The 144,179-nt window shown below is 39.4% G+C and overlaps 1 protein-coding gene across 4 annotated transcripts; it reads left to right on the top strand.

Moving 5' to 3' along the window:
- Positions 1 to 26,474: 26,474 nt before the first annotated feature.
- On the top strand, positions 26,475 to 128,204 carry LOC148019033 (uncharacterized). 4 transcript variants are annotated; one of them, XM_087701576.1, is made up of 17 exons: positions 26,475 to 26,640; positions 26,785 to 26,860; positions 37,267 to 37,309; positions 77,781 to 77,862; positions 95,008 to 95,158; positions 95,235 to 95,400; positions 95,469 to 95,670; positions 95,865 to 96,048; positions 96,207 to 96,308; positions 96,602 to 96,928; positions 97,281 to 97,364; positions 97,632 to 97,790; positions 123,649 to 123,732; positions 123,826 to 123,960; positions 125,490 to 125,611; positions 126,908 to 127,089; positions 127,431 to 128,204. In XM_087701576.1, the coding sequence occupies exons 3-17, from the start codon at positions 37,285 to 37,287 to the stop codon at positions 127,565 to 127,567; spliced, it is 2,142 nt and encodes a 713-aa protein (XP_087557702.1). In that variant the 5' UTR covers positions 26,475 to 26,640; positions 26,785 to 26,860; positions 37,267 to 37,284; the 3' UTR covers positions 127,568 to 128,204. The 4 variants fall into 4 exon arrangements, with proteins under 4 accessions (XP_087557702.1, XP_087557704.1, XP_087557705.1 ...); XM_087701578.1 differs by having other exon boundaries at positions 26,782 to 26,860; XM_087701579.1 differs by lacking the exon at positions 26,785 to 26,860.
- The last annotated feature ends 15,975 nt before the right edge of the window (positions 128,205 to 144,179 follow it).

Below are 144,179 nucleotides of genomic sequence, written 5' to 3'. Positions count from 1 at the left end.
CCATCTTTAAGATCTCTCATTGTTGCTTCTTAACATAAGCCATAAGGTCTTGCATATTTTTTGCCCGACTCAACTAAGAATCTTGTCAGTTACCTATGGATTTGTTATCCCTATTTCTTTCCCTATGCAGATCATTAACGTAGATAGTTGCATCTAGTACATCATTGATATTGGAGAGATTTAAACCCAATTTCCATGCTATGATCTCATAAATCTTTTCATTATAGATACTTTTCGTGAATGCTTTCACCATGGCCTTGACAATGGGTCTTTCTACCAACTACTGGAATTCATTTAAAAAACCTTCTCACTTTTGAGACATAGTCTCGCATATTCTCCTCTTCTTATTGATTAATCTTCATTAGCTAGATAGTAAGAATATCATTGTAACTAGCTTTTGTGAAGTGTTGGTTGCTAAAAAGATCCTTGAGCACTGTGAATGAGGCTTTTTCAATGGCATCAAGCTTGATAAACCTAGTTGCCCCTTTTCTCTTAAGTACTATCTAAAGGCTTGCACCTACTTTGCATCACCTATAAGGTTGTTCGCTTCGCAAACTTTCTCAAATTGATAAATGAAACTATAAATCTAATGTCCCATTACACAATCCACTTCAACAAAACAATGTGCATTTCAAAGACAACTTAATAAATGTGCATAAATATTAGATAAGTGATTTCATTAATGAAACGTAAATACTTATCACATTTGCAAATTTTCATATTTTTTAAACAAGTATAATTAGTGAAAATTAATACATTATGTTAAGATATGAAAAAACTTGCATACTATAAATTAGGCAATTTAACATTGAAGACAAAAAATAATAACATAGGTGTATTCGTCTTGAACAATTACTCAATTTACGATTTTACAACACATTAATCCTATATGAAGAGTGCATTAGACCTTACCTAGGAAATAAGACAAAAGCACTTTTAGGTTAATAAAAAATGGGAGAAGGGAAAAACCATGTCAGATGAAAAATTGAAAGTTGAATTAGCTTTTGTGCAAAGAGAGAGGAGCCAAAAAGAAAGGCATGTTTTAGAAAAGGCACGCTCAACTAGGCTTATTTTAACAATAGAGTTCTAGAAGAAGCAAAGGGGAGAGAAGAGCTTATTGGTCTCTCTGGGCAAGAAACCATGGATTCTCTTCTTTGCAAGTTAGAAAAAACCCCTAGAGTACTTCAACCTACTCTTTGTGAGGATTATAGCCATGTCCTCTATTCAAAGCTTCATTATCAATATTGTGCACAATCTCCACTAACATCTCAGCATATTGAAACTTATTTATTGCTCTCATTTCCTCTTTTCTTTAGAAACAAGAATTATAACATCACTTTAAATCCATTCAGCCTATCTCATACCCTCAACTCACTTATTGGAAGTTGTGTTTTTGTACAACAAGCCTTGGAGGTTAGCAAAAGGCCCAAATGACACTTTGGGAGCTCAAATAGATAGCTTGAAATGCCATGGAGGGAGCCTAATAAGTGCCCAATAATTGCCAAGTATATAGGAGGTCAAATAGTGACCAATGGGATATTGCAATTGTCAGGGAGGTGGCCTGAAAAAAAGGCACAATTGCTACAAATCACGCTAAGTGTACAGCAACATTGTTGGGGCTTAATGACCACAAGCAAACCTTGACAATGCACCAAGGGATCCCTAGAAGGTGCCAATACAAGCTAGAACAAGCTACAAATTATTATTTACCTTGGATAGATGAATTCGTGACTACTTTAATCTTGATCTATAGGTGTTAGCAGGCTAAAGTAAAGCTTAACGAAAAGCTCCTCAAACCAATGCTCTAATACCAATTAAAGGGAAAAGCCCAAGTGGAGGCACAAGCAAGCGAAAGAAAGAGAGATGCAAACTGTAGCAAATGGATATATATATATATATATATAGAGAGAGAGAGAGAGAGAGAGAGAGAGATTGTATGTGTTCTTTCCTACTTCCACCATAAAGCTTTAAGCTTGGCTACATGTTGTTATGGATCTATCTATTCCTCTTTTACTAACTTGTCAATAAGTGAATAAGTGCTCAATGTATCATCTTCCTTTATATTGGGTATGTAAAGCAAAAACCAATATAGCTCGATTGTTCCTAGTGGCATTATCCATTATATTATCATACCAAGCCATAGCTTTAGCTTTCAATGACAATTGTATGCCCAATCATGATAGTCCACTGAGAGAGAGGGGGGGGAGGAAGAGAGAATAATAGGAGGGGAAGATAGTAGAGAAAAGCAAGAGAATAGGGGAAGAAGAGGAGGAGAAGAAGGGAGAAGAGGGAGGAGAAGAAGGGGAGGAAGATGAGGGGTTAAAGAAAGAGAGAATAAGAGGTAGGGATGAAGAAGAAGAGAAGGAGAGAGATAGAGAGAAAGAGAGAGAAGAAATAGGAGAAGAGAGAGGTATAGAGAGAGAAGAAGATAGAAAAGAAGAGAGAGAGAAAGAAGGGAGAAGAAGAGGAGGGGAAGAGGGGAAGAAGAGTGGGAGAAGAGGAAAGGGAGATGGAAAGACAGAGGAGGAGAGGTAGAAGAGGAAGAGAAGAAAAGAAGAGAGAGGTAGAAGTAGAGAATAGAGAGAAGAAGAGAAGGAGGAAAAAAGAAGAAGGAGAATTAGAGAGAGAAGAGGGGAAGAAGGAGATACAGGGGAGGTGAAGAGAGAGAGAGAGAGAGAGAGAAATGGAGGGAGAGAGAGATATATATATATAGGTAGAGGGAGAGAGAGATAGAGAGAGGAAAACATAGAGAATAGAGAGAGAGGGACATAGGAGAAGAGAAAGAGAGGGAGGGGGAGAGAAACAATGAGAAGAAAGGAAGAAGGAATAGGGCGAGGGAGAGATTAAGAGAGGCAAACCAATAAGGATTGAAGACCCTTCTCCACGCAAGATCTCGCCCTCCCACTCCTTTCATTACTCAAGATTCTATTAGTGCGTATAACCCAAGGATTCTAGCACAAGTGGCATAGCTTGCAAAAAGCCAAGGCTTCAAGCTAGGAGACATTTTCTTTTAAGGATGCCTAGTTTTTTTCTAGGCCTTCCTCTTGCACCATGACTTATTATGTTAACTAATCAAAGATTAGTTGTCCTATGGTTCTTATGGCTTTAATTCCTTACTACCAATGCTAGTTTGCTGCTGCATAGAAATAATGGAATGATCATTCATTTAAAGTCAGGGTATTCATAGAATTAGAATGAAGAATAGTTGTCCTATGGTTCTTATGGCTTTAATTCCTTACTAGTGATGCTAGTTTGCTATTGCATAGAAATGATGGAATGATCATTCATTTAGAGTAAGGGTATTCATGGAATTAGAATGAAGAAAATCATGCATGGACTACGCATGATAAACCATGGAATCATTTAGCAAAATTAGGGAAAGGGCTTGTGTGGTAAAGAAAAGGCTAGGGATGTGTTATTTTAACATGTGACCAGCAAGCACTACTTGTGACTGCATATTAAGAAAGAATAAGTTATTGTGGATTGCATCTTCTTTGGAAGTATTTAAAGGACATTGTTTGGTTTGTTGAATTTGTCCTTTAAAAAAAGCCTAGTTATTTTGGAAAGGCAATGGTCTCTCTAGCCCAAATAAGTTGATTAACTCTTATGGATATTCAAGTGATTGCTTGGTTGAAAAGGAATGTTTTCCTAACTAATAGGATAATTGCCTTGGTTGTATATTGTACAAAATCTCTTGTGCCCTCATGGGTGGATTTATAGTTACGTACTAAACCTCCCCTAAGGTTAGTGGCAATAGCCCTTCACTAAGGGGCTGTTTTTGACAACACTGGAGGCTAGGACCAGCCTGCAGATGCGAGAGGTCTCTGCATAGGGAGGACATGAGGCTAGGAGGAGACAAGGGCGCCAAGGGGCTTTGTCCATAAATCCCTTGGGTTAACTTAACCCCTACAAGCCCAAGATGGACTTCCTAGAAGGCGCTAATGCTAGATAAGGGTAGATCGGTGGATTGTGTGCCATGAGATTTGGACACGTCTCCGATAAAGGGATGAATTACCAAGGTAGCATTGCATTTTGGAGAACATGTAGGATAAATACTCAAATAAATACCTTTTTTTGCAACTCCTCTCAAAGGATTGTCTAACATTGTCTTTGTGTATATGATGATAAATTATGTGAAGAAACCAATGTTTAATGGTTAAATAATGAATTTGTCTTTGCATGTCAAATAGAAATATGTTAGGATGATCGGATAACTAAATCCATTCTATGAAGGGTGGGGGTCTCAAACGATGAGCTAAGAGTTTTCCTTCAAGATGCTAAAATTAGGAAGTGATCGAATGCTTGACTACCTAGTGTATTGTCTTAGACCCTGGTCAATTGTATTTTAAAGGACCTAAGTCGAGACTATACCCTACAGGTGTAGAAGGGTCAATACATATCATTCTCCCTCCTTTCTCAATCACTTACTATAAACCAAGTGTGGCATTGATCTGCTTCGGGTTACATTAACTTGTGAATGTAGTGGCTCATGAGATAGAAATAGAGGGAGAGAGATAGGTAGAGAGAGGAAAACATAGAGAAGAGAAAGAGAGGGATATATAGAGAGAGAAAAAGGGTTAGAGAGAGAGAAAAAGAGAGAAAAGTAAGGAATAAGTAATTAGGGAGGGAGAGATCAAGAGAGGCAGACTAATAAGGACAGAAGACCCTTCTTCACGCAACATCTCGTCCTCTTACTCCTTCCATTACTCGAGATCCTATTAGTGCATATAATCCAAGGATTCTTGGAGGAAGTTGGGACTTCAAGCTAGGAGATGGTTTCTTCTAAGGATTTAGGGTTTTTTTAAGGCCTTCCTTCTACACCATGATTTACTACTTTAACTAATCAAAGAATATTTGTTCTATGGTTCTTATGGCTCTAATTCCTTCATGTTGATGCTAATTTGCTACTACATAGAAATGATGACAATCATTCATTAAAAGTAAGGGTATTCATGGAATTATAATGAAGAAAATTTTGCATGGACTGTGCATGATAAAGTGTGAAATCATTTAGGGAAATTAGGGTGCTAAGGAAGAATAAGTTATTGTGGATTGCATCTTCTTTGGACATATTCAAACGGAATTGTTTGGTTTGTTGAATTTTTCCTTTAAAGAAAAACCTGATTGTTTTGGGAAGGTGATGGTCTTCCTAGCCCAAATAAGCTAGTTGACTCTTATGGATATTCAAGTGATTGCTTGGTTGAAAAGGAATGTTTTCCTAGCTAATAGGCTAATTGCCTTGGTTGTGTATTGTACAAAATTTATTATGCCCTCATGGGTAGATTTATAGTTATGCACTAAACCTCCCTAAGGTTAGTGAAAATAGCCCTTCACCAAGGGGCTATTTGACCTCACTAGAGGCTTGGACGAGCCCGCAGATGGGGAGATCTCTTTATAGGGAGGATATTAGGCTAGGAGGCAACAAGGGTACTAGGGGAGGCTCTAGTTGTAAACCCCTTGGGTCTATTGAGAACCGGCTAGCTAAACCCTCTGAGCCTAGGATTGACTTCCTAAATGGCTTGGATACTAGATAAGGGCAGATTGGTGGATAGTGTGCCATGATATTTGGACACGTCCTAGATTAAGGGACGGATTACCAAGGTGGCATTGCATCTTGGAGAAGGTGCAAGATTAATGCATTATTTTGCACTTGATTTCAAAAGATTATTTGATATTGTCTTTGTGTATGTGACAATAAATTACTTGAAAGAACCAGTGTTTGTGTATGTGACAATAAATTACTTGAAAGAACCAGTGTTTGTGTATGTGTATTTGATATTGTCTTTGTGTATGTGACAATAAATTACTTGAAAGAACCAGTGTTTAATGGTTGATTAACGAATCTATCTTTTGCATGTTAAAGAGAAATGTGTTAGAATGATTAAATAACTAAACACATCCTTGAGGAAAGTGGAAGGGTGAGATCCTTGATGGGTCCCCCTACATTAACGGTGGTCTCAGTGAGCTGAGAGTTTTCCTTCAAGGTGCTAGAATTAGGAAGTGGCCAAATGCTTGACTACCTAGTGTATTCTCTTAGACCCTAATTAATGTCATTTTAGGGGATCAGAGTTGAGACTGTACCCTATAGATAGAGGGGTTGATGTGTGTATTGCTCCTCCTCATTTCTCACTAACTATGAACCAAATGTAGCAATGATCTACTTCTGTTTGAGTTGACTTGCAAATACAGTGGCTCAAGGTTCAATGCCAATTAAGTTGATAAGTTACCTTGATGTTGAATTAGGAACTTGGGTTCAGATCTATCCTTATGGATTATGGCCAAAAAATTACCCTAAAATACATTATTATTTGTTGTTTTATATGTATACTCATGTACATGTAACTAAGTTTGAAGGTCAATTGTTAAACACTATTAGCTGTTGGGGGTTAACAATTGTGTGTGCATGGCCATCTACATTTACTTGTACTTGCCACCCGCACACCTACGCACTGCAGGTGGCAACACCTTTCATTGTCACTTTATTCTTTATTCTTTACATTATAATAGAATAATGGAAGGCAAATCACACATTGTGACTATTGGAGTTCCCACACACCAATCTCTCTCTTCTTTGCTTGAACCTCCATAGCTCTTACTTCCACTCCTACTTTATCTTTCATTGGTATCAGAGTGGGCATTCAAGGAGCTTCTTTAGCATTGCATTCAGTGTATGAAGAAGAGCTTACTTGAAGCTTTCATGGTAATTACATACTGAGGTATATATCAATCCCTTGCTTCTCTGATTAGTTCCACACCTTCCAGGCTTCCTGAGAATCTCTAGGGCATTGATTTGAACATTTTCCACTGAGCTTTGAGCTCAATGCCAAAAGTAGAAAAACCACATGAGCAACAAGCATGAACTACACTTGCTGGCTATCCCTATTCTTGGTATCATTCCACAATGATGAGGAGGCTGAGATGGCCAAGATTCTGGATGCATCCATTGGGGCAGCTTGATGTATGCCATGATAGCCACTACACTGACAGAGCATTCACAGTGGAAGTTGTGGCTTGTTATATGGTGACACCTAGCAAACAACATAGGGATGTCTTGAAGGGTATCATGAGATACCTTAAGGTCATTGTAAATATGTGCATTTGTTATGGTGGCTAGGATTACTAGAGTCATTGGCTACAAAGACTTTAATTATGCAAGAATGTCTTCATTGTATATATGTGCATTTATTATGGTGGCTAGGATTACTAGAGTCATTGCAAAGACTTTAATTATGTAGGTATGTCTTCATTTTTGCTAGAGATACTATTTCTTGGATGTCCAAGGTACAAAAATGCATGGCTTTGTCTACTACCAAGGATGAGTACATTGCAACCATTGAGACTTGCAAGGAGGCCCTATGGTTAGGCAGTCTTAGACCTTCCTACATTACATTCAGACTCTATGAGTGCCATCCAATCATCACATAATCTGGTTTTTTATGCAAACACCAAGCATATTGAGGTCCATTATCACTTTATCAAAGTGGTGACTAAGGACAAGTAGATAGATCTTGTCAAGATCTTGATTGACAAGAGTCCTGCATGTTTGCTCATTAAAAGTCTCCCAATGGAATGTTATGCCTCCCTCAGGAAGATGATGGACATAGGATGAGATTACATTTATTTCTCATCCTACTGTACTTATATATACTCATTGTACTTTGTCACATTTTTCTTGTTTTCTCCATACTCGGCCACATTCACTTTTAAGTGGAGGTTGTTGGGGATTAAAGGCCATATGTGCTTAGATGCCTACATTTACTTGTATTTACCATGTGCACACCTCTACACTATAGGTGGTGATTGCCTATCATTGTCACTCTATTTTGTATTCTTTACATGACAATAAAATAAGGGAAGACATGTCACACATTATGACTGCTGAAATTTTCATATATTAATCTCTCTCTTCTTTTCTTGAATCTCCATAGCTCTTGCTTCCACTCGCACTCCACACTTTGTGCTCCAAATCCCATGTAAACAAGGCCAAAAGTTTGATGTAATCAGGTTGTATGATACTTTAAACCCCCAAAAAAAAGCATAATATACATTAGATCACACTTAGGGACCCTAGACTTCAATATGCTTAGTGGCCTCACTCAATTTCCTCCATCTCTAGCTCCCTAGTCCCATTTGGTTAAGCCCATGCATATTTAGGACACATCAAAGGCAAGACATACTTAGAAAGCTCTTGCTTGCCTATCCAACTCCTTGAATCACTTATATCTTGCTTTCCCTACAATCACATTCACCTACCCTAGTGCCAAAAGCAACAAACTTGTAACACCAAGGTGGATACGATTTCTCATTCATCAACTACTATCTCAATTATTGATTGAGTCACTGTGGAGACATACATATCAATGACAATGCACATAACTCAAAGGCTCATCTATCCAAATTCTCCTATCCTTGTGAAATTCTCTTTGAGATTCCCTTTACCACATCATCAATAATGTTCAATATCCCTCGGATTTAGAGATTATCCTTTTGTAATGACAACCCATAATAAGGAGTAGACCAACAAAATAGTTTTCTATACTTGTATATAAACACATGTATTCACATATGAATTGATTTTCAACCTATACATTGATTTCCAATCTATATATTTAGAGATTATCCTTGCAATGACAACCCATTATAAGGAGTAGACGAACAAGATAGTCTTCTCTAGGCTTGTATGTAAACACATGTATTCACATATGAATTGATTTCCAACCTATATATGGATTGGGTCTTGAAGTGCGGGACATACCTATAGAGTTTCAACTTGCCTAGTGTTTAAAAAATCTCCCACTCCAACACTATACATCATGTGCACTATAAGCCTAGAACTTCCCTTGAGAAACAACTACATGTGAGGCCTTATTGCAAGCACAAAGCTTATAGATAATCTTGGTTCTTTGTCACTACCTTTGAAAACTTTGTTCTTCATCTATCTCCATTTGTGATTACTTATTCTAGCATTTCAAGTCACGATCAACATAAAGGGACTCACTAAAACAAGATATTGTCACCATTTGTAAAAATTTATCGTCATTAATTGTACTCATTCTAAATGGTAAAGGTAGGTAGATGAAAGTCAAGCAGGAGTTGGAAAATGCTCAAACATTTTTTGAAGTTAGTTTAGGCTATCCTACTACTTTTGCAATTAATTTTCATGTTTGGTGGACTCTAATGGTAATTCTAGGAAACTCCACAACACTCAAATAATGTCAAATGTAAAATTAAAGCATTGGGCTAACTTCCTATATAATTTGTGTTAATCTACAAGTAAAATCTAATGCCATGCACATAAATTTAAAGGACCACATGATCTATCTAAACTCATGAACAAGAAGCAAAACCTTGCAAGGCTAAGCTACAACAAGTTGTGATTGAGATAGTGCTAAGTTCTCTCATTTGTGAGTGAGATTTCTTGGCTTTCTTGGATTCTTGTGAAAAAGAGTGCAAATAGTGGAGATGTGTGAAGCTTGAGTGGAGAATGCATGAAAACATGCATCCATGGCATCCCATATTTTGAACTAGAGCTAGTCACAACTTCATGTTTTTAGCCAAGTCATCAAGATAAATTCAACCAAATTCATCAAACCAAATTCAATAACACTAAAAAGATTAGTTATAATAGCTAGAGATTATTATAGGCATGTAAGACTTATCCTAAGAGGATGGCTATAACCTATAAGCATCCCTCTTTATATTATGTAGATTCTTATCCACTCAATGTATATTGGACTTTTTTGTCATCTTATTTACCTTAGTCGAGCATTATGTTTTACATGTACACATTATCCCCTCAATGTTGTGATACCTTGATGCATCCTTAGCTTATTTACTTGGTTTGGCATTCAAAGCTTTTAACTAACTCCTTTTTGTTATATCTTTTGTTCCCGATTTGCAAGTATCATATTTCTTGATTGCATGTAGCACACCTCTTATTTGCATAGCATACACTCCCTTAACTCCTATATGAATTTGTGTGTGTGTGTGTGTGTGTGTGTGTGTGTGTGTGTGTGTGTGTGTGTGTGTGTGTGTGTGTGCGTGCGTGCGTGCGTGCGTGCGTGCGTGCGTGCGTGCGTGCGTGCGTGCGCGTGCGCGTGTGTGCATGCGTGCATGCGTGCGTGAGTGCATGCATGCCTGCGCACGCACAAGGGTGAACAAGTAATAATTCATTTCTTGTAGTTAGATCTCGTAAGCCAAATTCATTAAGGTTAAGTTTGATTAGAGCTTGGGTAGACTAAAAGAAAATATTACGATTTTCAAAATCTATGAAAATCATGTTTTGTTGTACGTATTTCAAACCTAAACAAGCCAACTTATGAGTCATAATCAAAAGGCTAACTTAGTAAGCATGTCATATCTACCTTTTTCTTTTTTTTCTTACTAATTAATCAATAAACAATGTTCATTACTAGTACAAAAGACAATCTAAAGATATTATTTTATCATCTTAATCATGTCCTTTTCAATCAATATTCTTCACTAATTTTCCTCCTTTTACTCTTTTAGAATTTAAAAATGTTATAACACTTTTTTGCATGTTTTCTAGCCTTCATATGATGAGTTAGTAGCCAATTTTTGGGTATTATTTGTTGAATGCAACCATTCTTAAAGCTCATTTGGCCCCCAAGCCCATAGTGGTAGGGTGGGATGAAATAATTATATCTTTCTATAGAATAATAATAGTACATAAATTCTTATCGGTTTTCTTCTCAATAACTTATAAATGGTGCGATGGGGTAGGACCATTACACCCACACACAGACACATCCCCCCCTAAAAGCAAAACACATGCACACACACATGGCATGCAATGAATTGATGTGGTTAAAAAACAAAAAATGTCACCCATCTATAAAGTGGAGATCATGATTGCCACTCTTGAGAAAATGGCAAATCCTAGAGTGTGTGATTTACTGGTGCATGTAGTGGGGTGAGTTGAGAAGGGGACCCCCAAGAAGATGAAAAATCATTTGGGAAAAAATATGAAAATGATGTGCCACTTATGGATGCTTGGTGGACTAGACAAACAAGCCTCTAAATACTTGTATTGGCTTAGGAGGGACTAAAACCATGGTTGTGGCAAGAAGGGAGAATCGAGCACCAAAATGGATGATGCCCATCACAATGATAGCAAAGCAACATGAGGCTTTCCAAAATGAGATGGATTCCCTAAAAGAATTAGTGGAAAAACTTATAGAAGAGAATGAAGTGCTACAAAGAGAAAGAGACAAGGCACGACAACATATTGCTAATCTCATGAAGAGCTTGAGGCTACTAGAGATGATGTGGTAAAGAAACAATGTAATGGTGAGTGGGACCTTGATCAAATCCTTAGTAATCTTGCATGGATCATGAGTCAAGAAAATGTAAATGATGGGGCCATGCCATAAAACACAAATGTGTAACATTTTTGTAAATAAAATGTATAGCTACATTATAAAAATTGTTCATAATATATATGCTTTGAATCGCCCCAATTTTTTTTATATTTGTATGCTTTGAAATTGCCTCAAATTCATTGATTTATATGCTTTAACATGCATTTTAAACACCATTTGTAACTTACATGCTTTGACATTACTTTAATCGTATGCTTCATTTTCAATTGTATATGAGCCAATTGTGTCACAATTGTGTACCTTGTGATTGAATCATTTCAATTTAATTGTGTGTTTTGCAATTGATTATATATGAGTTAGTTGCATAGAAATTGTATACATTGCAATCCAATCATTTATGAGTCTCGTTTTTTAATCAATCATTTACAAACCTCATTTATGAGTCAATTGTTTTAAATCCTAAACAATTTGTAGCTACTTGAAGAGTAGATTCATCAAGTAAAGTTGATACTATTCGATAGGTTTTCCTCTAACCCTTGATAGGTTTACTTGAAGAATAAGTTTATCAAATAAAGCTCTTACTACTCTCTAGTTTTTCCCTTAACCCTAAACAAGTCAAAGTATAAATTAAGTAAAGTTGTTTCTATTCTCTAAGTTCCCTTAGAATATATTTCAAAAATTCTTAATTCAAATGAATAACAAACTTCACCGTAAAGTTTATTTTTCTTAAAGATTCATTAATTTAGTCAAATATTAAATTAACTACTAAACTTTGCTTAAAATTTAACTTACAAATTCAATAAACTAGCTATTAAGCAAAAATATATACTTCAAATATCATTGCAAATTAATTTTTAAAGTATATACTTTTAGCTATGTATTTCTATCCTAAACAACAGTATACTATTGTAATACATTCTTCTAATACCTACAAGTTATAGGACCTGAATCTTGAAATATGTGGGTCCCATTTGAGAGTGGATGAGTCGCTTACTAGTTTGTTGATCATTTATGCCTTGAATGGCTAGTGAGATAGGAGATAGTTATGGACAATCCCTACCATAGGTGGATCATTAGAGAGTAGGGGTGACTTTAACATGGTGGATGCTCTTGAGGAGAAGAGGTTAAGATACATGGAAACTATTAGAGGAGGAGAGTGGACTACCTAGGAGGAAATACTATTCTAGATTGGAGGCTAGGACCTATGGTTCTAAGCAGATTTTGGTAGGTCCACAGGCTTGCTCCAATTCTCCAGGAGAGATATGGTAGTGGCAACCCTAAAGTTCATTGGATACTTTAGTTTCCGGTTTTTAATCTTCCTTAGAAGGATATCAAAGAATACATCCTTTTGCAAGATAACTTGCGTAAGGATCCGCTATCCTTGTTGAGGGCATTTAACCTTTCTTCTTGTGAATCAATCACAAGACCATATGACTTTGTACTTGCTACGCAAGTCCTGCATCGTAATATGCGATGGAACAATCCGTTTCAGTTTCTTTAAGCAGACCTAGGGTCTCCTTTTATTATTTTCTTTAAGAACCTCAGGGACAAACCCTAGTTCTTTTACATTAACGATTTATTGACCCTACAATCAGGGAAGATGGGCAAGTATTTAAGGTATAAACGTTTCTTGGATTTTAAATCATTCCCAATGCATATTTCGTAGCATGGGTATTTCTAAGTTTATATTAACTCAGTTAACTTTTAGAAGGTAATATCGAGATCACCTCAGCACGATTTGTTATCTATGTGACAATTGATTTTTCAGTCCTAAACTTTATTGCTTTATGGTTAGGTAAATTCAATTAATCTTCCTTTTTCCTTGCGAACAAAACTCATGCTAAATAAACAATCTTTTCCTTGCTAGGATATGTAGTTAGCAATGATAACTTCCTATTTCAAGGACTAGTGCTTTGGGCATATACTTGAAGCACTTGAAGAAGAGCTTTTGGGTGACTTTGAAGCATCAAAAGCTTGAGGTTGAATAGTGTAAACCTATGAATAACAGGGCATCTTGCTATCCATAGAGTTTTTGTGCTCTAATAGTGCTTCTAAGGTTGTCTCTTGGATACATATCGCTTCTTATAATTGGGGAAAGCTTTGTACTTGTCTGAGACCAAGTTTTAGGAGGATTTGGAGCAACATACAAGTCATAATTTGCTATTGTAATAAATTGTAAATTCAAGGTTGAAGTGGCATTTTGGTGCTCATATAGGGATTTGATAGGATTCAATGCTTCCTATTGCTTGGTACAGTGCTTGGATGGTAGAAGCTACCTCGTGCCACATAGATACATGAATAAAACATGAATTTTGAAGCCTATGTGAATAATACTCTATATTTACACTTGCTTCCTAGTTATTGTCTTCTTTCCAAAGTGATAATGGACTTCTTCAACCCCTATTGTCCTTCATTATAGACCATCCCCACCTGAAATAAACTTGTCCTCAAAGTTTGAATGATGAAAATGATGGAATCAAATAAACTCCCTAAAGAACTAAAGCAAAAAAAAAGTCTACTGGATGGAAATAGAAAATGATGAAGTATCTCCCATGAGAAAGAAGAGTCTTAAATAAGGCAAAACTATAAAAGTCCAAGTGCTATCCAAAATAGGGCTACAAGAGAAATATGGCCATAACTCAAGATATACTCTACCAAATAAGACAAATGAGGTGTCTAACTTTAGAAGACACTTCATAGTACCCATCCAAAACCATAAAGACCCAATTTCTATGGAGTTAGATAAGAGAGATTAGAGAATGAGCACCAAAGAAGGATAGGAAATAGAAGTTATTGCTATACTTCAAGTGATCAAGAAGAAAGCAAACACTAGAAGGAGCTCATTTTATTGATTGTTTGTTGATGATGCATATATCTGCTAAAGGGTTGCTATACTTGAGTTTAAAATAGTAAACTAGAAGAAACTCATTTTGATTACTACATAAGAGTAGAGCTAAAGTTTGATATATATATTTAATAAAGGGTCACTCCCACTATGAAATTTGTATAATTTTCAATGTATAATTTGACACTTCTTAAAGAAACTTTGTACCTAATTTTATTATATGGATCAAAGAAAATACACCTGATATAATGCAATATACCACTGTCCTACAATTCACATAGATACAAAAGTTTAAGGTAAATTGGTGTGAAGTATCAATCGGACCCACCGAAAGACTCTAGGGGTCAAATGCCTAGCTATTCTTTACTAGGTGCTCTATGCCTAGATTCTCTTAGTAATTCGCATAAATGCTAGGCCAATGTGAAGGTTTACCTTAGACTTTTGTCTCTATGTGACTTATATGATATTGGTATACTACGTCACATTTGGTCTATTTGCTTTAATCCATATTACAAAATGATGTACAAAGTTCTTGCAAGCATGTAGAGGGTATGCATTTGAAATTATTATGCAGCACTCTCATGTGTTGAATTAGCATCACAAAGCTTGTTAAGATGCTCAATGACAAAACTTTTCTTTATAGGAACATTTTTGGTACTTTGTACAAACAACACTCATGTTGAGCTATTCTCACTTATCTAGAAATAACTATTGGGGGTAAAAGCACCTGAACTTTGTTGCCCGTGTATTAGTTACACTGAAAGTACCCACATACCCAGACACTTGTACATTATAGGTGGTGGGTGCCCATCATTGTCACTTCATTCTTTATTCTTTCAGTGACATTTGAATAAAGGGAAGGCTATCACATATTGTGACTATTGGAGTCCCCACATCTTGTGTCTCTCTCTCTCTTGCTCTTGCTCCTTCCACCACAGCTCTTGCTTCTACTCCTTGTTTCCACTTCAGGGCTCACTCCCTTCAACTAGTATCACAACCATCTTCCTTGAGAGCTCAAGCCCAACTCACCATTGCTTCAACTTGTGGAGAAAAGCTTCAGCTCCTCACAGCCTAAAGGCAACCATGGATTCTTTACCCTAAGGTATGCATTGAGCTCTACCTTCTCCCCGACTTCTTCCTGCTGTCACCTGCGGCTTGTTCCAAGGCTTCCCTGGGACCTACTAGAGCTTCCGTAGTGCCACATTCCACTCAGCAAAGGCAGTAGGAGTGGCTATCAATTCAATGTAATTTGTGCCTATTTGCTACCCCCTTCCCTACTCAGTCTGCTTCATCCTACCTCATCTCCAGCTCCTAGCATTGCTTCTGCCCTTTGGCAATCACTTGGCATTGTACACCCAACACCTTTGGTATGAGTTTGGGCATCAGTTGGGGCTCTTGAGTTTAGCCCCACTGGCTCACAATTTATGATAGTTTGATGTGTTACAATTCTGCACAACCCTTTACTCATTGTCTGAAGGTCACTTATGCTTCCTGAGATATCATCTAGGGATATTATCCAATGTATTAGAATACTATGGGACTAATTTCAGCATTGTTTTTCTTAGTTTTACAAAGGTTTTTTACTACTATAATAAGCAAGGCTGAATGTTATTTAATCAGAGAAACTTCATGCATATTGCTTGTTGATGCTTTCCGAGCACTTCAGATGTTACACTAGGGTATACCATTGAATTTACATCCTTAATTATGCTTTCAAATTGCTTTTGAGCTAAGATTGGAGCTTTAAATCTTGACATTCACTATTGTTCACTATTATGTATGGCTTTTTGATGCTCGAGTTTTGCAAGTTACTTAGGTCAGATGCTCCTAGATATATGCTACTTGGATCTTGAATGTATGGATGCCTTCCACATGATGTTTTGAGTTTTGTTTGCTCATCTGGAATTTGCCTTTTGTTCCAGTAGGAGCCATTAATTGACACTTGGATATTATATTGAGCATTTGGTTACCCAGTTGAGCTTGAGGGGTCTTCCAAGTGAGACCGTGGGACTTGGTGACATGTACATTCTCTTGTTATGCTTTATGTATGCAGTTGATGCTTAGTGAGTTAATCTAACATTCCTCTTGGGCCGCTCACCTATCCGTGTTACGATGTTGTCAGTGATGTATGCATCTTGGTTGGTTATGTATTGAGCTTCTGTTACATTGCTCAATTCATTGTGCCTTTAGTTGGTCTCTTCTATTACGAGTGAGACCCTCTCTATGCATGATGGTTATGCCTATGGGGTGTATCTTAGTGTAACACACTGATTCTTTGACAGTTCTCAATGCATGTTGCATACTCACTCATCACTACTACTTGAGCTATTCCCTAGCACTTGCAGTTTGTCTCTTATATCAGTGATTGCCCACCTTTGGCATTGATTTTTTATTGTTATCTTCATTTTCAACATCCTATAATTGCATTTTACTACACTATTTATGCGAGCAATCACCTCCATTTTGACAGTTCTTTGCATTGACTTTGTGGATAGCTCATTACTTGGTCAGTACCCCTTGTTTTTAGCTTGATTTAGTAGTGGTTTTAGGGTTGTTTGCAGTGATTAGAGCATCTTGCTTTGATAGTTTGGGCACTTGTTTGCCTTTATTATGGCTGGTGGCTCAAGTGATAGTGTTGTTTTTAATTATTGACAAGATGGATGGCACCAACTATAGCTACTAGAAGGCCCAAATCTAGCAAGTTTTAGTGCAAAAAATGAAGATTAGACCTTTGAAACATAAGGTTGTCAAGTTAGAACCTATTGATACAGAGGATTGGGCTGAATTAGATGAGCTATGTAAGTCCACCATCATATTGTCCCTCTCTAAGCAGGTGTTCTGTAATGTTGTCTTTGATGGGTAGTCTACATGGGACTTATGGGAAAATGTTCACAATGTATATAACCACCAGTGGAGTCTCGCTTCTTAAATGTATTGGCTAAAGCAACTCATGGACCTTTGCATAAAGAAGGGCACTTCTATGTCAGCTCACTTAAATGAGTTTCATTTCATTATCAATCATTTGTCTTCACAAGGGGTTAAGACTTCCCTTGTTCCTCTTAGTTACACTGCCCAAATCATGGGATAGATTTCGTACTGCTATATGTGCCAACACGCCTATTGATGGGATACAGCTATGTAGAATGTAGAGGGTGTACTCTTGACTGAAGAGGTTAATAAATAGAATGCCGAGGCTTCCTACACCTCTCATGTTTTGACAGTTAGAGACAATAATGGTAAAGGTAGTAATGCCTAACATGGAAGAGACTCTCAATAGTCTCGCTCTCAGTCATGAGGATAGTAAGTCCCTTGGCCGTCTCAGTCCTCATTGACTTATCATTATTGTGGAAAAACATGACATATTTAGTCATAATGCCACGAAATGCACAAAAGACAAGCACAAAGAAAAGCGAAAGGGTAAAGTACAGGAGAAAAATGATAATCTCAGCATTGTCCCTAGCAAGTTTGGCGTTAAGATTGAAAACATTAATGTTGTGTAGACTGATTCTGATGATGATTTCATACTTGCAGCTTCTTCTCTTGATATTTCATATCTAACTAATGCTTTGTCAAAGTATACTCAATATTGGCTGATAGATTTAGGGGCTTCCTTTCATGTGACCTCTCATAGAGAGTGGTTTCACTCCTATCGCAATATGACTAGATCTGTTCGTTTGGATAATGACCTGGCATTGCAAAGAGTTGGTATTAGTGATGTCCATCTGTAGTTTGGTCTAGGTTGCATGTTTACTCTTCATAATGTATGCCATGTATCGGCTCTCACGAAGAGCCTTATCTTTGCTAGCACTTTGGATAATGCAGGCTATGTAGTTTCTTTTGGTGATTCCTCATGGAATATTACCCATGGGAATCTTGTCATTGCACGTGATGCTAAGTCCAATACTCTCTATCCCTTGCTTGTCTCTAGGTCAATCAACTGTACTTTGGCAGTGGATGCAATTCCACGTGTATCTCTGTGGCATCGTCGCCTTGGGCACATGTTCTTAAAAGGAATGAAAATGCTTTCCTGTTTGTAGTATCTTCCATCCATTGACGTAAGTGCTTTGAGTCTTGTGATCATTGTTTATATGACAGGTGAATATGTAATACGCATAAAAATTCTAGTATGACACGCATGAGTGAGCCTTTGGCTTTCATTCATTCAGATGTATCTGGTCCCATGCCCTACAAGTCATTAGGTGCCATGAAATATTTTGTTACCTTCATTGATAATTATACATGTAAGGTTTGGATATATCCTATTAAGCAGAAATCAAAAGTCTTGGCTATATTTCACCATTGGCTTGCTTTGGTTGAGAACCAGCCTGGGTAGTATCGGCTGAAATACCTAAGGTTAGATAATGGGATTGAGTGTGTCCCTAAAGCCTTTGAGCAATTTTGTGACAAGAGGGGTATTAAGCATTGGTTGACCACTCCATACATTCCACCCCCATATGGGATGCCTAAGTGCATAAATAGGACAATTCCGGTGTGAGTTCACAGTATGCTTAGCCACACAAACTTACCACAACATTTTTGGGCCAAGGCAATTACTACTGTCATCCACTTGATAAATCGGTCCCCATGTACTACTCTTGACTATCAATTTACAAGGGATGTATGGTCTAGAAAACCTCCCTCATATGCCCATTTGTGTGTCTCTAGTTGTGAGGCTTTCTACCATGTATCCAAGGACAAGCACAATAAGCTCGATCCTAAATCTAGGTGGGTGCCCATTACTATCACTTCATTCTTTATTCTTTCAATAACATTTGAATAAAGGAAAGGCCAATCACACATTGTGACTGTTTTTCCACATCTTGTGTGCCTCTCTCTCTCTTGCTCTTGCTCCTTCCACCATAGCTCTTGCTTCCACTCTCTATGCTTCCAATTCAGGGCTCACTCCCTTCAATAACTACTACAAACCACTTATATTCAAGAGACATGCATCCCAACACATAGAACATTATCATTGCTATCAACAAAAACATAAATTACCTCAGAAGTACCAAGACCTATAGTACCTTTAACCATATTACTGATAGCATATGGTCTGTATTTGGTACTCATGTTTCATCTCTCTTGCTCATATCTCAATTTTACCAAATAGACTTGCATACCTCATCCACATAACATATGCATGCTAAGGCCATACTTCTTACTTAATTCTAGCAATTAATTGTTCCTTGTGCTTGTAAGAATCTTGTAGAGCTCTTCCAATGTGCATCCTTTGTTAACATACAAAAAATGAGACACTTGTTATCCTATGGGTGTCACATTACAAAGAATAGATTGTAGATATCCTTAACAGGTCTACTTGAAGAATAAATTCATTAAGTAAAGCTCTTTTTATTCTCTAATTTTTGTTAAAATATATTTTAATATTTTTAAAATCAAATGAAAAATAAACTTCAGTTTAAATTTTACTTTTAATCAATTAATTTAAATGTAATTAAAATCAAACATAAAATTATTTTAATTACTAATATATATTAATTTAAACTTGTTTAATTTTTTTACTTTTTATTTATATATTAACTTAAGCAACTACCAAAGTTATATTTAACAAACTAATTTAATTTAATTTCTTTAGCTATTAACCTCATAAGAGGCTATTGAGCTAGATTATATACTTCAAGTCTCACTTCAAATTAATTTTTATAGTTTTTACTTTTGTCTTCACAATCCCTTTGTTAAAGAGACAGGTCATGAGTCATACATTCTGCATTTTTGTAGGGGAATATTTTTCATCCAAAAGAATAATTCATACAAAAAAGCATACAAAATAGTGTTTCATATAAAAATAATATTTCATATGGAATATTCTTTCATATGAAAAAATATTTTCATCAACCATCTTCTTAATGCAATATTATGTAAATCAACCATTTTTGTTGACATGTTGCCGTACCATATTTTTTATTTTTAGGGTTCATCGTACAATGGTCCCATATTTTTCAAAGTATACAGATCCCATATTTGTATTAATGCAACATAGGCTTGGAAAAATGAGAGACTAGTGAAGATTGGTATGTGCAACGAAATGTGCCCAAGGTGAAAGACATGTAGAACCCATCCCCCACCTCTTTATCACTTGTATCCACAATATTAATGTCTTGTGTTTGTTGTAACACATAATCCTACCATATCACCCATCTAGGTTGACCTATAAACAAATTTTAATGAGGGAAATATTTGGAAAACCCCTAGTATGAAAATGGCTAAGGAATTTATTCCTATGGAACATTTAGACCATAAGAAACAAATGTGTCTAATATCTACTAGTTGATTCAATTCACTGTTTTAAATTTGATATGTTTTGCCAAGTAGATGTTGATGTTGGCAAGTTGCAAAAACTATAGGATAAGGGAAATTAAAGAATGAGCACCAAAGAAGAACAAGAAATAGAAGCTGTTGCCATAGTTCTTGCTACCAAATCTTACGTTCAAGAAGAAGGCAAACTAGAAGGAGCTCATTTTGTCGATTCTTGATGATGTACATATTTGATAAAGGGTTGACATACTTGTTGAGTTTAAGATACTACACTAAAAGGAACTCATTTTGTGTATTGCATAAGAGCAAAGTTGAAGTATGATGTATATACCTCTTAAATTTTTACAGTTTTTAAATATACAATTTGACACCTCTTATAGAAAAAAAAGAAACTTGTTACATAATTTTATTATATGGATCAATGCAAATACACCTAATGCGCAACAATACACCAATATTTATACAAGTCACATAGATACAAAAGTTTAAGGTAAATTGGGGCAAAGTATTGGTTTAACCCACCAAAAGAATTTAGGGGTGGAACTCCTAACAAATCTCTACTAGGTGCTTCACACCTAAATTCTCTCAGTGTTATGCATCAATGCTAAGCTAGGCTTTGCATTGGTTTACCTTACAATTTTGTATCTATATTCTTTATATGATATTAGTGTATTGCTTCACATTCCGTGTATTTGCTTTAATCTATATAACAAAATTATGTCCAAAGCTATTGCAAATGTGCATTTCAAATTATCATGGAGCACTTTCATGTGTTGAGTTAGCATCACAAAGCATATTAAGAAGCTCACTAACATTTCTTTGTAGGAACAAATGTGGTACTTTATACAAACAGCACTCATGCATGTTGAGCTATTTTCATTTGTCTAGCAGTAACTACTATAAACCACTTATATTCAAGAGACACATATCCCGACACATAGAACATTATTATTGCTATTAGCAAGAGCATCAATTACCACAGAAGTACTAATACAATACATGTGTGATCCTCTCCATTATCAAATGACTTAACACACACATCCACATGGCTATAATTTATAAGACATTTTCAATTAAAAAATTTGACAATATTTGCTTCTAAAAACTTAGAATATTATACAAACATATGGCAACTCTGTATGTAAAAGGGTGACTTGGCACAGACACATAGATTGTACAATTTGCATGCAACAATTGTTTACATTGAATAAGATACCATCTTGGGTACTTCTTTTTCCCATACATTGTCTTTTAGTTAGTCATCCTCTTCCAAATCATAGCACAATGCCCCTCCTAGATCATTAGAAGAGAATAGTACATACAAGTGTTCTGCTCGTAGAACACTAGGCTACTTTGTGGCAGCGAAGTTGACTCGATAATCTATTTCTCCTCTCCTCTCTCTCTCTCTCTCTCTCTCTCTCTCTCTCTCATCTCTTTACTCTTTCCCCCTCTCTATTTGCTCTCTCTTTTTTCTGCCTTTCTCTTGCATCTTTTCTCTCTCTTTCCCCCTTCCTCTCTCTCTCATCTTCTGGCTTTCCCCCCTCTCTTTGCTTTATGTTTTCTGCCTTTCTCTACTTTTCTATCATGTCTTTTCTCTCTCTTTCCCTCTCCTTTCCTCTCTCTCCTGTTCCTATTTTCTCTCTTTTTTCTCTCCCCTCCCTCCCTCCCTCCCTCCCTCTCTCCTCTCTTTCTTCTTCTTCTTCTTCTTCTTCTTCTTCTTCTTCTTCTTCTTCTTCTTCTTCTTCTTCTTCTTCTTCTTCTTCTCTCTCTCTCTCTTTTCTTCTCCCTCTTATCTCTCTCCTTATTTCCCCTATTTTTTGCCTCTCGCTCGCTCTCTCTCCCTCTCCCTCTCTCTCTCTCTCTCTCTCTCCCTCTCCCTCTCTCTTCTTATATATATATCTCTCTTTCCCCTATTTTTTGCCCCTCTCTCTCTCTCTCTCTCTCTCTCTCATCTTCTTGCTTTCCCCCCTCTACTCTATTTTTTCTGCCTTTCTCTACTTTTCTATCGCGTCTTCTCTCGCTCTCTCTCTCTCTCTCTCTCTCTCTACTTTTCTCTTGCATTTTTTCTCTCTCTTTCCCCCTTTTTTCTCTCTTGCTCATCCTATTGCTTTCCCCCTTTCTCTACTTTTCTATCATGTCTTTTCTCTCTCTTTACCCCTCCTCTCTCTCTCTCTCTCTCTTCTCTCTCTTATTATTTTCTCTCCCTCCCTCCTTGCCTCTCTTCTTCTTCTTCTTCTTCTCCTCTCTCTCTCTCTCTCTCTCTCTCTCTCTCGCTCTCATTTATTATTCTCTTCAAAGCTCTCTCTATCTCCTACTTGTGTCATTGGTCTCTCTTCAAGATTTTATACTCTCTTTCTCCATTTATTATTCACTTCAAAGTGCTCTCTATTTCTTGCATGTGTCTTTGGTCTCTCTTCAAGATTTTGTATTTTCTCTCTCTCTCTCTTTTCCACCTTTCTGTACTTTTCTCTTGCATCTTTTCTCTCTCTTTTCCCCTTCTCTCTCTCTCTCATCCTCTTGCTTTCCCCCCTCTCTCTACTCTAATTTTTCCACCTTTCTCTACTTTTCTATCATGTCTTTTCTCTCTTTCCCCCCCTCTCTATTTTCTTATTATTTTCTCTCTTTTTTATTTCCCCTCCCTCTCTTTTCTCTTTCTTCTTCTCTTTTATGCTTCTCTCTCTATGTCTTCTTCTTTCCCCTTGTTTTACTTCTCTCTCCCCCCTCTTTTTTGCTTCTCTCTCTCTCTCTCTCTCTCTCCCCTTTCTTTGTCTCCCTCTTTTCCACACACAAACACACACACACACACACACACACACACACACCACACACACACACACACTCTCTCTCTCTCTCTCCTGCACATTCTGCTCTCTCTATGTCTCCCTCTCTTTTAACTATGTTCACCTTCCCCCCTCCCCTTTTCCCTCTTATTTTCTTTCCCTTCTCTCTCCTCTTTTCTTCTTTTTCTTTTTCTTCTTCTCTCTCTCTCTGTGGCTTTTCTCTCCTTTTCTTCTTCTTTGTCTCTCTCTCTCTATCTCCTCTTTTAATAATTTCTCCTCTCTCTCTCTCTCTCTCTCTCTCTCTCTTAGAAACCCTAATTTTTTTCTCGCTCCTCTCCTCCTCCACCTCTCTCTCTCTCTCTCTTTCTCTTAGAAACCCTGTTTTTTTCTCTCTCCTCTCCTCCACCTCTCTCTCTCTCTCTCTTTCAACTATGTCCTTTTTCCCTCTTATTTTCTTTTCCTTCTCTCTCCTCTTTTCTTCTTCCTCTTCTCTCTCTCTCTCTCTCTCTCTCTCTCTCTCTCCCCTTTCTTTTTTCTCCCTCTTTTCTCTCTCTCTCTCTCTCTCTCTCTCTCTCTCTCACACAAACCCTACAAATTCTCTTTCTTTCTCATTTGGTGCTTCCTGCTAAACTGCCACTGCCGCATATTTTGAAATGCCGCTATCACAGCGCGTAGGGTTGAAGGTCACCACAAGGGTTTGGCAAGAAAACTGGACAATATAGATAGAGATGTGTTTTTAAGAGATAAGTAGATTACAATGAATGTTTAAAGGTTTAAGAAGTACTTCATGGTCAATCATAAGGGTTTGAGAGAAAAGAATGTATGGGGTTTCAAGAGCTTAGACTCCGGAGATGGTAGAGATAAGAGAAGGGTTGAAGGTTTCAAGCCAAGTTCTTGAAGATGTTGATAAAGCTTCCAATTGCATGTTCTTAGCAAAGATCACAAGAGTATTATCTCATAAGTTCTAACTCAAATGAAGCTTGTTTTCTTGACTGTAAGAGCAGTCACAAATTATAAAATTAAGTACAATATACTATTATGTATCATAAACAACTCTGCATCCCATCATTCATACATGATGCCATTGCATGAATCAACTTTGCATGATTACATTCAATGTAGACTGTTAGGGACAAAAACTTATGAGTCAATTACAAGGCTTGTAGGGCAAAGAGACTTGCTTCAAAAGAGCTTCAAATTGAGTTCATGATGAGGATAAGTTACCACCACCAAAAAATAAGAGAAAAAGCTCCTCTTAATTCAACTCAAAGCATCTATGAATGATCTACAAACATTGCCCTGCCATAGGGGCACATAATACTTGCATATTTTGACAATATGTTTTCTGTAGAGTAAAAATGAATTAAAAGAACAATGTTGTAGTTAATTCTTTGAATATGGCTAAAGATATCAGCCTCAAATCAACCCAAATATCTTCTGGAATTCACCTTTGATGATAGCATAAACTTTCCCTAGCACGGTGTCGGTGTGTTTGGTGTTGAGAGTCCACCACGGGGGTAAGAGACAGTAGTGTGAAGGTAGATTCAGGGAGCGTGTACGTGTAGCGGCACGACACCACTTCGTCCACCACCATGGGTGTTGCTATGTCCAGCCACTACGCCCTCGCCGCTTTATATTGGCTATTGTGCCCGCCACTGTGCATGTTGATGCCTGCACGAGAGAGAGAGAGAGAGAGAGAGAGAGAGAGAGAGAGAGAGAGAGAGAGAGAGAGAATGCTTCCTAGCTACCATGGCCACTCAAGCAATGGGAGGGAAGGAGGGAGGGATGCAAGAGAGAGACAAAGATAGATAGAGGGAGAATCTAAAAAGGTAGATATCCCTTCTAGGTTTGGTAAATTTAAAATCAAGTTTGGAAATCCTTCATAAGTTCGGGAAGTTTTTGGTGTTTTGGTGAACACTAAAGCCACAAGCAAAATAGTAATGTAGTACAGATGATTTGCAATTGTGTGCTTAGAAGACGTTTGTGATTCATTATCCCCATTATCCTGTTGATGGAGGGAGCCCTTGCATCCTCTCTGAGATATTGTGACATACAATTTGATTTGGGACTCGTGTTGCACAACACTGTGTACCCCTTCACAATGTTAAGCCTATGGATGTTGAAACTAGCAAACCCACATATCACAATACCACTAGAAGTTGAGCCTCATGCAACAAATTGAGCATATCTCTTGCTCTATACATGGGTGATGGATTACATGCTCATAGCACAGAGAGAGAGAGAGAGAGAGAGAGAGAGAGAGAGAGAGAGAGAGAGAGAGAGAGAGAGAGAGAGAGAGAGAGAGAGAGAGGGAACTACATAGAATAAGCATTAACATTAGAAAAAAAGCATCACATGTCCAAGATGTACCGCATTTAAAAAAAGCATTAAAGGAAGAAACAATGACATGTCTCCCTTCTGATGTATTTTGCCCATTGTTGGCATGCACATCACTTGTTGCTTGCCCTGCCTATATGCAATATCCTACCTCACTTGTCCCCCTTGCCCACCACCCACCCCCATTGCTTGTTAGATTTCTCTCTTGTATGCTTGTTGCCCCATACAATTGCTGGTTGTGCCGTTGGGGCAAAGAGAGAGAGAGAGAGAGAGAGAGAGTGTATCAATCGCACCCCTACGCTTACTGCCTTTGGCCCAATACATCTATTGTCTAGGGTAGCTACCATTGTGAGAGACATGTATGTCTCTCCATAGTTGATGGTGGAGTGGTTGTGAATTGAGAGAGAATCTTTTATGTTTTCTCCGTTTCAGTTTTTCATTTTAAAAAAATTCAATAATCTAAAAAGCATTATAAAAAGAAGGTTTTAAGGGAAGTTTTGAGCCTATGCCACATCGCACCCCCCTAAAACCTCTTGCTAATAGATAGGATAGAAGTATAAATTGTTAATAGGTATGGATAGATATAGATATAGAAGTAGTAGATGTGAAAGGCGTCAAATATTAGCAACCATTCACACCGGGGAAAAATAAAAATCTAAACCACCACCTAAACCAACCCCTCTCTCTCACATCATAATATCATAGCTAAGCTTTGTCACGTACTAAACAGAGCAAACCAGAAGACGTGAATGGCCAAGTAAAGGCGAGTCAGGCGGCGTCTCATTTAGTAACAACCCAAGAAAAGGAAAAACAGAAAGAAAAAAGCGCTCTTTTTCATAGTTATTCATGTAAAACAGTTTAATGGGAGGGCGGGCAAAAGGGTGGGAAATCTTATTATTTATATGTGTGGTGGAAATTTTCCTGGCGATGGAGATTGCGTCAGACGTCAGGAAGGGAGGAAGCGCCATACTCGCCGTCTCCATAGCTCACCATCTGCAGCAGAAGCAGCATCATTATTTGTCATCAGGAGCAGTCTCCTCCTGCATATCTTCCATATGCATAGGTCTGCTCTCTCTCTCTCTCTCTCTCTCTCTCTCTCTCTCTGTATTCTCCATGTCCAATGGAAAACCTAGGTGTGGCTGTGTATAGCTTTCATTTTCCAGGTCATTATTCTCCATGCATAAGTCTCTCCTCCTGTGTCCAGCAGAAAGGAAAAAGCGGCAGCCATTACCATCGCCATCATCATCTTCGTCATCGTTAATCTTCTTTCTCGAATTTCCTAGGTGCGCAAACTCTCTCTCTCTCTCTCTCTCTCTCTCTCTCTCTCTCTCCCTCCTCCCTCCCGCCCTCGACTTTTCTCTGTCCGTTCTTCCGTCCGTCCGTCTGCGTATTTTTCCTTGATATGGCAAACCTAGGTCTCACAGTGCATGGCTCTCTGGTTTCTGTTTTATATCTTGATAAGGAAAGCCTAGGTCTTACTGCGCATGGCTTTCTGTTTTTTAGGCCGTCTTATAGATTCCTTGCAGAAGCCTTTCTCTCCGCAGGTTTTTGTTTTTATTGTACCACTTGTATGTTTGTATATATGTCGCTCAGTTCGTGTGCGTTTGGCTGGTTTTGCATGATTTTCTGTTCTTTCTTTTTCCTGTTTTCCTTGACCCTCGCATCTGCTGCTGCTGCCGTTTAGGGTCCCGTAACTCTGTTCATGCCTCTGCCTTTTGCATACTAAAATTTTCTTGACTTTCCGAGATATATGCCAATACACATTAAGGCTAGGTTGTTTCTGATGTCTTCAAGTCACGCTCCTCTGATAGTGAATCTATAGGATTCTTTAAGCTCTATTTCCATCTCTCTGGTCAAGATGTATCCTTTATTCTGCTGCTCTTGTTTAAGCTTTCACCACTATGGAGATTAACTAAATACTGATTGGTATACATGTACTGATGTGGAAAGTACTTTTTAAATTAGTATCATGATGTGGAAAGTACTTATTGAAATAGTATCTTGAGACAGAAAGTACTATCTATTTGATATGGAAAGTACCTATCAGGTAGTCATTAGAATACATGATGTGCCAATACGCATTGGTAATTAGGTTAGGTGGCATGTCATTGTGCATCTATCTGACTAGGGACATGTGATGTTCCAATATGAAAAGAAAGTGGAACCTCAGGATTGTTGTAACGATAAGTGGAATGTCAGAATTGTTGTAAGGAAAAAAAGATGAAAAGGTGGATGATAGAGAGCAACAATTTGTTTAACAAGTGCAAAGCGCCGACGAAAGACACCAACAATTTGTTTAACAAGTGCAAAGTGAAAGTTTGACGATGAGTTTTTTTATTGATTTTTAAAATGGAAGGAAAAAAAGAGGTTGGGATGGATGTAGAGCAATGAATTCAAAGAGAATAAGCAACGGGTGAAGAAAAGAATATGGTGAAAAAAAACATCTTGCCAACGTACTAATAGAAGAGAATTAGTAAAGAAGAGATATGTATGATCATGCAATATATACATTTGAGAGGATTTGGTAAATGAAAAAATGTTTGTAATGGGTATAGAAATTTTTTAGATAATGGATATAGAAACTTTCTTTATGAAATTGAAGAGTTGGTAGAAAGTTGATGAAGAAAAGTGGACTAATGAGTTTTTTATTGATTTTGAAAATGGAAGGATACCATCTTGCCAATGTCTTGTAGAAGAGAATTAATAAAGAAGAGAAATGTGTGATCATGCAATATATACATTTGAGAGGATTTGGTAAACGAAAAAATGTTTGTAATGAGTATAGAAAATTTTTAAATAATGGATATAGAATTTTTTTTTTTGAAATTGGAGAGTTGGTAGAAAGTTGATGAAGAGGAGTGGACTTTTGAGCGACGAGAGAAAAAATAGACAATTCATTGATGGATAAAAGTGTAGGTTGAATGTAAGTAATGTCAATTCGTTGAATGTAGGCAATATCAATTTGTTGAATGAAGACAATATCAATTCTTTATAATTGAGAAATGATAAAGAGAAGAGATATGTGTAGAAGAGAGTTGATCAAAATGTGAGAAATATATTGTGATCGTTGATAAGATTTGGTAAGTGAGAGATTATTGTAGTAAGTTAATGAAGAAGGTTGGGCAAATGATACACGAAGAGAAAAAGGAGATAAAACATGTATTTAGGAAAAATGATATTATGTCTTTATGTAGTATTAATCTTAAATTAAAAAACGAGTAAAAGATTGTAAAATGTGTATCTATGAGATATGTTATATGGAAGTCAATGTGATGCCTCTATTATGAAATGTGTGTGTGATGTTTGAAAAAAGAGGAGATAAATTGATAAATTGAAGGAAGAAAAGGAAAATTGAAAAAAAAGGAGATAAAAGTTGATAGATTGAAGGAAGAAAAGAGAAAATTAAAGATAGTGAGAAATAGAATTTTAGGAAGTAAAAGAAATAGAGTGGAGAAAAAACATGATTTCCAAATATGTATCTTTATTGAAATCTTATGTAAACAATTGTGTAGAAGGATAATGAGTAAGAAAGGGTAGATTGATTTAATAAGTAGTCTAATGTGTAGAATGAGTATGAAAGGATAGATTAAGTGGTCTAAATGATGCATAGAGATTGTGAAATGAAAATGTGGCAGAAAAGTGCAAAAGGTTTGACTTCAAAAAAGTACTTTGAAAGATGTTTGCAAAGAGAAGGATTATAATGAGAGTAAAAAATGACATTGAAATTAAATCAGAGTAAAATTGTTATACAGAATAGATGTTAGGTTTATGTATCATGTAGAGTTTTGAATTGAATTGTAAAGTAATGAGAAAAACAAACATAAGTTTATGGAGGAAAAAAGTTCGATAAGAATGTTAGATTTAAATATGATGTGGAGTTTTGAATTGAGTTGAAAAAAGAACATAAGATATCATTTATGGAGACAAAAATGTGAAGAGTATATCTTCATAGAAAGAAATGTGAATGTGAAAAGAATAATTGTAGGAATATAAGCTTATAGATAACTTTTCTATTTTGAGATGTTTTGTGAATAAGTTTTATTATGGATGTATTAATACTTTACAAGAAGAGTTTCAGATAAATAGCAAATTGTTTTGTTTATTGATTTAATTATGTTTGTAATAACTAAATTGGAATTTTTTTCAACTTGATTTTATTGGTACTTTTATAATTATGTTGATTAATAATACAAAACAAGTCTTTATGCTTGGCTTAATTTGATTTTGTAGCATATAGTAGCAAATCATGTTTTTATTTTTATTTGAGAGGGGAAAAAGATCTTAGAATTAAATTGTTCGTAGTTGCCTTATCCTTTAGTAAGATGATATAAATTGATCTTTAGACTTGTGTTTAGTGCTTGTAGCATCTTTCATTTTCATAATAGCTTTTCGTCAGGTGTATTACATATGAGTGGCAAGGTAGGTCTAGATGGTTGAAATTTGTTCATGACTCTTTGCATAAGTTAAGCTTCCATTCAAGTTGAAAGTGTTTTACATAGTTGTAACACTTTTGAGAAACATTCTTCTTATGTCTCATATGTCCTTTCATCTCAAGGTTTCTTTGGTTGTTATGCTTCTAGCTAAGTTAGGTCTATTCTTAGAGTAGTCCAACAATGATATTTCTCTACTCTTTTCATTAATGCTTAGGACTTATCTATCAACTAAGTGACTTCTAGCTCATCTTTCACAATAGATCTCCATCTTTTCTCCAAGGGCTTGTTTCAAATGAAGGTTGTAATTTTTTTTTCAAAGCATTTTATGAGATGTGGCTTAGATTTAAAAATAGGTGTGAGTTATTTTTTAAAAAATTATCTTAGGTTAGAACTTTACATGAGTTTTTGATGATGATGATGATACTAAACATATATTTAATAGTTTTATTAGAAACTTTTGATGATAAAATATTTTTTTATTAATATTTAAAAAGGTATTTAATTATATTAGGTTGTGGATCAAAGAAAAAATACAATGGCCTTATATAGTTTAGTTCTTGTTTTATTTTATATGATGGCTTTAACTAATTTACTTATATTTAAAGATGAAAGTATTATTTTCATTGAAGTAGAAAAAGAGAAAAACGAAATTAGCATTGACTAGTTTTTTTAATATTTAAAAAGAAAGTTCTATTATTATGATTACTTATATATATTTATATAATATGTTATTATTTATATGCATCGACAAAGTCTTATAGATTTAAATCTTGGACTTGGTATGTCTCTTGGGGAATATTTTGATTGAGTAGTTTGGACTATTTAATAGAGTAATCAAAGCACTCAAAGGAAGAATGTCTCTTAAGAGATACCAAACGCTCTGCCTTTAGGTTCGTCCTGTACTTCGTATCGGGGCGGGCGCGATTTTTGAGGGGTGTTGGATGCGCCCCCAATATATGGTGCAACTATTGACAGTTGTCTATGGAATTCGGAAGACTTCCCTGTAAGTAGATATTCTGTGAGAAGGTGAGCCATTGAATTTGTGTGAGCTTTTTGAATCTCCTTGGCAAAGGACCCGTGAGGTTATTGCGCGATCTCTCGAGGTCTTGCAATTTGGTGCAGTTGGTGATGGAGAAAGGAATGGGGCAAGTGAGGTCATTGGAGAAGAAAATAAAGAGGGTAAGGTTGAGGAGATTCCCGTAGGAGGTAGAGATGATGTCAGAGAAGAAATTGGTCACGATGTTGAGATGGGTGAGGGAGGTGCAGTTGTCGAGGGAGCGGGGCAAGGGGTTAGAGAATGTTTGAGTAGAATTTGCAGAGGGAGGACTAATCGAGGGGGAGGAAGTTGGAAAGGCTGTTGTTCTGGAGGTCGACCTAGGCAAGGGAGGAGAGGTTGGTGAAGGAGGGGAGGGGACCAGAGAGGGAGGTGCTTCACATTTGGAAGAAATAGAGGCGAGAGGCGGTTGAAGGTTGGGGAAGGGGCCCTGGGAGGTGGTTGGTCGAGAGGTCGAGGAGGGTGAGGGAGGGGCAGGAGGTGGGGAGATAGGAAGAGGAGCCCGTCGGGTTTGACAGGACGTTCTTGTTGAGGTCGAGATATTGAAGGCGTGAGCAGTTGGCAAGGGATGAAGGGATTCGCGCGGAGAGGTTGTTGAGGTTGAGATCGAGGTGGGTGAGGGCTTGAAGGTCCTCTACGGCCGTTGGGATGTCCCCCGAGAGGTGGTTGGAGAGATTGAGGAAGGTTAAGGGCACCATCCCTCGCAACTGCTTCATGTTCAGGTCCAGTCTTATTAATTTTTGCATCCCCTTTGCGCATGTCACCCCCGGCTATCCGCAGTAGCTACTGCTCTCCTCCTTCGGCAATGACGCATTCCACCCTCGCAGGAATCCTGTGGGATCCGTCGTTATCACTCCTTGTATGCCAGCAGCGCAACCAGTGTGCTTTTGTCAAGTGTGGTCACTCCCCAAAATGTCGAAGCGCCTGTGGAAGCTTTCACTCAACCGCCAAGACCCACGGACTGCTTATTATTCAAGCGTTCCAAGCCGAGCACTAATGGCTGTCTCTCACCTAGTTGATGCGTTGTCGATCCTACAAGTGTAGTGAGTTTACCTTGATGCTCAATCGAGTACCCTTTTCTCTCTTGCACTCTAGTAGCTCCATGATTCTTCAAGCCTCCTCAAGCCTCCTTCATCTCCAAGCTCAATCCTCCATAGGCGCGTGCGCAAGAGAAGAGAAGAGAGGAGAAGAGAAGAAGAAAAGAGGAGATGGTGAAGAGCTTTACCCTCTTGATCCCTTACTCTTACACACACACTCCCTCACACTCACACTCCCTCTCTCAAGAGCACACACAAGCAAGAAGGAGAAGAAGAGAGGAAGAAGACTCTTTTTGCCACACACCAAAGAATGAGCTTCTCATTCACTTTTCAACTTTATATACAAAGCCCTAAATCTTTTTTGGGCGGTCATTCCCTTTTCCCTCTTTTACATGGTCGGCTGTAGCCTGGGCCCTTTTTCCCATTTTCCACCATTCTAATTTATCCTATTCACGGCTAATGCATACACTAGGCACAAGAGTGAGCCTGGCACTCTTTTACAAAGATTCGGGGGCGCTTCTGCATTTTAATTCTTTTGTTGCCTCGGGCTGGCATCGAAGCTCTTTGAGGGTCGTGTTTGAATATTTGAATTTTTCAGGGATTGGCTACCTGTCAAGGTGCCTTTTTCTGCTTTTATCATGCGCCTTTTTGCTATTTCCCTTTTTTCCATTTTTCACTGCTTTGTGCTGCGGAAACATGGTAACAGCGTCGAAGGAGAAGAAAAAGAAGAAGAAGAAGAAGAAGAAGAATGTCAGGACGCAACTTGAGGTGGGGGCTTCAAGTTGACTGGAGAGACTGTCAAATTGGCGCCCTTTTCGTGGTGAGGGGGTATTGGACGTTTGGCAACCCCGCGATAAAGTTAAGGGGAGGTCGGGGGCTGCCACGTGGCAGCAGCCCCCGACCTCCTCTTAACTAATAGTAGAGATTTGATAGAATAGTTTAGACTCTTTAATAGGGTAGGCAAAGCACTCCAAGAATGATTGTCAAATTGAGATTGAAATGTTTCTTATAGTTGTAAGGTAGACTTGTGATCAAGCTTTATGAATATTTGATATTGAAAATCAGTGGATGAGTTTGACCTAAATCTTGTAAAGTATATGCAAGATCTTTCAACTTTAGACAAGATTTAAAAGATATACATGATTATCATTTTGCTTTAAGTAATGACATATACGAAATTTATCTTGTAAATTTAAAATCAAGAGAATTTGCTTAATCTATACAATCTTAATAAACAATTTAGTCGTCGTTGGTCTTGGCTTAATCTATACAATCTTAATAACCATTGGAAAACTCTAAAAGTTTAACAAAAGCTAATATAATTTATTAAAAGATAATGTAAAAACATGTGTTGGGACAAAGTATTTATGAGAGTAATGACGAAAAGATTTAGTTTTTCAGTATATGCTTTATTGGTTAAATTAGTGATTTATAAAGATATGTAAGCTTAACTCCAATACTATGATTATTAAGTTTCTTTTGAAAAAAAAGAAAATACATATCCTTTTTGAGCATGGACCTTAAATGATTGTTTTATTGAGTTGTAAAAGAAGCTCAACAAAGGGTTGAATTTATAAGCTTTCTCAAGATGAATTGATGACATTATGAAATTATATTGATGAAAATCTAGCTAAGGGCTTTACACAATACTTAGTTAAGGATTTTACACAATACTCAATCATTGAAAAAACCTCTTATATTATTTGTCAAGAAAAAGTATGATCCTCTTTGTATATGTGTTAATTACGAAGGACTCAACAAGATAAGCATTAAGAATCATTATCCACTTTTTTAAATAAAAAACTCTTAGAATGACTTAAAAGATAAAAGATATTTACAAAAAGTAAACTTCGTTGAGCTTAAAATTTAGTTAAAATATATTTTACAGAGAGGGCTTTTAAAATATATCATCATATTATTTAATCTTATAAATGGCATAGTAATTTTTTTACTTTTAATAAATATTATTATTTGAGTATTTATAGATTGTGGGATTATATTTATATTTTATTTAAATATATATTTTAATAATTCAAAAAGGAGTATTATGTGCGGTTGGTTTTTAATAAGTTACGTGAAAAAGGTTGGTATGCTAAATTAAAAAGGGCTAATATTTTATTTTTAAATAATAAAAAAATAGAGTATTATGTGCGGTTGGTTTTTAATAAGTTACATGATTAGAGCTAATATGCTTAATTGAAAAAATGCACATTTCATCAATTGAAAGTGAAATTTCTTCAATATATTTGCTCTTAATTTAGAATCTTAATGAAGAAAAAGGTAAAGATTATTATTGAATTGTGGATACCAAGATTAGTTCGAGATATATATTGCTTCTTTGGACATGCAAACTTTTATCGAATCTTTATTAAAGATTATTTTAAGATAAATGCGATACTCATATAATTAATAGAAAAGTATAAAATTATGTAAAACTTGGATGTAGAGAAGGCTTTTTAAACTTGAGCAAAATTTAATTGTGGCTCTTATATTGATATACGTAGATCCATTCATACACTTGCATAATAATAAGTAAAGTTTTAGAATATTTTACATTTCTTTTACAAGTATATAAATTTCTTTCGAAGAATTGTATTACCCATGATATCAAGTAAAATATTTCAAGAAGAGTATCCATGATATTAAGCAAAATATTTCAAGAAGAGTATACAATTGTTGAAGATTTTTAAGAAATAGAAGGCTTGCTTGATTATTGAGATCTATTTTATACCATCTCGATTGCCTTATTTATATAAACTCTAAACAACGCAAAGCATTTCAACTATGTGACATTTTGAGGTGGATTCACCTTTTGAATAAAACAATAGAGCTAATCTCTTGAGACTATTGGTAGCCTCAAATATTAAATCTAGTCAAGCATATATAAAATAGACATAAAAATAATAAAAAACTTAAATTATCTTATGTAATAATAAAAAGTTAAAGTAGTTTATGTTTATGAATTTGTTTTTGAGTTCAAATACAATTGATAATATAAAGTAATTTTTTTTTTGATTTAGAATATTATGAACAAATATTTTCTATACTTATAATTAAATGTAATATAATAGTTAATGAATATTTTTAAAATTTTACATATTGAATTATTTAAATATGATATTTTAGTATAAACTTATATTATTAATGATAATAATAAAAAACTTTGATATTGTAAATAAAATTCATATTATTAATTATTTTGTTAGTATGTTATTATCATAAGTGAAATCTTATTGTTACTGTTAATAAAAAAGTATTAAGAGTTATGATTTGATAGGTGATTCTTCTTAATGGTAATTGTTGTATCATTTGATATATTTGTTTTTATAAAGTATATCTAGTACTATCTAGTGAAATACTGGTAAATCATTATAACAATAAAAATTAAGCTTAAATCTTTTAAAAATATTTTAATATTAATCATTACATATTTTATAATCTTTTTGAGTTTAGTAATCATATATTCATTCGATCAATATTAATATCACATAACTTAAAAGTAAATTAATATTTGAAAGTTTATAAATAATTTTAGTTTTTGCATTATAAATTTTATTTTTTAAAAAAAATATCAAGAAAATTGATGTATCTATATTGATTTTACAAATACTTTTAATCATATAAATTTTAAGCAAGTTAAAATCATGAAAAATCCAATTCATATATTTTCTTGGAGAATATATTAAATACTTTTTATTTACTACAATACATGGTGAAAGAATAATATTAGCATTATGAAGTACAACATGCATTAAATATGTAAATAATATACATATCAATTTTAAAAGTAATATTAATATCCATTTTAAAAGTCTCATGGATAACAAGAGTTTTAAGTAAAATGAATAACAATAAAAATCCTTATCTATATAGCATATATTTTTTAGGAGGTTTTAATATGTAGTATTATACGTTTTTAAAATCATTTCTATATTAATAAGTCATTTGTTTAATAAAAAATATAATCAATATTAAATATAAAATTATAAAAAATCAATGTTGAAGATTCACGAACTAAATAATGAAAGGTATTTTACGTTACACTTTTAAAATGTTGTACTACACATTAATATGTGTAAACTTTCTTAGTTAATTCTTTAGAGAATGTTAGAATAGACATTTCAACTTACATACATGGTGCAAAAGCACTTGAAATTAAAAACATTCTTATATACTCATTTGCAAAAGGTGCGAATAACTAGTATAATAATTATGTGATTATTTGGTACAATAAGTTAAATGTGAGAAGTAGAGGCAAAAATCTACTCAATTGTATTTGAATATTAAAAATCATTCTTTTAGTTATATTTGAGACTTAGTCATAATGTGCAACTCTCATTTGTTAAAAGTAAAAGGAAAAAAATACTTGATTTATGTTACAAGACTTGTGGTTTAATAGATTATGTTTTAATGATATTATACGAAATATAGTATTATAGTTGAATGTAAATATTTATACGTAATATATAGATAGTTAGAAAACATTCAAATTTACATGTACACATTGTGATTTTGAACATATATGTGTTTACAAATTAAATAATCCTTGTGATTGAAGCTATTCTTGTACAACAAAATTAACATGATGTTATGCAATAGAATAATTTTAAATATGCAAACTTAGTAGCACATCATAGAAAATATTTAAATATTCAAACATGTGCACGCACAACGTAGATTTGTATGTGTATTTTGTGTGTTTATTTATAAAAATTCTCTTGATATTTATACTCCATTATGTCCATTGAAATTAGAACTTTTTAACTTAATTTTAGGTTGGAGAGTGGTTTCATGAAGCAAATAAATATTAAATAATGAGTATGGCTACATATGTATGTATATATGTGCATACAATGTTGTTTGTTTATATGTGCGTGCGTGCACACACATACTTAAAATATTAAGTAACTTTTTAATTCAGTTTTGGGCTTGAGAATCATTGTGCTTTTCATGTTCATTATTTTGTTGTTATTCTTTCTCTTCATAGTTGGCCAATTAAAATTGCATTTTGTGGCTCTTATGGAGTTAAGAGTATGAAAAAATTATTGATTGGGGCTAGTAGCAAAGAGTCTTTATAGACCATAGTCTTACACCATGATAACTCTTATAGTATATACTATAATATTGTTGATTGCAAGAGAATGACATGGAATAGTTTATTGTAGGTGCTTTTAGTGTTGCTTATGGGGACAATTGAACAAAATGCAGGTATGGAGGGTTCTCTCCTTTGAAGTGATTTTTAATTAATTTGAACATAATGAGGGAATTGAAAACCAGTTTTTTGTAGCAAAAAGTATTTTTTTAGTGGGCGTACGCTCCCTCCTTTGAAATAATCTTTTGTTGTTTTCAACATAATGAGGGGATATCCAAACCGACGTTTGGTAGTCAAAAGTATCTTTTGTAGTGAGCATGCAATGGATATTTGCACATAGCTTTGGGTATGGCTTTAATTTCAAAACTAGGTGTTTACAAACTAGATTATGCATTATTACATGTCTGAGTTTTGGTATCTAGAGATGTTGAGACTTTCTAGTTTAGGGACATGTTAAATAACTTTTATAGTGTCCATGTGTGATAGTTGTAGCATATCCCTCAGTGAAAGATTGAACATCATGTTGCTTGAGAAGTATCTCTTGTTACCAAGAAAATCTTTAGTGAAGTTGTACTTTGGTGAACCAAGTATGATGGCCATGAATAAGATAAAAGCTTCCTCTAGCCTTAATGTTGTTCGTAGCGCACATTTTATAGGTTTTAGGGCACTTCATTTGTCTCTAGGGTGGATGTCTTTATGGGCAGTTAGACGACTCAATTTGGATTGGCATGTTGGCTCAAGTGTCAAACTAAGGTCTATATACGATGTCTCATTCACTTATAGAGAGGAAAATTGGAGGTATTTATGGTCATTCCATGTGTTGGTAGTTGTGTAGGATTATACTTTACATGTCATGCTTCTCTTTAGGAATCTCATTGCTTATTCATTGTTCATTCTTTGAGTTCTTTTGTTGTTCTCTCATTGTTCATTGGTTAAGTGTATATGCTTTCCATTTTCTTGCTTTAGTTCATTTGTGCATTCTCATATGGTATCAAAAGTCTTGAATCTTGGACTTTGCTGCTATTGCTATTTTTTGTTGCTTTCATGTCTTGGAGACGTTGATAGTTGCATTTCTACTCATTTACTCTTTAATAATCTCTATGGCTAGGTAGCCTAGTGGTATTGTCTATTCCTTGTCCATTCCTTATTGACCTTCATCAGGTGGATGGCTTGCCATGGTATTATCAAAACTGGTTGGCTCTCTATAACAACCCTAGAACATGTAAATTACCAAAAGTTTTATTAACCGGTGTGCAATCCTAGAGAGTTTTTGTGTCCCATAAGAAAAATGCTAATTTGGGAGGATCATTTTGTATATATACATATAGACAGACTGCCTACCATTCAGCCCATCCTTTTTTGTAGGTTACATCATTCCACATATCCTCTGTGGCTATTGTTGTCTTGTTTTTAGCCTTCAGCTGTCATCCATTTGCTGTCCATCATCGAGTGCAACCACATCATCTACAACACTTGGCATCCATTCTACTGCTGCTGCTCTACTGCTAGGACCTAGACATCTATGTTTTGCTACAAGCCTGTCCATATTGCCATGCCAACGTTCAAGCATTAGTAGACATCCTATGTCTTGCTGTTGTGCAAGCCGCCCTACAGCAGTGCACATCACTCTTCCTATTGCCCTGTTGTCTACAACTATGGTGACTAGTTTTCAATCTTTGATGGGTGATATACTATAGTGTTTACCAAATTTTAGCCTCCTGACCGGCCTGTTGCCCTTTCATCTTTAGCATTCTTAGCTCCGTTGGTGGTTATAGCACTTGGGATTTGACATTCGGTGGATGTTACACTTCGATTACATTCATTGCTTTGCCTTTGAGCATTCTGTACACCTTTTTCTTCATTTACAACATTGATTTGTTCACTTCAGAGTTTTCTTTTTTCTTTTGTTCGTATTTGTATTTTTGCATTTTTGTGTTTTGCGCTTAGATTTTTGAGTTATTGTGTTTTAATCAAGTTCATACATTTTGTGTTTTCGTAGTGCAAATCCTAGCTTATCTTCACATGGTATCAAAGTTGGTGCTCTTGTTAAGAGTATCTTGTGGCTATCGTGGAGAGCTTGTTTTTATGCAAGATACATGAACAGCATGTAATCAATACACAATGTTTGAGATGACTCCTTCTTGGGTCTACTTTGTCTTGTCAAGCTTCTCCCATCATTGGAGGCCCTAAGGAGACAATATGGCCAATGTTTGGTGTTTTCCTTGTCTTCCGCACTTGAATTAGTGGTCACAGCACTTGGGATCCATCTTTGGTGGATGTCACTCTCCTACACTCCATTGCTCTATCCTTGGGTATTCTGTACACCCTTACATTCATTTACAACATTCATTCACTTTATAGTTTCTTCTCTCTTTGTTTGTCTTTGTGTTTGAGTTTTTAGTTTTGCGTTTGCGTTTTGCGTTTTGCATTTAGGGTTTGAGTTTTCGACTTTGTCTGAGTCTTTGTGTTTCAGTCTTGGTTGTACATGCTTTGTTTCCTCAGTGTAAACCCTAGCATATCCTTACATGGCATCAAAGCCGGTGCTCTTCTAAAGAGTATCTTGCGGTAATTGTGAAGGCTATCTTTGTGCGAGATACACATGCGATTCGATTCTGACTCATTATGTCTCAAACACCTTCTTCTAGGTATTCTATGATGCCCTATTAGGCTTCTCCGTCATTGGAGGCTTGGAGAAGGCATTATGGTCTTGAGGAGGAGATACACACCTTCACCTTTACCATCTTCTTCTTCACATTTTGGTCATCTTATAGAGGAAGAGTTTGAGGAGTACTTGTGCATTACGTATAGTTCAGTTTACACCCCTCCAATGAGTGCTACTACTTTGTTTGCACCAATTGGTGAGACTGGCTATCTCTTTGATCTTGGAAGGGCCATGACATTCGGCGTGTTTGGCAATCCATCTCTTTTATCTCTTATGTCGGGTTCGTATAACCCTTTTGAGTTGCATGAACTGAAACCCTCTTCTGTTTCTTATTTTGTTTTGTAGGATTTGGATGATTTTTAGTATGTTAACTTTAATAGAGGAGACTCTTGAAGTATATACTCTTCATTAGGTATATCTTTACTATTTGTTTCATTTGGGCAAGTAAACCACATTTCTTAACTCGCTACCACCCCACCCACTATCCTCTCTATATTTTGATCTCCTCACATCTTCATTCCAAAATCTTGGATTACACTCCACTTCCGCTCAAAGCACACTAGGGTTTGAATCTTCCATCTCGTCTCCTAGCACTGCCACTCTTTTTGTAATAGCTAAGAATGCCTTCACAAATAAGACTTGTTTTAACGGGTTGAATTTCACCACTTGGTCAAACTTCATACAACAAGTGTTTGTATCTCAGGGTCTTTGAGACCTCGTCGTTGGTATTGAGCCTTTGTTGGACCTTCGATTAGCTCACCCTGATGATCACATTCGTCAATGATGAGATCGCAATGCTGCAACCAATGTTGAGTTAATGAAGGGGTTGCTTCTTAAATTCTACTCTTGGTTGTAGTATTTTCCCCTCGCATCTAAGCGTTGGAGTCATCTCATTGACCGCTATGCAGTAAAGATTGCACTCAACGTATTAATCTTGATTTTGAGCTTTAGGAGTTCTTCATTAAGGAAGAAGATCATCTAAAAGTCAAGCTAGCTGAGTATTAGCGGTTATTCACCGAGTTTGCCACTACTAGCTTTGTGAAGTCAGGTGACGATTAGGTCACACTCTTCTTTGTCTGCCATATACTTTCATTTTATCCATCACGTTATTTCACTACCTAGATTGTTGACTTTCTATGAGTTTGAGTGCTAGTTCTTGCGTTATGTAAGGCTAAATGATCAAGTCCACAAGAAATCCTCCACACAGCCTTACTTAGAGGGGTGAGAATTGGTTGCATCTTCTTCAGGAGGGAAAACCAATAGTGGCAAGAACTCACACGATGCAAAGGCAAGCCAAAACAAGGATGATCCCCTGCCTCTGATGGAACCAAAGAAACACAACTCCTTTGGTAGCAAAGTCCTAAGAAACATAGGTTTTGTACATTGCCTTAGGTCAGGCCATGTGGACAAGGAGTGTTGTACCAAGGCTAGGGTCTTCCACCTAGAAAACCATAGTAGATTGCTGCGATTGCCTCCCCTCTAGTTTGCTAGTCCAGTGGAGTTATGGCTCCTGCCACCACACCCTTTGCTCCATCTACCCAAGTGGCTATTGGACATGTGGCATGCGAACAGACTTAGCAACCTATTTTCTTCACTACTAAAGGATTAGCTGATTAGTCTGCTAGTGGCTCCCCTATTGCACTTTACATATCCATTCCTAGGGCATCCATTGTACCTTCTTGGACCACTTTCCCATCTCGCCATAAGCAATGGTGGCCACACACTTAGCCTTTTTCTTTTTAGACTTCCACTGCATACTTACATACTCATTGGATTGCACTTAGCTTTGCTTTCCTTTATTTTCAATTTTGTTTTTTGGAGCATCTTACTATTTACCTTTGTGCTTGCAGATTTTGATCTCTTTTATAGGGCTTTGTCTTTCAGTGTAGAGCTTACATGCAAGTTTGCACTAGTCTTGCTTAAGTTGGAGACATGAGCTGTGTACCATTTCTTTCATGGTTCCATCTACTTGGAGTTTTGCACTTCTACCAGTGTGAAGGCTTTCCCTCTCGTGGTGGATCATGCAGAATCTCTCTTGATGCTCTCATAGTGATGACTTTTATTCTTCCTCTCCCAACAAGGATGCTTCATCATTTTCATTCACAAGGTTCTTGGCACCACACGAAGCTCGACATCATCGGGCTCCTCTTTCTTCTTTGGTATCGACATCTAGGTTGAGAGGGGGTTTCTCCCCTTCTTGGTATTCTATAGGTTTTGGCACTTGTCTTCGACATCGGCCTTGCCCTCCCCCCTAGCGTCCCCCTAGTGTCCCCCCATTGTACCTTCTCCTTTGCATTGTATGATTTCATTATCGTTGTAAAGGGCGCTTGGGTAAGTGAACAATTTTCCCACGAGAAACATTGTCCAAGTAGCACCTCTATTGCTTGAGCATTCTTTAGCATATAGCATACTATGCATCCCATTGTGTAAAGTACCATTGGACGGATCCTAGGCACTGATGGATTAAACCACCATCCTTCTTTGCATCATACTTCATCACCTTTCTCTCACCATTGACATCCTTGGGTGGATGGGTAAACTTGTGCTATTTTATGGTGTGTTGGATGTACCATCCCTACTCACGTCTTCTGGGTTACTGTTACTTAATTGGCCACCACCCATAAAATTAACTTTCCAAAAAAAAAAAAGTTCAATGTGGTTCCATCTGCCCTTGTAGGGCTTGGCAGGTCATTGAGTAGCCAACGAGCACCCTTTGTCCAATGCCTTGTGCTCTCTGGGGTGACTACTTGGACTCCCTTTATAAGATAACTATCGCCTCTGTAGTCTTGGTAGGCCATTGGGCAGTTGTATATCTTTTGTTCAATGCCCTGGCTGCTTTGGGGTGGGATATCTTGGGGTAAACATTCCAAGCCTTTCCTTTTCGGTTTAGTTTTGGGCCTAAAAGGGGGTGTTAAGCTAAAGCACACTTCATAGCTGATTAGCATTTTTAAACAGCCCCAAAACACAGTTAATTAGTGAAAAACACAAAATTGGTACGTGGCTTGCGGTTGTTTCCCAAATCCCTAAATTTTAGGGCATCCTTCAACATCTATAAATAGATAGGCTGTCCACCATTCAGGATCATCTCCGTTTGTGCAGGTTCTCACTCCTCTATTGTGTTTGATCCATTTTCTATCGCAAGCTCATGGACGGTCTCCTCCTACCTACGTTTGACACTCCATCAGCGAGGCGATAGTTGGTGGCAGCCCTTCCCAGCTCCAGGCGTCCTTTTGCTGTTGATATTGACTCCTCTCTTCACTTGGCGGCAGCTAGTGACCATCTCCATCTTCCTCGCGGCTGCATCATTGCTGCATTTGCAGCTTTCTGTTGCTGCTCACATTGATAGGCATTATCCACAGCCATTGTCTAAGTCTCCTAACTCTGGTGATCAACATTTGGTGTTTTCCTCGTCTTCCGCACTCTAATTGGCGGTCACAACACTTGGGATCTGTCTATGATGGACGCACTCTTAGACATTCCATTGCTTTGTCCTTCGGCATTTTGTATACTCTTACATTCATTTACAACATTCTTTGACTTCAGAGTTTCTTCTCTCTGCGCTTGTCTTTGTGTTTGAGTTTTGTGTTTGTGTTTTGCGTTGTGTGTTTAGGGTTCGAGTTTTGCTTGTCTCTATCTAAGTCTTTGTGTTTCATTCTTGGTCATACATGTTGTGTTTTCTCAGTGCAAACCCTAGCATATCTTCACACTCCACTCCCTCACCTTACCCACTCTATTTCTTATTCAATATTACCACTCTTGTCGCCACAGCCAAGAATGCCTTCATGGATTAGCCTAGTTTTAATGAGTCAAATTTCACCACTTGGTCTAACTTTATGCAACAAGTGCTTGAATCCCAGGGTCGTTCGAACCTAGTCATTGGTCAAGAGCCTAAACCAGATTGTCGATACTCACCTTGATTATATCCATCAATGGAGAGCTTGAAATGTTGTGTCAATGTTGAGTTAATTTAGAGATTGCTACGGGAGTTCCATTCTCAGTTACAACACTTTCCCCTCGCATTTGAGCGTTGGAGTCATTGCCTTGGCTGCTATGTGTCAAGAGATTGACTTGATGTATTAAACTTGACTTTGAGATTCAAGATTTTTTTAAAGGGAATGACTTAAAAGTCAAGCTAGCTGAATATAAGAAATTACTTGCCAATTTTGTTGCCACTGGCTCACTGAAGTCAGATGATAATCAAGTTATATTCTTTTTAAACAAGCTGCCTAAAAAGTACTTCGATTTTATCAAGCATATCAATTCATTGTCCTGATTGCTGACCTTCAATGAACTTAAATGTCAGTTCTTGTGTTATGCAAGGCTATATGATGAAGTCTAAAAGTCGTCCTCTTCACATTCTTATTTAGCAAGGGGTTTGATTGCCTCTTCTTCACAAGGAAAAATCGAAGGTGGCTAGAACTCTCAAGATGTAAAAGCAACTCAAAAACAAGGGTGAAACCTCTTTTTTAGATAGAAACAAAACCCATTTGGTAACAACTCCCTAAAAAGAATAGGTTTTGCAGAGATCAAGCCATGTAGTTGAAGAGTGTACTAAGGTTTAGGGTCTCTTAGCTAAGAAACCACAGTGGGCCATGGCTATATCCATTGCCTCTGGATAGTTGAGTGGAGCTATGCCACCTGCTACTACCTCATGTGCTCACTGGACATGTGGCACACGAACCATAGTGGGCCCTGACTACATCCATTTCCTCTGGATAGTTGAGTGGAGCTATGCCACCTGCTACTACCTCATGTGCTCACTGGACATGTGGCATCTTTTGTCTTTTAGTACTCTTGAAGGATTAAGCGACTGGTTTGCTAATTCCTTACCCATTGTGCTTTATGCATCCATTGTGGGGTCTACTCTTACATCCCCATCTAGGAGTATTTTTCCACCTCGACATGAGTTTCATTGGCAGAGACCTATTGATGGCCGTGAACGATGGTGGCTAGACACTTAGGCTAGCGCCCTTAGGGTACTCTACATTGGTCTTATAATGCTTAGCACTCTTAGTTCTTTAGGCAATGAGCTACGCCCATAGGTTACTTTGTCCTTAGGCTTTATTTCCTTTGCCTTTTGCTGCACTCACTCATTCATATACTCATTCACTTTCTTTTAGCTTTGCTTTTGCTTTGAAGCATCTCACTATGACCTTTGTTTTGCAAATTCTAATCTCTTTTGTAGGGTTTTGTATTTTTGTCCAAGACCAATATGAGGTTTGTACCGGTCCTGCTTGGGATAGAGATAGAGAAAGCTCATTGTTTCTTTGTGGTTTATCTTTCTTGGAGACTTGCTCTTCTACGAGCATGGAGGCTTTTTCTCCCAAGGCCAGTCTTGTGACATTTCTTGATGCTCTCACAGCGGTAGCTTCTCCAACTGGGGTGCTTCATCCACACCTTTCTTTATGGTGCTTGGCACCACTCAAAGACCAACATTAGATTCGTCTTCCTCTTGGGCATTGATATCCAGGTTGAGAGGAGGTTCCTACCCTTTCTTGTCAAAGACAAGTTTTCGCATTTGTCTTTGACATCGGCCTCCCTTTCCTGTCATGCTTCCCCTTTGCATTGCATGATCATCATCATCTTTGTAAAAGGGCACTTGGATAAGTGAACAATTTTTCCATGAGGCACACTGCCCAAGTGGCACCCACAGCATACACATTCTCCTCATGTAGCATTACTCTTTGTATCTCATTGTGCAGATCACCCTTGAGTGGATCCTAAGTCGTTTTCATCGGCGGTTCTTCTATCACCTTACCACCACATCTTTCATACTTCTTTACCCTTTTCTTGTCCTTGATACCCTCGAGCGGTTGGGTTAGCTTGTTTGTTTTGTGATGTGGTGGATCTAACCATCCCTCTTCATTCTCCCCCTGAAACACAATTACTCGACAGGCCGCAAGCAATAGCTTTTTTAAGAAAACAGAAATAAAAACAAAAACTAAAAAAGAAAAAAGCTTACTGTGATTCCATCTACCTTGACAAGTCTTGGTAGGCCACTAGGTGTGAAGAAAACTGCTAGGGCTTGCACTGAGGACACACAGAGTGTACGACCACGACAGAAGCACAAAGAGACAGACACAGATACATAGGGCAAAACTCAAACCCTAAATGCAAAACTCAAAACTCAAACACAGAAATTGAAACACAAACAGAAGAAGGGGGAGAGTGAACACAATTCGGAAGTGAATGAATGCTGTAAATGAATGTAAGAGTGTACAGTGCTCAAGGGCAGAGCAATGTCGGAGTGCGACGTCTACCGGAGACGGATCCCAAGTTTGTGACCACCAGTCGGAGTGTAGGAGTGCTGAATAGTGAATGGTAGTAGACTGGTCACCAAAATGCAGCAGTGTACTGCCAATCGGAGGTTGGAAACTGCGCATAGTCTGCTGTAAACAGCAGGTTGAAACAGTGTATGATGTGGCTGGCGATGATTGGATGATCAGATCGCAACAGTTGATGATGTTGTCAGCAATTGACGTCAGCATGGATAAAGGCGCAAGCAGCAAGAGCAAACACGGATGGAGTGGCAGCAGTCTCGAGGGCTGGACAGCCACGTGGGAGGAGGTTGATGGCTGAAATGTACATTCGGATGTCTGTGGGTCCATGCCTTGTTAGTCTATGGGTGGTGCAAAGTATTTTGTTACTTTCATAGACGATTTTTCACGGAAAGTTTGGGCTTATCCCATTAAGCTGAAATCCGATGTCTTAGCTGTGTTTCAGAGATGGCTTGCATTGGTTGAGAACCAGTTTGGGTATAGGCTAAAATGCCTAAGGATAGATAATGAGGGTGAGTATGTCTCACGTGCTTTTGAGCAGTTATGTGATGAGAGGAGTATTAAGCGTCAGTTGATCGCCCCCTACACCCCCCTCCCCCCTAGAATGGTTTGGCTGAGCGGATGAATAGAACCATCCAGGAGTGTGTATGTTGTATGCTTAGCCATGCAAGCCTACCACAGAGCTTTTGGGCTGAGGTAGTTAGTACAGCTGTGCATATCATAAACAGATTATCTTCTAGTGGTTTGGATTTCCAAGTTGCAGAGAAGGTATGGATTGGAAAACCTTCCTCTTATGCGCATCTCCGTGTCTTTGGATGTAAGGCATTTTGCCATGTGTCCAGGGAAAGAAGCGAGCTGGATCGTAAGAGTGTCAAATGCATTTTCCCTGGTTATGGGGATGCAGGCGAGATGGGTCACCGTCTTGGGGATCCGTAGGCGCGGAAAGTCATCCGCAGTCATGATGTAGTCTTCCATGAAGACAAGATGCATAGGCAACTTGAGAGAGTTGTTGAGATCCACATGGTCATATTTCAGGAGGAGCCGAGAGCTCCCGCATAGCTAGTTGGACAGCCTACAGTTGCAGCAGATGCTCATGGTCAGGGTGTTGGACAGACAGCTGGGCAGGCAGCAGAGCCTGCCGTGAGATGGTCTACTAGAGACAGACGTCCACCTGATAGATTTCAGCTCTCGATGCATTATGTCTTAGTTACAGATGTAGGAGAGTCTTTCACTTATGATGAGGCTATGCGCAGGGGTGACAGTCACTCCTGGGAGAGGGCTATGCAGTCTGAGATAGATTCCTTGCATAAGAATGAGACTTGGGATTTGGTTTCCTTGCCTAAGGGCAAGAAGGCTTTGCCATGCAAGTGGGTGTACAAGCTGAAAAGTACCCCTGGACACCCCAAGCCGGCATACAAGGCTAGATTGGTAGTAAAGGGTTTTAAGCAGGAGCATGGTATGGACTTTGATGAGGTCTTTTCTGTTGTGGTTAAGATGACCACTCTGCGCTTAGTCTTGGCTTTGGTTGCTTAGCTTGACTTGGATTTATACCAGATGGATGTCAAGACGGCTTTCTTACATGGGGACTTGCATGATGAGATTTATATGGAGCAGCCTAAGGGCTTTGCAGAACCTGGCAGGGAGCACCTAGTGTGCAAATTGAAGAAAAGCCTTTATGGCTTGAAACAGGCACCTAGGGAGTGGTATCATAAGTTTGATGCCTTTATGCAGTCATAGGGCTACAGCAGGAGTGCTATGGATCCATGTCTTTACACGAAGAAAGCTCGTGATGGTTCTTTATTGATTTTGGTACTCTTATGTGGATGATATGCTGATAGCAGGGAAAGCTCATGATGAGCTAGATGCTCTTAAGGCTTTAGCTCAAGAAGAGCTTTGAGATGAAAGATCTGGGACAGGGCTCTCACATACTTGTTATGCGCATTAGATGCAACAGGCATCAGGGACGACTCTACTTGTCACAGAGGGAGTACATTCATAAAGTCGAGTCGTGGGGTACAGTGACTCTGATTATGCAGGACATGCAGATAGTAGGAAGTCCACTTCCGGCTATGTATTCACCTATGCTGGAGGTGCTGTTTCTTGGATGTCCAGGGTGCAGAAATGCACGACTCTTTCTACTACAGAGGTTGAGTATGTTGCAGCCACTAAGGCTTGCAAGGAGGCCATTTGGTTGGGCCGTTTGGTTGCTGACCTTGGTATTGATGCTATCCCTACACTGCATTCGGATTCTATGAGTACTATTCAGTTAGCCAAGCATCCGGTCTTCCATGCAAAGACGAAACACATTGAGGGGAGGTATCACTTCATATGTGGGGTCGTTGAGGACAAGTCTGTTGACCTTGCCAAGATCTTGACTGACCAGAATCCTGCAGATCTGCTCACGAAAAGCCTCTCTACAGAGCGCTTTGCCTTCCTCGGGAGGTTGATGGGCGTGGGATGAGATGATGTCTTTTCTCATCCTGTTGTACATGTGTACATGTTGTACTGCCTTTTTTTCTTTTTTCTTTTCACTCCTCACTAGGGCAGACTCGCCTTTAAGTGGGAGGTTGTTGGGGGTAAAGGTGCCTTCGCCTAGCCGCCCGTGTATTACTACACTGACAATCACCGCCACTGCACACTGCAGGTTGCGGGCGCTCGTCACCATCACTTTATTCTTTATTCTTTTAGTGATAGTTTGAATAAAGGAAGGCCCGGTCACACATTGTGACTATTGGAGTTCCCATTTCTTGTCTCTCTCTTTCTTGCTCTTGCTCTCTCGCCATAGCTCTCACGTGCAAGCTTCGATCCTTCTCACCTTTCAATGGAAGCAAAAAAAAAGGTTTACCTAAACTTCTAATATTGACAAATCTTATTTACATTTGGATTTTTATTTCTATTTTTTTATTAAGTGATAGCAAACGCATGTGTTGTTGGCAATAACAGATTAGGGCCAAGCACAACCTATAGGGTGATGGCAATAGACTCGGCCGCTAGCAGGGGGAGGGGGGTGGACAATAGGCGCTAGTTATGGACAGTAGTAGAGAGTGGCTCGAATTGAGATATCCTTTGAAGACGGGGTGTGGACAGTAGAGACAGGTGCCATCATTATGTAAAATAGGACTACGACTGAGTGGTGGACAGGTTGCGTATTTATAGAAGTGTGGATTCTCCTAAACTAGGGTTTGAATTACGGGGGATAGACACTCTCTAGGAATGCACATTGTTTAATTAACTTTTGGTAATAATTGAATTTTGGGGTTGCAGTAGAGAGCTAATCAGTTCATAATGCACTTTTTAGCTCAATATGTTTCTCATACTTGAAATTGGAACTAGGAAGGGATTGTTAAGATAGCTCAAGCCCATAATTACCCCAAGGTATCCCATCCCAAATCAGCTAGGATATCGGGCAAAGGGTGGCGCACCCAATGACTTACCAAGACTATAGAGGCAATAATTATCTTACCAAGGGAGCCCAAAGGATTACCCTAAAGAGGCCAAGGTATTGGACAAAGGATGCTCGTTGGTTGCATCGCGACCTTCTGGAGGATGAAACCTCTTTGAACCTTTTTTTTTGGGTTGAGTAATTGGTTGCATCCTATTGAGCATGTGTGCCCCTAGGGAAAACAAGAAGGAATGGCTAGATCCAACACACCACAAAATAAACAAGTTATTCCAACCACTTGTGGGTGTCGATGAAGAAGAAAAAGTTTGGGGGAATATGTAGGGAAGCTTCCAAAGAGACTGCCTAGGAAGATTGCATGTGAGATACCACAAATATGGTGGATCTAGAGTTGACCACTCTTTGACAAAAAAGGGGCAAATGTGCATAGATGCATGTTTACAAGAACAAAATGCCAATGCATGGGGTGATGCAAAGGGCAATCCAAGATGTCATGCTTATGCAAAATGCTATGCAATGGTGTCACTTAGACAATGCTCTCATAAGAAAATTGTTCAATTTTGTTGCCCAAATACCCTTTTACAATCATAATCATCTCGATGATATAAATAATGATACAAAGTACAATACTAATGTCCATGAAGCAAAATGGAATCAAAACCATGTAAACACCGAGAGAAGAAAGGCGTCCCCTCTCACTACTAGACTATGGAAGGGAAGCTAGAGGAAGCCCCTCCTTGCATTAAGTTGAAGTAGAAGGGAAGGAGCACCCATATTCATCCTCGGTAGCAAGTATTGAAGAACCGCAGTCCACTTGGTGAAAATGTTTGCAAAGTTGTTGAATGATGGCACATACCCTAGGCGAGTGGTGCCTAGCTCAACATGCTCTCTTGTGGGTAGTGTATTTCTATGTGCTTTGTCTTCGGACTAATGATGGGGTTACCAACAAGGGCAATGACACTGTAATTGCTACAGAAGATCATGATCGAAATGTCACATGGGAATTGAAGTGCCACAATGAGCTTCTTACGTAGATGGCCTCTATGGTGCCATCGTAGAGTGCAGTTGTCACCAGGTGGTGATACTTTTTGCAGTTGCTTTCCTCATTTACTCGATATTTTATTTTTCTTTTCTTTAGTTATTGTTGCTTTTTACCCCTAGAGTTCTCTTGGATTAAGCCGGGATCTTTTCATGGCCAGAAGAGGTAGCCATTGGGACAAATTGAACTAATGGTTTGTCTGAGCCTTGGGACCGATTCCATATTGAATGGGCATTGAAGTATAGAATGCTAGTGGTTTGGGTTTGTGTGCTTAGCCACTCGAGATGGTGCAGGACAATGAGCTTGGTGAAGACAAAAGATGCACATGTGGGAATGCTCACAAAATAAAAGTCACCGTAACTGAGCCACATTACACTTTTTGATGTGGCTGCAATGATAAAAGTTGCTCGGAACAACTTGTGGAATACAGGGGTCACCATCCCTAAAATTTAGGGAGTTACTATTTTTGGACCCCAAAATTTGTTCGCTTCATTATCTTTGCTTTTGCACGAGGATTAATTCTCGGGTTGTGCCGAGGTCAAATTTTGCACCGATCATGGAGAATTTTAGACCGGAAGGTCTCTCTTTTGGGCACAAATTCCCAAAAGAGAGAGAGAGAGAGCATTTAAAAAAAAATTTGTAATAGGCAAGAGGGGTAGATTTGATCGTGAAGTTTTCAGGGGCTGAGGACAGATTGCTGCAAGTACATCAGCTATGGAGAGTACTTCTTCATCTCTGACTCATGTACGGAGGTAGAGCTTGCTTCCTCTGGTCAACTCTCTCTCTATTCTCAGAGGAAATGCTCTGCATGATGGGCTGATTCCATCGAATGTACAGTTCTGTGTTTTCTTTGCACTTCTGCTAAGGCAAGAGCCTCACTGTCCAGGTTCAGGAGCAATTGATTGCTTCTCCAATGCAGGAACTAAAGAAAGTGATGACCACGCCACACGGGAACAGGGATTTTCAGCTCTGATTTAGTGCTGTTTGTGGGACTGTTTTACTGCTGGAATGATGCCAGGGTCAAAGGGTTTGTAGTCCAACTGGTATGGAACAGATCTGGAATGGAATAAGGCTGAGAACAGGTTAAGAAATAGGTGAAAAACAGTAAATATAGAATTCTGCAGAATGCAATTTCACACTTGAATTATTGAGTTATGCTCACAGAAAGTGTTTTCCTTCTTGGGATATTGTTCTGGATATGTTGTACTGTCCTTATGTAGCTGAAATTTACTCAGAAGGGGATGATGTTCTGGATATGCTGTACTGTCCTTATGCAGCTGAAATTTACTCAGAAAAGATGAAAGCCAACTGTTCACAGGTTTTGTACTTTGGAACATTTCATTTTTGTTGTAATTTTTGTAACTGAAATTTACTCAGAAAGGATCGAAGCCAATTGTTCACAGGTTTTGTACTTTGGAACATTTCAATTTTGTTGTAATTTTCCATCTTTTAATTGATAAAGAAATACCGAAAGGGGCGTCGGACTTCGGGGCCAATCTGGTGTTGAGTGAGGGAGTGAGATCTCTATTTGTGTGTGTATGTGAAAAGACTAGGTATTAATTGAAGGGACTACCGCTTTGTGTGAGTCATATACTGGTTTCATGGTTCCATTGCCGGGATTTGAATTCTTTTCTGTAAGAATTTAAGCTCGGACAGTTTTGGATGAAAAGGCTATACACATAGGTTTTATAGAGATTACAGGTGAGAAAGACTGCGAGATTTTTTTTCTTGGATACAGTATTTGCTGAATCGGACTAGAGAGATGGCAGATATGAACAAGGGCAAAGGAAAACTCCCTCATGAAGAAGAGAGTTCTTCTTCTGCTCATAGACACCGAAGAGAGAGTATTGATGCACAAGTGTCAGCACCTTCTAGAATCGAGATTGAACCAGAGGATGAGGAGCAAGAATAGGAGGACTTGTTTATGGCACAACTCATCAGTATGGTTTGCTCTTTTGAATAGCTTGTAAAGAATCCTCGGATGCAAAAATTTTTGAAGTCACATAATGAGGATTCTCAGACTGAGTCATCACATCATACCATGGAGCGCTCAAAAAGGCAAACCTCTTATGTCTGAGCATGCGGAAAAGACACCAAATATGGAGACAGGTCTAGTGCAACAAGAAGCACAAGCACAGAACCAGGGAGTGAATGGTTAAGGCAGTAATGCACAAGTGGCACAACAAGCTTAGCAATGGCTGGATTACCCACTGGTTATCAGGGATACTTGCCCAGAGGGCCACCAGGAATGATGCTTATTGAGGCAGTGAATCCACTTTATGCTAATATTGGTCTACAGCCTCTACAGCCCGGTTATCAGACTTTGCGGAGTCATTATTTGATGCTTGGAGTACAAAATGCAGCGGCTGGTTTTTCTCAGTCTAGTGGGCATATGGCAGCTAAGACAGGTGAAATAAATGCTAATAATGCGCCTAAGGGACTCCCCTTTTTACAGCCATCTGTCTATGACAACCTGACACCAAAAAGTGCAAAGCCTAAAGACTATAAAGAGGGTGGTCAGGCATTAAAGTTTGAAACCTTCAGTGGTATGCAAGATAAGTTGAAAGCTTTGACTTTTATATAGCGGTACCACTTGGGTCCATTTTAAAAAGTTGTTTGTAGCTTCATGGTTAACTAACACGTTTGAAGTAGATGTCATGATTGCATGGCATAAATTGGATGCGGAAAATTGTGCGGATTTAGAAGAATACAATAAAAAATTTTGTGAAGCACTTTTGCCCGTGAGTTCTTACAGGATTGTGTCCCTGTCAGAACAAATTAAAAAGTATTGTTGCGGTTTTACCCAAAGCCATAAGGGATTATTGTACCAAGACCAAGGTTACAAATATGGTACAGTTAATTGAAAATGCTGGTGTGGTAAATGCATTGTTGAAAGGAAGGGTTGCCAGCTTTCAAGGCACTGAAAAGAAGGATTCTCAGTTTAAGCAGGATCTTGGCAAGAAGAAGAAGCAATTTCCAGAAAAAAACAGCTTTACAAAGAAGTCTTTTTGGAAGAAAAGTTTTCAGCAGCAACCTCATACTTCTTTTAAACAGGGAAAAGGACAGAAGAGGCCACTTTTTGGCAAATCATTTGAAGAAAGAAAGGCTTTAAGGATGGCTGGGAAATGCTTTATATGTGAACATAAAGGCCATATTGCTTCTAAGTGCCCACAGCGATCTTCTAAAGATGCGGAGGATAAAGATGCGCCAAGTAAAAGGAAGCCCAGCATTGGCTTAGTGCCTGATATGGTGGGAGATCAATCAGTTGATGATGCTATAGAATTGTGCAGAGCTTGGAGAAAGATCAGAGATTCCACAGTGCTTGTTTTTTTTGATCATGGAGCTCGTGTAAACTTTATCTCACCGGCATTGGCAGCTAAGTTGGGTATACGTCTTGAGGAAATGGGACCAGTTGGACAGGTTGATTTGGCATGCCCAGGACATATTGAACCTGTCACCCCCATTCTTGGCAAACTCCATATGCACATTTAGAGCTATGTGGATACAGAGGAGTTTCATATTATGCCTTTAGCGGGGTGTGATGTTCTGTTGGGTATTCCATGGTGCCACAAGAAGCATGCTATCTTGGATACTTACAACAGAACGATTACTCTTGTACATAGGGGCAAGACTCGTGTTAGATGTGAAGCTTAAAGGAGAGTTTGTCCTAGTTGTTTTTGCTTCTACAATTACTTCTGTAATGAAAAATCATATTTTTGCGTACTTGGTTTTTGCAAAGCAAGTTAATGAAGTTGACAGTAATGTGTCTGTACTAGATGAAAGTAGAAGGGCTTTCTTGGATAAATTGAGTGACTGTTTCTTAGATTTGTTACGAAGAGAGTTACCCCCCCTGAGAGGCTTGAAGATCATACCATAGATCTTATTCTAGGGACTAGTTCGCCCAATAGGCCATAGTATAGGGTTAGTGTAGTGTAGCAGAAAGAGATTATGACATAGGTTAATGAGCTTTTAGAGAAGGGACTAATTCAGCCCAGTACTTCTCCGTTTTGTTCCCTTGTGTTGCTAGTTCAGAAAAAAGATGGCTCTTGGCGAATGTGTATTAACTACAGAGCCTTGAATAAGAACATGATCAAGAATAAGTTTCCGATTCTGAGGATAGATGACATTCTTGATCAATTACATGGAACAGGAATGTTTAGCAGAATAGATTTGAAAAGTGGGTACCATCAAATCAGAACCAGACCAAAGGATATCCATAAGACTGCTTTTAGATTGACATTTGGTCTCTATGAATTTTAGTCATGCTGTTTGGATTGACGAATGCTCCTGCCACGTTTAACAAGATGATGAATAGAATTTTCCGCCCTTATCGAAGTTTCGTTGGCAGATTCTTTGATGATATGATTATCTTTTCAAAGAATGAAGAGGAGCATAGAAAACACTTGGTTACAGTATTTAATGAGCTTAAGCAAAATAGATTGCTCATTAATGGCAAGAAGAGTGAATTCTTTTTGGAAGAGGTTCACTTCCTTGGGTACATAGTTTCTAAAGATGGTGTGAAGATGGATCCTGCAAAGATAGAAGCAATTGTCTCTTGGCCAAACATGAAAACCGTTCATAATGTTTGCAGTTTCCCTGGCCTATGCTCTTACTACAGAAGATTTGTAAGACGCTTTGCAAAGATTGCTTCTCCTTTACATGCGCTTGAAAAGAAGGATGTCAAATGGCAATTGGCTGACTAAGAGAAATCAACATTTAGATATTTGAAGGGGAAAATGACTATATATCCAGTACTTATTTTGCAAAATCTGTCTAAGCCATTCGTAGTGCAGTGTGATGCATGTGGAAATAGCATTGGTGCTGTATTAATGCAGAATGGCCGAGTTGTGGCATACGAGAGTAGAGTACTCTCTGTCGTTGAAAGGACTTACCAAATTTATGAGAAAGAGTTATTGGTTGTGATCCATGCACTTTGTAGTTGGAAGCACTATTTGCTTGGTGCTGATTTTGTAGTGCAAACGGATCATCAAACACTTGGATACTTTCTCACACTGACTAAATTGTTAGAGAAACACATGCGTTGGGAAAATTTCCTATCTATGTTTCATTTTCAAATAGTGCATGTGGAAGGCAAGAAAAATGTAGTTGCAGATGCTTTATCTCGCAAACCACAGGTGTTAGTTGTGAGAGTGGAGGTAGGATTGAAGCTCAGCACAGAAAACAGTAGACAGTAGAGAGTGAAGCACGACACCCAACGCAATAGACTGAAAGAGTGTAGAGTGAAAGTACAAGGTATAACCCTTAAACCTTAGGGTTGTAGGGGGGTGTTCACACTCGAACACGGTAAGTGCTCGTAAGTGTGTGTCATAAGTACATACAAAATAATACCATAAGTCCGGGGGAAAAAACCTCTCCTACCGAGAGATAAAAGTGCCCCAGTGTCCTACTGATCACCGACACTCCGATGTGAGCGTATGCGCAAGTGAGGCATGAGTGAAATACCCAACAAATCCCCCTGGAGTGAAGAGTGATCAAGAGTACAAGGATTATCCGCCACCAAAGGAGATCGAATTTAAAGCATGGCGAAATGCTTCAAATTTGTCACGAGGAAGAGCTTTGGTGAAGATGTCTGCCACATTACTGGTGGTAGGACAATAGACAAGGCTGATATCACCTGCATGTAGCCTCTCTCTGACAAAGTGATAATGCATCTCAATGTGTTTCGTGCGTGCAGGAAACACTGGGTTCCGTGCCACTGCAATGACACTCTGATTGTCAGTGAACAAAGGAGTAGGCTCCGTAACAGATACATCCAGATCAGCAAGCAAGCGTCTAATCCATACACATTCAACTGTGGTAGTGAAAGCTGCCTTGTATTCAGCTTCACATGACGATGTGGCAATAGTGGACTCTTTCTTGCTAAGCCAAGATATGCAAGACGAGCCAAGAAAGAAACAATTACCACTAGTGGAGTGACGTGAATCATAATCACTGTAAGCATGTAACTGCAGTGGTCCCCCTTTGGCATAAAGCAATCCAAGAGATCTAGTACCCTGCAAGTAATGGAAGACACTTCTGACTTTTTGACCATAGAGTAGACCTAGCAAAATCGTGTAAAGTCATCAATAAAAGTCACAAAATAGTAACATTCTCCCAATGACTTCGTCTGCATAGGTCCACATACATCTGAATGCACTAACTGCAACCTGGCTGTTGCTCTAAAAGCAACATCACGGGGAAACGAAAAACGATGCATTTTTCCCAAAATACATCCTTCGCACAAGTGCTCAGGAGGTCTCTCCAGTAGAGGTAATCCATCTAGCATCTGCGTACGCTATAAGAGCATCAAGCTGCCAAAGTTCACATGCCCCATTCTAGCATGCCATAACTCTGCCTGTAGCATAGCAGGAGTAAGAGTGGATGCCAAGTACGCTGACTGATCAAGTGAAAGAGCATCCAACTCATATAACCCATGACATAAAGTGCCTGTCAAGACCAAAGTCATGTGTTCTTTGTCTCTGACCATGCATCAGTCATCATGCAATCCACAACGTGCCAAAGAAGAGATAGAGAGCAAATTCTTCTTTATTCCTGGCACAAATAAAGCATCCTATAGGCGGAGAATAGAGCCATCAATGGTTGTGAGCACAATCTCCCCAATACCTCTAACTAGGTATGATGCATTGTTGGCACATTGTACAGACTTGCCAACTGGAGCTGCATGAACAGATGCAAATAAATCTCTGCGAGATGTAATATGCCTAGAAGCACCACTGTGAAAAAACCAAGTGCCTGCATCCTCAGTAGAGCTGAATGCTCGATCTGCCTAAGAGGTGTCATAACTGCATGTGTAAAAACAATAGTCTTTGTCTGCAACAAAGGTCGCGGACTCAGTAGCAGTGGAAGGAGCATAAAGACAGACATTCCTGATTCCTTTTTCTTCTCTTTGGCAATGCGCTTTCTGTACTCAGTAATGTAGTGGCTTGGCTTATTTGGCTAGAAATTTGCATTCAATGTGTCCCAGACACGTTACTGAATGCTGTGCCTGCTGCGTAGAAATCCCCTCTTCCAGAAATTTATCTGGAATGAAAGAATAAAGAAATTTTTTTAAAAATACCTGACGTTTGACGGGCTGTCATTGACGTGGCACACGGCGGACAGGAGGCGTTTGACGTGGCGCTGTAGCACATGGCAGACAGGAGGCGTCAAATGCGGCGTAGCAGTACACGACAGACAGGAGGCGTTTGACGTGGCAGGAGCCGGAGTCACTGACGATGCCTGAACAGAGGCGTCGCAGGCAGGTGGTGCAGCACAGGGGATGTGCACTACTCCAGGCGGGCAGAAGCTGCAGGGGCGAGGAGCTCCCTAGCGGACTGGCGAGCTGCAGTCTGGTGACGTAGGGCAGTGGTGCTGGGTGAGGAGCTGCTGGAAACTAGCAGCACTAGAGCCACACCAAGTAGGGAACGGGCAGGAGGTGGACTGAGCTAGAAGCTCCTGGAGGCTGAGCGGAGTTAGGCAGGACTTGAGTTGAGCAGAGCCAATGCTCTGATACCAAATGTGAGAGTGGAGGTAAGATCGAAGCTCAACACAAAAAATAGTAGTCAGTAGAGAGTGAAGCACGACACCCAATGCAATAGACTGAAAGAGTGTAGACTGAAAGAACAAGGTACAACTTTTAAACCTTAGGGTTGTAGGGGGGTGTTCACACCCGAACATGGTAAGTGCCCGTAAGTGTGTGCCATAAGCACATACAAAATAATATCATAAGTCTGGGGGAAAACACCTCTCCTACCGAGAGTAAAAAGTGCCCCAGTGTCCTACTGATCACCGACACTCCGATGTGAGCGTAGGCGTAAGTGAGGTGTGAGTGAAATACCCAACATTAGTTGTTTCAATTTCTTATCACCATGAATTGGATGATATGAAAGAGCAGTATGTTGATGACAAAGATTTCTCTGAAATCTATGAACAGTTGATTAATGGCCAACATCATGATGATTATGTTTTCAAAGAAGGCTTTATCATGATGCATGGAAGACTATGTGTTACAAAACAGTTAAGGCCAAAAGTTTTATTAGAAAGTCATGCTCCACGGTATGCAGGACATCGTGGTATAGATGCTACAGTCAAAGCGGCAAAGACTTTCTTCTATTGGCCAGCCTTGAGATCTAATGTTGATGCATATGTTAGTTCTTGCCTTGTATGCCAAAAGATCAAATTTGATAGACAGACGGCACCAGGGTTATTGCAATCACTGCCTATTCCAAAAAGGCCTTGGGAAAGTATTGCCATGGATTTTGTTACATTAATAAGTTAAATTATGGGAAACGGGCGCGAGGGATGACCGTCCGGGGGCCTTGGGTACCCGAACGGGGTTTAGGAGAGCCTAGAGAGTTAGAGAGTGCGAGAATAGTAGGACTCACTTGAAGTTGACGGTTGGCAGAGGAAACGAGGAGAGAGGTGCCAGCAACTATCTAGGCGAGGTTGGGAGGAAAGAACGAACACTCGTGCCATTGTTTCTCAGGATCGTCAGTTGTTTCTGAGTGATTTGGCTATTCGTCAGTTAGTTTTATGTATCCACGTATCATTGGTATCAGAGCCGCCCGGTCCTGCTTGAGCTTGTCCTTGCCAAAGATTTCTTTGGCGTCACACGTCACACTGGCCAGGTGAGAAGACGGTGCCCCCTACATGTCACACGGGTCCGGCGAGAAGACGGTGTCTCCTACACGTCATATGGGTACCAGGTTTGGAAAGACGGTGCCCACACGTTATACGTTATGTTGGCCCGTATTTCGTCATGTACGATTGATTTCGTGAGGCAATAAGCGAACGGCAGTATTTCGGAAGCGTAGCAAATGAACGGCAGAAAGGGCGAGTCGGACGAAGTCAATTTGACGAATCTGACATAGTAGGCGTACAGCTGGTTCATGTGACCATTGGGAAGGGGTGTATTTAGTCCCCTCCTTACTCGGTGTTTCTGCCAATAAGCTTTATTTTCAGCGTGACCGGCTTAGTTTGGGAAAGACAAATTATTCCTCACTCTTCGGGGTTATTACTAAAAGCCAGCAATAGTTACCCTATCACTATAACCAGGGAAGTACTTCACTTTGTACGCAAATTTCTTATATTTGCTTTCCAATTCCAGTGTATTAATGGAGGGGAAAGGGAGAGAGGGAGTAATTGAGGGTTCTAGTTCTGGGGACCACCCTATGGTAGATCCCCATGAAACGGAGATACAAGAAGAACAGTGGGAAGAATTTTTTGCCACACGAGAACGATTTGATGATCTAACTGCTCGTGTGTAGGCACAGGGGGTTCAAATGGAATTTTTAACTCAAACACTCACCGAAATAAAATCTCAATTAACTTTATTACTAGAAAGGGATAAAAATAGGTTAGAAACCTTGGATATTCCATCTTCATCGAAAGATTTGGATGTGACTATGCGAGAATCTAAAGAGCCCCACCACAAGTTGAGGGATAATCCAGTTTTAAAAGATATGAAACCCCCTCAGTTTCACGGGGAGGAAAAAGATAGAAATAAAGACACTATCTTTAATTTTCTCCAAAAATGGGAGGATTTGCACAAACTTAAAAATACTCCACCACATCTCCAAGCGCTGGAGGCCAGTTTAACTTTGGGACCAAAGGCGTATAAATGGTGGCGAACTTTAAAGGAGGCAAATAAAATACCTGAAACTTGGGCTCAATTTGAATTGGTCTTTTTGAAAGAATTCCTTCCTGAAAATGAAATGGAAAGAAATTGGGAAGATTGGGATTATGTCAGACAAAAGGGAAGACCCCTGCTGACATATTTGGAGGAATATCGTGAGATAATCCTCAAATTGGAAGGAACAGATGAATTTCAAAAGACAAGAGGATTCATTAGGGGACTAGATAAGGCCTGTAAAAAGGAAGTGAAAAGGAGTTCACCTAAGACGCTTGAAGAGGCAATTAAATTTGCATTAATCAATGAAGATAGTAGGCATCCAGGTACACTCACTAGTCTCACTGATACGGAGCCCAAGACTAAAGAATTGGAAACCTCAAAATTTGTAAGCAAATTTAAAAGAAAAATGCCATTTCTTAAGGGCAAGAAACAACCTTTTGAAAAGAAACAATATGTAAGGTCAAAGTTAAGTCCAGATGACTTTGATAAGGCCAAAAAAGAAAAGCTGTGTTTCAATTGCCTATCCCCTAACCATGCTGCCTGGAATTGCCCTCAAAGGAAAAAGGGGGAAGATAAAGGAAAGGATAAGGACAAGGGCAAGGGAAAAGAAAAACAAATCCATGTAGTGCAGACCCTGGAATTAAAGGGGCATGAATAGTATAAATCTTTAGAGGTTTTACACAAGGATGTACAACATAGGTGTTGTATGTAAACTTCTATGTGACAGCCTACTTTTGGGCCACATGATTTAGTTAGAGTGCATGGATTGATAGCTAGAAAGAGGGTTAGAGTCATGATTGATGACTCCGCTACCCACAATTTTATAAATTATGCACTTGTCAAAAAGTCGAAACTTCCCCAACAAAAGAGTGGGCATCAATATGTTGTTCGTATGATGCAAGGTCAGGATAATAAAATATGGGATACAATGGTATCCAATTTGGAAATTGAGATCCAAGGATATAAAGATAAACTTGATTTTCAAATTATGAATATGGAAAGAGCCAATATTGCTTTAGGGAGGGAGTGGCTATGGGGATTGAAACTATCCTTAAAACGTAGTCATCATCATAATACACTGGAATTTGAAAGGGATGGTTAGACTTTTGTGATTCAAGGTGAACATGAAGTATCTGATAATCCTTTGTTGTGTTCCACTGAAGTTCAGAAGCTGATAAAGAAGGAAGCTTGTGAGGTATATATGTTATGGTCTCTTCTTGTACAAAACACTTTTACTTTCTGTAATATAAAGCAACAATTTTCTTATGTTTGTGAGTTGAATGTAAGCAATGAATTAAGTGGTTCTTTAGATGAATTTAAAGATGTGTTTCCTTCTGATTTACCAAGTGGCCTTCCACCAGATAGGGGTGATATAAATCACCCAATTGACACAAATAAGGATACACACCCTATTTCTAAACCACCTTATAAATTAAGTGAAACACAACACCAAGAAGTTGAAAGACAAATTAAGGATTACCTTGATAAAGGATTTATACAACCCATCAATTCACCTTGGGCTTCGCCAATTCTATTGGTAAGGAAAAAAGATGGTTCTATGCGACTTTGTGTTGATTATAGAGCTCTTAATAAGATCACGATGAAGAATAAATTTCCTATGCCCAGAATGGAAGATCTTTTTGATCAATTACAAAGGGCAAAATTCTTCACAAAAATAGACTTAAGATCAGGCTATCACCAAGTAAGAATTAAGGCACAAGATGTTCCTAAGACAACATTTCGTACTAGATATGGGCATTATGATTTTTTGGTAATGCCTTTTGGTCTCACTAATGCACCGGCTATCTATATGAAGCTGATGAATAGTGTGTTACGGCCCTATCTAGGACATTTTGTAGTAGTCTTCTTGGATGATATCTTGATCTTTAGTAGATTAAAAAAAAAACATTTGAAATACTTACGATTGGTATTTCAATTGTTAAGAACACATTTCCTTTATGCAAAGAAAACTAAATGTGAATTCTTCGCACAAGAGGTCAAATATTTGGGGCATATTATCTCGAAAGAGGGAATCAAGATAGATTTAGAAAAAGTAAGGGCAATTATTGAATGGCCATCTCCAGGGAACCTGGAAGAGCTGTAGATCTTCTTGGGAACATCTGGATTTTATGGTAGGTTCATTCGAGATTATGCCAAAATAGCTGTTCCAATGACAGACCAACTTAAAGGGAAAGGGAAGAGCTTTAATTGGGGAACAGACCAAAATGAAAGTTTTCAAAAACTTAAGGTAGATATTGCTACAACTCCAATACTATTAATTGTGGATCCCAATAAACCATTTGTGGTTGAAGCTGATGCCAGTGATAAGGCGATAGGCGTGGTCTTATTACAAGAAGGTCGACCTGTTGCTTTTTGAAAGCAAGAAGTTAGACCGTGCAAAACAGAATTATTCTGTTTATGAGAGGGAGCTGTATGCAATAGTACATGCAATGAAGAAGTGGAGGCACTATCTGTACGGTGCTAAACTTTTGATCCCATCGGATCATGAAAGCATTAAATGGCTTAATGACCAACCGGATCTACAAGGGCGTAAAGCCAGATGGGCCGAACTCCTCCAAGAGTTCGACTATGAGATAAGGTATAGAAAAGGAAAGTATAATATAGTGGCTGTTGCACTCAGCAGAATGCCCATCATAAATGAATTGAGTTTTACTCAGTTCACTTCCGATCTGCTTGAATCCTTAAAAGGAAAATGCCAGGTTGATCCGGCATATTCCAACATATGGGAAGCAATAGAAAATGGGGATCCAAATGGAAGGGCCTCCACTGAGGAAGGAATATCTGAGGATGTTCAACAAGGAAATGGAGCATCAGAGGTTGCTCAAATCGAATTCAAGTGGAAGAATTTTACCATTGATAATGGTTATTTACTCTACAAGGGTAGGGTATGTGTCCCAAAAGATGAAGAAATAAGGCGCCAGATACTCTTTGAGTGTCATGATACCCCTAGCGCGGGACATCCAGGAGTTAATAAGACTTATAGTCTTATTAAAAGGCAGTTCTATTGGCCTGGAATGAATAAGGACGTCCTTGACTATGTGGTCAAATGTAGTAAATGCGAGGTTAATAAAGCTGAAAGATTGAAAATGGGAGGACTTCTCCACCCATTAGAGATTGCTTTGGGAAAATGAGAGAGTATCTCCATGGACTTTATTGTTGCATTACCCAGAACACAGAGGGGGCACGACTCTGTGTGGGTGATTGTGGATAGGTTAACCAAAATGGCTAGGTTTATTCCAACTTCAACTGATGTTAAAACACGAGATTTGGCTAGATTGTTCGTAGAGAATATATACCCATTGTATGGCCTTCCAGCAAATATAGTTTTTGATCAGGATAGAAAATTTGATAGTCAATTTTGGCGTGCAGTATTTAGCAAGTTGGATACTAAACTTAGCATGAGTACGGCGGACCACCCGCAAACTGATGGGCAAACTGAATGGGTTAACCAAATCCTTGAAGATATGCTCAGGGCATATGTAAGTAAAAGGCAAACTAATTGGGAAGAGTATCTACCGATAGCAGAGTTTGCATATAATAGTGCTAAGCACTCTTCCACTGGATATAGTCCATTTATGTTAATGTATGGGTTTCAGCCCAGAGCTCCTCATGCAGTGGGACTGCATAAGGAAAAGGTTCAGGCAGCCAAGGACTTTTTGGAGGATATGAATAATATGTTAAAATTTGCTCAAGAAAATATTAAGAAAGCTCAAAATCGAGCTAGAGCTTATGCAGATCCTCACCTAAGAGACATCTCCTTTGAAGAAGGAGAATTGGTCTATCTTAAAGTGCCTGAACAAACTAAAACCATGAAAACGGGACGATGTCCAAAGCTTTCACCCAAGTATTGTGGTCCTTTCACAATACTTAAGAAGGTGGGAGAACAGACTTACAAGCTCCAACTACCTGCTGGTAGTAAAATACATCCAGTTTTTCATGTAAGTAAGCTAAGGAAGAAGCTGGGTGATTTGGATAATCTAATCTTAAATGATAAACTTGAGGAGCTATTAGATGACCAATCTAATCCACATGAACCAGAAAGAATATTAAATGTTCGTAATAGACGAACAAGGAATACTATTTATCAAGAATGTTTGGTTAAGTGGAAAGATTGTTCAGAAGAAAGCTCAACATGGGAGCGAGTAAGTACCCTAAGGAAAAGGTTTCCCAATTTACAGTTGGACCTTCCAAGTATCGTTTTCGAGGACGAAACCGATTCTCAAGGGGAAGGAAATGTTACATTAATAAGGTAAATTATGGGGAAACAGGCGCGAGGGATGACCGTCCGGGGGCCTTGGGCACCGAACGGGGTTTAGGGGAGCTTAGAGAGTTAGAGAGTCCGAGAATAGTAGGACTCACCTGAAGTTGACGGCTGGCAGAGGAAACGAGAAGAGAGGTGCCAGCAACTATCTAGGCGAGGTTGAGAGGAAAGAACGAACACTCATGCCACTGTTTCTCAGGATCGTTAGTTGTTTCTAAGTGATTCGGCTATTCGTCAATTAGTTTTACGTATCCACGTATCAGATTTCATTTTTGATCTTCCAAGAACTTCTTCAGAGAATGATGGAATCTGGACTATCATTTGCAGATTCAGCAAATACGCATATTTCATTCTTGTAAGGAAAAATGTTAAGTTAGGAGACATGGTAAAGATATTTATGCATAATATCTTCAAGTACCATGGAATGCCACGGTCAATTATGAGTGATAGAGACCCAAGAATGACTAGTTTGTTTTGGAAAGCATTGTTTGAAAACATGGGCATTACGCATCTTCTTTCCATCCACAAACTGATGGATTGTTTGAAGAAGCAAATTCGACTGTTTTAGATCTACTGAAGTGTTATGTTTTAGATCATAAGACCTCTTGGGAACACTACTTGCCATTGGTTGAGTATGCATACAATAATACAATGCACTCATCTACTAGCAAAGCACCTTTTGAGATTGTGGAAGGTGGAAAGAAACTACCTCTCATTTTGCACACAAAAGATAACATTTTTGAAGTAGATCATTATGTAAAAGATTGGAAAAAAGCATATAAAAAGGTTAAGTATGCCTAAGAAAAGTCACAAGCTAAACAGAAAAGAGCTGCTAATAGTCATCGTTGGGAACTTTTGTTCGAAAAAGATGATTGGGTCTTATTGCGTTTTGAAAAGGCACGTTTGAGAAAATAGAAGGGCAAGGAACGTTGTTTCCAAGGCTGAGTATGCGTTACTATGGTCCTTTTCAAGTCTCAGAGAAGATCAATGATGTGGCATATAGGCTATGTAACCGGTCTATGACTCACATAAAGTGGTAGTTCCTTCAATTAACACGTGGTCTTTTCACACACACACAAAAATAGAGACCTCACTCCCTTGCTCAACACGAGATTGGCCTTGAAGACCGGCGCCCCTTTTGGTATTTCTTTATCAATTAAAAGATGGAAAGTTACAAAAATGAAATGTTCCAAAATATATAACCTGAGAACAGTTGGTTTTCATCTTTTCTGAGTAAATCCCAGCTGCATAAGGACAGTACAACATAACTAGAACAACATCCCTTTTGGGAAAGCATTTTCTATAACCATAACTCAATGATTTATGTACAGAATTGCAGTCTGTAGATCTCTGAATTCTCTGTTCTTACTGTCCAACATGTCCAGAACAACATCCCTTTTAGAAAAGTATTTTATGTGACCAAAACTCAACGATTCATATGCAGAATTGTAGTCTGCAGATCTTTGAATTCACTGTTCTTATTGTCTAGCATGTCCAGCATTTCTGTGATCAAATCTCAATAATTTACGTACAGAATTGCAGTCTGCAAATCTCTGAATTCACTGTTCTTACTGTCCAGCATGTCCAGCATTAAAACAGTCCCACAAACAACACTAAATCAATGCTGAAAAACCTTGTTCATGTGTGGCATGGTCATTATTTCCTTTAGTTCCTGCATTGGAGAAGCGAACAACTGCTCATGAACCTGGATAGTGAGGCTTTTGCCTCAGTAGAAGTGCAGAGAAAACACAGAACTATACCTTCGATGGAATCAGCCCATCATGCAAAGCATTTCCTGTGAGAATAGAGAGAGAGTTGATCAAAGGGAGCAAGCTCTACCTCCGTACATGAGTCAGAGACGAAGAAGTACTCTCCTTGGTTGATGAAACTGCGGCAATCTGCCCTCAGCTCCTCCAAAACTTCATTCTCAGATTTGCTCTTTTTTTTAATGCTCTCTCTCTCTCTCTCTCTCTCTCTCTCTCTCTCTCGGGAATTTGAGCCACATGGCATACATGTAATAGTTTTCCCGTTTAAATTTTCCGGTCTAAAATTCTCGATGATCAGTGCAAAATTTGACCTCGGCATAGACCAGATAATTAATCCTCGTGCAAAAACAAAGATAATGACGCGAACAGATTCTGGGGTCCAAAAATAGTAACTCTCTAAATTTTAAGGATGGTGATCCCTGCATTCCTCGAGTTGTTCTGAGCAACTTTTATCATTGCAACCACCTCAAAAAGTGTAATGTGCTCAGTTATGGTGACTTTTATTCCGTGAGCGTTCTCACATGTGCATCTTTTGTCTTGGCTAGGCTCATTGTCTTGCACCATCTCCAGTGGCTAAGCACACAGTCCCAAACCATTGACATTCTATTCTTCAGTGCCCATTCAATATGGAACCGGTCCTAAGGCTCAGACAAACCATTAGTCCAATTTTTCCCTATGGTTGTCTCTTTTGGCCATGCAAAGATCCCGGCTTAATCCAAGAGAACTCTAGGGGTAAAAAGCAACAGCAACTAAAGAAAAGAAAAATAAAATATTTATATAAGTAAATAAGGAAAGCAACTGCAAAAAGTATCACCATCTGGTGACATACCTCCCTCCTGAGTGAAGCAAGTGACCTCAATTGCATGTCACACATGCTAACAGATGATATAGGATGATAACAAGATTCTCAATGTTATTAGTGCCATCGCATGTATCTCTTGCTAACAGATGACACGCGGCGATGGTAGGAGTTTCCCCACTACCATTTGTGTCATTGCAAGCTCAAGTCTCACATAGGTGGAGGATCACATCCTGTATCCAACTATGATTACTAGGAGCCTTTCTAATATACATGTTTCCGGATGCAACACAGGGCAGTAGCACGTATCCCCGAACTATTAGTGTCACAACATGTATAATCATTCAACTGAAGTGTTACAAATACAGCTTTAAAGCACTAAGATTTCATTCAATGATACACATATTAATGCTAAGTGTAAACCATACATTGCGCATTATTCAATGAGATGTAGAATGCAACTGTACAATAGAGAATGTACATTGCTTCAAAAAGCATTGTAAGTCACTGTAGATTCCAGTAAAAAAGCTTCTCGGTAAAATTGCAATAATTGAGGTGAATCTGTCAATTCAACCTCTTCCATCCATTTGGCATCCATTGGTGAATAGTTCTTGAACTTCACTAAAAATCTTCTTATAACTCCACCTTTCACTTTCCTATTCTTATGTGCCAGGATTTGCTCAGGAACTAGAATCTCATCTAATTCCTCTACTTCAGGTTGTTCCTCTTGAACCATATCTTCTGGCACTTCACGAATAAAAGACCTCAATAGGCTCACATGGAATGCATTATGAATTTTGCAATTCTCTAGCAATTTCAGTCTATATGCCACGTCTTTGATCTTCTCTGAGACCTGAAAAGAGCCATAGTAACGTATACTCAACTTTGGAATCAAACGTTCCTTGCGCTTCTATTTTCTCAAATGTGTCTTTTCAAAACGCAATAAGACCCAATCATCCTTTTCGAACAAGAGTTCCCAACGATAACTATGAGCAGCTCTCTTCTGTTTAGCTTGTGACTTTTCTAAGGCACACTTGACTTTTTTATATGCTTCTTTCCAATCTTTTACATAGCAATCTGCTTCAAAAATGTTATCTTTTGTCCGCAAAATGGGAGACAATTTCTTTCCACCTTCCACAATCTCAAAAGGTGCTTTGCCAGTAGATGAGTGCACTGTATTATTGTATGCATACTCAACCAATGGTAAGTAGTGTTCCCAAGAAGTCTTATGATCTGAAACATCACACTTCAGTAGATCTAAAACAATTGAATTTGCTTCTTTAGACAGTCCATTAGTTTGTGGATGAAAAGAAGATGAAAATTTCAGCGTAGTGCCTATGTTTTTAAACAATGTTTTCCAAAACAAGCTAGTCATTCTTGGGTCTCTATCACTCACAATTGACCATGGCATTCCATGGTACTTGAAGATATTATGCATAAATATCTTTGCCATGTGTTCTGACTAAACCTTTTTCCTTACAAGTATGAAATGTGCCTATTTGCTGAATTTGCAAATGATAGTCTTGATTCCATCATTCCCTAAAGAAGTTCTTGGAAGATCAAAAATGAAATCCATGGCAATACTTTCCCATGGCCTTTCTGGAATAGGCAGTGGTTGCAATAACCTTGGTGCCTTCTGTCTATCAAATTTGACCTTTTGGCATACAAGGCAAGATCTGACATATGCATCAACATTAGATCTCAAGGCTGGCCAATAGAAGAAAGTCTCTATTGCTTTGATTGTAGCATCAATACCACGATGTCCTACATATGGTGGAGCATGGCTTTCTAATAAAACTTTTGGCCTTAGCTATTTTGTAATGCTTAGTCTTCCATGCATCATGATAAAGTCTTCTTTGAACACATAATGATCATGATGTTGGCCATTGATCAACTGTTCATAGATTTCAGAGAAATCTTCGTCATTAGCATACTGCTATTTCATATCATCCAATTCATGGTGATAAGAAATTGGAATAGCTGACACCTTTTGGTTTGCGAGATAAAGCATCTGCAACTACATTCTTCTTGCCTTCCACATGCACTATCTGAAAATGAAACATAGATAGAAAATTTTTCCAACGCATGTGTTTCTCTGACACTTTAGCATGTGTGAGAAAGTATCTAAGTGTTTGATGATATGTTTGCACTACAAAATTAGCACCAAGCAAATAGTGCTTCCAACTAGAGAGTGCATGGATCACAATCAATAACTCTTTTTGATAAATTTGGTAAGTCCTTTCAACAACGGAAAGTACTCTACTATCGTATGCCACAACTCGGCCATTCTGCATTAATAGAGCACCAATGCTATTTCCATATCCATCATACTGCACTATGAATGGCTTAGACAGATTTGGTAAAATAAGTACTGGACCTGTAGTCATTTTCCCCTTCAAACATCTAAATGCTGATTTCTCTTTGTCATTCCATTGCCATTTGACAATCTTCTTTATAGTCTTTAGTCTTTGAACTTTTTGGTGTCAGGTTGTCATAGACAGGTGGCTATAAAAAAGGCAATCCCTTAGCACATTATCAGCATTCATGTCACCTGTGTTAGCTGCCATATGCCCACTAGGCTGAAAAAAACCAGCCGTTGCATTTTGTACTCTAGGCATCAAATAAGGACTCTGCAAAGTCTGATAACCGAGTTGTAGACCAATATTAGCATAAAGTGGGTTTACTGCCTCAATAGGCATCATTCCTTGTGGTCCTCTAGGCAAGTATCCTTGATAACCAGTGGGTAATCCAACCATTGCTTGAAAAACTGACCCACCACCAAAGTAACCAGGATAAGTAGCAAAGTGAGGAGGAATAGTCTACTGTGCCACTTGTGCATAACTGCCTTGACCATTCACTTCCTGGTCATGTGCTTGTGCTTCTTGTTGCACTGGATCTATCTCCATGTTTGGCGTCTTTTCCACATGCTCACGCACTTTAGAGGTTTGCTTTTTCGAGTGCTCCATGGTATGATGTGATGCCTTAGCCTAAGAATCCTCAATATGTGACTTCAAAATTTTTTGCATCCTAGGATTCTTTATGAGCTGTTCGAAAGAGCCAACCATACTGAGGAGTTGTGCCATAAACAAGTTCTCATGTTCTTGCTCCTTATCCTGTGGTTCAATCTCGGTTCTAGAAGGTGCTGACACGTGTGCACCAATATTCTCTCTTCTTCATGAGGGAGTTTTCCTTTGCCTTTGTCCATGTTTGCCGTCTCTGTAGTCTTGTAATCTCTGTAAAACCTGTGTATGGCCTTTTCACCCATTAGTGTTCGAGCTTAAATTCTTAGAGAAAAGAATTCAAATCCTGAGGATGGAACCATGTAACTTGTCTATGACTCACATAAAGCGGTAGTTTCTTCAATTAACACGTGGTCTTTTCACACACACACACACAAAAACAGAGATCTCACTCCCTTGCTCAACATCAGATTGGCCGTGAAGACCGGCGCCCCTCTCGGTATTTCTTTATCAATTAAAAGATGGTAAGTTACAAAAATGAAATGTTCCAAAATACATAACCTAAGAACTGTTGGTTTTCATCTTTTCTGAGTCAATCCCAGTTGCATAAGGACAGTACAGCATGACCAGAACAACATCCCTTTTAGGAAAGCATTTTCTGTAACCATAACTCAATGATTTATGTGTAGAATTGCAGTCTACAGATCTCTGAATTCACTGTTCTTACTGTCCAGCATGTCCAGAACAACATCCCTTTTAGGAAAGTATTTTCTGTGACCAAAACTCAATGATTCATGTGCAGAATTGCAGTCTGCATATCTCTGAATTCACTGTTCTTACTATCCAGCATGTCCAGCTTGACCAAAACTCAATGATTCATGTGCAGAATTGCAGTCTATAGATCTCTGAATTCATTGTTCTTACTGTGCATCATCAAAACAGTCCCACAAACAGCACTAAATCAAAGCTGAAAAACCTTGTTCATGTGTGGCATGGTCATTACTTCCTTTAGTTCCTGCATTGGAGAAGCGAACAACTGCTCGTGAACCTGGACAATGAGGGTCTTGCCTCAGCAGAAGTGCAAAGAAAACACAGAACTGTACCTTCGACAAAATCAGCCCATCATGCAAAGCATTCTCTCTGAGAATAGAGAGAGAGTTGATCAGAGGGAGTAAGCTCTACCTCCGTACATGAGTCAGAGACAAAGAAGTACTCTCCATGGTTGATGAAATTGCAACAATTTTCCCTCAGCTCCTCCAAAACTTCATTCTCAGATTTGCCCTTATGCCTATTACGTTTTTTTTTAATGCTCTCTCTCTCTCTCTCTCTCTTTTTTGGAAATTTGTGCGACATTGCATACATGTAATAATTTTCCCGTTTAAACCTTCTGGTCTAAAATTTTTCGTGATCAGTGCAAAATTTGACCTCGGCATAGACTAGAGAATTAATCGTTGTGCAAAAACGAAGATAATGACGCGAACAGATTCTGGGGTCCAAAAATAGTAACTCTCTAAATTTTAGGGATGGTGACCCCTACTCCTCGAGTTTTTTTGAGCAACTTTTATTATTGCAACCACATCAAAAAGTGTAATGTGACTCAGCTGCGGTGACTTTTATTCCGTGAGCATTCTCACATGTGCATCTTTTGTCTTGGCCAGGGTCTTTGTTCTGCACCATCTCGAGTGGCTAAGCACACAATCCCAAACCACTGGCATTCTATTCTTTAGTGCTCATTCAATATGGAACTAGTCCTAAGGCTCAGACAAACCATTAGTCCAATTTGTCCCAATGGTTGCCTCTTCTGGCCATGCAAAGATCCCGGCTTAATCCAAGAGAGCTTTGGGGGTAAAAAGCAACAACAACTAAAGAAAAGAAAAATAAAATATTTATATCAGTAAATAAGGAAAGCAATTGCAAAAAGTATCACCACTTGGTGACAAGCTGGAATTGCCAAAGAATTGGAAAATTCATAATGCATTCCATGTAAGCCTATTGAGGCCTTTATTGGTGAAGTGCCAAAAGATATAGTTCAAGAGGAACAGCCTGAAGTAGAGGAATTAGACGAGATTTTAGTTCCTAAGCAGATCTTGGTACATAAGGATAGAAAAGTGAAAGGTAGAGTTATAAACTTATAAGAAGATTTTTGGTGAAGTTCAAGAACTATTCACCAATGGATGCCAAATGGATGGAAGAGGTTGAATTGGCAGATTCGCCTCAACTATTGCAACTTTACCCAGAAGCTTTTTTACTGGAATCTACAGTGACTTACAATGCTTTTTGAAGCAATGTACATTCTCTATTGTACAGTTGTATACTGCGTCTCATTCAATAATGCACAATGTATGGTTTACACTTAGCATTAACATGTGTATCATTGAATGAAATCTTAGTGCTTTAAAGTTGTATTTGTTACACTTCAATTGAATGATTATACATGTTGTGACACTAATAGTTCGGGGATACGTGCTACCGCCTTGTGTTGCATCCGGAAACATGTATATTAGAAAGGCTCCTAGTAATCATAGTTGGATACAGGATGTGATCCTCCACCTATGTGAGACTTGAACTTGCAATGACACAAATGGTAGTGGGGAAACTCCTACGATCGCCCCGTGTCATGTGTTAGCAAGTGATACATGCGATGACACTAATAATATGGAGAATCTTGTTATCGTCCTGTGTCTTCCGTTGGCATGTCTAGTATGCAATCGAGGTCGCTTCCTTCTTTTAAGAAGGGGGTATGTCACCAGGTGGTAATATTTTTTGCAGTTGCTTTCCTTTCGTATATAAATATTTTATTTTTCTTTTCTTTAGTTGTTGTTGCTTTTTACCCCAGAGTTCTCTTGGATTAAGTCGGGATTTTTGCATGGCTAGAAGAGGCAGCCATTGGGACAAATCGGACTAATGTTTTATTTGAGCCTTGGGACCGGTTGCATATTGAATGGGCATTGAAGAATAGAATGCCAGTGATTTGGGATTGTGTGCTTAGCCATTGGAGATGGTGCAGGACAATGAGCTTGGCCAAGATAGAAGATGCACATGTGAGAATGCTCATGGAATAAAAGTCATCGTAGCTGAGCCACATTACACTTTTTGATGTGATTACAATGATAAAAATTGCTTAGAACAGCTTGAGGAATGCAGGGGTCACCATCCCTAAAATTTAGGGAGTTACTATTCTTGGACCCCAAAATCTATTGGCGTCATTATCTTTGTTTTTGCAGGAGGATTAATTCTCTGGTCTATGCCGAGGCCAAATTTTGCACCGATTATGGAGAATTTTAGACCGAAAGGTTTAAATGGGAAAATTGTTACATGTGTGCCATGTGTCACAATTTGGGCACTAATTCCCGAGAGAGAGAGAGAGAGAGAGAGAGAGAGAGAGAGAGAGAGAGAGAGAGAGAGCATTTAAAAAAAAAACGTAATAGGCAGGAGGGGCATATTTGAGCGTGAAGTTTTCAGGGCTGAGGGCAGATTGCTGTAAGTATATTAGCTATGGAGAGTACTTCTTCATCTCTGACTCATGTACGGAGGTAGAGCTTGCTTCCTCTGGTCAACTCTCTCTCTATTCTTAGAGGAAATGCTCTGCATGATGGGCTGATTCCATCGAATGTACAGTTCTGTGTTTTCTTTGCACTTCCGCTAAGGCAAGAGCCTCATTGTCCAGGTTCAAGAGCAACTGATTGCTTCTCCAATGTAGGAACTAAAGAAAGTGATGACCACGCCACACGGGAACAAGGATTTTTCAGCTCTGATTTAGTGCTGTTTGTGGGACTGTTTTACTGCTGGAATGATGCTAGGGTCAAAGGGTTTGTAGTCCAACTGGTATGGAACAGATCTGGAATGGAATAAGGCTGAGAACAGGTTAAGAAATAGGTGAAAAACAATAAATATAGAATTCTGCAGAATGCAATTTCACACTTGAATTATTGAGTTATGCTCACAGAAAGTGTTTTCCTACTTGGGATGTTGTTCTGGATATGTTGTACTGTCCTTATATAGCTGAAATTTACTCACAAGGGGATGTTGGTCTGGATATGCTATACTGTCCTTATACAGCTGAAATTTACTCAGAAAAGATGAAAGCCAACTGTTCACAGGTTTTGTACTTTGGAACATTTCATTTTTGTTGTAATTTTTGCAACTGAAATTTACTCAGAAAGGATGAAAGCCAATTGTTCACAGGTTTTGTACTTTGGAACATTTCAATTTTGTTGTAATTTTTCATCTTTTAATTGATAAAGAAATACTGAAAGGGGCATCGGACTTTGGGGCCAATTTGGTGTTGAGCGAGGGAGTGAGGTCTCTATTTGTGTGTGTATGTGAAAAGACCAGGTTTAAATTTAAGGGACTACCACTTTATGTGAGTCATAGAGCAGTTTCAGTGGTGTACTCCACCTTGCTAGTGGAGACAGCTATCATCTCTTGTTTATGCATTGATCAAACATTGGAAGCTGTTCCTAGAGAGAATATGTAACTACTATGAGAACGCTGTGTGTCGGGATCACTTGCCCAATCTAGCCCTACAAAAGCAAACTAGGACCATATGTCAGTCCATAAGAATAGATACAATGAACATATCTCGGCACATGTATGTGCATGCAATCCAATGTGACATCTTTGGTGTATTAAAGTATTGATTGAGCAAGGACCAAGGTTGTCATGTATGATATGGTATGGTACGATAAATATAGTACTAATTGGTACCTTAAGATTTTACAAGATACAATACGATATCTGTACTAAACAAAAATTTAAATTGGTTGTTTTGGACTATAGATGATAGAACACATGCTAAGAGCTAAAATAGCAATGTCACTTGTGTTAATAAGATGAATGCATGAGGTAACAAGGCAAAACCTCATGTGTAACATGCGTAACACACTACAAGTAGATAGATGGGAGTGTATATGTAATACATTATATAAAAAAGTAAAGTATAGGGTGGATAGATAGAGAGGTTCTTCAATCTCTTTTTTTGTGTATGTGAGAGAGGCTTGGCATTTTTTTGTGTGTGGAGAGAGAGAGAGAGAGAGAGAGAGAGAGAGAGGCTTGGAATTGCATATTTATCTTGGAATTTGGGGGGGAGAGAGTGAGAGAGGCTTGAAATTATGATAATAAAGTTCAAACATAAGGCTTTGAAGTTGGAATATATTATATGGTCCAATCTTCATGGGCAAAAAATAGCCTGTTTTGTGGTAGGAATTGGTACAAATCCATATTGTACGGTATGGTATGAATCGCATGAAACTAACCAATCCTTATGTACCACAAATGCAACTATGGCAAGGACATTGAGTAAGCTAAGGCTAGCCAAGTATGAATCAACCAACCATAGATCTATAAGTGTGCTTGTCAAAGGGTTGACCTTGGAAATCCTTAAGAGAGTTTCGTAGTGGGATCTAGAGGGGTGGTATCATGGAGACGTGAAATTTTGAGATGCTTTAATCTTGCTAATAACATTTGATTAAGTTATTAATCAAATGTGCGAGGTTGTTTAGCACATGCAATGCATATGGCAGTTATTTCATGGTAACAGGCCAAAAACCCTGAGGATGTAGTGGGTGTCACAGTAGACAAAAGTTTTGATAAGCTATGCCAGTTGGGTTTTTGAGGTCGGTTGTTGTCAGTTTTGACCTTAGGACAATTATTTGGCCAATAAGTGTTGGTAGTGATACTAGGGACTAGTATTAATTAATTAATTAATGCCAGTCTAAGGGTCAATAGAGATTGGGGACCACTCCAAGTTGCAAATGGCCTAGCTAATTTAATTATGGATAGGCACATTTAATTTTGGGCAGGGTCAGAAGGGCTGAAATAAATTTTCAGGATTATGTGCATTATCCAACCATTTAATTAATTTTCAGATCTGACCACTCTAGGTTGCAAATGGCCTAGCCAATTGAATTATAGATGGGCACATTTAATTTTGGGCAGCGTCAGAAGGGTTGAAATTAATTTTCAGGATTATTTGCATTACTAAACCATTTAGTTAAATAGTTGGATAATGCAAATAATCTTGAAAATTAATTAAATGGTTGGATAATGCAAATAATCCCGAAAATTAATTAAATGACTGGATAATGCAAATAATCTTGAATGGTTGGATAATGTAAAAAATCTTGAAAATTAATATCAGCCCTTCTGATCATGCTTAAAATTAAATGTGTCCATCCATAATTAAATTGGCTAGGCCATTTGCAACCTGGAGTAGTTCCCAATCTCTCTTGACCCTTAGATTGACATTAATTAATTAATTAAAGCTGGTCCCTAGTGTCGCCACCAACACTTATTGGCCAAATAATTGTCCTAGAGTCAAAATTGACACCAACTGACCTCCAAAGCCCACCTAGCAGAACTTATCACAACTTTTGCCTTTTACACCCACTATATCTTCATGGTCCTTGGCCGGTTACCATGAAATAATTGCCACATGCACCACATGTGCTAAACAACCTTGCACATTTGATGAATAACTTAATCAAATGTTTTCAGCAAGATTAAAGCATCTCAAAATTTCACGTCTCCGTGACATGTGGCCACAAGCCATGTCCGATTAGTGTAAAATTGCTCAACTAACTAAAGGGCGTATTTTCGTTGAGAGAGAAAGATCTCATCCTTGGATCGAACAACTTCGATGCCCAAAAAATAGGATAACGATCTCATCATCGCAAATGTGGTGCGAAGCCAGGCCTTTATATTTGCAATAGTAGTAGAATTTGAGCTTGTGATGAATAAATCATCTACTACAAAAGGATGTAGCTGACCTCCTTTGAAGTAGTATTCTCCACTATTTTTTAAATTATAGAATAACTGGTTTTTCTTTTTGGATTTTTCTATATTTGTTCTTTTTTTTCTGAGCAAGGGTTCAAACATAGCTTCAAGCTTTTCTAGATATTCAATCCGATTGGTGTGTATGCATAGATCATCCACGAACACCTCCAACCATTTATGGAGCTTGTGGTGGAGATTGCTACATGAGCCGTTGAAAAGTGACAGGAGTGTTGATTAGTCTAAAGGGCCATGAGTAGTGTTGTGGGGCCCTTGTAGAACCTACTTGCCATCCAATCCCACTCAGCCCTTCTCTTGCCTAATACAAGAGATGTTTTTATGAAAAAGATTTTTTCATTTGTTTTATTTTTACTTATATTTTTATCTTACATGATTTGATATTGAGGTCTTTTGTTTTTTTCCAGGAAAAGACTTGGAGAGAGAGAGAGAGAGAGAGAGAGAGAGAGAGAGAGAGAGAGAGAGGAGAGAATGCATGTTGTGCTATAGCATTGCCTTCTTCCCCTTTTCCATTACCCCCTTATCCTCTCCTTAAGGTTGATAATCTTAATTAGGTTTTTTATTTTTAATTAATTAATTAATAAATATATTTTTTCCTCTCTCTTTCTTTTATATTATGAGGGGCATGTATGCATGTGCTTAAGATGTAAAAGGATGTGATGCAATGCCTTGTGTAGAAAGAGCTGATTAATGTTGCCTATACCTTTCTCTCTATCTATGCACACTCTATTTCCTTTCCAAATTGAGGTCATCCATTCAAGAGAGATGCAACTTGGAGATTGTTTTTAAGTTGTTACGAGGTTTCTTTAAGGTTATTTAGTTCCATTATGGACTTTTGGCAAATTGCGTATGCTCTCTCTTTAAGTTTAGCCATGGGACATAAACCTTTTTGTTTTATTAACATTATGTGCTAACACTCCAGCCATATGTTTCAACAAATACTTAGAGATTCATGCTTCTCTTGCCATGTTAACCTTGTAGATGGTCAATGTTGGAGGGGTGTTCTTCTAAAGGATGGAAAGCTTATCTGCGACATTCAAGGCTATAGGGTTCCCATATTGCTGTAAGTCTAGCAGTTTTTAGAATACAAAGTTCATTTTGATTAGATGCTCATATGCTGAGTTGTAGTCATGACATGTTTAAGAGATTTGTATTCATGCAATCTAACCTTATGATATTGATGGTATTTTACAATAGTTGTATGTTTGCAAGTGACACACACAAGCACGTTTTTGTGTATAATGTATGCTATATATAGTCCTTAAAGTAGCTAGTGTTTGCAGTTATGACTTCTAGTCAGGCACTTCCTTGCTTGCTCTATGTGGGTTTTTATAGACACTTTTCTTTGTGTTCCTAATAGGACTGCATCAAATTTTTTTATAAAAATTCAGCTGATATAATTTCTCCTTTTGTTTTGTCATGCTTGGGTTGGAATCTTGTTAACAAGAGCATATGACGTCAAGACTATGGATCAGTAATGTTTCAATGTGGACAAGGGTGGCGGATTTTTTCCCCTTGAGAAAAGAAATTTTCTATGAATGACACTTCGAAGAGATCCCCTTGAGGTAATCATACAAAGTACAAGAAACTCTGTAGGGAGACGCCATATGAAAGAAAGTGCCTGAGCCCTAGGTCCACAGGAAGGCCTCTCTCCTTTTCCTCATCCTTCAGAGCTGCCTCCCATCTCTGCAAGGAGTCTGGATGATTTGAATTCAAATTCTTGAAAGAGTCTCTGTTGTGGATACATCCTGAAGGTCTATAGCATGTCTGCACCTCATAGTCCAGATATGCCAGCCTATAATACTAGCGATCAGCTCCCATTTGTGATAGTATTCTTGGGTCCAATGTACCTACAAGTAATCTGGAGTGGGGATCCTGCACAAATGCTGTCCAATGATGAAGAAAGAAAGGCTCCCCTGGACATCCTCATAACCACATGTTGGGCCTCTATTTGTGATGCAAGCTACACTCGACTTGGTTGCAACCATGGTCTTTACTGTGCCATGAAATTTTGTCTTGAGAGCTCTCAGCCATGCCTCTTGAGCTCTAGGACAATACTATATCGGTACAACCACAAAATTGGTTTTTTTTTTTTCCTTGGGATTTGGGTGGGGGGGTGTACATGGGCAAGAGCAAGCGATAGAAGTCTTAGATGATTGGGACCTTGTGCTTGAAAGGTTTGTTTCAAAGGTTTTCAAGTGTAGATTTGATCAAATCACAATTGGACCAATACAAGAACAAGCAAGGAGAGTTCGAGTCAATAGATGCTTAGAGATAGAGAATTGCTGTAGTTTGTGTTCTATGATAACTACAAAGACTTTGAGTCAAAATGCTAGCTCCTCACCTATAAAGCAATTACAAACTACTTTTATCTAGAGGGAAAAAGAAAAGATTGAATACGAGTACGGCCAATGATATGAAGGTCTTGATGATTATAATAGATGCATGATTCTCTAGCCTCTATTGTATTTTTTGGACTTTTATATCATGATTTTGGAACTTTCAAGTTTCTTTCATTTTTGCAGAATATTGAATCTCAATATTATTCACTTGTAAATGTTAGGTTTTGTGGGTTTATATCTTAATAAATGAGTGCATTGCTTATTTTGGGAGTTGTTGGTACTCGCTTTTATTCCATGAATAATGGTTGCTCTTATTCATTGTTCCAAAATCACTAGGCTTCTTTGGACATGTGTTGGATAACAGTCTACCACACACATGTGGCTTGGGGATTCCTTGATCCATTGAAACTAGGCTAATAGACCAAATCAATTTCAAAACTAGGAGCACAGTTATGTTGCGTAGGCATAGTTGTCAGGTACGATATGGTACAGTACGATAAAATACGATACTAAATGGTACCTTATGATTTTATAAGGTATGGTACGATATTAGTATGACAAAAAAAATAACTTGATTATTTTGGACAAAAGATAATAGAATAGATATTTCAAGTCTAAATAGCAATGCTATTAGAGTATATAAGATTAGTACTTAAGGGTAACATGCCAAAACCTAATGCGGAATGCACAACATGCGCTACTGCTACCTACAACTTATAACTACATAAATGGGAGTGGATACATCATACATTCATGATCATACAAATAAGAGAAGTGTGGGCTTGAGAGAGAGAAGGTTGAGAGAAATTGTTTGAATCTCAAATAACCTAATCTCATGGGAGAATCATATTAATATAAGGAGCATTTAGCTTGTCCCAAAGTGCAGTTCGAATGGGAAAGATACATCCATTAAGTTGGTACCTTATGGTACTAATACGTAAGGTATGGTACCTAAAGTATGGTATAGTATCAAACCTTTCGTACGTGGTACTAGTGCAACTAGAGAGAGGAAGAGGCTAGAGAGAGAGAGAGAGAGAGAGAGAGAGAGAGAGAGAGAGAGAGAGAGAACCTCTTCACATGATGGCTTTGTGTCATCATGTATCTTGTAATCCAGTAATCTTGTATTTTTTTTCGTAATTAATACAATTACCTTTTACGAAAAAGAGAGAGAGAGAGAGAGAGAGATCTTTGCCATGACCTTGTAACTCTTACAACTAGAACTGTTTCACATGATGGCTTAGTGCCATCATGTATCTTGTAATCAAGTAAACTTGTACTTTTTTCGTAATTAATACAATTACCCTTTACGAAAAAAAAAAAAAGAGAGAGTGAGAGAGAGAGAGAGAGAGAGAGAGAGAGAGAGAGAGAGAGACTTCGGGGAGAAATAAGAAAGAAAGAAGAAAAAAAAAGAAATGAGAAAGAAAAAAAAAGTTGTAGACTTAAAGTAGAGTGGCCGAAAAGTGTCCATTTTTTCGTACTACATCGTACGGATACGTACCGTACCGTACCATACGGATCGTATTGTACGGATTAGTCCGTACTACATACGGAGACAAACTTGTGTGTAGGGAGCTCAAGAAAGATGAGCAAGAAGCAATGCATTAGGTTGTGGCTAATGACACCCAATCAATTATAGACATTTACTATTGAGATTCAAATTGTTATGTGGCCATAATATTAAGATGACAAGTGGGGCCAATGCCCCAAGTCACCCACCAAATATGCATGCGCTCTAATCCAAGGTTATGCCTATCCCTTGCTCAATCTAGATGATTGGCTTCTTGTATATGACTTGCTCACTTTGATAGTCAAATTTAATGATTCCCAAGCTTGCCTCAGGTCTTGCCAAATAATAGGCTACCTTAGCACCTTGGTTGGAGAACTTAATTCAAGGAATCAAATTAGATTCAAGTCTAGGTGGCACAATTGTGCCGTATAGGCAGCCTAGAACGCTAAGAGGCATCAATGCAATGGATAGCTAAGAAGGCCCTAGTTGACTACTAGTGGTCTTCTTGCCATGGAGATGTAGTGTTCATAGCAAGGAAATGTAGCTTCAATTGGGGGGAACATTGTTTCAAAACCATAGGAATGGGAAGTGTGTTACTAATTAATGGAATGTTCTTGCTACCATTGAAGCTAGCCTTCCTTCTTGGATAGGGTGGTAAATAACCTGATTTAACACATATTACAACAAGCATAAAATTCACATAAATTGAAAATGCACACTTTACCACTTTAATCTTGGATATTGGATACCTTGTTGGCCCCAAAACTGGCGTCCCTTAGGTATTTCTTTATCTTATATTGCAAATGGAAGGAATACAACTGACAACCTCTGATCTCCTCCGCTCATCCAAGTGCCAGCTGCAATCAAAATTGACCAATAAGCCTCTGAACCAATTTGCCCCTTGGTTTGCTTGGGGATTGCTCTTTACCCTACTCCTTGAAAGACAAATTCAGCCCCAAATTTGATATTGACTAGGGGTCTCTTGAATCTCCCCGAAATTCCTCAATTTCAGCTGTCGGAATTCTAGTCCTAGGCCCTCAATTCTGAGCAAGCATCCTGAGGTGGCTATCAAATCCTAATTTCTGTTGTAAATTAGGGTTTACAGCAAAGATCGACTGAAATCTCTTCCTCTGATGGCTCAATGAAACCAGACTTACTCCTCGAATAGAGTGGTAAATAACCTGATTAAGCACTATTTATAGCAATTAACAAATTCACAAAACTGAAATGCACACTTTACCATATAATCTTGGACATTGGACACCTTGTTGGTCCCAAAACTGATGCTTCTTTGGATATTTATTTAACTTAATTGAAGAAGAAGTTGATGTATAGTGGGATTCTCCCAATTCCTTTTGGTATTCCAACCCCCCTTGCTATCCAAAATGACCAGCAAGTCTTCAATCTGATTTGCCCCTTAATTCGGGCAGTCAATTGACTTGCACCTGCTTTCATTGATTTGTTGGTCCCTCCATCTGAATTTGATCGAAAACAACTTCACTTCTATTGAATCCAAGTCTTGGAGCTTCCAATTTCTAGCACGCTTCCCGAGACTGTTGCTAAACCCTAATTTCTGTTGCAGATTAGGGTTTACAGCAGAGAAATCTGGAATTCCTCGACCTCTAGTGATCTCAATGCTGTAATCTTCGGAGCAAGACTATAGAAAGGCTAGGAGATGAGAGAGAATGCTGAGGAGAGAGAAAATTCAGACTTCCTCGCGAAGAATTGAAGAAAATTTGTCATTTACTGTTGGTACCCTATCTCAACAGCTTGTAGATGCAAAGAACTGAAAAAAATCAATCATTTATTGCTGTTTTCTTGTCTCAATAGCCTGTAGATGATGTCACATGTTGTTGATTGATCTTCTCCTACCCCTGGTTGCCTTAGAAGGTCCTTCAATGGTTGCAAATTAGACCAGTAGTATCTCTCCCCCTCTCTTGCAGGTTGAATATACTAAAATGCCTCTCTCCAGTCTCTAAAGATGTTTTTCAGTCTTGTATGGGCATATATGACAAGTGGCAACCTTCCCAAATGGTTTTTCTAGCATTATTCATAATTAAATATTAGTTTTCAGTCTTTAAATACTGAAAATTAATCTTATAATTATTTTGATGCCTTGAAAAATAATCTGATTGGCCAATAATTAAATTGGCTAGGCAACTTGCATTCCCGAGTGTCGCTGTATCATCTTTGACCATTAGATTGACGTTAAGTACCATTAAATGCAACTTCTCTAGTGTCACAAAAAACTGACACTTATGGCCAAATGAATGACCTAGGCCAACAATTGGCATCAGATACTACCAAGTATCCGTGTGGCATAACTTATAGCAACTTTTGCCTTTGACATTCCATGGTTTCCTTGGGTTTCGGACTCGTAACTTTACTCTAATCTCGATTACATCTTATATGTGCAATATTCACTTAATCGTGTGATTAAAAATTGATTCATATGTTAAGTGAGGTTTTAAAAATACATGTCCTCATGACACTGAAACTACTGAAAAATGATGAGATAACTTGAGAAATCGTTGGGGGAACGAGAGAGAATATTGTAGAGAGAAATTTCAGAGTTTCATCGTGAGAAACATTGAAAAGCTATTGTTGCCTTGCTCAAACAACCATGGTAGTTATCACCTTTAGCTTAGGACCACCAGAAAGATTGTTGCCCCTTCTTGTATGCTATTATTTGCAGTAGAAGGAGCTTGAGCTACTGTCACTTGCTCTTGGAGGGCTTGAAACTGCTATCACATGTTATAGGAGTGATCCTTGGTGGCTGCAAATCACATCAGGAGTCTCTCCTCGATCTCTAATAGCCTTTTTCTCTCTCACATTGGTTGGAATAGACTTTCACCAGCCTCAAAAACGTTTTTCTCACTTGCATGTGCAAGTTTTGCCAAGTGGCAGCCTTCTAATCCCATTTTTTAGCATTATCTATTTAATAAGTATTCTATGTTGAAAAAAATAATTTTAACTAGTCAATAATTAAATTGGCTAGGCCAATTGTCTTCCATGTATCTTTGAGCAATTATTGACCCTTAGATTGGTATTAATTAATTAATTAATGCCTAGTCTCTAATGTCACCATTGACATTAGTAGTCAATAATGTCACCATTGACATTAGTAGTCAATAAATTGGTCTAGGCCCAAATCTGACATCTGTTACCACCTCTACCTATTAGACATAACTTATTACAACTTTTTCTTTTGTCACCCATTGTATCCTCAAGGTCCTTGGTCTATTACCATGAAATAACTACCATGTGCATCACATGTACTAACAACCTTGCACATTTGATTAATAGCTTAATCAAATGCTATTGGCAATATTTAAGCATCTCAAAATTTCATGTCCTCGTGACCACCACTCTTGATAGGCGTTCTGTATTAGGATTGTTCTTGTGCCATTGTTCCTTTAGGTAACAGGTTGTCTAGGAACAAGTAAGCTAGAAATAGAACATTTTTACATTCTCCAAACTCGTGTTTTGTCACTTTTGACTCCTCTTTTCTCTTTGTTTGATGTAGTTTTTTCACATTCATACACAGTCTCTCAATGTGAAATAATGCAATGATCATTTTTTCTTTACTAATGTATTATTGCCTCTTACTTCATCCTTTTGAAGTGTCTTTGTACACTTGTTAATTATTTATTATAAAATATTGAGAAAATTTTAAAACCTATTCTTAATACCCCATTTTTTCCCTAGGCTCCTAATGGAATCTCCTTGCTTCTATGCCATTTCCTATTCTTGTTCCATGTTTACCTTTTTCATTCGTGATATCTATGTTAATGGTGTTTTGATAGAGTGTATTTGAATGGCTTGTTAGAGAGAGAATATATACTCTAAATACAAAAAACACAAAACATGGTTAGAGAGAGAATAAATGCTCTAAATATAGAAAACACAAAACCAATTGTACGACAAAACACGGAGTGATAAACACAGAACATAGTTAGGGTTAGGGCTATGGTAACTCAAGAGATAGTGAACACAATGAATAATAAAGTGAACAAATATTGAATATATAGTGCTCATGTATTAAACATACTATGCAATGAACTCTGAACCTCGAACTCTTGCATCTCTTGGATCAAGGTAGAGGTTATAAGCTGTAAAGTGTGTCGTACATTGTATGGATCTTGAATCCTAGCAAAGGCAGACTATATGCGACAGCTCTAGGGTACTAGGCGATAGCTACAAACATGTGGCGAAGGTTAAAATTAGGCGCCAGATAGTAGTCACAAGTGATGCAGCAATGGAAGTATAGACAAGTGTTGAAATAAATTGCTGAACACAAGACAAAATAGAAAGGAAACAAAAGAACACTCCAAAAGAAGAGAATTCAGAGATGTGCTCGGGATATGGAATCCATATACCCAACATGAGAATGGCGCGTATAACAATGAGTCATTGGTTGCGTGGGCACTGGCACTGGCTCCTCTCTCCAATAGGAAAACCACCTAAAGAATGATGATGTCTAAATGAGAGGAGGAGGAGCCACTGAATAAATGGGCCTAAAATATGCAAAATATGGCAGCTGGTTGGCCAGCAATAAATGCCTAAATAATCACTAATATGACCACTATAAAATGCCTAAATTACCCAATAATATTAAGCATAGCCCAGACTCACACATGAGCTGACTAGATTGCTAACAAGATCTCCCGCCCAGTCAGAATTAATAGTCAGAACCAGTATATCCTTGCAAACATAAACCATGACCATAAGTTAGTCCATAGTTATAGGTACACCTTAAATATCTCAACACATGAAGACAAGCAATCCAACGAGACATTCTAGGTGCATGAAAATGTTGGCTAAGCAAACTAACTAAGAATGCAAGATCTGGCCTAGTATGAATCAACCGGAGTGATTTTCCTACAATAGAACGATATGTATGAGCATCAAAAGGTTGACCTGAGGTATTCTTGTGTAGATCTGGCCTAGTATGAATCAACCGGAGTGATTTCCCTACAATAGAATGATATATATGAGCATCAAAAAGTTGACCTGAGGTATCCTTGTGTAGATGGACTATAGATGGACAGTGGGATCTAGAGACGTAGCCATGGGCCATGTTTTATGAGTGCAAAATTGTTTCACCAGTTGTAGGGCGTATTTCTACTATGACAGAAAGATACTACCCTCGGATCTAACAATCTCCATCCCCAAGATATAAGACAATAGTCCTAAGTTTGACATCTTGAATATAGAGCAAAGCTATGCCTTAATTTCTGCGATGTCTCATAATTTGAGCCAGTGAGTAATATATCATTGACGTACAGAAGAATTTAGCTAACCCTTGCACTAGTGATGTGCGCGAATAGATTTGGATCATAGGGAGTAGAATGGTATCTATGAGTCCGTAAGAACTCATCAGAGGAGGAGAAGCCGGGAGGTTGCTCCACATAGACTTCCTCCTCCAAAAAACCATTCAGAAAGGCACTTTTGACGTCCATCTGATAGATCGGCCAACCATGGTGAGCGGTGAGCACAAGGAACAAATGAAATGATGTCAATTGAGCGGTAGATGCGAAGGTTTCCTCATAGTCAATGCTGTGCGTTTGCCTAAAACCTTGCACTATAAGGCGAGCCTTGTATTTGTCTAAAATACCAACAGCCTTTAGCTTGGTTCTAAAAATCCACTTCATCTGGATGGCTGGCATAGAGGGTCCTAGAGAGCCTCCTATCGACTGTCCTACTTAGAATGTGCAATGTAACAAGCTATAAGCAGTGATGCAAATGAAGCCTGGGGGGTGAGCCGAGCAGACCTTCTAGGGCCCTCCGGAGTGTAATTTGATGGAAGGATCCCTGAATCTTGCATGGTCTAGTAGTATCAACAAGATAACGGATCTTGCGGAGGAGGCTTGGGAGTTGAAGTATTTGCAGGAAGGTCGGGAGTGGGCAATAGACCCAGCTCAGTAGGCATGATCTCAAATGATGTGAGTGGAGGTGAGGATGAAGAGTCCGGTGTAGAAGATTGTACGATGTCCTTCTCATCAAAGACGACATCCCTCCTAACGATCACCTTGTTCGTTCTAGGATCGAATAAACAATAGGCTTTTGCTTTAGAAGAATAGCCCACAAAGATCAAGAGATTAGCTCGAGGGGTGAGCTTTCCTATCTTGTCATTAGGAGTGTGTGTATAAGCACGGAGTCTTTTCAAGGACCACCGCAGTTGGACATCGGTTGAGGATGTACATTGAAGTGTTAACAGCCTTGACCCAAAGACACTCAGGGAGCTCTCTGTTGCGAACAATATAGAGCGTGCCATATTTAGGACTGTCCAATTCCTATGCTCTACGACTTCATTCTGTGCGAGGGAGTTGGTAGAGGTGAACTGTTGTGCAATGCCTTGCGGTTGTAGAAACTCAGAGAATCGTGGGATATAAACTTGGCACCAGAATCACACCTCATAGTATCCACACAATGATGATGAGGCTGGTTATGAATCAATAGCACCCAAGCACTAAAATAAGTGAAGGTATCAGATTTGTGCTTTAGGAAGTACATCCACATGTATTTAGAGAAATCATTCACTATCAACAAGAAATACAATGCGCCATTCAAGACACTAGTGGATGTGGGACCACAAAGATCTACATGAATGAGCTTCAGGGGTTCTGTAGCACGAGTGATAGACTATTAAGGAAAGGATGTATGATGTTGCTTATCTAGTTGACAAGCTTTACAGATCTCTCGAGATAGTTTTAGGCATGGAAGGCCCTTAGCCATCCCCTAACGTGACAGCTCATAAAGAGAGTTATAGCCCAAATCTTCGAAGCGAAAATGCCAAAGATGCTTAGAGTCCATGGGCTTTTGGGTAGTGGCCAAAGTTTGGAAGCGATGGGACTCTGAATCATCGGTAGTTGGCTTGGGAAAAGACGTCTTTTTACAAAGATGATAGGAGTGCAACAAGGGCGAAGCCAGCATGCCTCATCAAATTTGACCAAGTGGTGTAGTTCTGACAGAAGAGAAGAAGTAGAAGCCTCAAAAACATAATGATAAGTTAAGGACATAAAAGCAGTGACTTACAATTAGAGGGGAAAACTTATTGAGTAGTCCCAGGAGGTAACTTCAAGTCCTTCACACCATATACTTGTTGAACTGATGCAACAAGACCACCATCTCAAGCCTCCCGAAACCCAAGTGCTCTACCCTTCCAATGATTTTGTGGTACACCACGACGACGAACTCAATGAGGCCCTATTGTTGAAGGTTGCATGTAGACCCATGAATCCTCCTTGAACAATGCTCCGTCCCATTTGCCATGTTCATCCTTTGTGTTATGTACATAGACAACAGATATGGAATCACAGGGTCGCCTTTATTGACATGTAGATGCCATTGGAATGGTAATGAAAGTAAGGAGGATTGTGTGGCTATGGTTGTGTGACCACAGAGAGATGAGAATTTTTGTGGAATGGAAGAAATAAAATTATCATGGAAGAAAGAACCTGTTGAAGCGAGTCTTGTGATTAAATGCATGCTTGGCGGTTGAGGAGCTAGAATCATGAGGTGTTTGGAAAGATGGATAGATGGGATAAGATGATGGTGGGGTGATGGATAAGAAGGGGGAGGGGGTAGTGATGGATAGGCAAAAATAGACTGTTGATGTCCAACGAGTGCCAATTGTTGCAGAGGTACCAAAACGGACATAGGTCCATATGATACCATAGGTATAGGTGGAGGCATTGGGACATGATAGCCCTGTCCAAATATCGACAGGGACACAACAGAATGACCGGATAGTCTACTAGGTAATGCCATAGAGGCAAACTTCGATACCAAATGATCCACACTCGAGTATGTTTGGAATACACTCCTAGAGGGATAACCCGAAATTGTGTGTGTGGAAGGTCGAGCCTCCGTCATAGGCACACCACCCAGAAATGGGTATGTAGAGGTCTAAAGGATGTGCCTACATATGCAAAACCCCTCGGCGTGGTGTGGAAGCGGAAAGGAAGGTGTAGTGGAAGATGAGGGAGGGATGGGTGTAGTGGAAGATGAGGGAGGGATGGGTGCAAGCCCAAGTGGATTTGTGACGGATGTTGTTGTGGAAATCATGGTTTGTCCATTAAATGCATTAGATGAAGATGCATCTACTCCTAATTGACCATGAGAAAGAAAATCATTTGAAGGAAAAGGAAGGGATGAAATACTTACAAGTTCTTCTTTTAGCTTCTTACCTAGTTTTGAGTTCATAAAGAAATACTTGTCTTTCTCATAATTCACAAACCAAAGTCTGTTTTGAAGAGTTCCTTCTTGACAAGCATCCCAATCCAATAAAAAATACAGAATCAATTGCCATAAAATTTGAAATAATAGGGTTCGTACTTACATTGGAGAAAAAAATTAGTGTGGAAGTGATGTGTAATCCAAGCTAGGTTCCACTTGCGAATGGCTAGTCCATAGTGGAGATTTCGAAGGTCCTACAAGATCATTCGTTCTGTGCACCAAATCTAAAGGAGAAAACTCAAGCTCAACTTCAACCTCCTGCTGAGCCCTATGCATAAGGATGAGATCATACTCAATGGCGGAAATTTGATATGTTTTGTGGACTCCACGGTAGTCGGATGGTTCTTTGCCCATGGTAGATTAGGGAGTAGCAAGCTGAGAGGCCCACTCTTGATCGTTGTTGTCCATGGTTGGCTGTGGAGACTGGAGCCGTGTTGTGAATGTGTTTGAAGTCATCTGACTCGTCTGTTGTTTCTGCTTTTGTGAATGAGCTTTCCGGACTGATAAACAGAACAGAGTTAGGGTTAGGGTAACTCAGAGACAATGAGCACAATGAATAATAAAGTGAATGAATATTGAATATAGAGTGATCATGCAGCAAACACACTATGCAGTGAATACTGAACCTTGAACTCTCGTATCTTTGGGATCAAGGTGGAGGTTTTGAGCTGTAGAGTATGTCGTACTCTGAACAGATCGTGAATCGCAGCAAAGGCAGATTGTAGGCTGCAGCTCCAGGGTATTAGGCAATAGTTGCATATAGGTAACGAAGGCTGGATTAGGTGCGACATGGTAGTAAATAGCTGGGGGAAGGTTTTACCGTGATATTCTCCACAAAGGGGGTGTGGGTAGTAGAGATACGGCTCCTGAGACCTGCAAAAAAGAGATTAAGGGAGAGTGGTGGGCTGCATGCCTAATTATAAAAAGTTTGGGACACCCAAATTAGGGTTTTGCATGTGGGACATAGTAACTCTCTAGGATCGTGGAGAGGTTCGTTCAATATCTCAAAATTATCTAGTCTCACGAAGATTACAATAAGAATGAGGGGGACTTTTTTTTCCACTCCACCCGCTAATCTCTGTTTCTTTTTAAAATAAGAAGGTTTCTTTATTATTTAAACATGTTTTGGAGCTATTTAAGGCAAGCTAATGCATTTTTAGCTCAACAACAATGAAAAGTGCTTTATTTAATAAGATGCCGTAGATCACTCTAGGAGCTGCCTTGATATCATGATACAAAGCCGCTTGAAACCTTAGGTATCTAATAGTTTTGGTTTGTTTTTTACCCTTGTGAAATCCAAGTGAGCTCTCAAATCCATTTTGGGATTCCCAACCGTGGGAAAACCAAGTTTCTTACACCCATTGATCCTCATATTTGTTGTTGTGCAAAGCACCTCAAGGGCAAGCCAAAATCCTCTCCCAATATCATGATTAAAACAATTTACATTTATACTCTAAATTTAGAAGTCAGAGGGGCTATGCCACATACAAAACAAGAAGTTTCAAATCATCTATGCACAAAATTGAAAGAAAACCCACACTCTCAAGCAATACAAAAACAACACCCTCAAGCAATTCAAAAATAACGTTTTATGACTGCCCTTAATGTCTTTGTGTGCTGTTTACAAAGCTTTTAAAAACCTTAAAGCCTATGTTTGACAATGAGACATTAGTCTTCTTCCAATCTCTATACTCTCTTCTCTTGTATGCATGTGCATTAACAATGCATCCACTAGCAAGATTGGGGTTCTTGCGACATGGTGCACTCAATGAGTCCCCTTTTTGTTCCCAAAAAAGAAAATCCTATAAAATAAATCCTAGCTGAAAAGAAAAGGTAAATTTACATGGCAAAAACCATATATAATAAAAGAAGTGGGAGGAGAGGAAAGACGTTTTTTTTTTTGAGCCAATGTGGGCCTCGAAGTGGGGGGGGAGGGGAGGGGGGTGGGTTTTATGGGTCTCATGGCTCCCAAACCTTTGGAGTAGTGGAAGCACGATAGCCAATCTAGTGTTGAGGAATTCATCCAAAAAGTCACAATTGACCTCGTCAATAAACTTTCTAAAAGTTCAAGAGCACTATAGCCTAACCTCCCTATTGGGTTTACCCTAATCCTTTTGTTGGTACTAATTGTTGGAGATCAATGCTCCACCCCTCATGTTACTATGTTGGTAATTGTGGATTGAGGACTCTTATCTTTATGAGCCCCTGATATGAGGAGAGGACATTTAATGAGCAGCACAATCACATAGTAGGTCCGAGTTTCAACACAGGATGGTGGCTGAGTGTGGCTAGATAGCTAAAGGCAACTCATCGAGGGGGTCGCGCATTGCTAGCTTGTTTATATGCATGTGTAGAGCCATTACTATACTAGGTCCTTATTTGGAGGTCATGTTGTAGCGTAGTTTTCCCACTAGACTTCTTGGGGGCATGTGCGGAGGGGGGTAGAGCCTCTCTCTGCAAGGGTCTCGAGAAAAAAAGGGGGTGGGGGGCAGTCACCCTACCCCGAAGGGCCATTATGTTAATTACCATGCATAATTCATGGACTTATTGAAGATACATTTGGTGGTCGGTTTTGCTCACATGGTCAAAAGAGCATGCATGCAATGCTCTATTTAGCATATCAATTTGCGGCTCATTTTAGTTGCTGCAACCATGCCCTTGTGTATACAAAGCCTTTGCTCTCGTGTGTTTTCTATATGTCATCAATGCTTTCTAATAGAAGCACATGGTTGGGAAGCATCAACTATCTATTATACTCATCTATAATAATCAAAGTTCTTGATTCTCCATATTCTCTCTTTGTCACATGCTTACAAATTTCCTGTACTTTGTTGCATTGTATTTTCTTACACTTTTGTCACGTCAAAGAAGGTGAAGGTGTCCAAGTTGCTCCATTTCTTTGATGGTAGGTAAAGCCCTTTTGTGTGTCTTGAAATATATTTGGGGATATTTGAGCCTATTCATGCTGATAATCTTTGCAATGACATTCCCCCCCACTTGAATACCCTATCCGGAGGTACACTAGCATTTTCTTGTATTGAAAACTCTAATTAAAAGCTGCTAGAGGAGAGATGCATTTATCTCCTCTAGAATAAAGCTTTGGAAAATCATTTGTCCTATTTTGGAAAGCCTGCAAAAACACATGCTTAGTAAAAGGCAAATGTAGGGAGCTAACCATCTTCGATGTACTAGAGAGGGGATGCACCCCCTAGACCTCCTATATACGTCATTCTCATGTTGAGAGCAGCTACTACTTGAAGAGGTGTTGGGAGAAGTTGGCAGTCAGACCTATCAACTCCTCCTTAGGGTAGGTCCACTTTTTCTTGTGGTCCTAAGATTGCAGAAGGGACAAGATGCCAATGAGCATGAAAAAGTTCTCTTACACATTATGTCCTCCTCGTGAGCCAAAATTTTGCTAAGGCTTGTAAGAATTAAATTCAGTCTCCTATCTTTATTAGCAAGGGCTAATCTAGCATGAAGATCTTGCATTGGAAGTGTATACTCCCTTGGAGTGACATGAATCAGCCACTAGGTGGAGGCTTGATCCCATACAGTGTCATTTCCTACTCTAAGCACCAGTGCGTAGCTTTCAAAGGGCTTGTGGCACATCCTACTCCTCATTATTCACTTGCACCACCATGTTGATGATCCTTGCTAGGTGTATATATATATGTTTGCCTATTGTGGAGTAGGAACTAGGATTGAGTCTTGTCTCTAAGATTCGATAGAATAGGCTAGGACTAGGACTGAGTCCTCTCACTGAGATCTGACAGGATAGGCTATCCAAGTGTGTGGCTAGAGCATCTAAGGCAAGGATATTGGATATGATTTGAGAGGATGATACTTACAAAGTGGCATCCTTTCCTTGCTTGTGAGCAACCCCAACCCCCCACATTGAACGGATCAGGATGCACCAAAATGATACCATCCAACTACTTATAAACCACCAAGAGACAAATGTTCCTATTTCTACAATTTCATTGAACTGTACACCTTGTCTGTGCCGATCCTCAAGAGCCTTTCGGTGGTTAAGTTTTGTCCAACAATCCAAAACTTCTCCCAAGGAACTGTTTTGTTATGACTCAGTTTGAAGACTCGTTAAAGGAGACCATTACAAGCTAGACAAGCAGCACATGCTGTCGTGGCTTAGCATGTGCTTTCATGGATATAGCCAGCTGGGCCCAAGGCAACCCATAACTCTGCAAGAGGCATGGACTCCGTTTGGGCCAATCATAGGAAATAGATGTGACCCTTTGAACCAGCAGTCAAGCACCATTGTGGAGCACAACCACCCATCCTTTTCCTCATCTTCGACCATGTTGAAGAAGAACGTATTGAACTCATCCATCTCATCCTCACGAGTATTTGCTTGGCGCCCTACAATGTTAGTTTTCTTCACTATGTGGAGTGCATGGGCCCAGAACCTGACACTTTAGTTAACTCTAGTTGGGCAGATTTGTGTTCTCTTGTTTTATAAGCCAGCCTCATTGGCAAGTACTTCCACAAGGTGTTTTTATATAATGATTGTACCCTATCGGTGACCATGGTGAGACCAAGAGAGTGTACATTGATAATTGTGATTCTTGTTCTCAAAGATCACAACATGTTGTGAGCATGCTTGATATTGGGATTTCTTGCACAGGGATCCTCAACATTTTGCAGAGGCAGAGATTTATGTGAACCCTATGTTTGGTCATCAATGATGATGACCCTTTCCAAACATGGACTCTGAACACACATTCTTTGAAGGCCTGGCTATACACTGAGCCATGTGCCACCTTACCTCTGCAACGATCTGTTGGATTGAGGTCAATCAGATAAAGTGCATGTAGGTAAATGCCAAATCCCTACAGAGAAAAACTTTAAGTAAAGGGAAAAATGGATGACCTTTATGGAATTACATGTGCTTGATTTACTTTGCTTGGTTTATATACAATATCACATTTTCCTTTTGGTAATAGTCTATGGGAAACCCCTTGATTTATATACAATATCACATTTCCTTTTGGTAATAGTCTATGGGAACCCTCAGAAGAGATGAAAACCTACAACTTTATCACTTATAATCTGTAAAAATCTTTACCACAAACAAGTTATAAGCATTTCAAAAATACACCTAGTTAAAAAAGCATGTCAAACACAATTGATTGAAATCTAAAACAGTGATGATGAGAGAACCTAAAAAAATCCTGGAATCCTGAAAAAAAAAGAGCCAAATATCTTTCTGGAAATTAAAAATCATCTAAGCATGCATACTATCGGCCAAACACCCAAAATTATTTGTGAATGGGCACTCTGGTCATCCGAGTTGAAGAAAAGGAGAGAATATTCACAAAAAATTCTCGAGTTGGTAAGTCCAAAGAAGAGTTTGCACTATTTCCATGCAGGAAGAACACCTAGAACAATTGGATGTGATCCCCCTGTATCCCACCTCAAGGACTCTATTTCAAAAGCAGCTTATCTAATCATTTTCAAGTTCAATTTCTAGAGGCTACCATTTTGGCTGCCTTAGGCATCCTGCAGAGCTAATTAGCATGCTTCAAAATCCAAGGTCTCAGAATGATTAAATTATAAACATCAGCTGTTGATATATTGCTTAAATGCATTGTAGCAAATGACATCAGCCTCATTTCTAATAAGAATCCCATCTTGCTGTCTATCTTCAAGAGGGTCAATGTGCAGAAACAAAATCTTTTGATAAGAAAGCTGCCATTCCCTAAGGACTCAATCCAATGTTAACACACAAGGGGGATATTATGAAAGTCCAATGTGGGACTTGCAGCAAGAAAGGACTCCCTGAACTTCAGATTTCCAAACTTCTTCAAAGAACATGATAGTGTATGTTACCAATAAATGAACAGTCGTGTGCTGCAGCTTCTAGACCTGGCCAATACCATTAGTGGTTTAAAGAAGATGACATTAACTCTTACCATTGAATATCAACAAACCAAGGCATGTAAATTGTGCTGTTTCTACTGTGCGTAAAACTTGCTTTCTGGTGTTTGCAGGTTACGCTTTTGTTTTGTTATCTTGTCAACAGGTACTTTACATGTAAAAGACGATAGAATTCTAATGTTGAAATATAATCAGAATATGGCTGTCTTGTGGCTTCGCACAGGCCATCAAAGCTCGTTATTGAAAGCTTCGATTCTGAATCAATCTTTCCATTATCAAGACTACCAATCCTTCAATTCTCTCCTCTGGGTCCTAATCCAGCTCGGCTATCAGAATGGCAAAGATTTCTGGGCTTTCTTGCAGCTAACCATAAGGTGAGGTGTGGTAAATATTATGACTGCCTTATTTGGCCATAAAGTAGTTTTAAAACCTTTCTAGTTGCTGTTACAGGTTGCAATTGTGAGGTGTGCTGGGTGGGAACTACTTATCAACCCACCTGTCGGTGGACTTGTGCATCCAAAGCAATCTGTATCAGTGAGCTACCGTCAACGAGGTCATGTGCAGCCATTATATCTCACTTCCCCATCAGTGCATTGTAGCCAAGATACTTCTAATGGTGAGTTGAGTTTGAGTTTTATTTGTAATATCAGATGATCACGATTTCTCTCATTCGTTATCTGACAGCTTTCAGAGAATTGTCAAATGCATCTACGTATTCAAGGGACTTGACAGTTTCGGTGCAAAAAGACAAGCCAAGTGAGGGGCAAACAAAATTTGCACAAACCCACCCAAGCTATCTTGAAACACTCGGGCAAAATCATGCATCCTGGATTTTTGGTGCACTGGCAGAGCTGATAGATAATGCACGGGACGCAGGGGCAACTAGGTATGCTTTAGCAAGTCTTATTTGAAAGAAATAAGATATTGCAGGTTTTTTGTTGACAACAAATGTTACGCATGATATCCCATCCATATTTACTGAATTGCATAATATGGTGTCTCTTTTTATTTTCTCTAACTATGCATCTTATAATGGTTGATTTTGGCTCACATTTTTGAGGGTTTTTCAAATTTGTACAGGCTTGACATTATGGTTCAGGAAGAGTATTTTAGAGCAGTGAAATCCAAGATACCTGTTCTATCTGTGACTGACAATGGAACAGGTATGACTCACTCGGATATTTTGCGAATGGTTTCATTTGGACACAAAAAGCCAGAAAGTGATGATGAAGGGCTTATAGGTCGATTTGGAGTGGGTTTCAAGGTGTGTAAAATTGTGTCTTACACACTTTGTATTGTGTGTAGGATTGGTTTCCATAGCTCTATTAATCATTTATTTTCCTATATATATCATGGCTATTAAGACACATTTATAGAAAGGTAAATCTTCTTTTTATGAAAACCTTTCTCATCTTTCAACAGACAGGGGCAATGCGATTAGGGAAGGATGCAATTGTTTTTACTCAAAGCAAGCGGACAAGGTCTATTGCTTTTCTGTCACGATCTTTCAATGAGGGAAAGGAGGTAAAACCCTTAAATCTAGAAGGGACCATTGTGTTCACAATCTGCACTAAGTACTTCACCTCGCCAAGTGTCATGTATTTATGAAAAGAAAATTATGATAATTGCAGTCTGTATCCACTTAATGTTAGGTGTTCAAAGCTTAGTTGGCAAATTGTGGGAAAATTAGTAAACTGTTTTCAGATAAAGTGGAAGTGGGCAAAAAGAGCATCAACAGTGCAATTAACTGCAGAAAACTTCAAAAGTGACCCTCCCTCAGCGGCCTTTGCATGTTTCTTACTCTTTTGTGTGTACAGGAATTGGAAATTCCCATAATAACCTACCAGAAGGATGAAATGGTCTTCGACTTAAAATGTCATAGCGAAGAAGAAGCAGAAGCGAGGTTGAAGGTTATTGGAGATTACTCTCCTTTCAACATGTACAATATGTGCCTGAAATTTGCTGCTTTTGGTGATGAAGGCACAGGAACAACTGTGTGTATATATAATCTTGACCAGTGGGGTTCAGATTATAGTTTGCAGTGGGATTCCAAAGTGAAAGGAGAAGGTGGACATAAGTCTAGGTCTGACATCACAATACGCTCCCGTCGTGTGCGCTCACGGCCAGCACAAATGACGAGAGAGGTAATGATTTTGTGGTTTCACTAACCCTATGAATCATGCCTAAATGTCTTCTGTGACTCTATTATCTAACTATATGAGACATTTGAAGGCTTTGACATCCCTTTTAAAGAAAACTTTTGTTTGAATTTAGCTCTACACTTGTATCATGCAATCCATGTAGTTATGAGCTCACCTGCTTATATACCTCTTCCATTTCTGCTTTAGTTCTTATTCATACCATTTGTGGTTACTTTTGTCAGCTAATCTTTCTGCTTGTTGATGCTTGAGTATATCTGATTTCTCTTTTAATTTGAAGGCACATGCATGATTTTTATAACCCTTATTTAAATATGACAAATGTTCTTCATTGCAGGTTCCTTTAGATTACTCGCTCCATGCTTATTTAGAAGTCATGTTTTTAGAGCCAAAAATGAAGATCTATGTGCAGGGTACACTGGTGAGAATTGGGTTCATGCACTTTGTAAACTGGTTCTAATCAGAGAGAATGCATTTATATATGCATGGATAGATTCATTGTTGCGTTTTCTTGTGGGGTCGTTTTTCTGTGTGAAAGTTCCATCTTATGCATTTATATAATGCATGGATAGATTCATTGTTGCGTTTTTTTGTGGGATCGTTTTTCTGTGTGAAAGTTCCATCTCATGATGCTATAGTGAATTTTAGGCTTGCAATAAATACATTTATGGTGGTATTCTTTCTGAAGGTCAAAACACGGCGGCTTCATAAATCTTTGAATAAAACGAGAGTTTATAAAGATGCACTACTTGGAAGAAGTGTTGAACTGACACTTGGACGTAGCCAAGCTGAAAGAGACCGCGGGAATTGTGGAATTTTTCTCTACTGGCATGGTCGATTGATTGAGGTATACATTTGACCAAAGTGGAATTGTCTTGTCAAAGTATGTGTAATTATTAACAACTTTGTCTAGAACATGAAATTGCCAAGTGCCTCGTTTGAAATTGCCACTAAAATGACAATTTTACCTGTGACCTGCAGTGTCATGCCTGACCTTCCCACCACAGATTTGCCCTACTGTCACCTTCATTTGTGCAGTCACCACTTCACCTGACCTGCACAGCCACCACAGATTCACAGATCCGCCCTGCTTTGCCACCGTCCCTGCCTGCCACCATCTTGCCCTCGTCAGCCCTCTCTCGACTGCCACGCCACATGCTACACATGGATGCATCTTTAGCTTCTTCATCCACCCTTGCAACCTTTGTCTAATTCCTCGCTCAAGCCGCAAAACCCCCCACCCCCCGGGCCCCGTTCACTGGAAAGGGCGGTAGTGTACAACCAAAATATTTAAATGCTTTCACCCAATTCACAGTCTCCCACTTTACCTGAACTTAAAGACACAGAATCAAGAAGACATATAGGAAGCTAGAATGCTCCTGTTGTGACATAGACACCCTGTTGGCCCCTAAGTTAGGCGCCCCTTGCGGTATTTCTTTATTTTTAAAAAGAGAGAAAGTACAATGAGCTGTCTTTCACCTATTCTGGGTGAAATTTGGCAGCATAACAGTACAATTACTGACCCAAAACAAGCTGACCAGGAGGGGAAACTCTGCCCAAGTCTGAAACTTCTGGTTGGAGTGCAGAATTCACCATTTCAGTCTGCTGTAATTACTGGTTCAGACCTGTTCTGAAACTTGTTTTCAACTCATACTGTTCCCTGTACTGTTCAGCCCACTGTAATTACTGGTTCAGACCTGTTCTGAAACCTGTTTTTAGCTCATATTGTTCCCTGTACTGTTCTGCATCATCTGTGCCAAGTGCCCCTTGACTCTGACATCAATTGGGCTCTGAAATAACCTCTGAACAGTCCAAAATCTGTACTGATTTAGTGCTGTTTCAGACACCTGCTTGGTGAGATTACCACCCTCACCTATTCCTGCTTGGGAACAACAAACAACTGCTCATGTTCCTTAAGAAAGGAGGCTCTTGCCTTATGCAAAGACAGCATATTCCCACACAACTGTACATAAATCAGAAGAAAGGCCCTTAATTCTGAAGCATAACCATACTGTTAGGGAGAAAGAGAGAGAGAGAGTAGGGAGCAAGCTCAAGCCTCTGTGCATCATGGACAAGGTAGGTAAGCTCTCAAATCTTCTCCATCAGCAACTGTTCCTCCATCCTCTTCAAATGAGCCCCCAAAGACCCAAAAAACTGCACGCCAGCACCTCTTTAAAGAGGTAAGTGCACAAATTTGTGCCAAATGGCAGCACTGGAAGGTATTTCCCGTTCTAGCCTTCCGGTCTAAAATTCTCCATTCTCGGCGCAAAATTTGACCTCGGCACAGACCAGAGGATTAATCCTCGTGCAAAAACAAAGATAATGACGCGAACAGATTCTGGGGTCCAAATATAGTAACTTTCTAAATTTTAGGAGTTGCTTCCATTGGATCCCCACTAGTCTTCTGACCATCTTTGCAGACTATGGCTACATCCAAATTTGCAATGTAGCTCAACTAAAAGTGAATTTCCACTGATAACCCCGCATGGACTAATCTCTTGAAGATTTGTCCATCATCACTTTGAACTAGGCTCTTCCAGGCTAGTTCTTCAACACACTTTTCCATATACACTTTCACAAGTCTCTTCCAGGCTTGCCAATCTACAGTGCCATCAGTCTCTTCCAGACTTATACTGGACCTTAACTGTCCAGTCTTGACTCACTAGATATTCCTGTCCGTTTCACATTCTGGCCATGCAACTCAGGCGTTTAGATTTCAAGAGGGATTCTTCCAAAAAGAAAAACCAAATAAAGTATGTAATAAAGAAATCAACAAAAAAGGTAATAGTTGTCACAGTCTTGTGACATACCTCTCTCTCGAAATCGCAAACGTTCTCGTTTGCATGAATGTCATGCATGCTTCCAGCTAACCCAGTGAACTTACACTTGGCAGCACATGTACAACACATACATGCTATCAGTCAACATTGTGAATTGAACACACTGTTAACACATGTATGTTCTAACTGTGAAACATGGCAGACTATCATCATGTGACTCCACATCACTGTTTCCAGATATAGTGGCCGGTACACCACAATGATATCCCCATAGTGGCAGATTCTCATTTGATGACTCCACATCACCCTGACTAGAGATCTAGTGGCCGGTATATCAAAATGATATCCCCACTTAGTCAATTCACAAAATACATGCCAAATCGAGTAACCATTGTTACAACATGTATTCAATTCAATAGAAGTAAAAACTGTATTTTTGCAAGCAATACTTACTTCTTTAGCACTGAGAAAACCATATGGACATAATAAGTGTTAACCTGTACAAAATCTGTTTCTGTACATAATTTCTTTCTTAAGCAATTGTCACTTTGACAATCTATTTCAGCTTAGAGATACAAGGGGTCAAGGTAGGTTGCAAGCGAAATGCTTCAAGGTAAAGTTTCAACACATTAGGTGACTCTGCAAGTTCACCTTCGTCCATCCACTTAGCATCTATAGCTGGATAGTTCTTGAACTTAACTAAATACCTTCTAACAACCTTGCCTTTCACTTTCCTTTCCTTGTGTGCCAGTACCTTGAAACTTTACCCACATCACCCACATAGGGTCTACCTAATGTGTTGGCATATCTTCTGGCACATCACCCACATAGGGTCTAAGAAGACTGACATGGAAAGCATTATGAATCTTCCAATTGTCAGGCAATTTCAGCCTATAGCTGACATCACTAATCTTCTCTGTTACTTGAAAAGGCCCATAGTATCGCATACTAAGCTTAGTGAAAAGACTTTCCTTGCCTTTCCACTTCTTTAAGCGCGCCTTTTCAAACCGCAATAGTACCCAATCACCAAGTGAAAATATCAATTCACGACGGTGATGATCAACACCTTTCTTTTGCTTTGCCTGAGTCCTTTCAAGGGCATGCTTAACTTTCTGATACATTTCACCCATACTCTGCACATACTGATCTGCCTGAAAGATCTTATCCTTTGTATGCAAAATGGGAGGAACCTTTTTACCACCTTCAACAATTTCAAAAGGGGCTTTGCCTGTTGACGAATGCACAGTATTATTGTATGCATACTCGACCAAAGGCAAATACTGCTCCCACTTTGACTTGTGCTCTGACACATAGCACTTAAGCAGATCCAAGACAGTAGAATTTGCCTCTTCTGACTGTCCATCAGTCTGTGGATGAAATGACGATGAGAACTTAAGCGTTGTGCCCATGTTCTCAAATATGCCTCTCTAGAATAGACTTGTCATCCGTGGATCACGGTCACTGACAATAGACTGTGGCATACCATGGTACTTGAAGACATTGCACATAAACAAACGTGCCATCTGGTCTGGTTTTATCTTCTTCCTGACAGGAATGAAATGAGCTTGTTTACTAAACCTGCAAATAATAGTCCATATCCCATCATTTCCTGTCTGTGTCCTTGGAAGATCAAAGATAAAATCCATAGCTATGCTTTCCCATGGTTTATCTGGAATAGGCAATGGCTGTAAAAGCCCTAGTGCTTTTTGCCTGTCAAACTTGACCTTCTGGCAAATCAAACACTGCCGCACAAAAGCATTCACGTCTCTTCTCAAAGTAAGCCAATAAAAGAATGTCTCTACTGCTTTGACTGTTGCATTAATACCACAATGCCCTGCATACGGTGGAGAGTGACTCTCTGTCATAACTTTCCGTCTCAATGGCATAGTCACACACAGTCTACCATGCATCAACATGAAACCATCCTTGAGAAGATAATGCTCATGATGTTATCCATTGACAAGCTGATCAAAGATTCTTGCAAAATCTTCATCATCAGCATATTGTTCCTTCATATCATCAAGCTCATGATGATAAGGAATTGACACAGCTGAAATTTGTGGCTTCCTTGACAAAGCATCAGCCACAACATTCTTTTTGCCTTCCACATGCACAATCTGAAAATGGAACATTGACAAAAAGTTTGCCCAACGCGTAATGCTTTTCTGACAGCTTAGTCTGAGTTAAGAAATAACGCAATGTCTGATGATCTGTATGGACAACAAAATCTGCCCCAAGTAGGTAGTGTTTCCAACAAGAAAGCGCATGAATCACAGCCAGCAATTCTTTCTCATAGACCTGCATAGTCTTCTCTGGCCCTCGCAGGATTCTGCTTTCATAAGCCACTACCCGGCCATCTTGCATTAACACTGCACCAATGCTATTGCCACAGGCGTCACACTGGACAACAAATGACTTCCTAAGATCTAGCAGAATGATCACTGGACTAGAAGTCATCTTTTCTTTAAGAAGATTAAAAGCTAAAATCTCTTTCTGTGTCCACTGGAAAGAGACTCATTTTTTCTATAAAGCATGTAAAGGTGAAGCAATCTCTGCAAAATTGCGAATGAACCTCCTGTAGTAAGAACACAAACCCAAGAAGCTTCTAACATCATGGACAGTCTTCAAATGTGGCCATGTTCTAATTGCTTCAACCTTAGCAGGATCCATTCGGACACTATTCTTTGACACTATGTGCCACAGGAACTGGATTTTTTACAAGAAGAACTCACTCTTCTTGAGCAACCTATTACTGCAAAGCTCATCAAAGACTGCTTTCAAGTGTTCTCTATGCTCCTGTTCATTCTTTGAAAAGACAATCATGTCATCAAAGAATGTACCAACAAACTGCCTGTATGGACGAAAAATCCTGTCCATCATTCGATTAAACGTAGCAGGAGCATTAGTAAGTCCAAATGGCATTACCAAGAACTCATAGAGACCAAACGTGGTCCTAAATGCAGTCTTATGCACATCCTCTTGCTTAATCCTGATCTGATGGTATCCACTCTTCAAATCTATCCTACTGAAAATTGACACTCCTTCCAAACGGTCAAGGATGTCGTCAATTCTTGGAATGGAGAACCTGTTCTTGATGATACTCTTGTTCAACGCTCGATAATCTATGCACATGCGCCAAGAGCCATCCTTCTTCTGTACTAAGAGCACTGGTGAGCAAAAGGGAGATGAACTTGGCTGAATCAGCCCTTTTTCTAAGAGCTCATTCACCTGGCTCAATATCTCTTTCTGTTGGGCTGCACTAACCCTATACGGAGGTCTATTTGGTGGGCTACTACCTGGCACCAAATCTATCGCATGATCCTCAGACCTCTCTGGTGGCAACTGTGATGGTAATGAGTCAGAAAAACAATCACTGAACTGAGACAAGAAAGCAGACCTGTCTCTATCTAACATAGAGAAATTTGACTCATCATTATCCTTGACATCACGTGCAAAAATCAAGTACGCAGAAGATGATTCTTTATTACAGATGTAATGGCAGAAGCCGATACAACAGGTACAGACTCTCCTTTAAGCTTCACATCAAGCACATGAGTCTTTCCCCTATGTTCCAAAGTCAGTGTCTTGTTAAAGGCATCCAACACACAATGCTTTCTGAACATCCATGGCATTCCCAACAAGACATCACAGCCTTCAAGTGGCATGATATTAAATTCTTTTGCATCAACATAAGACTGTATATGAAGACGCAGCTTTCCAAGAATGGGTGTCACAGAATCTGGTTGACCAGGACATGCCAACCCTGCCTCTGTTGTGTAGCCCATCTCATGTGCTTTGATGCCCAAAGTAGAAGCCAACTCTGGTGAGATAAAGTTTGCCTTAGCTCCAGGATCAAAGAAAATAAGTACATGTTGATCCCTAACTTTACCCCAAGCTCTGCAAAGCTCATTAGCATCCGAATGTGGCTTGTCTCCCAGCATATCTGGCACTAAACCTGCTGAAGGTTTGGGCTTCTTTCCTTTCCTGTCCTCTTTATCATCATCAGCTGGTCTCTTATTCTTGTCCGGACAATTAGACGCAATATGACCAATCTGCTCACAGATAAAGCACTTCCTCTCAGCCATTAGAGCCTTTCTCTCTTCAAGAGACTTGCGCACAAAAGGTTTCTTCTGGTCCTTTGACTGCTGTCCAAAGAACTTGGCTGGCTTCTTCTTGAACTGCCAAGATTTACCTATGCTTTGAGAAATCTGGGAAACCTGTTTACGGAATGGCTTCTTTGCTGAAAATTTCTCAGTTTTGTCGTGTTTAATGCTGCCCCCAAAACCACTTGATTGTCCCAACAATAATGCATTTCCTGTAGTGGCATTCTCAATTAACTGAGTCAAAGTGGTGACCTTTGTCTTTGTACAATAATTCCGGAGTTCCTTGGGCAGCCTGCAGCAATATTTCTCTATCTGCTCAGTCAATGGCACAACCGTGTAAGAAATGACTGGAAGTAAAACCTCCCAAAACTTCTTGTTATAGTCTTCCAGATCCTTGCATTTAGATGCATCCAAATTGTGCCAAGCTGACATAACATTGATCTCAAATTCATTGGTCAACCAAGCAGAAGCAAATACTTACTTGAAGTAAGTCCAAGTGGCAGGAGCCTGTCCTTGCATCAACAGTGTACTCCACCGCTAACTAGCATTGTCCTTAAGAAAAGTGGCAGCTTTCCGGACCTTAGAAGGCTCTGTAAAGTTCCCTCTTGCAAATGCGGCATCAAATTGCTATAAGAAAGAAAGAGCCTTAGTCCTATCTTCAAATCCTCGAAAGATGTCAAACTGTACGGCTGCACTACCTTCCTTGTATGGCTTTGGCTTCTCATGAGCCATCAAAGGGTCCATAGGATATGCCTGTAACATAGGAACACTAACAGGTGGCATAGGAGTTGCCTGACCACTGACTACAGGGCTTGTAGACACAATACTTGCTTGCTGATTTTGATAACCAGCCATACCAAAAGTGCCCTGTGGCATGCCAAAACTGCCCTGAATACCCTGAAATCCAGGCTGCATGCCTATATTGCCATACATGGGGTTTGGCATAAAACCCTGTGTACCCCCAAACACTGTTCCTGGTACATAAATCTGGTTTCGAGGCGCATAACCAGCCATACTTTGAAATACAGATCCACCTCCAAAGTACCCAGGATGTACAGAGGTTGGTGGGAAAACCTGTGGTAAAGCCTGAAAACTGTTTCCCTGTCCATTTAAACCAACATTTGGCTGCTGTAAAGTGGCGAGCTGAACTGGCAATGCCTGTGTAACTAGCGTTTCCTCCACCTGTTCCTGGACAGTCGGAACCAATCTTGGAGTCTCCATTGACTCCGCAAGCTACCTTGGTGTTTCCATTGAATCTGCAACATGCTTACCCTTATCCTGGACCTCTACTAGATCTGAAATCTTTGCAGATTGCCCAACTTGCTGTAAAGGAAGGGAGGGCTGCAAAAATGCCAAAAACCTTGGATTCTGCATCACTTGAGTAAACATACTCACAGCAGCAACCAACTGAGTCTTGAAAATGTCTTCATCCATAGAAGAAGCCGTAAGAACTTGTGGCTTAACCATAACAGGAGGAGTAACAAACTGTGGAGGTCTAGAAGACTCTCCCACCTCATGAACAACAGGGATCTCTTGTGATGAAGACACTTCCTCTCTGGTGTCTTCCTTTCTATCAGCCATAATGCACAATTCTGTGTCTTACACCCAAACAAACCCTGGCTCACTCTTTAGGGAAAAAGTGATTCGATCCTCGCAATGGAACCATGTAACCGGCCTGTTCACTAGAAAGGGCGGTAGTGTACAACCAAAATATTTAAATGCTTTCACCCAATTCACAGTCTCCCACTTTACCTGAACTTAAAGACACAGAATCAAGAAGACATACAGGAAGCTAGAATGCTCCTTTTGTGACATAGACACCTTGTTGGCCCCTAAGCGGTATTTCTTTATTTCTAAAAAGAGAGAAAGTACAATGAGCTGTCTTTCACCTATTCTGGGTGAAATTTGGCAGCATAACAGTACAATTACTGACCCAAAACAAGCTGACCAAGAGGGGAAACTCTGCCCAAGTCTGAAACGTCTGGTTGGAGTGCAGAATTGACCATTTCAGTCTGCTGTAATTACTGGTTCAGACCTGTTCTGAAACTTGTTTTCAACTCATACTGTTCCCTGTACTGTTCAGCCCACTGTAATTACTGGTTCAGACCTGTTCTGAAACCTGTTTTTAGCTCATATTGTTCCCTGTACTGTTCTGCATCATCTGTGCCAAGTGCCCCTTGACTCTGACATCAATTGGGCTCTGAAATAACCTCTGAACAGTCCAAAATCTGTACTGATTTAGTGCTGTTTCAGACACCTGCTTGGTGAGATTACCACCCTCACCTATTCCTACTTGGGAACAGCAAACAACTACTCCTGTTCCTGAAGAAAGGAGGCTCTTGCCTTATGCAAAGACAGCATATTCCCACACAACTGTACATAAATCAGAAGAAAGGCCCTTGATTCTGAAGCATAACCATACTGTCAGGGAGAAAGAGAGAGAGAGAGTAGGGAGCAAGCTCAAGCCTCTGTGCATCATGGACAAGGTAGGCAAGCTCTCAGATCTTCTCCATCTGTAACTGTTCCTCCATCCTCTTCAAATGAGCTCCCAAAGACCCAAAAAATTGCACGCCAGCCTCTCTTTAAAGAGGTAAGTGCACAAATTTGTGCCAAATGGCAGCATTGGAATTTATTTCCCATTCTAGCCTTCCGGTCTAAAATTCTCCATCCTCGGTGCAAAATTTGACCTCGGCACAGACGAGAGGATTAATCCTCGTGCAAAAACGAAGATAATGACGCGAACAGATTCTGGGGTCCAAAAATAGTAACTCCCTAAATTTTAGGAGTTGCTTCCATTGGATCCCCACTAGTCTTCTGACTATCTTTGTAGACTATGGCTACATCCAAATTTGCAATGTAGCTCAACTGAAAGTGAATTTCCACTGATGACCCCGTATGGACTAATCTCTTGAAGATTTGTCCATCTTCACTTTGAACTAGTCTCTTCCAGGCTAGTTCTTCAACACACTTGTCCATATACACTTTCACAAGTCTCTTCCAGGCTTGTCAATCTACAGTGCCATCAGTCTCTTCGAGACTTATACTGGACCTTAACTGTCCAGTCTTGACTCACTAGACATTCATGTCCGTTTCACATTCTGGCCATGCAACTCAGGCGTTTAGATTTCAAGAGCAGCTAGTCCCCCTCCACCACTAGGGGCCTCTAGTGCAGCCCCCCCACACACTCTCATCCGATGCCTTCCCGCCGATTTGCTTCACTCCAAACATTGGGCTGGCACTTAGAGATAGAGTGATAGCCCTAGAGGGGTCTTCTTTGGCTTGCAGATTGGTTGGAGATCGCCCGCCATTCGCATTCTCAAGGACTCCATCCATTCAACGTCGCACCCCAACCAGGGTCACACGAGTGGTATCCGTGGGGAAGGGGTGTTTCAGGCTCAGTTTAGCTTGTCCAAGCAGACGGAGGTAGCACTTGCTACTAGCCTGCTTGATGCCAAATCTTCAGTGTTGGGAATAAAGGCCTCGTGCCTTTAGATGTGCTTGGGTGTGAACACACCCTTAGCACTTGTACTTACACATAGATATCTATCTAAAAACCTAGAAGTACACACTCATCATTGTACCTACAAACTGGTATCAGAGCGTAGAGTGCACGCTCCCCGAGGTCAAAGGTAGCTCGTGTACAGCTGCTGAGTGTGTGACCGTCGGCAGACAAGAAACGAGTAGCAATTCTAGGTTGCAGGCATAGGTCAAGAACGTCAGTAGATAGTCAAGCAGTCGGTTGAGACAGGCAGGATCACTGTAGGTCCAACAGGCGACAGCAGGTCCAACATGGATCAGTGGGCGTGACGGACAAGAGCGGGGCTAACGGACGGGACCAATGGGCAGCACAAGCGACGTTCGTAAGTGACGTCTGCAAGGAGCAACGACCAGGCGCTAGCATGTCGGGCAGCAGTCGCGATGAAAGGATCGTGGCAGGTAGGCGCAAGCGATGACGGCTTTGTAGCGGGCAGGCATAGGCGACGTCATGTCACGCGACCCCTTTCTCCCCCCCAAATCCCGGGTCACTTTTTTTTTTTCAAAATCGTTTTTTAAAAAAGAAAAACAGAAAAAAAAAATTAACTTCTACCCCCCCTTTCTTAACAAGGTTTGGTGCGCCAGGCACAAAAGGCCAGATTTGTGCAACTGTGGTCCAGAAAATTTGGGGCTTTTCTGAGATTTGGGGAATGTGATGCAGGACAAACAAATTTGTCTGAGAAATTGCAGGAATTTATGACATTTTGTCCCCGACATTTGAGGCTTTTCATGTACATGCACAAATTGGGCTGAAATTTTTCCAATTTCTCAACATTGATGCACACTGAACCCCGTGCAATTTGGAGCTTTTGCAGTTTGGGCAAAATCTGTGCAGCATTTGGTCACTTTATGTACATGCAGGTTGAATTCCACGCAATTTGGACATCAACACCTCGTAAAATTTGGGGATTTTGCTGAAATTGCTCTATTTTGGCAAAATTGGCCTATTCTGTGCATAACAAAGAAAATGCAGATGTGTGGTTGATGCTTTAAGCACAAAATTTTGGGGCTTTTGACCGTTCGTGTCAAATTTTATGCCCGTGGATACATGTACAACAGAAATTACAGCTAAAATTTAGGATTTCTCATGTAATGTGATGTACATGCCCTTGGAACAGCTGTAATCAGTTGTGGAATGCTGTAGCACATGGTTTGGTGCTTCTGAAAATTTAATTACAGATCTGAAATCTATGCTTCTAAGTGGTCATTTATTACTAGTTGGTACTTGTTTGTACCTTGGTCACTTGGGTGACAGTTTGGGCCTGCATTGCTGATTTTTTTGTCATATTTGGACTGAAAATCATGGCTGGCAGCAATGACAGCAGTAATCTCATGCACATAAAGAAGCTTGAAGGAGCACGTAACTTTGCAGTTTGACAAAAGCAATGCTACAATATCCTGTTGCAAAAGAAGCAGACAAAGCTGATCAAGACACAAGGGGCAAAGCCCGCAGATATGGAACAGGAAGATTGGGATGAGTTAAATGAGCTTGCACGCTCAACCATTGAGCTATCGATTTCGGATGCCTTGTTGTTTAAACATTGAAGGTTAGGATTCTGCATATGCTATATGGACTAGATTGGAAGAACTGTATGCACAAAAAAGTGCTGCAAGCAAAGTGTATTGGCTGAAAAAGCTGATGGATTTGCGTATGAAAGAGGGTACAACAATGTCTACTCACTTGAGTGATTTTAACTCTATTTTCAGCCATCTGGTTACCTTGAAGTTCATGATTGATGAAGAATTTAAGGCTACTTTCTTGCTTTGCACTCTACCAAAGAGCTGGGATACATTCAGGACTTCTATGAGCAATTCTAATGTGATCCTTTTGTATGTTGATGTAGAGAGTGCTCTACTCATGAAAGAAATGAATCGGCAGAACAATGCATCCAATAAGTCTTCCAATGCTTTGCATACTAGGGGTAGATCACAGCTGAAAGGCAAATATGATAGCAAGGGACATAGTAAAACACGTGGCAAAGATGTTGAATGCCATCATTGTGGCAAGAAGGATCACTTAAAACATGATTGCTACAAATGGAAAAAAGAGAAAGAAAAAGGCAAGAAGAGAGATGATAGCAAGGAAGAGAAGAAGGACAGTCAGTCTAAGAAGAGTAGTGTAAAAATTGAAGTGGTGAATGTAGTCACTCATGACAGTGATAGTGGGAGTGACGTACTCTTTGTCTCTTTACACTTTGGTACACATGCTTTACTTGCAGATACAGATGATAACATGCATACCTGGATTCTCGATTCAGGTGCTTCCTTTCATGTCACCCCTCATCATGAGTGGTTCTCTGCCTATACAAGGTGTCGATATGGTGTTATCCATCTTGGGGACAACTATGCATGTGAGATTGCAGGTATTGGCAGTGTGCAGTTACAATTTCAGTATGGCTCTGTCTTTACACTTCAACATATTCAACATATACGGCATGTACCTCAGCTTGAGAAGAGCTTGATTAGCACAGGGCAGCTAGATGATGATGGTTTTTATATCACCTTTGGTGATGGAAATGGAAGATCTGTAAGGGATCTAGGGTTATTGCCAGAGGTTGCAAGAGTGATACTTTGTATCCAGTTCATGTATCTAGTGTGTGTCACAATGTTGTTGCCGTGACCGAGCAGCCAAGCGTCTCTTTGTGGCATGGCTGGTTGGGACACACATGAGTCAAACATGAATGAAAGTGCTTTCTCATTTGGGTTACTTGCCTTATCTTCGTTATGCTGATTTTGAGCATTGTGATCATTGTATTTATGGCAAATATGCACAGACGTTTCATAAAAAGTCTCTTTCTTTGAAATCTTCTCCTCTGGAGTTAGTACATTCAAATGTATGTCAAATGCCAGGATTATCTTTAGGGGAAAATAAATATTTTGTTACCTTTGTCGATGATGCTACACGAAAGGTATGGGTTTATCCTATTCGTAGCAAGGATGAAGTGCTTGACAAGTTCAAAAAATTCTTGGCATTGGTTGAAAACCAGACTGATAAAACACTTAAGTGTCTTCGCTTTGACAATGGTGGGGAATATGTGTCCAAGGCCTTTTAGGCATTTTGTGACAGCAAAGGGATAAAGAGGGAGCTCACTGCCCCTCATAATCCACCCCAAAATGGAGTTGCAGAGCGTATGAATCGGACAATACAGGATAAGGTCCGTACGATGCTGTCTCATGTTGCATTACCCCATGGTTTTTGGGCAGAGGCTGTTATGACAGCCATTCACTTGATTAATCGGTCACCAAACAAGTCTTTTGGGGAGATTGGGGGGGGGGGGGGGGGGGGGGGGGAGTTCCCCAAGAAGCGTGATCGAGCAAGCCACCTTCATATGATCACCTGAAAGTGTTTGACTGCGAGGCTTTTATGCACATTCGTAAAGAAAAACGCAGCAAACTTGAGCCAAAGTTCTGTAAATGCATTTTCCTAGGATATGGTAACAAGGGTGAAATGGGTTATAGATTGTGGGATCCCGAGAAAAGGAAAGTAGTACGCAACAATGATGTTATCTTCCGGGAAGATCGCATGCATAAACAACCCAAAAAGACTGAGGAGGTCTGTAGGGTTGTATTTCGGGAAGAAATACCTTTTGGACAGCAAAATGTGTCCATTGTACAACAGCAACAAATACTTGTTGTAAATGAACTTGTAAATGCAGGAAATGATGCTGGAAATGATCAACCAGCTATTGCCCATGATAATGAGCCACTACATGTGCAGGAATAGCCAAGACAACAAGCTGTCAATGCTGATTTGCAGGCTGAAATGCCAGGACAGCATGCTAAAAATGGAAATTTGCAGGAATAGCCAGCAAACAACGACCATTGGATTAGGAGATCGTCTAGGGTTACTAGACAACCTGACAGATTTGTTCCTGGTGCAAACAATGTGGTTGATTATGTCATGTTGATAGACTGTGGTGAAGCAATGGACAGATAGAACAGCAAGAAATGGTATAAAGCCATGTTGTCAGAGATGAAATCTCTTGAGAAAAATGGCACTTGGGACTTGGTGCAGTTGCCTAAAGGGCAGAAAACACTTCGATGCAAATGGGTTTACAAGATGAAGGTTACTTCTGGTTCCTCATCAAAGTACAAAGCAAGATTGGTTGCAAAGGGGTACAAGCAGCAGCAAGGAATTGACTTTGATGAGATTTTCTCTCCTGTAGTCAAGATGACTACATTGAGAATCATTTTGGGCTTGGTTGCAGTTGAAGATATGGAACTCATACAGATGGATATAAAGACTGCATTTTTACATGGTGATCTGTATGAAGACATATATATGCAGCAGTCTGAAGGGTTTGTGAAAAAAGAGAAAGAAAAGATGATATGTAAACTCAAAAGGAGTTTGTATGGGTTGAAACAAGCGCCAAGAGAATGGTATCATAAGTTTGATACATTCATGCAGTCCCAAGGCTTTCATAGAAGTCAAGTGGATTACTGCTTGTACACCAAGAAGGCAGCAGATGACAGCTTGATTATCTTGGTTTTCTATGTTGATGATATGTTGATTGCTGGCAAGGATACTCATGCCTTGGATTCACTGAATCAAAGTCTTCACGGCAGCTTTGACATGAAGGATCTTGGTGATGCAAATCACATTCTTGGCATGCGAATACTCAGAGATAGATCAAAAGGCTTACTCTATCTATCTTTGCAGGAGTATATCTCCAAGGTTTTGCAACATTTTAATATGGAGGGGGGGAAAACAATTGGGGTCCATTGCCTCCATATGTGAAACTCAGTGCAGAGGACAGCCCTATATCTGATGATGAGAAGGCTGAAATGACCAAGATACCATATGCTTCAACTGTTGGCAGTTTGATATATATTATGATTGCTACACATCCTGACATTGGCAAGAAGCATTGGGATGCAGTGAAAGATATTATGAGATATCTCAAAGGCACAAAGGAGTTGTGCATTTGTTTTGGGAAGCAGAAGGCATCTGTTGTTGGCTTTACGGATGCAGACTATGCTGGCCATGCGTTGGGATGCAGTGAAAGGTATTATGAGATATCTCAAAGGCACAAAGGAGTTGTGCATCTATTTTGGGAAGCAGAAGGCATCTGTTGTTGGCTTTACGGATGCAGACTATGTTGGCCATACGGATTGCAGGAAGTCCACTTCTGGGTATGTGTTTACTTTCACAGGAGCAATCTCTTGGATCTCCATGCTACAAAAGTGTGTTGCATTGTCTACTATTGAGGCAGAGTATGTGGCTGCCACTGAGGAATGCAAGGAGGCTTTATGGCTTTCACGTCTGGTGGGATAGCTTAGTATCACAAAGTTACCTGTTCTCCATTGTGATAGTCAAAGTACCATCATGCTAGCATGGAATTCTGTCTTTCATGCAAAGACAAAGCACATACATATGAAGTACCACTTCATTAGAGATATACTTGACAACAAGAGCATTGAGCTTGTCAAATTGCATACAGATGATAACCCTGCAGATCTTCTCACGAAGGGACTTCCAGCAGAGCGGTTTGCTCATTGCTGACAAATGATGGGAGTTGGATAGATATATGTATTTCAGCTTTGTACACACTTAGACTAAGCTGATTCTTTTCTCCTCTTAAGGCACATTGCCTTTAGGTGGGAGGTTGTTGGGAATAAAGGCCTCGTGCCTTTAAATGTTCTTGGTTGTGAACACACCCTTAGCACTTGTACTTACACATATATATCTATCTAAAAACCTAGAGGTACACACTCATCATTGTACCTACATTCAGTGGCATACTTCGATAGATGGATCGAGGATGGAGACTGTTCATCACTCGAAGATGGCACTTCCATCACCATCTCTTTTCCTGGCCTTGATGTGTACTTCATGCCGTATCTTTTCGAGGCAAAGTATGATTCTTTTCTCCTCTTAAGGCACATTGCCTTTAGGTGGGAGGTCGTTGGGAATAAAGGCCTCATGCCTTTAAATGTGCTTGTGTGTGAACACACCCTTAGCACTTGTACTTACACATATATATCTATCTAAAAACCTAGAGGTACACACTCGTCATTGTACCTACATTCAGTGGCATGCTTCGACGGCTAGATCGAGAATGGAGACTACTCATCACTCGAAGACGGCACTTCCATCACCATCTCTTTTCTTGGCGTTGATGTGTACTTCATAATGTATCTTTTCAAGATTGGCAATGTATTTGGCCATGTTATATATATATATATATATATATATAGCGAGAGAGAGAGAGAGAGAGAGAGAGAGAGAGAGAGGGGGGGGCCCACAAATGCCCGTTGGCTGGAGTTATAGTTCACACAGTCCTTACATTCCCTCCCTTGGACCATCAAGATTCCCTTTGTCCATACCCCAAGACTCGCTAGTGTCAAGACCTCCAATAGAGAGAAGGGAGGTGGTAGACCTAGGGCATGAAGGAGTGATGTAGAGTGCAAAAGATGGTGCAATGCTAGATAGAGGAGGAGGCAATGCGAGCAACATTTAGAGCATGCATATAAGCGACGGGGGCAAGAGTAGAGAGGCCCAGAGTTGAGACGGGGGCAGTGGAGAGTGGTCGAGGACCTTCGACCACCAGCCTAGATGCTGCCATCTCAGCCTCCTACGGCTCCCACAGTCACTTCCATGGTTATCTAGGAGATAGAGACTCCATAGCAGTTGACTACGACAACACCATAGATTACAACAGATTACAAGAGCCATGCCAGTTTGAGAGGTTGAGATGCACTCCATGAGGATATTCTCATGGAATGTACGAGGCTTGGAAGGATGACACTTCAGGCAGGGTTGAAGCCTCATGAGGTAGGACTTACATAGAGCATTAGTAGTAGGAGGAGTTGATTTCCTCATATTGCTGGAGCACCAATTCTTGGCAGAGAGGATATCGTGATGCTACGGGAAGCTGTTGCCAGGCCAAAGTCACACTTATTGGGTAGCAACCATGGGAAAGACAGGGATACAAGTTGGAGTAATGCATTTGCATTGGGGAGCAGTGGACCCAGTCGACACAAGGCTAGGGTATTGTGATTCCAGGGAGAGCTATGTGGGTCTTAGTGAGAGCGGAGTCGTCACTTATTGGTATGTTGGTCATTTATGCCTTGAATGGCCAATGAAATAGGAGACAATTTTGGACCAAGTCCCTACCATAGGTGGATCATTGGATAGTAGGGGATGACTTTAATATGGTGGAGGCTCTTGTGGACATGAGAGGCAGATACACGAAAACTATTAGAGGAGAGTATGTTGCTTTGGAGGAGTTACTATTTCATATCAAAGGTTAGGACCCATAGCTCAGAGTAGAGTTTGGCAAGTCCACAAGCTCACTCTAGTTCTCCAAGAGAGACAAGGCAGTAGGAGCTAGGACTTTCTCTAGGATTGACTGATTTTATGTAGACGATTGGGCTTGTGACAGGGGCGGCCTAATGGGCATCATACTTGGCAGGACTCTCTTAGACCATTCAGTGATTCAGCTACTTCTCTAAGAGAGAGTCTGAGGACCTCACTCTAGTGTCAAGATTCTTGAGCACTTGCTCTATGAGGATAATCTCAAAGAGACAGTCACACAGTTGTGGACATCCAGACTCTTCTCTGTTGGTGGACGAGTAGCTACTGGCTTGGATGAGAGCTTATAGGAAATTAGCTCCTTGTTAAGGGAGGAGGCCATGAGGAGAGAGGGCCTTCTAGAGAAGGAGAGATCTGCCAGAGCATCATTGGCTACCCTACCGAGGGGAAAGGAGAGATAGCTAGGGTGCAGATGGACAACTAAGAGGATATGCATTGCCAGAGTAGGGATTGATGCTATGAAGGAAGCTAGATCAGAGTATAGGTTTCACACAAGAGCTTCCTTCTGGACTCGATCAAGTGACAAGGTTAACAAGGATTTTTTCCGTACCATAGGGCCAAAACACTCTGGACAGGGTGTTAGGAGACTTAGGAGAGGAGATGGATCTATTGCACAGGGCCCTTTGGAGGCGAGACATGTGGCTACACAATACTACACAGCTTTTCTTGGATCCACTACTAGGCCCTTAGGATACGAGAGGGATAGATAGACATTATGGTAGAGCACAAAAAAGGTGATTACAGATAGAATCAGCAAATATTTGATGGCCCATTTTACAGAGGAGGAGATGCAGAAGGTGCTTCTAGCATTGCCCTTAGGCAAGTGTCCAAGAGAAGACGAATTGGATAAGTCCTTTCTAAGCTATTGGGATCTTATCAATGTAGGCCTCATATCAGCTTTCCAAGAGATCATGGCATCATGGGTTAGAGTGAGTAGATATTTGATGGCCCATCTTACAGAGGAGGTGCAGAAGGCGCTTTTGGCATCGCCCTTAGGCAAGTGTCCAATTGGATAAGTCCTTTTTGAGCTATTGGGATCTTATTAGTGTAGGCCTCATATCAGCTTTCTAGGAGATCATGGCATCATGGGTTATGCTAGAGAAGTACGTTTCTTTGGAACACATAGCTTTGAACTGCCTATAAGATCCTTGCAAAGGCAATTAGTCTAAGATTAGCCCCATTGATGCTAGATATCATTCACCCCGCACAGAGAAGTTTTGTCCAAGAATGCAGCATCTTGGACATTATCTTCACTTTCTAGGAGTCCACAGCTTGGACTAGATCTAGGAACGAGGAACTTATTGTGCTACTTCTCGACTTTGAGAAGGCAGATGACCGTGCCAACTAGGAGTTCTTAGAGGGCACGATACCGAGGATGGGATTTTGAGAGTAGTGGATCAAGGGAATAGTGGCTCTTTACTCCTCAGCACACAGCTAGGTTATGATGAGTGGGACACGAGGAGACAGATTCAGCATTCAAAGATTGGTTAGATAGGGGTGCCCACTAGCTCCCTTCTTGTTCTTGTTTGTAGCAAAGGCCATGAGCTCTTTCTTGAGAGATAGATCTACGGGTGTCAGAGGCATTTGGTTACCCATCCTTGAGCTTGAGGAGCTTCTAGATGTGAAGTTTGCAGATGACACAACAATCTATCTGGATGGGGTTGAGAGTAACTTTAGGTCCTTTGTAACAGCCATGGAGATATTTTGTAGAGCAACAGGTACCTTAATTAATTGGCACAAGTCTTATGGATTTTGGATATGCGACACTAGGCAGCCAGAGTGGCGACCACATGAGGATTTCACGTGGGTTCTCTGCGAGACTGCAGTGAGATATCTTGGTTGCCATGTGAGGATTGACATTACCTCAAAACAGCAGCAGTTGACATCCCTCCTCTTGAGCACAAGACAGAAGTTTCTTTACTAGAGCTCAGCGCAACTATCACTAATAGGGAGAGTAGTAGTCACCGGCTAGGTCCTTGAGACTATGTGGTATATCACTTCCTATTGGTCATGCATCGGCCCAGGTGAAGTGCCTTATTAGGAACTTTATTTGGTCTAGAGGAGATGGGAGCACGGCTAGGGCAAAGGTTGCTTGGACGTCATCATACACCTTAAGGCTTAGATCTAGGGGAGGGTTGGGGATCATAGACCAAGATAGCCAGAGTAAAGCCTTAATGGCTAAGCTCATTGTTAGGGGTTTTCTTCTAAGTGAGGAGCCCTAGAAGAAACTTCTGATAGGGAGGGTACAAGCTATGACACCTGTCCATGAAGGACTGTGGCAGCCCAATATCCATGGGATTTTCTAGGAGATTAGGACCAGGAAATTAGGAAGAAGCTTTGAGGTGAGATGAGATTCGTGGTTTGAGTTCTGTAGTACTAGGGCTTCACTAGCTACCCCCCACTACAGCTGAAGATAAGAGAAGGCAGCCTTTGCTCTTCCATCACCTTTTGAGATTAGACTCCATCCACACTCTTGGACAAAGGATATACTTATCGTGGGGGAGGTTCTCTTTACATGTTGTTGTAGCAATGGGAGATTGGTTTGCATTCTGGGAGCTATGGCAAGAGACTAGAGATAGAGACTATAGGGGCTCAAGGGAGCCAGAGTTATGATCGCGGCTGTGATGACGGAGGAAGTTCCACCAGATTGGAGGACAAATACATGCACCTCTCAGACTTGGATCGGTCTGTTCTCTAGAAGGGACATTCTTCTAGTAGTTTTTGCGACTAGCAGAGATAGGACATTTACTTTTACAGTTGAGGAGGATGGCTGTCTCCAGTGAGAGGACTTGACCGAATAGCATTCATTGGATGCTCCAGATAGTCAATTAGAGGAGACCTTTACAGAGATTAGAGTGGGATCCAGGAGAGTGGGTGTGGAGGGATTGGTTCATTGATAGACCTTGTGATGTGCCTTCTTTGGCTACACTATAGATGAGCAGGATCAGGCCACAGCTAGCAGCCTCTTCCCATTGGCTTAGAGAGGGGATCACAGAGTTCCTTTGCGACTTTTGGAGGGGGCTGCATGATAGCTTCAGGCCTAGGAAGATCTCTCTCTTCCTATGACTTGTAGCTCATAGGGGTCTAGCAGGTAGCATGTGGCTTGGATACGGCAGGGACCCAGTAGCATGCACAAGATGTGATGAGCCAATGGAGACATAGAGACATTGCCTTTTGGACTTCCCTAGAGGTTTGGAGAAGAGGTGCCCTTAGGATAGTATTTCACGGCACAACAGAGACCATGGTGGCTACCAAGGCGGCTGTAGCATGGGTCACAGATAGAGACCCAACATATGGCTATGAGGATGTTCATGGGCTCTTCTCTCATTATTAGACAGCATCTGAGAAGGATTCTCGCTCCAGATTACTCACAGGCACAGTGGACTCAGGGACACTGCCACATATGGGAGTTGATTGCCAGTATCATAGCCTGGTATATTTGGACTGTGAGATGCAGCCACGCCATTGACCTTTTGGATGTATCCACAGCGGAGACTCTATCAAGGATTTGGACAGAGATCATTCACCCCCTTCGAGGGAGACGGGAGAGGATGCAGGGCAGCTTTGAGAGGATGAGGAATAGAAGAGAGGCTTTTTTGCAGATATGGGATTTAGGCACTTTCTTCCACACTGTCCCTCGTATTAGTTGTTCACCATTGTAGTTGTGATGTACTTAGTTACTCTTTACAGAGTTCCTTGTACTTTTTACCTCAGGTTATTCGCCAAGGTGTTATTAATAGAAATTTCTTTTCTTGGAAAATAAAGATCGTTTTAGCATTGCTGTTTACATTGACCACTTCTACCTTGGAAGCACTGGTCTAGCGTTGATATTATTCTACATGAACAACGAATGAGGATGGATTGCAATGACAAACTGTTAGATACTAGTAGTCAATGTGGCCATCATTTAGCAACATGACAATTGATGTGAAATGCTAATCCTGAATGGCCGGAATGAATTTGATTTGGCACCTGAAAATGATATTTATTAAGCATTGCATTGTACGAATGCAATTGAGTAGCTGTTGGGCAGTCCTTATTTGTGTTTGTAGAATGCTTTTTGTGTCAAAACTTGCTAATGTTAGCGAGGAAGAAAATCAAGGTTGTCATCTTTGTGAAAACTGGGCTACACTCCATGAGCTTATCCACATTATAAGCTCTACATATACAAATCTAAGGTCATGCTTTGGGAAGGGTATGACCTTATGTGCTGAAAATTTCTGATTTTGGAATTTGTTCCTTAGAGATGTTTCTAAGAAATTTTTTATGTGAAAAATGCATTCCATCCAATTAATTGTGTTAACGGAGCCTATCTTTTCAAACTCTCTAGTTTCATATAGTGTTGATTCACATAATATTTTTCCTGGCTAACTGGGACTACATCCTTTTCCTGAAATATAAGAGTAGATATTATATCCAGACAAATATTTATCAGCTCATATAACTGGATCATAAAGTCACTCATATAACACGATGGGAGGGGAGGGGTAAGCCACTCCTATGGAGTCGTTGCATCAATCTCCAGCTATCTGGCCCCAACTCCCCTCCTGCATCCCACTGCCTATCGAAGGATCTCCAAGTCCATGTCCCTACAGATCTCTCTCCACAACCTGATAGATTGGGAAGCTATGGCCTCCCAGGAAACTCATCAAATGTGTTTGCACTCTTTAAGCTGCAGCCTATCTCAATCCCAGATGTGGGTTCCAGATGACTGGCTGTTATGAATCTCCTTCTGACGACCCTGAAGCCTTGGCTCTGGAACCTTCCGCAAGCTCTGTCAAACTTGTAGCAAAGGAAGAATGATCTGCAGAGGGTGTGGAAAAGGTCACTTCAGAGATGGTCTCCACTCTCCTCCAAGATGGGGACAACGTTTTTGAAAGCCCTCCTGGAGGAGAAGCTTCCAAATCTGCCCACTTGATGTGAGCCCTTGGAACGCCAGCTTGCCCAGAAGGACCTTGATTTGGTATTTTGGATCAACAATCCCTAAGCCTCCCTCTGAGCTGTGTCTGATGATGGACTACAAGGCCACCTTAGCTTGGGAATTGCTAGGCCTGTCTGAACCAGACCAGAAGAAGTTCCAGACTAAGCAGCACAATTGCGAAACACAGGATGGAGAGATGCATTAGCAAGAAGCTATATGCCAGGCCATCACCAATAGGATTTGGCTAACCACTAGAGTTTGGAGCATGCTCTGATAGGTAAGCTTCCACCGGATGGTCTAACATAGGCATTAAGTGCAAGGCTGTTGTGACGTCGAGTTCCCACTTGGAACGCAATGTATGTGACTATATGTCCCCTGCTCACCCAGGTGAATCCCAAGTGAACACCATCAGTGCTAGAGTCAAGATCTGTAAGGAAACTAATTGGCTTATACTAGTTGATTTTGGCCCCTGCTGCTAAGCAAAAGACCTCCAAAGATTCTCTCTCTCTCTCTAACATCAGCTCAATCTGTGCTAGAGTCGATCTGTAAAGAAACTAGTTGACTTATGCTAGTTGATTTTTGCCCCTGCTGCTAAGCAGAAGACCTCCAACGCTTCTCTCTCTCTCTCTCTCTCTCTCTCTCTCTCTAACATCAGCTAATTATTCTCAATATACAAGGCAGTGTCATTTGCATATTTGGAGTCCAGAAACTTTGCCTCCATCCACATAGATGCCCTGAGGAACTCTCACTTGAAGAAAATAGGACATTGTGTTGATAAAGAACAGGACAAGGGATGGAGCAAGGGGCAGCCCATCAGACTGGTCACTTCAATCAGAGCTCCTCACCTTTCCACCCTCCTATGATCACCTTGATGCTGGCTTACGTGTAAAGTGTTGAGACCCCCTTCATCCACTGTTGAGGAAAGCCTAACCAGGCCACGGTCTCCTCTAGGAAGTCATAACCAACCCTGTCATATGCCTCCTCAAAATCTAGGAGAACCAATTGCCATCCTTTGCCCCCTATGTTGGGTCCACTTTGTATTCTCGAAGAAGGTAAACATGTTATTGAGGATGCTCTGGTCTTAGACAAAACCTGTGTCATGAATACTGTTTAGATAGAGGGGGTGAAGTCCGCCGCACCTTTGCTAGTGCCTTACAGGCCAGAGATTTTCTATGTCCCACAAGCAAAACCCTAACTTGGGAGGATCCTTCTAAATCTATAAATAAACAGGCTTCCCACCATTCAATCTATCTTATTTTGTAGATTTCAGCCATCAGCCTTCATCAATGGCTGTGCAGCCCATGCAACTGCTGCCATGTTACCACAGCCTAACCACAGATGCCTGGTGATTGCTTCCATCTATTGGCAACATCTTCTCTTGCCCGGAATAGCTTGCATTGACACTATAGCTGCCTCCTTGCTGATGAGTACTCTGTACCAATTGGCATTTTATCTGTACAGGCCTGATTCTTAGCTGTTACATGTTTTCAGCCTGCGTTTACCAGCTGACCTGGCTGCCCAGCATCAGCATACTCTCCTGCTCCTCCTGCTCTTGTGTGACTATCTTTAGCCTTGGGTGATAGGTTTTCAGCCTTGTTCAGGTGGTATAGTGCTGCATTTACCAGATTTCACCCTCCGGATTGTTGCATTTTGGTGACCAGCCTGTTGCCCTTCCACATTAAGCACACTTTCAGCTCTAATTGGTGGTTACAACACTCAGGATTCATCTTCGGTGGACATCACACTCCGATGACTCGTATTTCTCTGCCTTTGAGCATCTTGTACACTCTTTCTATCATTTGTAGCATTGATTCATTCACTTCAGAGTTCTCCTTCCTCTCCATTTATATTTGTATTTTTTGCACCATTTTTTGAGTTATTGTGTTTTAGCCGTGTTCATACATTCTATGTTTTCTGAGTGCAAACCCTGGCTCATCTTCACATGGTATCAAAGATGGTGCTTTTGTAAGGAGTACCCTATGGCTATCGTGGAGAGCTTGGTTTTATGCGAGATATGCGAACGATAAATAACCAACTCACAATATCTTAAACTCCTTGGGATCCTACTACGTCTTATCAGGCTCTCCATCGTTGGAGACCATGAGGAGGCATTATGGACTCCATGAGTAAGATAACACTTCACCTTCACCTTCTTCTTGGCCAGATACACATTTCATGATGGATAAGGAGTTTCAAAAATACTGGCATATTAGGGTATGGTTGCAGCTATCCTTCTTCAACTCTTGAAAACCTAGTTCTAATACATCCGGACTAGTTTATGAGGTTGGTTGTCTCTCTAATCAGGAAATATATACAACATTTGGGACGACCGGCGATCCATCTCTTTCATCACAGCTAGGCCCAATATTAAGTTCAGCTAACCCTTTTGAGTTATTTGAATCAAGTCCTTCCTTGTTTTTCCTTTTGGTATATAGGATCTAGATAATGACATGTTTGAGTACGTAAATGTTAACAAGGAGGCTCTCAAAGTAGTTCTTTTTCCCAAACTCCTTCCATCCCTCCATCTTCTAGTTAAAACATAGATTTTCTTTTTTCTACTTCCAATAATTTAGGATTGCACTCCACATTTGCATCCAACACACCAGGATTTGGATCATCTCTTTGAATTCCTAGTACCTTTTCTTTTTCATCACCTCATGTTAGCTATCCACAGGTAAATGCCACTCTACACCCTGGTACGTCATCAATAGGAATTCCACCTTTTAACATTGTGCCTTATACATGCCACAAGTGAGCACATTTCTCTTTCCTAGGATGGCTATGATGGGCATCCCCCTCTCTACACCCGGACATTCACTTCCTTACACCCCCCCCCCCCCCTCCAAACAAAAAAAAAAGGGGAAAAAAAAACCATTGGCCTCTTAGACGTAGGGATTTCCATCCTTTGCCTATGGTGTGGCATTCCTCACTCCATGGGTTACTCGCACGTAGGGATTTCCATCTTTTATCTCTCATGTGTCCATCCCTCCTTGGGCTACACATGTGGCTACCATGCCTATGCTCAATTAGCCCATATCCACTTTTGGATTCACTATGCACACATTTTGCATGCATGGTGGGTACTCTAGGGCTAATCCCCAAGTGTACTCCACTCCCCTACCCTACCCACCCTATTTCCCATCCAACACTGCCACTTCTATTGTTACGGCTATTCGCCTTCACAGATAAGACTCGCTTTAATGGGTCAAATTACACCACTTGGTCTAACTTTATGCAACAAGTGCCCTGCTACCAATATATCATCAATGCTAGGAAACTGCAAAACATCCTCTTACAGTAACGTGTAAAGTAGAATTGGCAAGCAGAAAATAGCTCTAAACAACATTGATACTCCTCCAGATCCTCTGGTGCCCCCAACTATGTGTGTCTAAGGGTGAAAAACTGACTCCCATCAATATCATCGCACCTTTGGTAAGTTACTGGTGCATCTTGGTATGCATGGCAATACATTCCTGGAAGTATCCTCGAAGTATCCTGTATACATCCAGAGAGCACCGTTACAATTCCACACTGTTAAGTTTCAACATCTCATGGGCCATGTACCATAAATTTGGAGTAGTGGTTGGTGATAATCACTTGATTACTGATGGTGGTGGTGGAAGCATGATTGTATGGGCAGCCTATGATGGTGTCCACTCGACAGGTCAAACAACAAGCCAAACATTAACCCTTTCCATTTCACAGGTGATAGGATGTGAGATTCCAAGCAGGGGCAAAATGTCAAAACAATGGGTGGGTCAGTGTGAGAAGGTGATGTGACAAGTGTGTGGATGAGACCAGTAGGCCAGAGCAAGGAGATCAATAGTTGCTGCAAGTAGGGAAAATAGTTGCTCCGAGTTTTACAAGTATTATTAGTCCTAACTTGTAAAGTGTTCTTCTCTATCTTTATGAGAGTCCATCTTTACTTTCCAAAGACAAGTAATCATCTGAGAAGCAATAATGGTTAACGAAGTGAACAAGCTTGCAATATGCGTGCTTGAATGGAGACTGCTTGTTGCTCACAATTTTCTCACACTTTTGGTTACTGTCAGGCATATAAACGTGTGGGAGGTATGGTGCATACTGCTGATATGGGACGTGGAGTGATTGGTGTTATTGATGTAACTGACATAATGGTTGGTCTTCTCATCATAGACCTAACAAGAACATCCTAGATGTAAGGTGAATTTATATCTCCCTCTAATATTTGTAAACTTTTTGTTATTCAGAGACTTGAAAATGGGGTGGCAGTGCTCAACAACAAGCAAGGTTTTCTGGATTGTGAAGCTTATGCTGTTTTGGAAGATTGGCTTGGCAACATGGCTAATAAATATTGGGATGAGAATTTCGACTCTTTAAAAGTAGTAGGTGTCAATCTTCTAAAATAAATCAGTCCTGCTTTGGTTCACCTATCTTTTGACACTTAAGTTTTCATTTCCTGCTTTTGTTCACTTCATTCTTAAAACTAAAGTTCTGATGTTCTGTTAGAATGAAGATCCTTTTTTGTTTCATGCTCATTTGAAACTCTTGTAGCTTCCTTCTAGGACTTCATGATGCTACAAGATGTTTTCCTCATGCAAGTCTTCATGTGATTTGATGGATGTAGTGTTGATCCACTTAGCGTCATGCCGACATGGTATCATCTATTCTGGGTGCTGCTGCTTCATGAGGCAGTCCTATTAAACAACAAAAATAGCCAACTTCTCATTTTTGTGATTTGTATGAGCCAAAGCTGCATGTATGTACTGCACAATTTTTTTTTCACATATGACCCATAGTGAATCTGCAAGAGGAAATCATCCATAACTTGAATTTTCATATACCTGCACAATCAACCTACAGTCTTTTTAGGTTGTCTACCGAGTGCTAATGATCTTTTTTGTCTTTCAAATAGTTTACTGCATCTAATTTTTCCTCTGTACTGCAATGAGAATGATAGTAGTGGAACCTTTCCAGATACAAGACAAAAAAGATCCATAACAATAAACTCGTTATCGACAATTCATCTACAAAAAGACCTGGAAAGGTTATTTAAAATCTGTGTCAAAATGGATCTAAAGCAAGAGATTACTGTAATTTGTCCTTCATGGGTTTCATCTTTATCTCAAGATGCTTGGTGTAAGCATGAAACACTGGTATCCCATGTATAAGCAGTTATGCTGGGCTAAACCTGACTTTATACATCACTTGCTGAATGCAGTAACAGCTTGAGCCTATCATGAGAGTCATCTATGTTTTATCGTGCAGCAACTGACTGGCAGTCGTTCATTGCCCCAAGTGCACTACACCTAGGTGTTGTCCAATGGGCCTAAACAAACTGCTATCACTTTACAAAATGCAAAAGAATTAACAATTCTTTGGGTGGAAGAGGGCTCTATACTTTTGATACCAGCATGTTGCAAACCTTTTCTTGTGCTTCTTCCTGTGGATGGAGATTGGGTGGTTTCACAAAGTCTGGCAGATGGGATCAGTGTCAAATCCAGGTCTTTTTCATGTAATTAGTAGTGACTCCATTCCAGTTTCCAATGGTGCAGCATCCAGCTGAGATTCCTGAAGACGTTTCTGAGGAAAACCTTCCAGATCTGTCCACACGACATGAAGCCTACTTCTAATTGAAAGTCTAGGTTGTGGTCCTTAGAGCTTCCAGTGTCATTTTTGACACAGTAGCACAACAAGTTCTATTCCTTATGCCCATTTGCCAATTAGGTATCAGTATTCCATTACAAGTCTTGCTGAAAACTTTCCACCTCTAACAGAAGAGAGATGATTTCCTTGACTCTTATTGGTTGTAAAAATGTTTTGTTTGTCTTCTTTTCTGGGATAAAGTAATGTTGTCCAATGCTGTCCGCTCTTTCTCCTTGTTGAAAACCTGTGCTTTTCTTTTGATTTTCAGGAGGGTCAAAAGGAGGAAAATGTGCTGTATACACCTGATCACGAGTGGGTGCAATGCAACAAATGCTTGAAATGGAGGGTTCTAGACCAAAGATTTGATAGCAATGATTTAGGTGATGAATGGTACGATGTTGCACCTTAGAATGAAACCTGTGTGTGCCATAAGAAACGTTTTGGCTGTGCATAGTTACCTTCAAAGTATGACTGATCCAAACATCCTGTGGTAATTAGTATGTAAAAAGTAATTTGAATTTTGATATCACTGAACTTCTGTGCAATGTGCACCTGCGCATGTGATATAGAAATATGTAAGTGAAGGCTTGTATATTCGAGCATTCATTTTAGTCTTAATTGGGTACCTTAAGGCTGTTCGATATAAAATTCCTTTGATGTGGCCTGTCCCTTGGCTAAGGTCTTGTAGAGTATGTGTGAGCATACTACCGATGAAAATACAACTATTTCTAAAGTGCTGCAAAATGAGAAGAGAGTACAAATATAGTGTGTGAAAAGAAAAAGCCATAACAAGGAATGAGCAAAAGATGTTTAGTCATAGCTTCCAGCAAATGAACTCCCTGAAATCTGATGATGTCCAGCCTAGTGTTTCTGCTGACCTCTCTGTGCTATAATCTCAATTATTGGACATCCAAAAGTTATGGGAGAAGGTTAGTTCCCAAGGTTGAATGTGAGTTCTCTACCCTCTAATACATCTAGATACTTCTGTGCTTCCTCAGAACCATCTGTAATAAGTACATTAGATGCCTCTTAACTACCCTCACTATAATGCGAGGGAAGTCAAGCCTACATTGCCATCCAGATTCAGATTGACACGTGATCTATTAAGAAGAGCACAATGCTCGAGTTGTGTGTTGTTTAATTGGAAATGTCTTCATCTCAAGGATGTTTAAGAAATGGATAACAGTAACTGTCCCTTGTAAAAACAGAGTATAGAGCAGTTGCTTGGGCCACAGGTCAAGCTTCATGGTCGAGGAACTCTTATGGTATGGAATTGTATTTGCCTTGGCCAACTCTCATATAATAGAGTGACAGCATGAGGCTCATACGACTGATGAGCATTCTGTTACAAACATATATGGATTGAGAAACATAGCTTTAAATTGTCCACTCTGCTAGAAAAGACTGGGGTCCTTACGCATAATGCTGCCTGATCATGTAGAATGAGATTTATTAGTACTGCTTTAAATCACTGAGAATGTGAAATTATCAACTGCTTGAAAATTTGTCACTGTTTCATGGATGTTATTTGCAATTGTCAGTTGATTAGACAGTGGTTTGTCCACCCAGAATGATGGGCAGCTGGTATAAACTTTGCCAGGAATACTGAAGCTCACTGCTCAGAGAGAGAGAGAGAGAGAGAGAGAGAGAGAGAGAGAGAGAGAGAGCCAAATTGCTTTTGTGCAGGTTCTGCTACATGCCTCCCTTCAAAGGTTCATGTTCAATGCCTCAGGAAGAGGCTGAAGATGGAATTGTAACAATTGGTGCAGTTAGAAGATATGCAAGTGTATCTGTATCTGGTGCAATCATAAATGCCAAGGAAGAGGAGCTATCTGCAACTGCCGGGACCTCCTGTGTGAGTAATAAAGGTATGGCCTCTTTCAAAAGATATGTGTGTCTAGCACTCTGTTCTTGCCCAAACAAAAAAAAATCTGATTCTAGGCCCCTCTCATCTGGGGTTCTCTGGTGTTAGGTCATGTGACTCTTGTACTTTCCATATTTCATAATTAATATAATTAACCATTGCGATGTGAGAGAGAGAGAGGTTTTTTTGTAGCCTTTTGGCCTCATGTACAGTCTTCTTCTTGTCTTTGAGTCTGCTTGGTTGGTCAGAAGGCCCTTTGTAAATATTTTGATTCATTAATTCTCATGAGAGAGAGAGAGAGAGAGAGAGAGAGAGAGAATCTCAATATGGAATTTCAAATTGCAGAAGCAAGTGATGGATCATTGGAGAGTGATGACAAAGCCACAACCAGGGGTCCCACATTGAGGAGGCTGAAGAGAGGGCCAAACGTGCATAGCAGCAAGGGGCGTCAATCTACACCGAAGAAGGTACGGAAGGGTTGATGTCGTGGATTGCTGTAGTACTGGAGCGTAATCTCTTCGCGGGCAGAGCAGCAGCTGAAGCCATTGAAGGAGAGCATTGGTTTGAGCATGTGGGTTATCTTGGCACAAAAGATCAGTCTTCCAAGAGGTGAAGGCGACATGATTGTCTCAAGGCCGGTCGTGCTTTGCAACCTATGGTCCCCCGACCCACTGACCCACAACCCAACCCAATAGTGCCTCACCCCTCACCCACCTTGATAGTGGAAGCAGTTTTCCAGGTTGTGGCCTAATCAGCCACAAATCCCGTCTTCCGCAAAGGAATATGACCCACCTACCAGCTTGAAAAGAGAGGCATAATCAATTCTTTTCTGCAGAGGGGCTGAGAACTCCTTGCCACCTGTGCAGAAAAGAATTGGAGAGCAGGCTGAACTTCATAGCACGTGGCTGCCCCATGGCACCCAGCTCTCCGCAAGCCCCTGTAGCAATCAGCTCTGGTGAGCGTTGGGATGAAGCAGAGTGCCCACCATTTTGGTACATATGTTACATTGTTGAATGGTCGCAAAGGTTAATATGTTGGTCAGAAAACTGTACATATATTGGATTGACTTTGAGAATTTCTTGTGCTAATTTTTTTTTTCAAATATTCTCTCTCTCTCTCTCTCTCTCTCTCTCTCACATAGACACACACACACACACACACACACAACTGAGATCAAATTTAAGATTAAAAAACAGTTCATTCTTGCAAGACTGTTTCAAGTTCCTTGATGTTTGTGTTAAGATTGCGTATTGTTATGATTTGAAAGGGATCTTGTATCTGAAAGTTGTGTGCTATCTCGTTTTGTCATTCGCATATGACAAAAGCAATCAAAACAAAGCATAATCATTTAAGCCAGCCAAGCATAATAGCTTTTATTATTTAACCAGTGAACCTTTGGCCAGACAACACTACCTTCATCATTTGCCTAAAACAAATACGTAAAAAACCTAAAGAATTAGTGGGGGTTTGAAGTTTTGGGGGAAAGCCCAAGCACTAAATAACATTTGGATAAACAAACCAAGGGATTTTACCTTTGTTTTTATTGTAGGTTTCAAGAGTTCATTTAACAGTCATTGTAGTTTATAATGAGATCCCCCTTTAGTTGTACTTTGTGATTAGGCATCATAGGCTATGTTGGCTTTTTGCAGATGATTTATATTCTTTCCTTGTATGCTTATTTATCAAACCAGTGTTTTGTGTGTGTGTGTGTGTGTGTGTGTGTGTGTGTGTGGAATGTTTCACGAGAAACAGCCCGTATACATATTACATCATGTGACGCTTGGTTTCATAATGGGAGACAGTTATATAATGTATCGGGATAGACATCCATGCAACCTCCACAAGCCTATAGGCCAACACAGTAGTCCTTCACAAGTAAGATGGCTAGAGAGGCAATCTACAAACTATAGAATGGGAGGGCATAGGACAACAACAATCTAGTGGTAAGAGTATCTCTTGCATGCATGTCACACACTAGTACCCATATTGACAAGTATGTTCAACAAAGTAGTATGTGAGGGATTTTCAAAAATATGGTCCAATCATAATATACTCCACTTTTTTAAGAGTGGCAACCCTTTGATCCCTAATAACTATAGGACCATCATGATTGGTGATACACGATATACTAACTATAGGACCATCATGATCCCCAATCATTATAGGAACATCTTGATCTAGAGCATAACTTGTGTGTATGGATTGAGATGTAGAGTAGGAGAGCATAGGGGCAAGCTTGTTTTAGATGTGGATACACCACATTGGATCATATCCTCACACTTTTGAGGCAATCATCAATGAGGGCTCAGCTTTATTGTTGCTTTGTGGATTTTTGCAAAGCATTTGACAGTGCTCAAATATGTTTCATGGAGGGATTGTGGGAGATTAGATTGCTAAGAGGGTATGTTGTGGCACATTTATGCATTATACCAGTGTGACAAGTCATATGCACACATGGGGGGACATTTAAGAGGATCAATAGCACCATAGACATTATACAAGGACACCTAATTTCACCCATCCTACTTGGACTATACATAGATGAGGTGTCAAACTATATTGATAGAGGAGGTGGAATTGGAGCTAGTCTAGCTGGAGTGTTATTACCGATACTATTATATGTAGATGATATTGTACTCATTTCAAACTCACTAGAGGACTTATAGTGTCACTTGGATGTACTATATGCTTTTTGCACACATAGAGAGCTCCAAGTGAATCTTGGAAAAACTAAAGTCAATAGTATTCACCTCTTCAATAGCATGGGTGATCCATTCCATGTATTTGTTCACATTTGGGAGAGGTGTGGAGCATGTGAGAGTATATGTATACTTGGGTCACTTTCTTTGGCTTGAGATTTTCGCTAAGGGGGAAAGTTGAGGCTCAATCCACACAAGGCTATGCGACCTTAGGGACCCTTAAGAGGCAATGTACCTATACATAGTTTCAAGAAGCTCGCATTAGTATATGTATACTTGGGTGTCACTTTCTTTGACTCGAGATTTTTCGCTAAGGGGGAAAGTTGAGGCTCAATCCGCACAAGGCTATACGACCTTAGGGACCCTTAAAGAGGCAATGTACTTATGCATAATTTCAAGAAGCTCGCACCAAACTATGGTGGTTTGACACGCTAGTCACATTTGCTCTTGTGTAGAGTTGAGGTTTGGGGTTGCAGATTGACCTTGCTTACTAACTAGATTGGCCTAGAGAGAGATCATTATGATGGTTGGGACTGCATAGAGAGACCATAGACGATGATGACATCATGCATGATTAGGAGTAAGCTCTCCACCCTACTCCTTAGCATCAGAGCAGGGATGGAGATAGCACCTATGGTTGTGGAGGCACTCTTTAGGGAAGTAGCTTTCTTACACAAGATATGAGAGTTCCCCCACCCAAATATCTTAGATTGGCATTGACTTCCTCTAGATATCAATCAGCTCTTGCCTTCTTTGTCTAGCTTGGACTGTACTACACTCCCTCTCACTTGAGCTGAGATCAATTTAGTTATTAAGGTTGATGTCCTCCCACCAGTTGAGGATAAAAACTAGCATATGGGCAAATAATCCAATGAAGAATAGGATATAATAGCTTTGCAACAAAGCCTAAGATAGAGGAGCACTATATATGCATGTGTATAATGTACTATGACATACGAGGAAGGTATCACTGCCTCTTTTGTGAGGGCTTTGGACCTCTTTGTTGTGTCATGGAGTATGAGGAGGAGAGATGTCTAGGGCTTTTCCTCCTGGAGCTCCAAAGGTACCACACAACACTGCTATGAGACAAGAGACCAGCTTGCACATAGGGACCCAAGTAGAGAGTAATGAGAGATTTCTTCCATAGATCAGACTCCACATGCACTATTAGCTCAGCAAACAAACTACACCTATGCCATACTATTGCGTCACACCACTGGATAGGGCCATTGCACATTGTCGAGCACGACGACTTGGACCGCGCAATCCATGTCTAAGAGACCCATACCATAATCATATCAAAGCCATCATTGCAAAACATAAGAGACTTACTCCTCAACACATTAGCAGAGCTACCTAGGACCACATCACGGTTGGATCATGTGCTAATCTTGACATTTAAAAACGAGCTACTAACTAGAGATCAAAATATAAGGACCATAGCCAACATCATTATAAGGGAACATACAAGGATCAAAATATAAGAACCATAATGAATTAGCTTAGCTACGGTTCTATCGTATATATGGAGAAAACTAGATATCAAAATATGAGGACCATAGCCAAATGTAGAGGGAAATAGTTAATACAAGAATGTAATGAAAAGAAGAGCTATAAGAGCTATGATACATACAAATTGTGGTAGCAAGAAGTCGTAGAAAAAAATGAGCTTGAGACTTAAAATAAGGAAAATAAAGTAGTATAAGAATGTTACAAAATAAGCACTACATATAAGGCATCTATCTTTTAGAAAAACTATGTATTTTTCCCAGCTAATTGATTTAGCATGGTATTTGCTAATTTCAAAAGAAGCTACAAAAAGGATTTTTAGTTAAAAGCCTTGTGTGGAATGTCAAAGTTAAACAAGATAAGGACTCCTACACAAGAGTGGATAAGTTGTGTACATGTAGAGAGTAATGTTTGTAGGCTATACCTTTAATAAAGCTAGAATCAATACCTAATTTCACTTGAACATGGAGTCTTTCAAGACTAATGACTAATTTTTTTAGTAAGAGCAAAGGCCAAGCTTTAAGGCTCATACTAGATGTGTGTGCATGCATATGCACAATTGGTAGAGTACATAATGGAGGTATTTAGTTTTTGCAACTAGAGATTTATTCTATGAGCTCGGTGTGTGTGTGCACACATGCACAATTGGAGAGAGTATATAATGTCCCAAAAGATAGTTATTTTTTGTTTGTGTGTGTATGTTATGTATGTTTGTTTGTACTGCTACTTTGCATGTTATTATTATATGGTGAATTGAGATGTCATAATGTGTATAATGTATGCAACCTAGGCAATGTACATATATATAATTTTGGATATGTATGTGCACATGCTTGTATATATGTAGACACACATACATGCATGTGTTATTAGATAGCAAATAATGTGAATATTTATGTGAATGTTCAAAAATATAATAATGCACAATTGACACATTACATACTATATAGGTTGTCAAGGAGAACACAAAAGTTAAACCACACACACATAGATGTATTTACATGTCCAAATGCCAAAATGGCCTATGAGAAAAATAAATGAGTACATCTAACCGTGTTCTCTGACTAGAAAACAACTATGAAAGTCTAAATGACTAACTATAACAACTGCAAGTATAGGCTACCATCCTATGCAAAATGATATTTCAATGATCCTTCAACTAACATATAGGATCCACCCTAATCAACATGATTCTCTAGAAATAGTATACCCTCTTCAAGGCAAGAATATATGTCATGGGGTGGTCAAAGACATCAAGTCCAGTAAGGGGAGGTACTTGTCTTTGATGGTGAGCAATGATCTCTTGAATTTACTAGAGGTAAGGAGGTCAAGCACGATAATGGGGTGGTGTATATCGTGCTCTAGGGACCGCGGCTACTTGGCTTGCTATGACTCCTCTGACTCATGAATGGTGGGCACTACTGTCATGGTATCATCTAGTGAGCTAGCTCTAAAGCTAGCATTGAAAAAATTTGACCTCCATCTTTGTCTTGCTCCTCAAAAGATTCACAGTAAGAATAGCCCTAGTCATCTCTAATCCTCTATTCCATCACCTTGTAGAGAGGACCAAACCCCACTTGAAAAAGGCAATAAATCTCCCTCTAATCTCAAAATATATAGTACATTTTCAAATTAAGTTCTCCTCAAACTCAACCTCTTGGTGGCATAACTAGCAAATGCATGCATCCTTAGGCATGTATATACCATCTTGTCTCAATCCTAAGCTAGAATGATGATGTCTATATTTTTCCAATAGCATTGCCTATCCCATGGCAGAGGTGGATATCCATGTATGTTGGCCTAATAATGAATCCCTCCATCGAACACATATAGGAAATGGTGTTGATACTATGCAACTTTGTATGAAGGGTCTCTCTTAGGCATACTACCATGTACAATCTGCATTGATCTTCATAATATTTGACCTAATAACTCAATTCCGCTTTGTAGGCATGAGGTCTAAGTCCACACTGTATTGGAGTGGTGGGTGTGCATCCATCTCTAGTCCATCTATTTTGAACCATGCTACATCCATCTCTAATCTGTGTCATGAACCATGATTGCATCTCTACATACCAACAATGTACATCCACACTCTTTGCCAATTGTTTGAAGAAAGTCAATGCCAATCAAGGATATCTATATCTAGGGAGCTCCCATATTCTCTATACACAAATAATGCATCCATGAGCGCATGTTCTTCTCCAATCTTTGCTCTAATAATCTCATGAGGTACCAATGGTTTGCTTCATATGATTGGACCAATCATCATCATTAATGGCCTCTCAATATTCTTCCAAGTCTTTTTGCAAAGACTTGGCCCCCATATTGGGGATCCATATAGCACTTCACATGCATATATAAATTGTTTTCCAACAAGGCCATCATAATCTTGTGCTTTTCCATGTTGTAATCTATGAATCAACCTTATCACCATCCCTATAGTAAAGTATGAACCGCAAGATGGACGAGGCCCTTACAGGGGCAGGACATAGGGGGTTGACCTTCTACATCATATATGTCCTTTGCATAGTTGTACTATGCTTCTAGTGCTTCGATTAGGGTGCTTGGATACCTTTCTTGAAATATCTCACATGCCCTCTTATTGTCTCGTCCTAAAAATACTTCATATATCCTTGAATATGCTCCTTTGTTTCTTCATACTAGGAATCAAAAGATCAATTGAGCTAGCCTATGTGTAGTATCTCCAATAGATATCTCACTCTTTAACTTTGTCCATGTCTCGTGATATTCACTATCACGCCAACTATTTTGTGGGGTAGTAATTTTTGGCAAGGTAGAAGAAGCCACAATATGAGGGAACGCATGTGCCACTAATGCATGCAAAACTTCTCTCGACCTTATTGTCATTTCATCCAAAAAAGTAATATGGGCCCATAGTAAACAATCCATCATATACTATAGCTCTATACACATGAGTTATCTCCAACAAAAACTAGTATCCAAGGCATTTATAAACTGGAGTGGCAAGTGAGCTCTTGGTGCAACCTCTTGTTAGTGTAAAACTCAAATATGCACGATGTAGTGCTAAACCAATAGTTCTTCCTAAAGGGTAAAGTCAATATTTGGCAACAAAGAGGGCAACCCTATTAAATAAAAGCTTATCTTCATTGGATATAGTACGACCATGGAGGGCTATCGGCTCTATGACCTGATGACTTGAACGATCGAGGTGAGCAAGGATGTGATCTTCAATGGGGTTGTAGCCTCTGAAGATCCAATTGATGGTTATTTTGTTATAGGTAGCTCTTCGTCTTCACCTGAACCCCCTCCATCATCCCCTCTCCTTCCTTCCAAGTTACCCCTTGGCACCCCTCCTTTGTCTGTGACTCCTTCCTCTCCTTCTCCCACATCTTCACCCTCTCACCTTCCACCCCTAATGTAGCATTTGATTTTTTACAAAGCAATCAATGAACATTAATGGTGAAAAGCCAAGTGTCCTCACATGGACATGCAGCTAATAAATACATTTACCATACTACTAAAGCACAGATAATCCTAAAAATGTGAAGTCTTGATTGCAAATGCTACATATTATTTATGTTCAATGCACGGGTTTAGGACTTCAAAGGCTATGTGAACAATTGAGAGAGAGAGAGAGAGAGAGAGAGAGAGAGAGAGAGAGAGAGAGAGAGAGAGAGAGAGAGAGAGAGAGAGAGAGAGAGAGAGAGAGAGAGAGAGAGAGAGAGAGAGAGAGAGAGAGTGTGTGTGTGTGTGTGTGTGTGTGTGTGTGTGTGTGTGTGTGTGTGTGTGTAAGGCATTAGGGGAGATTTAGACTCCAATTTAGACCTTTATGTTTTAGAGAGAGAGAGATACTCTCAAACAATAGGGGGAAGCACCATCTATTGGGTTCACCTATCCATAAAACAATGTCATCGTGATACTATTCACCTACTTTTCACCCAATGCACCCAATATTTTAATTATTAAATAAGGATCCTGCCATGTTGTGAATACATATAAAAGCAGCTTTGTTAATTAACATGTTACTCAAGGTTCCTTGAACGAGCTTTGGGCATAATGCAAAATAGTTAAAAACAATCCTTTCAAACCAACTTAATAATTTTTGTTGGACTAATTTAGCTAGTCTCAAGTTTGAGATTGATATCCCATCGTTGGATATTTTGATCTCCTATTTGGTACTTTATCCTTATCCCTTTCTAGAATTACAATCTATCCAATGTCCATACATTGTTCCCGGTGAGTATTTGATCGCGCTGCATGTTGGTGTACAAGGCAACCTTCCTCGTACATTTGACCTCATTGTCTAGGTGGCTATCTCACACTCTAGATTGTAATATCCGATTAAGTGGTAAATCCAACTCTAACAAGTCTCAAGGGGAGAGTACAATGCCAATCTCACTTCTTCATTTACATATTCCAATTTCTCTTTAATCACATCCACGAACTCTTGGACCACATCCCCAGATAGTTGTATCAAGCCAAAAGTATTTAAACCAAGCACAACAATTCCATTTTCAGACACTCCACTTGCATTCACAACATTTTTCAAGTTGAAACCATCACATGATTTATAGCTTTGATGCAACATATACATGCAAACACATGATTCACATTTGATACCATTGTATAATCATTATCTAAATACAAATTGCAACCATCCCAACTCAAGTAAACAATGGGGGGGGGGAGGTGTTCTTCCTCTTAGATTGGTTCTTTGCCTCTTAGATTGGTTCTTCGCCCTATACTTCCCTTAGCATTATGGACTACATAATTGGATGGTTAATTCATTGAATATTTTTTCCCAATTTAATATCACTACAATACCCATAATGTTTCCTAGCATTTTTTACTAAGTTATCCAATGTATGATTTTCTAAAGGGAAATCTTCCAATAATTTATGTCGATATAAGTTCTTCAATAATTTTACCTAGCATTTTGACTAAATAATCAAATGTTTTAAATCCCCTAATAATTTTTTCAAGTGATTCTTATTTATAATTATTTGATTATTTCTCTAATGTTTCATCTTTGAAATACATAATTATTTATATAATTACTTTAGCACTAATAATCTTTAATATCATTTAATCTCTATTATTTCTTACTATATTTTTATTATTTATCATTGTAATAACAAGTACTCTATCAACTTTTCAATTAGAGTAATCTAAGAGAAATTACACAAAGAAAACTTGGAGTTCCTAGTGAGGTTTGCATGCTTAGTCTTGTTACTTGTGGTCAATGATGCTCTCTCAATGTCCATGCATCTCTTCAATGGCATGATGGCACATGAATGAAAGGTTAGAAAGAAGAGAGAAGGTGGAGAGGCTTGTGTATGTGTGTCTGTGTGTGTTTGCCTTCCCTTGGATTCACAGTTCTCTCTCTCTCTCTCTCTCTCTCTCTCTCTCTCTCTCTCTCTCTCTCTCTCTCTCTCTCTCTCTCTCTCCACCCTTGAGGAGCACAACAGACCTAGGACACTAAGGCCCCACTCAAGAGATAGCTTATAGATTTCGTCGTCGCAAGAGAGACTCGGGAGGTTTCAACACAACCACAGCCTTGGTCGTCTACATATACATGGGAGTATTGATTGATCGAGTTGTCCAACTTGGCCGATCCAAATTTCCCAGACCTCGACACATGCATGATGACATTTCCATAGGAAAATATAGGAGATTATTGCCCAAGCTAAAACCAGGCTCTCTACATCACCATGAGATTGTATCAGCTAGAGCTCTTTACTTGTCAAGAAGATTTCTCCTTATTTGTGATGGAGGAGGTACAGTGGAGGAGATAACAATTGACGGGGGTGGGGGGGGGCGCGCTACTAGGTAACCTCTAGCTAACTAAACTAAAGTAATGAGGTTGCTTTACTAACTTAATTACTAATTAAACAAACTTAATAGTCTTGTTTTTCTTTTGTTTTTGCTCATGCCTCATCGACATAACAATATGGGGTGATCCTACATGTTTGGGAGCCATTATTTTCCAAAGTATCTGTGGTGACTCGTTGGGAGGTGGTGTTCACATGCACTGTGGAATGAGATATTATGGGAAGGATAACTGCAATGTTTAAAATCGGATATGTTGCACTATTTCTTCATAGTTAAAACAGTATATCATCCAGTTCCTCCATGGGGTTGGCTTCTTTAATTCTATCACTATAGATTATGGCATATCATTGAATTGCTTGCATAATTAAGCTATGATTACTGAACTACTTTGTAAGTCTCTAAATGTTAGCCTGGAAATCAACTTGGGATCTTGATAGGTTCCTCCCATCTCTCTTGTAATTGATATCATGAATTTTTGGGTAACGGGGTTGAAATCTCTTGCATGGAACCATAAATGTTGTCGTCTTTCTCTCTAGCTTCCAATTTTTGTTTTTTACTCTTCTTCCTCTACAATTCCAAAGCAATCCTTGTGGCTTCCTCATAGGTCTTTGGATCTTTAAACATCAACTTTCTTCAAATGCTAGGATGTAAAGAAGCCACAAATTTCTTCTCACTTGATGTAAGCATTAAGCTTTCCTACTTCCCCCACAAAGCTTTTAACTTGGCTAGATATTGTTATACATCTATATGTTCCTATTGTGTCAACTTGTTAACTTCCTTCAATAAGTGTCCAATCTTTTCTCTTCCTTTGTATTGGGTTTGTAAAGCCAAAACCAAAGTGCCCTTGGTGGCATTATCCAACATCTTACCATACCAAGCACTAGCTTCATCTTTCAATCACAATTACCTCAATATTTCCTTGTTCTCATCCACATCCCTATTAGTTTGAAAGGCTATTAGCTCAATCAACCTCATGAAATGAACACCACATCCTCTTTTTGTCTCCTCTATACTACATCATTTCTCCCAAACCTTCCATCTTGAAGCTTAAGCTAAATTCCAAATGGGCCTTCAAATTGGTTTCCTTGGCACTTGCAACACTATTGATTCTTCCTCCTAGTAGTAAGGACGCCAATGGATGTGAGGAGTAATGGATAGGGACACTATGATAGCTTTATGTCTAGAAAAATAAGAGGGAAAGCCAATGTAGATCAATCTTTGATCAACACAAATAGATCCTAATCAAAGCATGCATGTCCAAAAATTGTGTATATAAGATTCATGTGCATAAAATTGATTGTAATTTTTTATATGAGAACTCAAGTTGAGATTATGTAAAAAGAAAACTTATAGCTCATAAGCTAATATCTAGAACTTAGAACAACTAAAGAAAATTTCTAAGCAAAAATGGGTTAAACAAAGATGTGATTAGACTTCTATCATTTTTTCTATGCAATGTATACCCGCATAGTCTACCTTTTGAGACAAGCATATCTCTCCATCTATAGACCAAAATGCTACCGAATTTAATAGAAGTGTTTCTTAGATATTAAAGAACATTGGTAACCTTCAACAACTACTATAGACCAATCACACAAATCATAAAGGAAAATAGGATGGAAGGATATAGAAGAACAATTGCATGACCAATTCACGAGTTAGAGATGTGATTATCATTCAAACCATGATCATAGCTTTTGACAATTATTGAGAGCAAGAATCAATCTATTGGGTACCTATGTAGGGATGATTGCATGCAACCAATATCATATGTAGAAAGCAATGATGGGAAGTTTAATACCTCAATTAGCACCAATCACCTAGAAATTTTGCAAGTGAGGGAGATCAACTCAACCATCCAAATGTATGTTCCAACTTCTAGGCTATGTATAACAAGAATTCAACATGTCAATATCTGATCCTCATTGTAGATATGATGCACATCCACTCCTCATAAGTTGCTCATGGGCTGCTTATAAGTTGCTCATAGGCCAGGTAGATAGGTAGGAGCCTATTGATTTATATTGTTCTACATTAGTCTCATGAATATCAACCCTCAAATAGCAAACTCTTTTTTTATTTTATATGCAAATCTCAAGCATGGTCATGCTCCTCCATGTGATCCACTTAAGTTACTTGCTACCAATGCATGGTCTCTATACCATTTAAATTACCCTAGCACCTAGAATGTTAGCATTTGTTAAAGTTTCTTTCCTAAACAACTCCTAGCTCTTTATTTCCACAAAATGAGGAAGAATGAGAGGCATGGAACATATTTAAGAGGAAATTTCAAGTTAGAATTGTAGTCAACTAGGCTGCATATCCTCAAGCTTCCTCTATAAACAAGAGGTGAAAAAAGATAACAAAGTAGACTAGCAATGTTATGAGTGAGCAATCATACACATATATTGCTTTATGTGAAAGGCATCAATTATCAAAGCTATTGTACCTTCAATACCCTTGAACATGCTCAATATAGAGATGATAATAGAAGAAGCCACCCTTATACCTCTAAATGTCATTAGAAGAGCGTAGACTAAGAGGACATAAGGTTAATTGAACCTTTTATGATGGATGGCTTTGAAATAGGAAAGAAGAATGCAAAGGATAAGTTACAAAAAGATTCAACAAGGTGCTCTTAAAAAGTGAGAGTGACACTACTCAATTAAGGCATAGGGGACTTTGTGATGATCGGATTACATTGATGAAATCCACTCATTCTAGGCTTCCAACAACTCCAGGATTTTCATCACTCTCACAAGATGGATATACATGGTTTTTTGCCTAAAGGGAAAGGTTTACATGGATATTTGGGAGAGAGAGGGGGGAAGAGAGAGCCCAACATGCTTTTGCCATTTTCTCTCTTTTTTAATCCTTCTATTTTGAGTTTTAGCTTAAGAGTGCCTTGTCCCAAAAAATCCAATTAGCTCTTAGCCTTCGTATTTTCACCCAAAAGCTAAATTTATTTTCTCTTCTACCATTACTTTATTGTTCCAAGAGCACTTTTCCTCCATATTTCTTGTGGGTAACGTCCAATGTGCCCTTAGTGTCAAATTAATATGCTACAAAATTGTAAGAGTGACTAAATTTTCAAGATGAATACATTTATGTAGTAAAATTTTCACAATTTCAATGTTATATTGTCCATTTTAAAATGTGCAATATCTTTTTCATATTTTAATTGTATGGGTTAACTTTTGTTACTTATACTTGCATTTAACAATGTATAAATGTGCAAATGTGTCTAGAATTCACATTTCATGGATGAAATTACTTATTCAACATTTCTCACGCATTAATTTACTTGTTTTTAAACTCAAATTTTTTTATTTATTTGAACTGCACAATGGGGACATTACTCTATGAACCCTTGTATTTGGCCCTATTAATATTCCATGAAAGAATATATTATTGGGCTCCTTATTTCTTGCACAATGTGAGCAACTAACTCTATGGCATTATAAGAACCCTAGGCAATATCTTATTCAAAATATGTGATTTGGAAAAATATTAGTTACATGTGGTTTGGTCCAAAGATAACCATCACATGGTTATTGCATACCATCCATTCTTAAATATGTCAAGAATATAGGAGGAAATACAAATGCAATTATACCATTATACTCCCTTAGAAGCTCACTAACACAAACTAGTCCTTTGACTTTGTTGCAAAAGTGCCTTCCAAATATTTCCTCTTTAGTTTTGAAAATCCATTGCAATATTTCTCTTTTTTTCCCTTGAGAAACATGGAACGATTTCATTTCTTGATTGATCAAGACATTGTGAGTTCTCATGCAAATCATTTATCTCCAATTTGAGGAGAAGTTTTGCTAGGGGAGTGTCCAAATCATCAAATGGTTCAACCTCACAACTCTAGCAAGTATTATAATGGAAAGAGATTTTGATATCGACAATGAGATTCTAACATTCGTATAATAGAAAGAGATTATGATCAAACTAGTGATAGAACTTATACATACAACTAACCAAGCCCATACTAAATCATGAAATATGCTCCCAAAAATGATCTCAAAAGCTCTAAAACTATAACCCACAAGTATCTAAAAATATCTAAATGCAATAAAAACACTCCAAAGTTAAGAACTCACTAAAACCTAGCACTCACTATCATCTAATATTACCACCTCAAGGTCTATGATAGCAAAATCCTTGATTAAGTCATGGGTCAAAGTCAAGAGAGCCCTTTTTATAAAAGCATGGATTTACAAAATTTTTAATACTATTAAATAAAAAGTAGAAGAAGGCTTAAGGAAGACATAAAGCGTAATTGATAAATACATCAACTTCATAGCATGGCTATTATAATTGTGTCAATTGTCGAGGTCATGTAGCCTTTCTTCAATCCTAGATTCCAATCTTATGCAACCTCTACCCTTGATGTTGTATTCTAGCAAATTCATTATGATGCTAGACCTAGCAATAGATTTGTTTCACCCTCAATAGTCACATCAATTGTGTGGTTTTGTGCAATATGAGCAATTTAACAAACACATCTCCTCATTTGTGGATATTGGATAGACATAACATCTTAAACCTTATCATTTTGAGATCTTATATATCAAGCAGATGCCACGTTTGACCATCCGTTTTTTACCACTATGGCATAATGGACATGTTGTGACAATGTTCATGCCATTGTCATTGTTGATCTCCCTTACAAGCCCTTAGAACAACTTGGGGTGGATACTTGCATGTATTTTTACAACTTCATCTCTCTAAATGGATGCAAGAGGATTGCTTGAACCTCTATCTTCATGCTTAGAGAAGGTGAAATGTTGATGAAAAATGTTTTCTTCAACTAGTAAAAATAAAGACAAGTTCCCAAAGCAATTGATTCTAATGTTCAAAATCTATATGAAATGTTGGTTTTATAACCAAAGTACTTGAAATTTCGTTGAGATTTCTAAGGGCATAATAAAACTTCTATCAATATTTTAGAATTCTAGCCACTACAAATACACTAAAATGTCATTTTTTTCCCATCATTGAGAAAGTATTTGGACTTTCCACAACCATCTGAACTCCTCAAACTTTTGCAAATGGCGGCCTAGCCCTACAAGCAATGGGCTTCATGCAAGCCATAGCACAAGATAAACAAATCCTGAAACAAGGTTATATCAAAATATGAAAGATAAAAGAGAATCTAAAAAAGGAAACAAAATAGTTGGACTGATACAACATGAAATAAGGATGTCCTTAGGTGAGTGAGAAAGCAAAAGAAGGCTCCAATACAAATCAGACATGTGCACCGCTCTTTCCACCCTACTACATTGTGCTACTAGAATACATGGTGGACAATCACTTTACTTTTTGTACCCACCCCTTCTACCCAAAATCCTCCATTGAGCTATGAGATGCAATAAAGGACTACATGCTTATCAAGGGATGTCTTGGCCGCACCTTCCAACCACTCCTCGAGGAATGAAGCTTATATTTGCATTCCAAAAAATAAAAGAAAAAAAGAGAAAATAAATAAACTAAGAAAAAAGGCAGAGAGAATGGGAAAAGAAAAGCAAAAACTCAAATTTGGATAGGTGTGTCGCATAGACACTACACTTAGAAGTCCTCAAGGTAGGCACGATTAGTGACCTCCATCAGTTGGCTCCACTTCTAACCCCCCAGCCCTTTTCCCCCACATCACGATCTTGGGGCACATCAAGGTAGGACACTAAATTTGAAATGAAGCAATCCAATATCATTGTTGTAAGCCAATCACACAAACCACAAAGGAAAATAGGATGGAATAGATGTAAAAGAACAAAAGTAGATATAGAAAAAAAAAATCATGACCAATTCAAGAGAAAGAGGATAAAATTTTCATTCAAATAAAAATTAGGAGTGGATATTATTTTTCAAACTTTTGATCTAAAAGGTATAAAAGAGAGGTGATTGGTAGTAAGAATCAATATATTGGATGCCTATGTAGTGCAGATCATTGCACGCAATCAAGATTACAAGTAGATAAAGCAATAGGGACACAAAATCATTGCATCAACCAACATTAATCAACTAGACATTGTCCAATGGAGGAAGACCTATTCAATCATCCACATGTATGTTTCAACTTTTATCTTATAGACAACAAGAGTGGTCTCTCCCTCTCTCGCTCACTCTTATCAATTTATTTTTTTACTGTCTCCTCTCCCTCTCTCTATCTTCTCTCTTTCCCTATCTCAATCTCCCTTTATTTATATTCTCTCTCTCTCTCTCTCTCTCTCTCTCTCTCTCTCTCTCTCTCTCTCTCTCTCTCTCTCTCTCTCTCTCTCTCTCTCTCTCTCTCTCTCTCTCTCTCTCTCTCTCTCTCTCTCTCTCTCTCTCTCTCTCTCTCTCTCTCCGTGCGCGCGCGCGCATGTGTGTGTGTGTGTGTGTGTGTGTGTGTGTGTGTGTGTGTGTGTGTGTGTGTGTGTGTGTGTGTGTGTGTGTGTGTGTGTGTGTGTGTGTGTGTGTGTGTGTGTGTGTGTGTGTGTGTGTGTGTGTGTGTGTGTGTGTGTGTGTGTGTGTGTGTGTGTGTGTGTGTGTGTGTGTGTGTGTGTGTGTGTGTGTGTGTGTGTGTGTGTGTGTGTGTGTGTGTGTGTGTGTGTGAAAATAGCCTCAAGGGTTCAAAAATCAATTGCCCACAATACTGCACTTTGGCAGCAATTTTTGGCTGGTGGGTGGGTGGGTGAGTGAGGGGGGGTTTGGGTGAGATTGTAAAGAATGCAGGGGAGTTTGGGTGGGATTGTAAAGAATGGCACTCTGTAATAGGCTGGCCACCACCCCTCCTTAAAAAGCTTCTCTCCAAAAAATAACCTTTGTATTTTTAACAATTTTACTATTTATTATTATTATGAAGCTAACTGAGTTGCCTACTTAAGTCATTACTTATTTTAACTACTGTAACATAACCAACTTAATAAACCTACTTGTAATGTGACTAACCAATCAACTTAGTTGACTAATTTAAGTAACTTAGGTTACTAACAACTTATATAACTAACATTCACATGCACATTGAGCTCCTACAATATGAGATCTGGAGGTGTAGAAAATGAAGGTGATCGTAACACGA

The sequence above is a fragment of the Lygodium microphyllum genome, chromosome 20 (assembly GCF_053477565.2).
Source record: "Lygodium microphyllum isolate KBCC chromosome 20, Lygodium_microphyllum_v1.1.10, whole genome shotgun sequence".
NCBI classification, from domain to species: domain Eukaryota; kingdom Viridiplantae; phylum Streptophyta; class Polypodiopsida; order Schizaeales; family Lygodiaceae; genus Lygodium; species Lygodium microphyllum.
This window is presented reverse-complemented; position numbering and strand designations above follow the sequence as displayed.

Bases quoted from the DNA above. Each gene is read 5' to 3' on its own strand.
- LOC148019033 (XM_087701579.1), top strand. From the start codon at position 37,285: ATGGGGACAATTGAACAAAATGCAG. The intron at 95,401-95,468 runs GTGAGTTGAGTT...GTTATCTGACAG, and splicing joins TAGCCAAGATACTTCTAATG to CTTTCAGAGAATTGTCAAAT. The intron at 97,791-123,648 runs GTATACATTTGA...GGTTACTGTCAG, and splicing joins GGCATGGTCGATTGATTGAG to GCATATAAACGTGTGGGAGG.